Source organism: Carettochelys insculpta, chromosome 1 (assembly GCF_033958435.1).
Source record: "Carettochelys insculpta isolate YL-2023 chromosome 1, ASM3395843v1, whole genome shotgun sequence".
NCBI classification, from domain to species: Eukaryota; Metazoa; Chordata; order Testudines; family Carettochelyidae; genus Carettochelys; species Carettochelys insculpta.
The window spans coordinates 28,523,151-28,645,046 of NC_134137.1; the positions used below are offsets into that span (position 1 = coordinate 28,523,151).

Consider the following 121,896-nt stretch of genomic DNA (forward strand, 5'->3'; position numbering starts at 1 on the left):
GAGCTGCAGCAATGTCGAAGTGCCGCAGCCACCCGCATGCTAATGAGGCTCTGAATATGTATTTCAGCACTTCATTAGTAATCTTTGAAACGTCCATTTGCATGTCCATTTCAAAGTTTTGGGCTAGTGTAGACACAGCCTTAGTGTTTATACTATTACCAAGACATGTGCTAATAGACTCAATTGATAGAATCTTTATTTTATCAGTTAAAAAACAGAACAAAGGACAGCTATCATCCAGTATGGTAACATTACATAGCTTGCAAACTATTCCATGGTATGGGCCCAGACCAAAAGTACCATCCACATTCCATAGCCCAAGATTTCTGCAAAATTTTTATCAGCTCTGTAAAAATAGGTATATAAAAACCACGGTTAATTGCATTTACTAATGTCCCAGAACTACTCAAGCACATTTAGTAACCTGAAGACATTGACAAGGAAGGATATTTATAAGTCGTGTGGAGAATGCAACAGGAGGAGCCCAGAGCTCATGGGAGCAGTGAATCTTTGTTGGATGACCTAACATTTTGGAACTCCCTATCTCAGGAAATCATACTGAACTAAATTTTTAGCTCATAAAGCAAGACACATCTCTTTGCAAATCATAGAATCAGAGAAACAGAAGGCTAGAAGGAAGGGCACCAGATCAAGGGTACCAGAACAGGGAAACCAGGGGATCATGGCTCCATTTCTTTTTACCTGCCTTAAGGGCAAGCGAGGGAAGAAAGGGGTAGAGAGGAGTGAGTGGGATTAACATTTTGGGATTAAGGGAACTTCAAAGTTGCGCGGGTGCTTCGAAGTGCCTGTGGCTACACTGCTTCTGGGACTTTGAAGTTAGCAACTTTGAAGTTCTCGTGGAGAGAATTCTGCTAATGAGGTGATGCATAAGCAGCACAGCACCTCATTGCTATTCACCGATCTGGCTTGTTTACATGCCCCCTTCAAAGAAGGGGGTCAGCATAGACGAGCCCGATAGCTTGTTGCATTGAATGCTCTGAATCATGCAAGGAAGCAGTCATATACTTTGGAACAATCCAACAATTGTACTACCTCTTTGGTAGCAGTTGTCAAATGTGGGAAATTCTGAAGTAGCATCTCCTGTTTCCCTTCATGGCATGTTGCCAATGAGATGGTCAGCATGAATTGATGGTCTTAAACCACTTACACATCATTTGAACGATGTGAGAAAGGCTTTAAGTGAGCTTGAATCTCTTACAGCCCAGGCTCACATTGAGCTTCAGTCAATTCAGAAGTATACATCCAAATTTAAGTGTATTTTAAAGTCATCCATGTGGATGAGGCTGCTAAAAATGATCCATGAAACTAATTTTGTAATTGAAGCATGCGATGCTATCTTCTTTGTTGAGAGGGAGAACACTGAATGACTTCTTAAAGATATTCCAAAAAGCCACAATCAGTGGGATGCAATCCTTTCTGAGTCCAAACCAGTAGCACAGGGTATTAACATTTCCTCTGAGTTCTTCACCAATGCAAAATGATACAACAACATTTCAAGAGTTCTCTGTGATGAGATCATCTTTCTGAATCCTCTATATCCAGAAATATTCGATCTCAGCCTGTTGACTGTATTTCCGAATACCACTACTGCATTTTTGTCAGTCTCCCTGCACCATTGACTTAATGTGAATGCACGGACAACATGTTAAAACCAGGAAAGAACTATGGGCATGTTAATCAGGGCAATGGGAGATCACTAATGATGTGCTGCTGTGAATACACAGCGCTTCATTAGGCTAATTTCTCCCTCGTGGCAACTTCGAAGTTTCAAACTTTGAAGTGCCGGCATGCATATAGCGTGCCTTCTTTACTCCTCAGCAAAGGAAAAAAAAACACTCTTCAATAAACAAGCCTTTCAAGCTACTAATTATAACCTTTGCCAACTAAATAGGCTACATTACTGTGTAACCAAACACAAGTCTTGCCTCTACTCACATTAAACTTTCAAAAGTCGCTTCCTTGCTCTGTGCCAGTTTCTATTAGCCAAAGATGAATAAACTCAGAGATTTGATCACTTCCTCAACAAATTGTGTGTGTGTGCTCGCATGTTTGTGTAGTTAAATACACAAACCTATTACATATACACATCTCTCTACTCTGTATGCATACATATATATTGTGATGCATCTATCTGCTTTCTAGGTGTATGTATACTTTGCTTACCATTGTGATATCTAAATACGGAGAAATTAATGGCAGTAGATTTACAAGTGCTCAAATCCCGAAATGAAGAGCACTTTGAGTATTTTTAACTGGCCCAACTCAAAATTATAAAGGAACCCACATTGTTCCTTTTGGCGCCCAAGAGCCAACCTGGCACAGAATGTTTTATTAGCTCCCAAAGAATGCTAATGAAAGTGTCGTGAAACTGAGTCTCTGCTATTAATTTTTTGGCTCAGCATTGACAAATTATTTTTGAAGGGATTCATAATTCATATGAAAATATCAACACCTGATAATTACTGACTCCCTTTGATGAGTCTGGCCTTAACATTTTAATAATTTACACACCTCAAGAGATTTTTCTGTAGCTCGCCAGGCACACATAGTAGATATTTTCCTAATAAGATTTAAATAGGAGCACATTTAATGCACACTGTTTGCTGAGGAGTGAGCAAATCATCCCCCATCCTGGTATCTGCGGTTGTGAAAAGTCCTGAACACAAAAAATCCATGGATAATTTAGTTGAATTTGGTGGGTGAGTACTATGATGGGACCATGCCTCTGCTACAAACACCATCATCTTAACTGGAAGACATCTGTGAAAGGAGATAACTACACAGAACAGACATGAACAGGGCTTCAAAACACCTTGGCTGTGTCTACACTAGCTCCCAACTTTGAAGGAAGCATGGTAATTTGGCCATCAGGAGATTATTAATTAAGTGCTGTGGTGCATATGCAGCACTTCATTAAGCTAATTCTCCCCTGCAGCAACTTCAGAGAAGCAGCTTGCTTGTAGCCGTGGCTAACCTGTGGGTGTTTGAAGTAGTCTGGGCTACTTTGAAGTCCCTTTATTCCTCAAAAATTTGAGGAGTAAAGGGATTTTGAAGTACCCATGGCGACATGCAAGCTGGCACTTTGAAGTTACTGTGGGGGAGAATTAGCTTAATGAAGTGCTGAACTTGCACTGTAGCACTTCATTAATAATCTCCCAACAACCTGCTCACCATACTCCCTTTGCAGCTGGGAGCTAGCGTAGGCAGCTATTTGCCCCAAGCCCTAAATGGCCTCCTCAAGGATTGAGCTCACAATGCTGGGGTTAGCAAGCCAATGGTGAAACAACTGAGTTATCCCTCCCCTCAAGCCACCTTCCTTGAGTCCCAGCTTTATTTCCCTTGTTTACCACAACTTTTCTGGAACTCTCAATCACCAGTAAGGAGAGCCAGCTTGTGGCTGAACAACATCCTGCAAGTAAACATACCATGACTCCTCCCATGAGACCACAAAATAGGTCTATAGGAACTCCGTGTGTCCTACTATGGGGCATAGAAGGTGGGCCATAGTGGGAATGGGGGATGGCATTCACCAATAGGGTTAGGCTCTAGGTGGTAAGAAATGCAGCAGTGCAACTGCAACCCTAAGGCTACAAGAGAGGTTTCTGGTGGTAATCTGCAGTATGAGAGTGGAATATTCCATTCCGCATACACCCCACAAACCTCCTTGTGTATTCTCAGACTGCAAACTGGGGAGAATATTTAGCCTCAAGCAACTTTTGTTTTAATGAAGAATATAATTCGTCATATTCTGATGCTGCAGTTATACCCTAGCCACATTTTAGCAGGGCACAATTCCAACAGAATGTATAGTTCAGCTGGTCTTATTAACCTCATCCAGTTTACTAACTTTGCATATAAATATTAATTATGGTATTTTAATACTTAAAATCCACCAGCGCAATTAGCTGTGTCATTGCTGAGTGAGGGTATGTCACTCTGTTGGACCCTCTGATCCTTTTTCTTTGGACAAGTAAGTTATGTCTAAACTAGAGCACATTTTCGAACAGTCACCTTTCGAAAATGAGGAATCAAAAGATGCCATTTCAAAACATAGCGTCCACACATGAGCTGGGCTGGTGCCGCCGACTGGCCCTTTTGAAGGTTATCCAGCCTTTTGAAAGGGGCCATCCACTTTTTAAAAGAGAGCAGCTACACTGTCTCACACTCTCTTTTGAAAGAAAGGATCAGGAAACGCTGCAGAGGGTCACATGGCAGACAAGCCCATCCGGGACCACAGCCAGCTGCTCCTTCAAAGGGACCCTTCCCAACGCCCTTGCCCTGCACAGCATGAGGCCCGTGGAGCAGCATGAGGCCCACGGGGACAACCATGGAGCAGCAGCAGCAGCAGCTAGAGACCCTTCTGGCCATCACCAGTGGTGTAGTCACCCTGCTGGCCACAGCAGTGGCAGCCACCCTGCACCTCCTGCTGGGGGCCACCCTCCCAGCACAGCCGCGGACACCCCAGACCTGCAGCTGCTCTGGCACCCTCCACCCCCTGGATACTACAGAGACTCTGGAGCTATCGCAACAGCTCCGAGTGGTGGGATCACCTGGTCATGGGGAAGAGGGTTGAGGACCAGTGGCTCTGGAATGTCCGGATATGGCAGCAGCCTTTTCTTGAGCTCTGCCAGTGGCTGTCCCCTGCCCTGAGACACCAGGATGCCTGGATGCGGCGTGCCCTCCCCATAGAGATGAGGGTCGCTATAGCTGTCTGGAAGCTGCCTGCTCCAGAGAGCTACTGCTCAACGGTACACCAATCTGACATGGGCAAGGCCACAATCATGGCTATCATGATGGAGGTAAGGAAGCTCAGGCCACACAACCACCATGGGGAAGGGGAGCCCAGGAAAGAAGGTCCATCGGGGATGGGGAGCAGGGGTGCTGGGGGTCATGGATGGGACTGGGGTGGGGCTTGGGTGGGGCCTGGGGGGCTGGGGTGGGGCTGGGATGGAGCCTGGAGAGGCCTGTATACACCACACACCTTCACAGGTGCCTATGTCCCCCCTCCCTGGATGCGGCCATTGCAGGCTTCACGGCACTTGGGTTCCCACATTGCTTTGGCACCCTTGAGAGGACCCATATCCCAATCCAGGCTCTGGAACATATTGGAAGGCAGTATATTAACTCAGTGGTGCTGCAGGCCATGGTGGACAGCAGGGGCCAGTTCCAGGACTTTTATGGGGGCTGGGCGGTCTACATCCATGACACATGGGTATTCAGAAACTCTGGGCTGTGCCACCACATGGAGGTAGGGATGCCAGAGGGCGATCCTGCTTGGGGACTCCATGGTGCCCCGTGAATGGTGCCACCTATCCCCTCCACCTCTTGCTCATGTGGCCCTACATGGGCCACCCCACCCTCAACCAGGAGTGCTTCAACACCCTGCTCAGCCATGCCTGGAATGTGGTGGAGCACACCCTTGGGCGTCTGACGGGCTGGTGGTGCTGTCTTCTGGCCTGCCTGGAGGTGGGCCTCCTCAATGTACCCCAGGTGGTGGGTGCCTTCTGCACCTTGCATATCATTGTAGAGAGCAAAGGGAAGGCCTTCATGCAGCAGTGGGAGGCCAAATCTGGCCTGGGCTACCCACAGCCAGCCACTGCCACTGGGCACCAGGCCCACCATGACAATGTCTGTGTAAGGGAGGTCCTGTATGAGCACTTAGCTCAGGGGCCCCAGTGAGCACTGCCCAAACCACCCCAGCTGGTCCACCCCACACTCCTCTCCATCCTGAGCACCCCCCCGTCACCACCTCCCACACACTGCCCTCCCCCAACAAGCGCACAGCACACAGGGATGTAGGTAAAATAAACTACATTGCACACAACCAAAATGTGTTCATATTGCATTATATGCATAACATAACCATAGAACTATTTACAGGAGGAGGGGCTGAACTATTTACATGGGGAGGAGGACATGGATGGCCTGCATGGGGGGCCCTTACTGCAAGGCAGGGGTAGAGGTCCTTGACCCACACTGTCCCCAGGATCTGCACACACTCCTTTTTTGGAGTCCCTGGTGTGACTAGGATTGTGCAGGAAGGATGGCGAGTTAGGGCAAGGGGTCTGCCTCAGCTGGGTGATTGGCCACAGCTGGGACCTCTCAAGGGGGGCTGGTGGGTGGGGCCTGGTAGGAGGGGTGTTGAGAGGGAGGCATGGGGTGTCAGGAGGTGTATCATTGTACAGAGCATCTGGGCTGTGGCAGGCCAGGGTCTGCTGGGGATGTGGGGGGCCCTCGGGCGGGTGATCAGGGATGTATGCCCTGTCGGGTATGCCCTGTCGGGTATGTATCTGACGGTTGGGGGATGCCTGGCTGGCTGATGCATGGTTGCGGGTGTGGAAGGGGAGGTCATTGAGCAGTTTCCCCTCCTCACTCGACCACTCAGTGATTGTCTCTGGTTCTGGCCCTGGTGTGGTCTGGCTGGCCAATGGTCCCAGCTTATCAGTGTCCCCAGGCTGGGGGTCCTTGGCGGTGGTATCAAGGACTGAAGGTGGGTAGGAGGTGCCACACTGCCCCAGGAGACTCCACAGCTCCTTGTAAAAAGGGCACGAAGTGGGAGCTGCCACCGACTGGCTGGTCAAGACCTGAGCCTGGGCATACCCCTGCCACAACTCCTTGACCTTGCTCCTGACTTGGTCAGGAGTGTGGACAGGGTGCCCATGGGTACTCAGGCCCTTGCCCAGCTGGACAAAAGTGGCCAGGTTCTACCTCTTCATACCCATTTCACGCAGGACCTCCTCCTCCTGCCAGAAGCCCAGAAGGTCCTGGAGCTCATGCTCTGTCTAAGAGGGGTCTCGCTTTTTCTCCCCCATGGCTGGACCCCTGTGTGCCCTGGGCATGCTTAGAGGGGAGCCCTGGGACTCCTTGCATGTCTGGCTGCTGTCCATGGTGCTCCAGAAGCCACTGGGAGGTCTCACTGGGGCATGCAGGAGCAGTGCATGTGATGGCTGCTGCCTGCATGCTCTCAACTTCCTGCAACAGGGTTTCTGGGTCCCTGTAGCTTTAAGGGCTGCTGCACACACGGACCATAGAGCCTTGCAGGCTCTCCCAGCTGATCAGCACCATGGCGGACCCTGCTCTTTCGAAAGAGCAGATCATGGAGCATCTGCACACATCTTCTTTCAAAAGAGACTTTCGAAAGGGCTGGTTTTTCCTAGTTGAAGTTTGGAGGAGCGGATTTGAAAGATAGGGCACATTCCTTCAATTCCATTTTTGAAAGTGCATGCAGCATGTGCAGATGTCCTGTGCTCTCTCTCGAAAGAGGGCCTGACATTTCAAAATTAATGGTTAGTGTAGACATGGCTCTAATGTTTTATCTGAAAGTTTTTCAAGAAGAGAAAAAGCCACTGCTTTTTCAGAGTCAGTAGGTGCTATGAAAAATAGAAAGCTTAACATCCGGAGTGGAGTATAACACCATCTTCTATTTAATACTTCCATTAAAAATGGAAGAAGTGAGTGAAAAACATTTAGTGAAATTCAATAATAAGTATTGTTAGTTCATTTCATGAGGGCCCTCGAAATTTCGCATCACATCCCTTGAAAGAAGTTCCTTTGTGTTCTTCTCCCCACTGTGTGTACTAATAGGGAACAAACCGGCTATTGACTTCTCAATTTCTTCAGGTTCGAAGGACAAACCCAGGTCCCAGCCTGAGTAATCAGAGCAGCGCTTTGGATTTCCCATTGCTGATTGTACCTGTGACCCAGGGTTGGACTAGATTTCAATGGATATGTGTTTGGTAATGCTCTATCCTACAATAGCAACTGAAGGTGAAGTCCTGGCCCCGGGGAAATCAATTCCAAAACTCCTGTTAGCCTCCATATGAGTGGGATTTCGCCCATGTTTTTTGTGGCTATATCAATGCAAAACTAAGTTATTTGGGTGGGGGCAGGGTGAACCAATCTTTATTTGGCTTGATATTTTTGGCATAGGAGGTTACCTATCAATTCTCACTTTACCCCAAGGCTTTTTCAGAATATAGAGACAATATTTCTCTTTCTTATTCCATAAAAGCTGAGAAACACTTTAAGGTCTAAGTTACACAATTTGCTCAGGATCAGTTAGTGAATTTCTACAGAAAAAGTAATTTTGATGCAACTGGATTCTTTGTTAGGATGATCATTTGCGGGGAGGAGGGGGAAATAACCAGAGATTACAGCTACTACTTCTGACTCTTCAGAGCAGTTGGACCTTGAAGAACTGTCAGGCAGAGTTACAGAAGGTTAATGAGGTTTTTTGAATGCTGAATAATATATGCTTTTCCCTCTCATCCCATATGCTAGAGAGAGATTTGAATTTATAGAAATGGGAGTGAAGCTATTATAATTGCCTGCTTTTTACTCTGCATTTTCCTCTTGTTATGATCTATGATTGAACAGCCCTATGATACCTACTGTTATAATGAACTGAGGGAAGCAAAATAAAGTGTGAGGCCCCCAATTATGGACTGCTTTCCCAGATGTTTGCCCTTGAAGCAAGGTGACACCCAACTCAAACACCAACCTCTGCATGAGAGTTGCAAGGGGTTCAGCAGATTCGGAGGTGGTGAACTGGGAATACAGGAAACATTCATTCCCTGCAGCATATCTTCTCCTCCAAAGGTCACTGGGAAATGTCCTTGTGATGCAGTCCCAGTCGGAGTTATTTCATTTGAGTTGCCCCTTCCACTAGAACCTCTGGGAAGCAGGTGCTTCAGGGAGTAACTGAGGAAGATTGACCATGAGGGGTGAGGCTGGGAGCCAATTTGCAAATACAAGCATCCCAGTTTGTGCCAATCTTGGACGCATCTTCAGATCTTGCAGGACAAATGCCTTTCTTATTCAACAGAGAACTAAACATCACCATGTCAAATAAGATGATGTAAGGAAAGACCCTGAGTGAGAATGCACAAAATTTCTTCTCCAATAGCAAATTTTTTTATAAATCTGTTTATGCAGGGATGATGCCATGTGACTGAAGAATAGCCAATGTTTTTTGTGCCAATATATCAAGGAGGGAGGAGGGAAAGGAAGGAGGGAGGGAGGGAGAAAAGGAGGAGGAGAAGTGATCCAAATAATTTCAGACCTGTTATTCTGACCTCAGTAGTATGTAAGGCTTTAGAACAAATTGTGAAGGAAAGCATAATTAAATTTGTGGAATAACATTACAGGGGTTATAATGCAACCTATGTTTACTAAAGTTACATCATGCCAGGCAAAGCTGATTTCCTTCTTTGAGAAAATAATTCATTTTTAGATAAGGGAAATGCAGTAGATTCAATATACTTGTACTTCAATAAAGCATTTGACATGGCACCACATCGGAAATTATTAGTTCAATTAGATAACATGGGGATCACTACAGCCATTGTAAGATGGATAAGGTACAGGTTAGAGGTAAGAAAGCCATGGATTGTGCTGAAATGGGAATGATCAGACTGGAGGAAGGTTATTAGTGGAATTCTTCAACGATCAGTCTTGGGACCAATTTTATACAATATTTTTATTAATGACCTTTGCACAAAAAGTAGGAGTGTGTCAATGAAATATGACGTTTATTCAAAGTTGGGAGGCATCATCAACGTGGAGGAAGATATCAAAGCTATTAAACAGGAAGATCAGAATGATTGACAGCTGGAGTGACAGAAATGAGATGAAATTCAATAGTAGGCAGTGCAACGTCCTGTACTTAGGAACTAATAATAAGAGTTTCTGCTCCAAGTGAAGGGTGATCAGTATGAAGTGACAGAGAAGTTGAGAGATCTGCGTGTGTGGGCCAGTCACAGGATGACAATGCACCACTGAAGTGATGCAGCTCTGTAAAAAAGGTAAATGCAATCCTTGGAGGTATGGGGTAAGGCATTCCCGGTGGGGCTGTAGATGCATCAGTGCCATTGTACAAGGTATTGGTAAACCTCAGCTGGAACACCGTGTACAATTCTGATCATGCATGTTCAGGAAAGATTAATTCAAACTGGAACAAGTGCAAGAAAGAGCAGCAAGGCTGAACAGGAGAATTGAAGGCCCATCTGTTGGGCACAGAGTGAAAGAGCTTAGTTTACTTAGTCTGGCAAAAAAATAAACTGAGAGAGAGGATAAGGTTGGAGGGAGGGTAAAGTATTATTTAAGCCAAAGAACAATGACATTATAAGAACAAATAGACATAAACTGGCTATGAACAAATTCAGGCTGGTAATCAGAACACTTCTAACCATGAGGGAAACAGCATCCTAATGGGTATTGCGGTGGCAAACAACGTACCTGGTTTTCAGTGAGAGCTGGACAATTGAGGAGTATGATTGCATGATGAGGTTGTTTGTGATAGGAAGAGGTAGGGCGCAACTGCCCTGAGCCTCATTTCCAGTTTATGTCTGCTGCATGGGTTAAGGGCAATTTGCCAGGATTATCAGGTTATATCTCAATTAAATATTTCCCTTCCATTATGTTGGTCTGGAGCTACTGGTGAACTTCAGTCCCTGGTATTTTCCTTGTGCAACATAATTGCATAGTATCCTTTTGGCTGTAATACTCTGGTCTGACTCCAGTTGTTGGTTTACTCTGGAGGTGTTGGGTGGTGTTTGTGGCTTCTGATATACAGGAGGTAGACTAGATGAAGCAGTGGTCTCTTCTGATTGCAAATTATGACTCCCTGGGGACTTTCAGATCACAGCTTACAAACATTTTTTTGTAAATTTAAAAGAAAAAGTGATCTATCACCATGAACTTTCAATGCCATTTTCACATATTGTCTCCCTCTCCCACCCCTAGTTTGACCAACTTCAAAGATGGGCAACAGTTTTGGAATGTTCAAAATCCAACTGTTTTTCAGAGTCAGTCATCTGAATTTTGAAAAGCGAGAACTGGAAAAAGTGTTCAAAATACAAATAGTCAAATATTTTCCCTTTTCCCCAAGGAGCTTGATATGCTATTTAGATTAATTGACCCAAACCTTTTAATGTTGCTCTTCCTCTTGCCCCAGCTTTGCCTAGAGGAGAGAGGTTTGCGCACACACACACACACACACACTGAAACACTATTACTATTCTTTGCATGAACATCATCAAGACTACCCAGACAGGTCTCAGGTGTCCAGCCATCACCTGTCTATGTGCAGGACTTTGTCCCAGTGCTTTCGGACCAAGATATATAAGACTGTGCAGAGTCCTGCCAACCTTTGTGCTATCCCCAGCAAGCCTGTCTGGCTGAAAGCCAGCTCCTATGCATTGCTCTCAATGGTTTTACCAGGAATTGCAAATTATCCCACCGTTCTTTCAAAGAAAGCACATTTAGAATATGTCTACACTTCCTAGGTATGTTGACAGCTGCTATGCAGTGTTAAGTACACCATTCCTGAATCCTTGCTTTCCATATTCTGCTGCCAGTGTAGACCTATTTTTATTCTTAATGTAAAAGCATTACAAAATAATTAGACATAAAAATAATGGCCACAAGTAGACTTACACTAAACACATAAGTAGTTACCCATCCTCACATGGACCACTAGCATTCTGAACCCTTTCCAATCCTTCTGCAAGTGTTGGAACACCCATTGTACACATAGCCGTGTGTTCATAAATGCAGCCTTTCTATATCAAAAGTCCTTTTATTGTCAATTGGTCTCCAGCAAACCAATATATTGGTGTGTTATTCTCTGCCTCTTGCTGGTCCTCTTCTACATATTCTTTTATGTCTGACCTCATCTGGCTTATCACACATGTCCCTCCTAATAAACCTCTTGTTTTCATCAAAACTCCTCTGATCTGGAAGACTCCTGTATTGTTTGCATGTGACACCTTGCTCCTTCTTGAAAACCAAGCAGACTTTGGATTTTCTTCTGCCTATTTGGGAGAATTTATTTGAATGACTGCATTACCCAGGCTCTAACAGAATTCTGTCTGCTCTGAATTTTAGAGCAGAGACCCATTTTTCTAGGCATGATTGAGTAGACATGCAAGCACATCAATCATGCCATCAGCTGTGCTTGCAGGATATTAGTATGCTGGCCTGGAAGTAAAACTTGATTACTTATAACATTCAGAGTCATTTCTCTGCCAGGAGCATGCTCCTTTCATATATTTAAGCCCATGTGTTTAAGCTTATCTCTTAAATATCATTCCTATCACTTTGTAGGTGTTTGTTTGAGGCTAAAAAGATGGATCATGGCAATTTATTATCTTCTTCTTAGTAAAGAGTCTTGCTAAGTATAATGAAACTGGTGAAGGCCTCTTACTCAGCTAGCACAGATTTGGTTTCTTTTATTACCCTACAATTACATTTTAAGTAAAAGTCCAACCATCTAATCCTAACTGTGTTTACTGCAAACACATGGGGCTACCTATATGCTACAGAGCAATGGCTTGGACCTCTTTTAGTGAAAAAAAATAATCAAAATATTATCTAATCGTATGTAACCTTTTATTTTTCACCCATCCACCTACCAGTGTACTAGATAAAATAGAATCTGGATTCAAACTATCCATTGTTGATTTTCATAAAAATCTAGCTTATTTGGACCATCTCTAAATTTGTGCTCATCCTCATCTTTCCTTTGTTTCCCATCCTAGGGCTCAAATCATATTCTCAGATACAGAGAGGGAGCCATGCTAGTCTATATACTATTGAAACAAAAAAGCAGTCATGTAGCACTTTAAAGACTAACAAAATAATTGATTAGGTGAGCTTTCATGGGACAGACCCACTTCTTCAGACCATAGCCATACCAGAACAGACTCAATATTTAAGGCACAGAGAACCAGAAATAGTAATCAAGGTGGACAAAACAGAAAAAAAATGATCAAGGTGAGCAAATCAGTGAGTGGGGGGGGAGTCAAGAATTAGATTAGGCCAAGTATGCAAAGGAGCCCCTATAGTGACTCAGAAAATTTCCATCCCAGTTCAAACCATGTCTTAATGTGTCGAATTTGATTATAAAAGAGAGTTCAGCAGTATCTCTTTCAAGAGTGTTGTCAAAATTCTTCTTCAGTAACATGCAAACTCTTAAGTCATTAACAGAATGGCCCACTCCATTAAAATGCTGGCTAACAGGTTTGTGGACCAGGAATGTTTTTAATGCCAGTTTTGTGCCCATTAACTCTTTGTCTAAGGGAGTTTGAAGTCTGTCCAATATACAAAGCATCTGGGCATTGTTGGAACATGATGGCATATATGATGTTAGTTGAGGAACATGAGAATGTGCCCATGATTCTCTGAATAACCTGATTAGGTCCAGTGATGGTATCTCCAGAAAAGACATGTGGACAAAGCTGGCAGAGGGCTTTGTTGCAAGGAAAAGTTCCAGAACCACAGGAACACCACTGGATCTAACCAGGTTATTCATGGTGGGCACTACTTTGGGATATGGCAGTATCCCCAAATAGCTGCCTGCATCTAAGAAATGCACCCATTGTCTTGAAACATTTTCCAGATAACAGGTGTGCTTTTTCAGCATCCCTGAGGAGGAGTGCAGGGATGCCTTGAAATAGGGCTTTATTTGGCATCTGGTGTCGTTTAGGCAGCGCCTCATGCAGAAGTAGACTATTTCAAAATCAACTCAAAATAAACTAGCATAGCACAAAATACGTAGTTTATTTCAATGTTAGGCTGTCGTGCAGACACAGTCCCAAAGTTTAAAGGTCTACTCTAGAACAGGGTGGGTAAGGTTCTAGGGCCTGTAATGTGCAGAAGGTTGGACAATAAGGCCAGACTGGATCATCTATGAGTCTTCCAACATGGCATAGGAGCATGGCACCTAGCTAGCATGAGGGCTAGCTTGGTGGTTTAAGCATTAGCTTGCTAAATCTAGGGTGATGAGCTCAATCCTGGAGGGGGCTATTGGTCTAGACAGTACTTGGCCCTGCCATGAGGGTAGGGGGCTGGACTTGCTGACCTTTCCACTCCTAGCATTCTATGATTCTAGTATGGAGTAGCACAAGTGCAACAGACAACACAGTTTGAGCCCATGTGTGTTATCACATGCTACTCTTTCTTTCCTAAGCATTCCAAATACTTACATCTCTCCAAGGGCCACATCTTCAACCCTTTCCCCTACTGACCCTTCTTTCTACTGTACCTGCCCTGCACTAATGTCCTCTAAGTCATTTGAGATCGTCTGCCATCCTGCTGAGTATTAGCAGTGAGAAAAACCCTTTGCAACTGCAAGAGTGATTCCCAACACCCTTTCACCGTCCCTAGTTTATTTATTTAGCTCTTAGAGAAGCAGTTAAAACTTAAAAGCACGGAATTGATTAAAAACCTTTTTAAACAATGATTCAAAGAGACCCTGAGACCCACAGGTTAAAAGGCTTTCGGAACATACAGTAATTTTACTAACAGCATGAAACTGAGGATAGAACTACGCCAATGTTAGCTATTTGGAGAAGAAATTATTTCTCTAACCTTTTCCAGTGGAAAAATTTCCACTTCTAAATATATTTTCATTTTCTCATCTGAAGGAAGTGGACTGGGATGAAAGCAGACTGGACTGATTTGAAAATCAGTGGGAGTCAAGAATTATTGGGGTGAGAGAATCAGGAGAAGTATAGCTCAGTGATTAGAGCTTTGGGAATCAAGCATTATCAGAAGGAAGGCATTGTGGGGAGAGACAGTCCAATAATTAGAGCGTTGGCCTGATATACCTAGGACTGTGAGCTCAGCCCTTGAGATGGCATTTCAAGGATGTGGGACAGGCTAGATTAAAATAAAAAAAAATCTGTCGGGGATGGTGATAGGTCCTGATGTGAGTACAGGGGACTTGACTCAGGACCTTTCAAGGTTCCTTCCAGCTTTATGAGATATGTATGTCTCTGTTTCTTACATCTACACATAAGTGAGGCTTTTTGTGCTGTCCCTATAGCCTTGTATTTTGATTGTGCAATTTGGCTTTTAACAGTGTGGCTTAGACCTAATTAGATCAGAGAGAAAAAGCTAACAGTTATACAGGCCGCATGGATTAGAGGTTATAGCATGGGACTAGAAATCTGAATTCTAGCCCTGATTCTGCCATTGGCTCAATGTGAGATGGGCAACGTAATGTCTTAAAATGGGCAACGTAATGTCTTTTATTGGACCAGCTTCTGCTGGGGAGAGACACAAGCTTTCAAGCTGACACAGAGCTCAAATGTGAAGAGCTCTGTGTAAGCTTCAAAGCCTGTCTCCCTCCCCAGCAGAAGCTGGTCTAATAAAAGATATTAGCTTATCTACATTATTTCTCCAATATCCTGGGACTAACATGAGTACAACTGTGCTGCATGCAACAGAAGTTCAATATGAGAGCCTGGGGAAAGAAAACTTAATAGTTCTCTGTTGCCCCCCACCTGTACAATAAGAATAATACTTAGCATTGTGAAGCATGTTGAGACCTTGCATTGAAAATAACTTTATAACTCAGAGTTGTTAGCTGTGTTCTAATCCTGCATTGAACTTTAATTGTTACTTCAAAATTACTGACCCCTTCGTACAGCTGGAGGCAGCCTTTGCTGGTCCCAGGACAATGCTGTGGGGGATGGCTTGGAGCTGGGCCCTCAAAAGGAGCAAGGCTTTGTGAGGAGCTAGGAACAGCCAGACCCCAATACACTTTTCCTAGCCAGCCCTCCATGCTGCCCACAGCATGCTATGTGGAGCTCTGGCAGTGATTTAATAGGCCCAGGGCTCCAGCCACTGACGCAGCTATGGTGGCAGTAGCCAGGAGCCCCAGGCCCTTTTAGATCACCAAGCCCTGGGGCAGTTGCTTCTGTTGCCTCCCGCCCACCTCTTCCTTCAGTTTGCTGTCCTGCCTATTTGCAAACTGAGAGGCCTAAAATGGGTAAGTCTTCAGTGCAAACTACAACACACCAAACTGAGTGGAACTAGGTGGTAATTGGCCTCACGGGTCTGCCTGTGCTGCATTTGGGAATGAGCCTCCCAGCCCAAGCTGATGGGCTTGGGTTGGCCAGGCTCATGCTACTGCACTATGTGGAGGTGTTGTGGCTCATGCTGGAACTTAGTCTTCCAAGCCTGTGGTAGGCTTGAGCCAGAAATGCTAGAACAAGAAGGGAGGACTTAGAGGGGCCAGCGGACTCCAACTTTTTGAATGTGGATGGACCTGTCCTGTCCACCTTTTGCTACAGGCCCTACCCCTACCCCGCCTCTTCCATCTGAAGCCCCACCCCTGGCCAGACAAGCAGCTGGCTTCTATCCAGGGAGCCCAGGCAGCTCTGGAGAGGCATGGAACCTTCACCTGACTGGGACGAGGGCAGCCTAAGAGCAGCTCCAGGCCAATATCCCTTTTCCAGGGTTCCCCTGCTCAGATCAGCTGGAAGAGCTCTGGCTCCCTCTAGCTGCTTGGGCAGTGGTTACCATGACTGAGCTATGGATCTGAGGCCCTGTCCCATAGCAGGAGCTGGGCTGCAGTAAGAGCAGGGCGAGCAGCTGTAAGGAGCCACAAGCCTTCTACCTGACCTGGACAGAATGATTGGAGGCTGGAACCATGGGTTGGGGGCTGCTCTTTGCCCCACCCCCAGTGGAAAGGTGAAGGGGTCTGGGATCTCCTTTAGCATAAGAAAAATAGCATTATCCCTAGAGTAAGCATGCCCACATGTGTGTGTATGTATGCACCTCTCTCCACTTCACTGTGAACCATCTACACAGAGAACTGCCCCATGCCCTCTCCAGTCTGGCTTTCCGAGTCTTTTCTCAATTATTTTGCACTATGCCAGCACACCTAGCAGAGCTAGTCAAAGACATGGAATTGCATGTTCTCTAAGCATCCTGAAAATGAAAGGGGAGGCAGTTCTGTCGCGCAACGTACAATAAGCCTAGCACGAGAAAGGGAAGAGATGAATATCTGAGAGAGCCTAGTACACGTCAGTGGGGTTGGAAGCAATTAAAAAGGCAACCCCTAAGCGCAGGTCCAGAGCCTACTGACACCCTGTGATAATCTGCCTGCATTTCTGGAGCAGAGCCCACAACAGGATTAAGGCTCCTCGTGCTCCTCAGCAGACTCATGTGATGACCAGCTGATTCTGGCAAAAGGCAACGTTTCCCAGCCAAGCTCGCTCTTGCTTTGCCTGTCTGATGCTCCAGCCACACGGAAACGCTCAGAAATCCTCAGTCAGTGGGAATCCCATCCCCCTGTTTTTAGAAAAAGAAAAGACCCCTCCACAGCAGAAACCCTGGCTTCCCAGAAGACAGGAGCAAGTGAAATTTCTGAATGTATTTTTCCCCCAGCAGCTTAGGGGAAGTCTCCCCATCCACTCACAGTGCTTCAGGAAAGCAAATACCAAACGGCAGTGGAAAAGGAGAAAAAGGTCATGGATTGTCTGGAACAAAATGCAGCACTAGTTAACAGCACACAGAGCCAGTGTCTGCAAACGCTGTCACAGAGGAAATGGCAGGAATCACACTCCCTTTCCCAGATGGGGGGCTGGATGGTAGCAGCACTGTCCCAAATGGACTCTCTCCTCTGCATTTTGCTCCCTGTAATTTGCCTTGTACTAAGTTTTATGAGTGGAAGAAGCCAGTGAGCATATTCTGATCTGGTGTTATCCATCATAACTGCATTGATTTTGATAGCGATACTAGGTAAGGACCTGCCCCTAAAAGTTTATAAGGGGACCTTGTGTCAGAGAAGGGATACTGTGAAATTATTCTGATGTGAACCAGGCTAAGAAGAAGAGAAGTGGTTTCAGTCTGAAAACCTATCACTAAAACCAAGTCTTTAATTCTGCACTGGATCCTACTTTCAGGCTCTTTGGCCTCATTTTAGTAGGGGCATTTTTTGAGTCTCAAGGGGGATAGACGAAAAATAAATCAGTAAAATTTATTCTTAATGCAGAGATTTGTTGTGATTTTAATTCAACAGGCTTGCTCTATTAAAAAACCCCACAAATCATTATTCTAATGCATGCAAGCAAACAAGGAACTAAAACAGCTGTTACTATTTCTACAATCAAGTTTTATTTGCTCCACAGTTGCCAAAGGAAAATGATCATGTGACAAGCAGACGATGACTGCTTATAATAAGTCTGTGTATGTTGAATGCTAAAGGGGCAGAAGAAAAAAAGTCACTTGGATTTCACACAGAGCATGTGATAATCAGATTAACAGAGAATGGTGTGTATGTGCGGTAGATGGTGAAGGAGATTGAAGAGTACATGGCTAAAAAAAAAAAAAGTCAGGAGTGAAACTTTCTCACCGGAAGGGAGAAAATTCTTTTATCTGCAGGACTGTGGCAGGGGTTAGATCTATTCATGCACTGAGCCATAGCACTGAAGGTTGCCTGCTGGTGTGTGAGGATGTGTCTCTTGGCCCTGGGTTTCTTGCTGGGGACTCTGCAGCCCTCATTTGGGCAGTTCCCCCGAGCCTGTGTATCTTCAGAGAGCCTGCTGAGGAAAGAATGTTGCCCATTGTGGGCTAGGGATGGGTCCGCTTGTGGGGAACTCTCTGGCAGGGGCTCCTGCCAGGAGATCCTGCTGTCCCGTGCCCCGCTTGGACCACAGTTCCCCTTCACTGGGGTGGATGACAGGGAGGACTGGCCTGCTGTGTTTTATAACAGAACGTGCCAGTGCAACAACAACTTTATGGGATTCAACTGCGGGGACTGCAGGTTCGGCTTCTCAGGGCCCAACTGTGCAGAGAGAAGGATGCGCGTGAGGAGAAGCATCTTTCAGCTGAGTACCAGAGAAAAGAATAAGTTCCTCGCCTACCTCAGCCTGGCAAAGCATACCCCCAGCCAGGACTATGTCATTGCCACTGGCACCTATGCTCAGATGAACAATGGCTCAAATCCCATGTTCAGGAACATCAGCGTTTACGACCTCTTTGTATGGATGCATTACTATGTCTCTCGTGATACCCTGCTAGGTGGATCCAGCGTATGGAGGGATATCGATTTTGCCCATGAAGCCCCAGGTTTTCTACCTTGGCATCGGCTGTTCTTGCTGCTGTGGGAATACGAGATCCAGAAGATCACAGGAGATGAGAACTTCACCATCCCTTACTGGGACTGGAGAGATGCTGAGGGCTGTGATGTCTGCACTGATGAATTAATGGGAGGCAGACACCCCACCAACCCTCAGTTACTTAGCCCAGCATCCTTTTTCTCCTCGTGGCAGGTAAGGACTGGCGGGCAGAGAGGGAGGGAGGGCTGGGAGGGCATCTTTGTGTTTAGAGATCTGATACATTCTAAGCTAATCAACTTGTGGCAAGTGGGAAATCTAGTACACATGAAAAAAAATTCTAATTCACCTTTTGGGTGCATCAGTGCACCAAAAGCAAGATTCATAACACCATACGCAGGACAGAGATGTCAAGCTGCAAGAAAGCAGGGCATTTATGTGCAAGTCACCAGCACACAACCGCTTCATGGCAGTGTTAGTGTCTGAGCAATGGAAACAAAGGCACTGAGTTGTCATCAACGTGCTCTACATCTGAAAGGCTTCACAACCCCTCCCGCTCACAACCTCTTTTGCCCATCAAGATTTTTAAAGTATCCAATTAAGCTTATCTAGTTTAAAGCGAAAAGTCTTTAGTGCACCCAAAAGGATTGGCTGGGCTGTTAACATCAGTAAATGTATTTGATTTATTCAAAAGCAAAATAAAAGCTAATCTCCTTGCCAAAATGGGCTAATAACATAGAACTCAGAGTATTCTTGACATTTCAAACACGGTTCAGGTTAATCTATAAAGCAATAGAACCTGGCATATTTGTCTAGCTGAAGTGGGGCCAGCACACACTGTGATGTTCTAGAGCTATGAACTTTTGAGATTTACAACTCTAAACTCTAGATTCTTAGGTGGTGCAAACTGGCATTGTTCTTTTGACTCACTTGGAGATACTTCAGCTTACACCACGGGAGGATTCAGTCCTTTGTTTCCATGATTTAACAGACAATAGGACAATTCACCAATATGGCCGGAAGCAAAGACCAAGTGGGGTAATGCTAGCCTGGTTAATTGCATTTATGCTACTTTGCATCACCAGAGTAGCACAAAATAGTCAGAATGTACCAATGAATCTGGCCCTGTGTTTTGAACTAATATACCAGCTGCTCTGAATTACTGCCGTGTTGATTTAAGTAGAGTTCCTCCTATTGACACCATTTCAGAATTGTGAAAGTACCAAAATTCGTCCAATATATAGAATACAAGCAGCCAGAAAGATACCATTTGTCTCAGAGCATAGTGTTTTCATCCAGAGGAACAAGAGACTAACAAAGTCTTGCAGAACCTTATTTATCTACTTCCATTTGTGTGTATGGCACTTAAAACATGAGTGAAATTTTCTCTTCATTGAAGTCAGCAAGCATTTTGCCATTGACTTTGCTGGATCCAGGACTTCATCCAGAGAATGCAGCAGACCTGCCTCTGATTTCACACAGGTCTAAACGAGGAGTCAATGCAGTAACAAGTCAATGCAGTTACAACAACATGAAACTGGTGGAAGTGTAACTAGAATCAGGCCGATTGTGTCCAACCCATGGAGGGTAAAGTCTAATTAAGATATATATATAGCACAATGGCTGGCACTTCAAAAGTAACATGGTGCAGATGTTATCACAGAATGAGCAATTTTCTACTTTCTCCACATGAATACCATTTTCCTATAGAGCAGGAGAGATCAGAGAGCTGGGTTTTTTTTTTAACTCTTTCAAAGAAAGCTGATATATCTAGATGTAACCTACCATGGTAATATCTGAGCATCTATAAACTTTACTACAGTACATTTAAAAATCAGTGGAGGTCTGTAATTTGCCATTTCAGGCTGGCTCTCAATCAGAAGACAAATCTTATCAGAACAAAGTCTTTGTGTGCCCTGAGCACATAAGGGGAATGCAGCATGTTTTACAAATGTTTGGCTTTGGGGTAAAACTTCCAAACATATCTCAGTCCGATTGTCGGCATTTCCTGAGTGATTTTAAAGATGGGTTTTAGGCACATAAGTCACTTGGTAACTTTTTTCAGAGTCACTGTTAAAATTTTCAACCCCGCGCTATGGCTTTGCACTAACTGACTCTGATTCTTCTCTAGCGCCTCAGGGGATTTACTCCTGAATTACACTGGTAAAGTAGCAGAATCATGTCTTGAATTGGGAATCATATGGCCAAGATATAAGTTTTAAGAGTTCTGGGTGTCCAACCTAGGGCAGATGAGGTTCATAAAGAACGGCCAAGGACAGCTGTTGGATGGGATGAAAGGGATGGTGGGAACCCCACAACCCTTTCATACCCCCTCAAATGCTCACTGAGAGGAACCCAGTGGGTTGTTCTTTCCTCCACATCCCCATCCCCCATTCCTCACCCGGAAGTGTCAACAGGACTCATCTGTCAGCTACGGGGTGTCAGTGGCAGCACAGAATTACAGGTGGCAGTGGGTCACTTAGTCTGCCGTGAAAAGTAATATTGACAAATATCAATTTTACATTGCTATCTTTACTTCTGTGCGGCTGATGGGGTGGTGCAACCTTCAGAGCTGGGCACCCAGCCAGCAGCTGCTTCTGTCCACTCTGCCTTCAGAGCTGGGTGTTAGCATAAAAACTTGTGAAAGGGGAGAGTAAGCAATTGTAGGGATACAGCTTTATTAACTCTGAGACAAAATGTTACTCTGGATGGAAGAAAATGGTATTTCTGTCCCACAATTATTTTCCAAGTCTGAAAACTCTTTCCCGTCAAAGTTTCATCACAACAGGTACATTCTCATGGAAAGTTTTGGGTTTGACAAATTTCCGTTTTCCAACATAACAAAGTTTGCAAGAAAATTCCCAACCAGATCTATTTACAATGGAGTAACTCTGAAGTCAATGGAGTGCCTTAGTCTGACACTAGAATCTGAATCTCATTCCATTAAAACTAAAAGGACATAAACATAGTGTTAGCTTCAGCCGGAAGACAGTCATAGAGCTAGTACAGAAGATGCTGATTGCCAAAGCACTGCCAGTCAAACAACAAAGGACAAACTAATCAGGGGGTGGAGGGTTGCAAGATGTGTAGGAATTCAGGCTTTTAATAGGGTAATCTAAATGACAGAGAGGAGAAGACAAACAGCTAGAAATGACTTTAAAATAAAAAAGTAGCACAGTGTCCTTTTAAAATCCACAATGCCCTTTCAAAGTGTAATAAAATAATGACTGAGTATTCTGCAGCATTTGGTAAATTCAGACACAGTGGCACACTCAAAGGGTTGTTATGGATTTGTTTAAAAAATGTAAAGTGCCTATTTGTAGCACAGCATCTCTTTCTAAAGAAAGGAGAAAAATACTTTATTCCATTGCAAAGTTGCTATGGCAACATGGATACCCATGCATGCATGCTGAATTTCTAACTCCCCAACCCTCACTCTCTTTCTTCAGCATGTGTCTGCTACCACTTAGTTCAGTGAATTATCTGTCCACTTTTTTTCTCATGTTTATCATGTAAAAGAGACTCCTGCTTCCGTTAGGAATAGTTAATATGTTATTATTTTCCCTCTACAGTTTACCTAATCTATGCAGATGTTTGTAATTAATGGCTGAACTATAGCATTTGGAAGTCTCTGTCTTAAATAAGACCTACGAGCATACATTAATGCTGTAGTGAGTGATACAATCTCATGCAAATCCAGGAAAAGGGAGAATCTTTCTGTGAAATTTTAGAGTAGTCTTCTGTTTTTGTTTTAGCTATTCACTAGCAAATGTACCTGGCATTGCTCAGGTCCTTAGTGAAAGTATATTTTTGTTTTGTTTTGCTTTTGGAAATTAGGAGGAAAATGTACATGTTTTATTTAAATAGCAGCCTCATGCTTTATTTAAATAGAAGGGCTCTAAGAAGGGAGTCGGGGTGGAGGAGGTAGGACAGGAGGATGGGTGTGGAGATCAGGGCAAGGCAAGGCGGCAGGAGTCAGGGCAGAATGCCGGTGATGGTGCAGCTCAGGGCAGGGAGTTAGCTGTGTGGGGAACTGTGGCAAGGGAGTGGGTGTGAGGGGGGAGGCTGGGAGAGTTGAGGGGGCCTGAGGTCAGGCTGAAGGGTGCAGGAGTAAGACTTTGAGGTGCGGGGGAGGCAGTAGGGGTGGATGGTGCAGATTTGGATGTGTGATGGGCCTTAGGGCAGGGGCTGGGGTGGAGGGCAGCGGGCTCAGGACACAGGGATGGGAGGTATGGGAGGGGGGCTTAATGGAGATTTCCATAGTGGCTGTGGGGGTCGTAGCAGGGGACCACAGCTCCCAGCCCACCTGCCTATCCATGGATGGGGAAGGGCAAGGTGAGGACATGGCTCCCAGGGGGGTGCTATCTGGGCTGCAGCTCCTGGCACCTTTGCCTGTCCCCAGGGGGGACTTGTTATGGACATGTGTCCCAGCCCCACTGCCTGCTGCATTTGAGGGGTTCAGGCTGCAGTTCCCATCCACCTCTGCCTGTCCCTGGGTTGAGGGACCAGCTTGGGAAGCAGCTCCTGCCCCCTGCCTGTCCCCAGGGATGGGGGAAAATCAGATTGTGGCTCCCAGCCCCTCCCCCTGGCCTGAGCTCCGGGGGAGGCTGGAACCCAGGCGCTTTCCCCACCCCAGCCTGAGGTCTGAGGGTGGGGCAGGGGTGGATGCTGGGGCTAGGTTGTGGTACAGGGCCCAGCTCATCCTGCACTCTGGGGTTGGGGGGAACATGGCACTGGGCCCAGCCCCAGGATGGGGAGGAGGGGGAACAGCACTGTGCTGTGTCAGGCCCAGCCTGAGCTTTAAGGTCACAGGGCAGGTGGGCCAACACATTGGGCCCAGCACTGGGATCAGCTGGGTTTGGGCTGAAGTGCTGGGCTCTGCCTCAGCATGAGCTGGGAGGCAGAGCTGGAGCCAGGGCAGGGCCTGGCTGCAGTTTGAAGTGCGGGGAGAGCAGGATTCCTGGCTCCAGCATGGAGGAAAGGCAAAACAGTTTTGGGGGTTCCTGTCCAGTGTCTGGAAGGGGGGATAGTCATTCCTTAAAAAAGGAAAGAAGAACAATCCAGGGAACTATAGACCTGTCAGCTTTATCTCAATCCCTGGGAAAATAATGGAGGGGATCCTCAAGGAATCCATTTTGGAGAACTTGGAAGAGGGGAAAGTGATCAAAAGTAGCCAACATGGATTCACCAGGGGCAAGTCCTGCCTGACCAATATAGTTAGCTTCTATGATGAGGTAACAGGCTCTGTGGACACGGGGAAGTCAGTGGATGTGATATAACTTGACCTCAGCAAAGCTTTTGATACAGTCTCCCACAATATTCTTGCCCATAAGTTAAGGAAATATGAGTTGGATCCTTGGACTATAAGATGGATAGAAAGCCGGCTTGATGGTCAGGGTCAATGGGTAGTGGTCAATGGCTCAATATCTGAATGGCAGTTGGTTTCAAGCAGAGTGCCACAAGGCTCAGTTCTGGGGCTGGTGTTGTTCAACATCTTTATTAATGACCTGGATGAGGGACTGGATTGCACCCTCAGCAAGTTTGCGGATGACACAAAACTAGGAGGAGAGGTAGATACGCTGGAGGGTAGAGAGAGAATCCAGCGTGACCTGGATAAATTGGAGGACTGTGCCAAAAGAAATCTGATGAGGTTCAACAAGGAGAAGTGTAGAGTCCTACACCTGGGGCGGAAGAATCCCAAGCATTGTTATAGGCTGGGGACCAACTGGCTAAGCAGCAGTATAGCGGAAAGGAACCTAGGGGTTATGGTGGATGAAAGGCTGGATATGAGTAAACAGTGTGCCCTTGTAGGCAAGAAGGCTAACGGCATACTAGGGTGCATTAGGAGGGGCATTTTGAGCACATCTAGAGAAGTGGTTGTTCCCCTCTGTTCAGTACTGGTGAGGCCACATCTGGAATATTGTGTCCAGTTTTGGGCCCCCCAGTATAAAAATTATGTGGATGTGCTGGAGCAGGTACAGCGGAGGGCAACAAAAATGATTAAGGGTCTGGAGCACAAGACCTATGAGGATAGGCTGAGGGATTTGAGCTTGTTTAGTTTACAGAAGAGAAGACTTAGAGGTGATTTAATAGCAGCCTTCAACTTCCTGAAGGGGAGCTCTAAAGAGGATGGAGAGAAACTGTTTTTAGTTGTGTCAAATGGCAGAACAAGGAATAATGGTCTGAAGTTAAAGAGGGAGAGGTGTAAGTTGGATATTAGGAAAAACTACTTCACCAGGAGGGTGGTGAAGCATTGGAATGCGTTGCCTAGAGAGGTGGTGGATTCTCCATCACTCGAGGTTTTTAAGTCCCGGATGGACAAGGTCCTGGCTGGGATGACTTAGTTGGGGTTGATCCTGCTTGAAGGAGGGGACTGGACTAGATGACTTTCTGAGGTCCCTTCCAGCCCTATGATTCTATGATGTGGATGGGTTGGTGTGGTGGAGTGCTGGGGCCAAGCCGGCACTTACGTGTCCAGTGACTAGTTGGATGGAGAGCCCTGTCTCCACATGACCACTGTGTTTGTGCTTCAGATGTCCCCAGGGGTCCCTCTGCAGAATCGCTGTTCACTGTGGTTGCTGCCCCCAGTGGTGAGTCTGAAGTATGTCACCCCGCTTCTTGGTATTCCTCCCTTTCCATGTTCTGGAAAATGTGGGAAATCCATCACGTTCCACTTTCTAGACACAACCAAACCCTGGCCTTTGCTTAAGTTAGGGTACGAGGAAGCTGCACACCAAATTCCATGGCTCTAGCACTTACAGTTTGAGAGCAGTTCTTGAACAAACATAACACAGACAGACAGACAGACAGAGGATACGTCTACACGTGAAGCCTACATCGAAGTAGCGTATTTCGAAATGGGCTATTTCGATGAATAACATCTACACGTCCTCCAGGGCTGGCAAAGTCGACGTTCAACATCGACGTTGCGCAGCACCACATCGAAATAGGCACTGCGAGGGAACGTCTACACGCCAAAGTAGCACACATCGAAATAAGGGTGTCAGGCACAGCTGCAGACAGGATCACAGGGCGGACTCAACAGCAAGCCGCTCCCTTAAAGGGCCCCTCCCAGACACAGTTGCACTAAACAACACAAGATCCACAGAGCCGACAACTGGTTGCAGACCCTGTGCATGCAGCATGGATCCCCAGCTGCAGCAGCAGCAGCCAGAAGCCCTGGGCAAAGGGCTGCTGCACACGGTGACCATAGAGCCCCGCAGGGACTGGAGAGAGCGTCTCTCAACCCCTCAGCTGATGGCCACCATGGCGGACCCCGCTATTTCGATGTTGCGGGACGTGGATCGTCTACACGTGCCCTAGTTCGACGTTCAACTTAGAAGTAGGGCACTATTCCCATCCCCTCACGGGGTTAGCGGCTTCGACGTCTCGCCGCCTAATGGCAATGGTAACATCGAAATAGCGCCCAACACGTGTAGCCGTGACAGGCGCTATTTCGAAGTTAGTGCCGCTACTTTGAAGTAGCGTGCACGTGCAGATATGGCTAGACAGAGGCAGAATCTTTAAAATATATGTATAGAAAATAATATATTGGTTAATAGAAATAAACACTGTGCCCTTTTTGAATATCTCTGATCAACACTCTTCTCTCTGGTGCACTCATGTAAATTTAGAGTCACTCTATTGAAATCAATGGAGTTACTACAGATTTGCTCTGGTGAAAGTAAAAGCAGAATTTGCTCATTTTGCTGGGAGTGAGTAGGTGATTTGATTGGGTTTGGGTGCCAGGCACATTGCAGACAAACTAAGGCAAAACGGTATAAATTCTTACCAGATTCACTAGTTTATATTGGATGCTTTGCCCTGCTCTTTCAATGCAGAACAGCTAAATTACATGGGTCTGGTATATTCTGGCACCTTTATAAATAGATTGACCTAGAGGAAGAAATTGTACAGACAGGACTGAGTTCTGTTTTCAGCCACAGCTTTGTAAGGTCTCCAGAGGTCAATCTTGCAGGTTTGATTTACTGGGTCTAGCGGGCCATACTAAACCAAATGTTGAGGGCACCCTTTGTCAACCCCAGTACTCCGTGCAGTCATGAAGAATAAGGGAATTCAATGGGAGAGTTTCTCCCATCAAGCTTCCACAGAAGGGATGATGCAGAAAATCAGTGAAAGGTACATTGACTCCAACTACACAAGTCACGTAGCTGAAGTTAAGTAACAGAGGTAGCCGTGTTAGTCTGGATCTGTAACAGCAACGAAGGGTCCTGTGGCACCTTATAGACTAACAGAAAAGTTTTGAGCATGAGCATCAGTTTTTGTGAGCAAAGACTCACTTCATCAGATGCTGGTCTTGGAAATCTGCAGGGCCAGGTATAAATAAGCCAAAGCAAGGGTGGGGATAACAAGGTTAGCTCAGTCAGCAAGGGTGAGGCTTTGCAGATGAATTGAACCTCCTTTTCTTACAAGCTAGCTCAGTAGCTCCTTTAATTTATACATGTGCAGTAGAGGCTAAAAACTTATACACTTCAGGTAATTTGTCACCTTATGCCCAGGTAGAGTTGGGCCTTAGAATCTCTTTGAAGTTTTACTTCTAAAATTTTCTTTTGTTCATTCCGTTTCCTAACCTACCTCTTCTGCAGCATTCCCTCTAAGATGAGAACTTGGGCAGCTGCCCAGGAGAGATTTAGGTACTGCCCAGCTGATTAGCATAACACCCACGGCCAGCAGCATGGGTTTCTATTGGTGGTGCACATCCACACATGCCTGGGTGCACATAACCGAATTTATTTATCCCATCAATGTCAAAAATTAGAAGGAACACATGTTTAAGAGCATATGAAGAGCCTTAACGTATGCATGATCTCTATCAAAGATATTTGTTTCATTTTACAAACAGTCCATTGCACTAGGATCTCCAAAGTCCAGCTTGTTCTGTTACCCACTCGCTTGGAATTCTTCTCACACCTCCCTATATTGGATGAGTGAGTTTGACAAGTGAGTTGCATTTGGATGCCACCTAATAAAGATGCTGCATGCCAGTACCACTCCATGTCAAGTGGGAGGAGGGGGAGGTTGTCCATGGAGTGAGGGGAGCAGGGTGTGGATGGAGTCTTAGCTTTCTCCACTCAATATGTTGGCCAGTGGAGCAGAAGGGATGTGCTGTTACATATACTTTAGCAAAAAGTTGGTGTGAATTATTATCCCCTGGGAGCCAGGCAGGAGTACTGAAAAGTTTGTGAGGCTGAGCTAAGCACCTCCCCCCATGAAGACAGTGACGTAGTCTCAGTCTAGCTCTTAGTTATATTCCCTTTAATGTGTATGGGGTTTATGTCTGAACGGCTTCCCATGTATTTGAGAACATATTAATCACAATTAACAGGAAATCTTTGACTGGAGTTTGTAAGCAGTGCATGTCACTGTTCTCATTGATTTAACCTAAAGGAATTAGCCAAATAATACCGGCCTTTAAAAATGACATATTTGCACTTAAGAAAATAAGCAATTCGCAAAAGTTTAACACAAAACTGAAGAAAGTCTAAGGCTCCAGTCCTGCTATGGTTCCACATGAGCACAGGGCTCTGTTGGCAGAATCCTGGCCTAAGGGATGAGGTAAAATACCAACTGTTTTAAAGAAAGGCATGAAGTGCTGTGATTGCTACCAGTGGTAAAGATTTCCTAACCTTAACACAATACAAGATTTGTTATCAGGCACTTTAGTATGCAGAAAACTTGGGTGCCCATTGTCTGCCACAGATGGCAGTACAATTCCCATTTCGGTTAACCAGAACAATTCTGGTAGCTATCTGGAATTATTTTCCACTGTTTGTGGAAGTTGCATTTGTTTGATGGCCCTGGGGCAGTAGAGAAGCAGTACATTACAGTACAATATACAGTAATAGCGTTGAAAGGTGTAGGTGTAGTGTTAAGTAACGTGATTCTATTTCTTAAACATTTTTGCAGTTTAGTGGAAAAACATGAGTAACAGTCACATTTAATTAACCGGGAACTGCCATTCCCCACACATGCTGGGTAACAACATTGTTACTGTATCCAGTTTGAAAATGTGGAGAAATAAACCATGAGACCCCTTTTCATGGGGCCAGATCCTCATCTGGTGCAAACTAGCCAAGTTCAATGAATTGTGCTAAGAGACGACATGAAAAACATTACAAAGTAACTCATTTCCACAGCAAGCTAGGAAGTTTTACTGGGCCTATAAAACCCAGGAACTGTACTACATATTCTTGAGTGCCATCTACTGGCATGCTATCTATTAACTATGCCTATACATGCAGCTGTAATACATGCTCCTAACAACTCAATGAAGTAGCACTGCTTTTTCTGAAGATCAGACCCTTTCACAGTTTGCACCTATGACTTCAAAAAGAGAAAAGCTTCAGTGGAGCAATTTTAAAAAGAGAAACCTGATTTGGAATTAGGAGAAAAGACCGTGAAAAAAAATCATAGATTTTAAGGCTTGAAAGGGCTGAGTGATCATTTAGTATTGACTTCCTACGTATCATGGGCCATAGAGCTTCACCAACAATTTCTACACTACGTCCATAGCTTTTATTTGAACTAATGCATCCACAGCTGGATGGAGTGTCTTCCTAAGGCCAGGTTGTTTATGGTTCAAAACAGAAAGTCACAGACAGTCACTTTCACTCCCTTTTCTTAAATCAGCATTTTCTGACCCACAGTAACTGGATTTATTACAGGCATTCCATCTCTGCTGGAATAAGACTCCAGGTAAGTAAGGATGGTAGGTTGAGAGGCAGAGGAAAATATTTCGGGATTTATCTATTCATAGAATGAATCGTTTTAAATATCCCAGTGCATATGAGTGTCTATATTTAGTTATGGTTTGAGTGTTTCTCTCACACCCTGCTAGGTTGAGATTCTAAAAGCTGCTCTGTGCAGGCAGATTCCTGAAACTCCCCATGGACTGCAGTGGGGTTCCATCCAGGTGCTGGCTTGTAACCCACTGCAGTGCAATTTGTACCCATGTCCAACAGTAGCCCTGTGAAATTTAACCCACTAGGCTCAGTTAGGGTGGCCAATTTTCTAATCATACAAAACCAAGCACCCTTGCCCCACCCCTGCCCTGCCCCTTCTCTGAGGTCCCATCTCTGCCCTGCCCCTTTACTGCGACTCCGCACCACTCATTGCACCCCCCTCTCTCTGTCGCTTGAACTTCCCCACCCTCACTCATGCCCTTATACACAGGTTATTATATACAGTCATACCCCGAGATACACCCATTCGGGTTATGAGAATTCAGGTTTATGAGGAGTTTGATTTAAAACCCCTACCTCATCTTACGAGGCATTTCCTCAAATTTACAAGGACCAGTTTCAATTTTGTGCACCTCAGTGGGATGCGGATGCCCTGCAGCTCCAGGCAACGGCTGCCCTCAGCTGCATCCTGCCCAGAGCGTCTCCGCAGTGCCCAGTGGCAGTTTCCCGGAGCCATCGGCCCAGTCTTTACCTGTGGCTGGTCTGGTCTCTGCCTTGGCTCTGCAGCAGCGGTGCACCCTGGTTCAGCCAGCGGCTGCAGGCTCCCAGGTGCTCCCGCGAGACATGGCTGCTGGGTACACAACCCATCCCGGCCCCACACCTGCCTCCCGCTCCCCGGGCGGCTAGGGGGCTGCCACTGCCCGCCCTGCGCAGCAGTGCCTCAGGCACTGCTTGCTGCCTGTGGCGTTCCTTTGCATTTAGCACCTCGGCCGCTGCTGTTGAGGCCTCTCCACCACACAGCCCTACATGAGCAAGGCATCACCCCTTGCCAGCTGGGGGCCTCCTGTGCCTGCCTAGCTCCCTGCGCGGCCAGCCCCTGACACTGCCCCCTCCCCACTTAACCTAAGCTGCACTCAGGCCGGGCTGCCTCCCCGTGCCTTCCTCTGCCCTGCCCGCCCCCTTGCACCGGCCCCGCTTCTGCATCAACAGGCAGCTCCCCAGCTTTGCGCCCCCCTCCCAGGCTCTCTTCGGTTTCCGTTCTCCTGTCTCTGCAGGTAAACAGACGTATTGTAGAGTAATTAATGAAGGGAAAATGCCTTGTTAGGTTGTGTTATGATAACTAATGTTAACTATTGAAGTAATTGTGTTCATTTTAATGGGATTTGGTGTTGTTTCAGCATAAATGAGGGTAAATTTTGGGGCTCAGGAATGCATAAATTTTTTTCCCATTGAAATTAATGGTAATTACATTTTCAACTTACAAGAATTCGCCCTAAGAGGAGTTTTTCAGGAACGAATTACCCTTGTAAGGTGGGGGAAGACTGTATGCATTTTTGCACTGGTTTTTATAGGTCAAAGAACTTATTTTGAAAACTATAAATATGTTTGTGTTTATCTTTTTTTTTTGTAACAATGATAATCAGGCTGATGGTAAATATTTTACACAGGTAATTTGCAGCCTCTCAGAGGAGTACAACAGTCGGCAGGCTTTATGCAATGGCACCAATGAAGGCCCTCTACTTCGAAATCCTGGGAACCACGACAAATCGAGGACCTCTAGACTCCCATCCTCAGCTGACGTTGAATTTTGTCTAACATTGACTCAGTACGAATCTGGGGCCATGGATAAATTGGCCAACTTCAGCTTCAGAAACACGTTGGAAGGTAACAATTATGGTGTTTCCAGTCATAAGAATGATCCTTTCCAGGGATGTAGAAAAATGTTGTTTCATGATGGAAGTTGTAATTTATGTGTAGGTAAAGTCCTCTAAACCTTGGGCAGGTTGGACTGCTCTTATGGAATAGAATTGATAATATTTCTGATGTCACAGTTTCTCCTGGAAATCTCTAAAGGAATGTCATCACAGCAGCTGGGAGATGTGATTCCCAGCTCAGGTAAATGTACATATATTAACTCTCCTCAGACTAGTGCCCAAAAGTAGCAATGTGGCTGCACAGTACACATGGTGTCTTGGGCTAGTCACTTCCACAGAACTCAGTCCAAGGTTTTAGGTGTGCACGTAGCTGCCTATCCTAAACTACTGTGGTCACCCAGTTATTCTTAGTCTGCTATCTTGAGCATAGCTAGTGCATGTCCACGCAAGGTATGTTCACCTTGCAAGTATCTACCCTGCGGTGCTGAGTCTCAGAGACCAGGTCGTTTGACTCAAACTAGGACTGAAGGGCTAAAAAGATAAACATATATATTTCTAATTGGGCTGAAGCACTGTCCTGGAAACCTGGTGATGGGGGGAGGGTCTTAGAGCCCAGGCTGTAGACCAATCAGAAACATTCACACTGCTATTTTTAGCCCTGCTGTCCAAAGGCTGCAAACCCAAATCCATTGACCTGGGCACTAAGACTCAGTGCTGTGGGGTTTTCCTTTGCATTGTAGACATACCCATCCTGAGAGCTTAAAGTTAACTTTGAAACATGAGGTTCAATATCTTTTCCAAAATACATATTATTTGAACAGTGTGACTTCTCCTATGTAAATAAGGTATAGTGACATACAGAAAAACATTTACATCCCTTATTATCCATATACTCTTTGACTGTGGCCATACTAGCCCCTCCTTTTGGAGGGGCTATGGTAATGTGACACTTCAGTAGATGCTAATGAGACACTGCCATGAATATGCAGCACCTCATTAGGATATGGCAGACACACACATTTCTAAATGCCGCTTTCTAAAAGCATGCCATCCGTGTAGCGGGGGCTTTCAAAATCACCCCCAGAGTCTGAAAGTCACTTATTCCCATTTGGTTTTGGGAATAAAGGGCTTAAATCAGGGGGTTGTTTCGAAAGGTCCCCCCGCTACACAGGCGACATGTGTTTCGAAAGTGGAACTTTCAAAACACACACAGGTGCCATTATGCTAATGAGGTGCTGCATATTCATGGCAGCTCCTCATTAGCATCTGCCAAAGTGCCGCATTACCATAGCCCCTCTAAAAGCAGGGGCTTGTGTGGCCACAGCCATTCAGTCCCTTTTTGACTCTTCCTACCTTGCTAATGATGCTGGACTATTACTTCTATTATAATGTGTGTGTACTGACTAGTTCATGTGCTGCCTCATATGCCCGGGGCATGGGGCAGAACATGCCTCCACTGATGGCCCATGTACCTGGCAGGTATGTAACCTTTTCCAGAACAGGGAAACACCAAAGGATCCCGATCATATTTCCCCCACAACATTGAATTTGATGCAAGGACCAGCAGTTGAAACCTTTAATTTAGTCATGATGATGATGATGATTCTCAGGGCAATAAACAACTTTATATCCTTCTTAACATATGATAAAATATTCTCAGATTAGAACTGTGGGCCAAAGTCTTCTCTTACTATGATGAAAAATGTGGAGTAACTCCATTACAGCCACAAGAGATGTGAGACATTAATTGACTGCAGTGTAGAAGTAGATGGTGCTGGATACAGTGCAGAACAACGAAGCAGTGGAGTTTTTGGAAAGAGGAAGGTGATATGAATGAAAAGACAAGACAGACAGAGAGGAAAATAGATATATTTTAGTACTGGGGAGCAGTGATATGTCTTGTCCAGAAAGGAGTGGATCAAAGTAGTGAAAGCATGAAATTATGAGGGCCTATGTCAGAGTTTTAGCAGCATGGACAAAGAGGAAGGGCTGGATCTTTTGAGGCATTGCACAAAAAAAAAAAAAAAAAAAAGGCAGCAGGTCCTGGGCATAGCCTGGATGTGTGGGTGGAGAGAAAAGAATCAAAAAATCACATCAAGGTTCCACAGCCAAATGACAGGTAGGGTAAAGGTGGTGCCTCTGCTTTCTGACGCTGGAAGGAGTGTGAAGGGCTTTGGAGGAAAAAAAAAGAAAAATGAAGAGCTCTTTTTTTTTTCAAGCACAATAATTAAGAAAGCACTTAAAACCTACAATACTTGAATAGGTTGGGAAGACCTATTTTAATTGCTATTTTGCACTCTGCTAAACCAGAAATCAATATTTTGTCTGATTAATCCATTGAACCATTTTTCCAATTCTGTGTCTTCGTCACTTTAATTTCATGGCTGCTGCGCACAGTCACAGCAGCTTGTGTTGAGACTTGTTAATATCATAGCGTGTGTGTCCAACAACATTGTGAATGGGTGATTGCTTTAATTTGGATTGCACTACAGATGAAAGGGCATTGAAGCGCATTTTATAGCATATATGGAAAATCTGCTAAATAACCCCTCAGAAGTTTGACAATGATCTCTTCTTCTAACCTAACACCTATTGTTCTGCTGCACACACATGCTAATTTAAAAGAAGTCAGTGAATGAGCGCTGCTGGCAGTATTTTAACTGGAGATTTGGCTAGTCTAGGTGTAAATGATTCCAGAGAAGTAGCTCTGAATATCATCTGTGGGAAACTAAGGCTATGTATACACAGCAGCACTATTTCAAAATAAGCTGGTCCAGAAGAGATTTTTCCGGAATAGCTTATTTCGAAATAATGCTGCTACATACAAAGGCTGCGTCTATATGGGAGCCCACCATCGAAAGGGCAAAATCAAAAGCCAGGAATCGAAATCCCAGCGTTTGAAAGCATACAACCACATGGCAAAGGCAGATGACAGGTCCGACACCCTCTTTCAATGATCCATTCCGTTCTTTTGAAAGGGAGCGTCCACGCGTGTATGAGCACTCTTTCGAAACAAAGGAGGTAGAGACTCTGCATATGAAGTCACATGGCTGCCAAGCTCTTCCACGGCGCACAGCCGGCCACTTCCTTAAAAGGGCCCCCCCATCAGCTCCCCCACCCTGCATGAGCCAAGGCCTGCCAAGCTGCCAGCAGCTATGCAAACCCCAGTGCAGCAGCACCCTGGCCAACGACACCCTGCTCCTGGCACTGAATGCAGACATCATGGACACCATTGCCCACCTCATCTGTACAGTCGCCTTGGCGCCCCCCCCCGGCCCCTTGGGAGACAGAGTGGACCTCCTGGAAACATGGACCTCCCCAACCTGCACCCCACCCCATGGCACCTCAGTGACCCTGAAGCCACCCCAGCAGTAAAGAGTGGTAAGAGCAACTGGTGCTGTGGCAATGGGATGATGCCACATGGCTGCAGAACTTTCGCAGGAGCTGGGACACCTTCCAAGAGCTATGCCACTGGCTGGCACCTGCACTGAGGCACCAGGACACCACCATGCGGTCTGCACTCCCCCTTGAGAAGCGAGTTGCAATTGCGATATGGAAACTGGCCACCCCCGACTCCAACAGCTCAGTGAGGCACCAGTTCAGGCTGGGCAAGGCCACTCTCGGAGCAGTGCTCATGGAGGTAAGCCAGGCCCAGGGCACACCCCTAGCATGGGGAAAGGGGAGGGGCCCCTGAACATGGGGACCCTGGGGGCTGCTGCCCAGGAAGGGGTAAGGGGGACACGTTGGCTGGGAACATCCTGCCACACCCTCACAAAAGACCATGACCTCCCTCCCATGCAGGTTGTCCACAACATAAATGTGATGATCCTGGACCAGATCATCTGTGTCGGGGACCTGGACACAATCGTCAAGAGTTTCTCCTCACTGGGGTTCCCGAACTGCTTTGGTGCCCTGGATGGAATGCACATCCCCATCCATGCCCTGTCACACAGCACTGGCCACTATATCAACTGGAAGGGCTACCACTCAGTAGTCTTCCAGGCCCTGGCAGACCACAAAGGCTGATTCATGGACATATACATGGACTGGGCGGGGTGCACCCATAACGGCAGGGTCTTCAGCACTTCCGGCCTGTGCTGGTGTCTGGAGGCCAGCACCTTCATCCCCCCAGTAGAAGATGCCGGTTGGGGACACCACCATGTCACTATGCTTGGTCGCAGATGCAGCATACCCCTTGCTGCTGTGGCTGATGCAGCCCTAAACTGGCCACCTCAACCCCAACCAGGAGGCCTTCAACCACAGTCAGGCCTGGCACATGGTCATGAAGGCCTTTGGGTGCCTCATGGGGCAGTAGTGGTGCCTCCTTGCCCATCTTAAGGTTGTGATGCACAACCTCCAGCAGATGGTGGGTGCCTGCTGCGCCCTCCACAACATTGTGGAGGATAAGGGGGATGCCTACATCCAGGAGAGGGTGGTGAGGCCATCACAGGGTTCGAGCAGCCAGCTGCTGTAGCCAGTCGCTGGGCAAACTGCAATGGGGTACAGATCTGGGAGGCCCTCTGGGTGAGCCTTGCCCCTGGGTCGCACAGACCACCCCCCTGACACCCAGCTCTCACCGCCCCCCCCACGCATTCACACCCCCCCACACCACATGCACCACCACCACTACACCCTTGCCTCCCTGCCACAAGACCATGGGCTATGGTGTGCAATAAACATTTATCAACATGAACCACAACCCAGTGCCTGTGCAAATGTGTAACTATTTACAATGAGGTGTGGGGGGCCAGCCATGTACTTAGTGGGGCGGGGAGGGGCCTGAACCTGTACGGGTTTATGGGAGGGGCCTGAGCTGAAAGTGTCACTCAAGGATGGGGGTTGCAGGCCAAGAGCCACATCGGCCCAGGGCTCCCCTCCCCACCCCCTGGGCGCAATCTCTGTGGCAGGGCTGGGACATGGCAGGGAGCACTGGATGGTAGGGGCATTGTAGGCTGTGAGTGGGGGCATCAGTGGGGGCGTGTGGCGGGGGCCTCTGTGGGGATCATGGGGTTGGGGGGTCCCCTGCAGGGGGGCCTCTCTGGGGGGGGCCTCTGCAGGGGACTTGGAGGATTTTGACATCTGGGCTGAGGTCCTCCGATTTCCAGTTGAAAGATCACGTGGCACATGCAGATGCTCCCTCTGTTCCTTTGAAAGAGGGTCTGATCTTTTCGAGATACCGTGCACATGTAGACATACCCAAAATGTGTACTGAAATAGCCCTCAGCTATTTTGAAATAGAGCATCCAGACAAAATAGAGTAGTAGGCATCCTTCAGTCTGCAAAGACTATGGATCGTGCCCTTTATAGTTTAAATTGAGGACTTCATTTACAGCGTCTACTGTGACTATGAAGACCCACATGAGAGTGACAGTCCTTGCTGCATCTCTTGCAGATGTAGTGGGTGTCTGGCAAGTCCTTAGTGTGCTTTCTGTGCGCTCGCTTCTCCTCTGCTAGCTGTCTGATCCTCATCTCGCCCTTTTGAAGGCCCTTGTGTAACCCCTGCCTCCATCTGCTGTGGTCATCTGCTAGTTCTTCCCAGTTGTCCAGCTTGATGTCTACCTCTCTGATGTCTCTCTTGCAGACATCTTTGTAGCGCAACTAGGGGCGTCCGGGAGGTCTTTTGCCAGAGGCTAGCTCACCACACAGGATGTCTTTTGGAATCCTTCCATCATTCATCCTGTGGATGTGGCCAAGACAGCGGAGCCGCCACTGCCTGAGGAGGGTGTGCATGGTTGGGAGTCCAGCTTCCTCGAGGACGGCGGTGTTGGTCACTCTGTCCTTCCATGATATTCCAAGGATGCGCCTGAGGCAGCACAAGTGGAAGACGTTCAGCCTCTTTTTCTGGCGGGCGTACAGGGTCCAAGACTTGCTGATGTAAAGGAGGGTGCTGAGGATGCAGGCTCTGTAGACTTGCATTTTGGTGTGAGTGTACGGCTTGTTGTTATTCCACACTCTCTTGCTGAGTCTGGACAGAGTTGTGGCCGCTTTTCCAATCCTCCTATTTAGCTCAGTGTCCAATGGCAGGGTGTCAGTGATGATGGACCCGAGGTAAACGAACTAGTGAACGTCCTCTAATGTATAGTTGTCAATGCTGATTGATGGGGATTCAATTATGAAAAACATAAGTCAACATGGACTCCAGCCAATAATCTTGTGATCATGTGGTTTAAGTAATTATTTTACTTTAGAATTAGATATGACCATGATGTGTCAACTCATAAAACACAGACACAAAGCCGCATGAAAAATGGGTCTTTGTGCCTCTTGCTGAGACTTCTTCCGTGAATAAATATGTTTGATAGGCAAAGAAAATCACTGTGCAAGGTTATGGTCACACCCATGAGCAAAGTGTGTTATTGTGTCATACACAAACGAACTGTTAATTTTTAGTTGAGTTCAGATGACAAACTAAACCTTCCCTGATACGTCAAATAGTGTTGGAGCCAGATTGCATTCTGCTCTTTTGCTAGCCAGGATGAAGCCCGTTTTAATATTACTCATGCATCACATTTCAGTCCCCAAAGGGAGGTTAAGCAGGATCAAAAGTAAACAAAGATGATATGCCCTGGTGAGTGTAATGTGCTGCAAGGAACCTTTGACAGTGATGCAAATAAAAAAGACCATTCCAGCCTACATTTTATATTTATATTTGAATTGGGGTGAAAATTAGAATAACCCTGATCCAGAACAGCATAATAATTAATTATATTGCACTTAAACATAGCAGAGAGAGTTACACATATCTGAAAAGACTCTTTTTTGGCAATGAAAAGAAATGATTAATTATTAATTGTGTGCCATGCCAAAATATTACTCTCAAGTACCATGTCATTCTCCACTAAGCATGCTTTTGTCCTTCATTCTTATATTTAGTTTTGATGTTAGTTTCCAGTGTTAAAAATGTTAATTCTGGCACAAAAGACGGATCACGATCTAGCATTAGCCACCATGTCGTTTTCTTTTTAACCCAGCTAGCCTTGTTTTGGATTAGGTCATAGACATACATGAACAAAATTAAAGATTGGCCTGTGGTAGATTCAGCATTATGCTACGCTCACATGAATTTGATGTTGTGGGAGTAAAATGGTGGTCAGTACATTTTTCAGAGTGTACAAATTTTAAAAGTTACCCCAATGAATTTCAAAGGTATGACCCCAAAAGGGACAAATATTGGAAGAAAACACTGTTTTGGGAGTTACACCTTTACCTGCAGTGATGAAGCTGAACTTAAAAATAAGAAAGCAAAAGCAGTGAACTGACACTTCGGTGTGAGCTCTCTGCAGTATGGATGTTTGTCAACTACCTTGCCCTCTTCCAAAATGTTGCGTGTGTGTGCAGGGAGAAATTTTTGAACCATGCCACAGTGCCAAGTATGTTACAAATTATACTTTTTTTGAGGGGTCAAAGTGAAAAACAAGCAGCAATTGAATGTGCAGCTGTTTCTGGCAAAATGTTATGCGCTCTTTGATCTTGTAGAAATGGAGGAAAAAGACCAATACACTCTCAGAGATATTAATTTTACTAGCATGCAAATTGTTAGGTGCACATGTAACCCATACACCTGGGTGTGATGTTCTGTCCCTCCTAGTGGTATGCCAAACACTTACAGAGAGAATAATGAGCCTGCTTTACAGCCAGTATTAATAGGCAGTTGCCTGCTTGCCTATGCACTAGAGGTTTATGCCCTAAACAGCAAAGGCCCCAAGTTCAGTTCTGCCCCCAGACAATCAGCACTTGTTGCTATCACACACATGAAGTAAAGGATATTGAAAAAATCATCTTTCAAATTAGTTGAGCTGTTGCATTGAAGACAGCAGTGATACTGAGATGGTGCTACTAGAAAAATTCAGATCAAACAAAGTTCTTGCATTCCAGCTTGACACATAACCATGCTCAATTTTTGGCTAATGTGAGGCACCTCAGTGGAGACACTATCAGAGAAAGGGTTTGTTTTACAAAGAACTGGCAGGTCATGACTGGAAAGGAAATATTCTATGTGACAACAGCCTACCTTGAGGAAAGAGACTGTCACTGGCAAAATTGTATCAGTGTCTGCGCTGATGGAGCAGCCTCCATGACTGGCAAAGTAAAATAGTTTATAAGCAAGGTCAGGGAACAAAGCCAGAGCTGCTGGGTCACTGCTTCCTATACTGTGAAGCTCTCATAATCAAAACACTGCCACAAGAAGGTTGTGGCCACACAAGCCCCTGCTTTCAGAGGGGGCATTGTAATGAGGCACCTCATTAGCATAACAGCAGCCACGCACACTTTGAAAGTGCTGCTTTCGAAACACACGCCACCAGTGTAGCTAGGGCCTTTCGAAACGACCCCCTGATTTTGAAAACCCCTTCTTACCAAAACCAAATGGAAAGAAGGGGATTTTGAAATCAGGGGGTCCTTTCAAAGGGCCCCTGTCAACACAGGCAGCCTGTGTTTCAAAAGCAGCATTTTTGAAGCACATGTGGCTGCTATTATGCTAATGAAGCACTGCATATTGCTGGCAGCACCTCATCAGCATCTGCCAAAGTGTCTCATTACCATGCCGCCTCTGAAAGAAGGGGGCTAGTGTGGCCACAGCCAAACTGTTAGTATTAGATGGAGCAGTACAGCGAACAAGCTTTATCAAATCACAGCCTTTAAACTCATGTCCTTTCTCCTTGCCGCATAAGCACAGGGAGCAGAGCACCTGAGTTGACTCCTGCACACAGAATCCCACTGGTATGAGCTGAGAGAGGCAATAAAAGCATTTCTAGCTTTGGATAAATCAGCGTATACAGATTTGATTGTGGATGTGCCATAGTGCATGAAAGCTTGCCTGTCTGGCTGATAGATTTTGCCACCTCAATAAACTGAATTGGAAAATGCAAGGTGAAAAAAGGCATCTTCTCTTCAGCACAAGTAAACTGCATGGGTTTAGGTCTAAATTAGCCCTCTGGGGTGAAAAAAATAGTAAAAGGAAAAACAGACTTATTCCCCTTAACAAATGCCCCAAATCATGCTAGTGGTATTTGGTCAACGTAATTTCTGAGCATTTGGAAAGTCTGAAAGAAAAGATCAGTAAATATTTTCCTTCATGTCCACGCTATGAAATAAAGTTGAATTTAATAAAGTTGACATTTTAATGCTAGGTTTTTTAAAGTTAAATTTGAGTGTCCACCAATGTTCAGAAAATTAACTTACTGTGTCTCCATTCCCTTACCTACATTTGACTGCACGAGCAAATGATTGGGGGTACTATCGAACAGTAACTTTTGCCCTGTTGCATTCTGGGTTTTTGTGCCACTGGCTCATGGGAAAAAATGTGCCATATGTGCTTGTGGGTGTCTGATGTCATTATCCCAGAATGCAAAGCACACAACCCCCACTGAAAAACAAATGGCCAACTTCCTGTCATTTTTCCTGGCTGTTTTTCACAGCCTGCCCCTGGCTCACACTGCTGAATGGCACGAGCATGGGTACTCAACTACTTTTAGCCATTGCACGGTGCATTATGGCCACTTCCAGGAGCATCATGCAGTATTTATTTAAACAAAGGCAGTGGGAGGATGAAATAAATGAGATGGATGTGGAGGAAGAGAATGTATTGGTTGATGAAACTGAAGAACTGAAGACTAGGAATTTAGAAATGCATTGCTTACAGTGGAGTGCCATTTCTGGAGACATGAAACCAGAACACATTGGTGGAACCACATCATTTTGGTGGCCTCGGATGACCAGCAGTGGGTGCAGAACTTCTGCATGTGCAAAACCACTTTCATGGAACTTTGTGATTTGCTTTCCTCTGCCCTGAAGTGCAGAGATACCTGAGTGAGACCTTCTTTGACAGTTCACAACTGAGTGGCAATCACTCTGTGGAGGTTTGCAACACCTGACAGCTATCGGTCAGTGGCAAATCAGTTCGGTGTGGGCAGATCTAAAGTGGGGGCTGCTGTGATGCAGGTAGTCAGAGCAGTCTGTCACCATCTCATGCAGAAGACCATGACCCTGGGAAATGTCCAGCACATGTTGGATGCTTTGCTGCCATGGGGTTTCCCAACTGTGGTGGGGCGATAGCTGGAACGCACATCCCCATTACAGCCCTGGACCACCTGGCCTCAGAATTCATAAACCGCAAGGGGTACTTCTCCATGATGTTGCAGGTTCTGGAACACAAATGTGTGGAACAAATGTCATTTCACCAACATCAACGTGGGATGGTTGGAAAAGGCGCATGATGCATGCATCTTTAGAACTTCAGGTCTGTACAGACAGCTTCTGGGTGGGTCTTTCTTCCCAGATCTGAAAATCAAGATTGGCAATGTGGAGATGCCTACAGTGATACTTGGGTGACCCTGCTTACAGTCATCACCCTTGCCTCATGAAGCCATACACAGGCACCCTGGACCACAGTCAGGAATGCTTCAACTACAGACTGAGTAAATGCAGAATGGCAATGGAATGTGCCTTTGGCGATTTAAAAGCCAGATTCAGGAGCCTTTTGATGAGTTTGGACTTTCTGAAACCAACATCCCCATCATGGTTGCAGCATGCTGTATTCTACAGAATATCTGCAAATTAAGGGGAGAGAATTTCATGCAGCCTGGGTTGCAGAGACAGAGGCCATAAGCAGTGCTTAGGCACAGCTACACACAAGGGCATTCACCAATGCACACGCAGAGGCAGAAGCAATCAGGGAGGCTTTGAAAAATACCTTTATGAATGCGCAGACAGCCACATGATTTTGCTGCATTTAACTGTTGTGATACCACCCACTCCCCTCAATAATGTGCACTCCCCACCCCCTGTGAATCAATACATGAGACTGTGGTTTTTAAAGAAAAAGAATATTTTTATTTAGGAGGGCAGTAAGGTGCAGAAGAAAGAAGAGATGTCAGGAGTGGTGGAACAGCTTTTTGCAGTGATGAGAGGTCATGGGGATGGAGCGAGAGACTGTCCTTGCCCTCACCCCCTATGTTCAGGGACCAGGATGAAAGCAGGTTGAGCTATGTTGAAGGGAGTCTGGGCAGCAGGGAGTGGAGTGCACATAAGTCCAGCACTGGGCATGCAGGATCTCGGTTTACTCTCTGACAGCCATCAGGAGCTCTCCCAAGTCCTCTTTCCTGTACTGCAGCACAAACTCTTGTGGGGCTGAAGGATACTCTGCTGCCGCAGCTCTGCCAACATTTGCTCAACAGTGGTCTGCTGTCAAACTTTTCCAGCTGCCACAGGGTAAGGTCCTAGTTGCATCTTTTCCTTTTCTTCACCATGGCGACCTTGTCTTCTCCATTGAAGATGCCTGCTGAAGAAAGTGAAGGTCAAAATTTAAATACAATTGACTCGAAGTGCTTACCCGTACACTGAGTGGGACTCTGTTTGACAACTACTGCAACTTTTGTCCAAGGCCACATTTGGCTTCTTAAGGATGACAGTGAGTCAACCTCAGCAGAACAGATTACTTACCCAGATCATTTCATTGCAGACATGATAAGATATTGCCAGAATAAGAAGGGAGTGGAGGGGTTGAAAATAAAGCCATGTAAACTCTAAATTATAACGAGTGTGGGTGGAGGTCAGAGAGATGGCAGGCTGGCTGAAGGGTTATCCCTGGAAAGTGCAAAGCATGGAAAAAAATTTCTTGGTGGCTCCTGGTCAATCCTGTGCAGGGGAAAGGCCATTTAAAGCAGGGAAAGCTCATGCAGGACATGCTGGTGTCCAGCACTGGGTCTGCAGAGCCAGGCAGCTGAGTGGCTGTGAGGGAGTGGGGTTGATTCTGCCAGTCACATGGCAGGCTGGCTGGGGGATGATCCCTGTAAAGTGAAAAGCATAGACAAATCTTTCTTGGTGGTTCCTCATCAAGCCAGTAGCAGGTTGGGAGGGGAGAATGACAGGAGAGATCACCAGCCAGATGGCATAGCAGGGCAATCCTGGGAAATTTAAACATCCAGAGAGCAGTGCAAACAAATCTAACTAAAATTCCTGAGTTTTTTTTGGCTGGGCAAAGAAGACATCAGCCTTTTAAGAATAACAGAGAATGAAAAGGAAAATATGCTCAGACTGCACGAGCACGAGGCTGGAAAATGTGCCAAAGTGCTGTGTCGATGATGAGTGGCCCAGGTCTAGGCTGGCAGGATCAGCTTCACTGGGCCACTGCTGATGACTATTACCATCCTCCTCCTCATTGACCTCCACCCGCTGCTCCCTCTCTTGGCTCGGCACCTCTCGGCTCCTACTGGAATCCTCAGTATGGCCTCCTGAAGAGTCCCAGTTGAAACTGGGAACCATGGTTGGGTCCCTCACATGAAAGTCATCCAGCTGTTTCTAATACCAGCACATCTTGGGAGATGACCCAGATTGACCGTTGGCTTTCATGGACTTTATGATAGCTCTGCCGGAGCTCCTTTACTTTTAGCTGGTATTACAGAGTGTCTCAGGAGTAATCGTTTGCAATCATCCCCTGCTAAATCTTTTCAGAAATGTCTGCATTGTGCTTGCAAACTCGAAGTGACTCCTCTCCCCAAACAGAAATGAGATCCAGGATCTTATTATGGGTCCATGCTGGGGCTCTCTTGAGACCCTAAGAACTCAGATCAGAAGAACCCTGCGTACTCAAGACGGCAAGATGGCTAGATGAGATGGCTAGAGATGTAATGCCTAGGTGCAATGGATGGCTCCTGATGGGCTCTCTTGAGGTGTGCTATCCACACTGGTCAAAAAGAAAATAAATTCAAATTCCTGGGCTTCTTGGTGTCTAATTCAAATTCACGAATTTCCTGTTACCTACTTCCTACATACCTGGAGAGCAGCACAGAAAAAGGCCAGAACAGATAACTGAGGAGCATTGTGGGATATGTGTGGGACACTTCTGGAAGCCAATAAAATCAATTTAAAGAAACACTGTTTCCCCACTAACTTTATTTCAATCTTTTAAATTCAAACTTGGTGTTACGCTGACTCACATGGTCAAAGTAAGAATGTCGACCTTAGCGCTCCCTAAAATCAGCTTAATGGTATTTGCATTGAAGACAGTTACATTGTAAAATCAATCTAACTGCCTTAAAATCAACTTTAGGTAGTAGTAAGGACATAGCCTTAATATAGAAGATTTTGACTGGGACCAAAATCCTTGGAATTCTTCTGCAATGCAAAGCACTAAGAATGTTACAATAATGGCTCGAGGTCAGTTTGCTGAATTCAAAACAGACCACACTTTGGAAATAAAGTTTGATGATACATCCTTGGATTCTTCCTGGTTGATGATGAGAGGTGACTAACCTGTACTTTTTGACTGTACTATCTCCATTCTGTTGCACTTTTCAATAAACATGTCTGCATGAGTTACGTTTTTGAAGCCTGACTTATATGAAGCACACACAAAGACAACATCTGAAATCAGTGGAGCAAGAAGTCAGAGTGGCGCTGTCAACATTTCCTGCCAGTGTTAAAGACAAGCTTAGATGTCTCACTGACAGTTTTTTGTTACTTTTCTAAATATAATTTGTGGTCATTCACTACTGATTGCGAGTCACAGTGGGGAGCACTGATCTTTTCATCGAATTCAGGGCAGAATTTCAGAGTTGCATTCTGGGTTAGACAGTGCTAAGCTTGGATCTCAGAGCTGGAGTCTGGCATTTGATGCTTTTCACTTCCAAAGCCATATGCCTCAAAGATTGAAAGTTAATGCCACAAACCTTGATACATAGTAGTACCCTTAGCTGATGTTTCCTGAATGGTATAATTTTTGTATTATTTGTTGTTCATTAGCTGCTATATTTTTGAGACAATTTATATGTCTGTCTCTGGGTCTGTTAGCCTGTTTGTTCAAGAACTCTTCCTAAATTGTAAGTATGAGGATCATCAGATTTGGTATGCAGCTTCTGACCTCTTATCATAATTTGAAGTGGAATAAGAGTTTTGCTGTGCCAGGAAAATTAGCTGTGCCTGGAATGGGACTGCATCTCTTAAAACCAGGATTTTTTTGTGCCAGTAAATGCTGGTATGGCACACTGGCATCGTTTTTCAGAATGACAGCTGGGGTGTGGAGCCTTGTCAGCAGTTCCAGCCATAGGAACCCTGGCTGGGGGAGTCAGGGGGACCCCAGCAGCCCCATGGCTGGAAGCTGGCTGGGGTGCAGAACCCAGCCCCCAGCTCCAGCTGCAGAAAACCCAGTCAGCAACACAATAGTACCAAAGTGAGGCAAAAAGAGCACTGCAGTGAAGAAATAAAGGAGTCCTGGTAGAGATGGAGCAATCTAAAGTCCCCAAGGAGTTGAAATTCTCTGCAGCAGACTCCTGACAGAGATTCAAACAGGCTTTGGCAGGTAAGAAGACAAACCGAAAAATATTAATTTTCTAAAATACTTGAGGCCAAAAGCAATGTGTAGAGGGCATATGGGGTTCAAAGTTCAAAACTGGACTGCCTGTTATTGAAGGCACATTGTTTCTTAAATTTCTTGAGACCACAGAACACCAAACAATAACATTTTTATGTGGAACACCTATGAAAATTTTCTTCAAAAAAAATTGTCACACCAAAGCTGTGTCTACACGTGCATGCTGCTTCGAAGCAGCGGCACCAACTTCGAAATAGTGCCTGTCACGGCTACACGTGTTGGGTGCTATTTCGATGTTAACATCGACGTTAAGCGGCGAGACGTCGAAGCTGCTAACCCCATGAGGGGATAGGAATAACGCCCTACTTCGACGTTCAACGTCGAAGTAGGGACCATGTAGTCGTTGCGCGTCCCGCAACATCGAAATTGCAGGGTCCTCCATGGCGGCCATCAGCTGAGGGGTTGACAGACGCTCTCTCTCCAGCCCCTGCGGGGCTCTATGGTCACCGTGGGCAGCAGCCCTTAGCCCAGGGCTTCTGGCTGCTGCTGCTGCAGCTGGGGATCCATGCTGCAGGCACAGGGTCTGCAACCAGTTGTCGGCTCTGTGGATCTTGTGTTGTTTAGTGCAACTGTGTCTGGGAGGGGCCCTTTAAGGGAGCGGCTTGCTGTTGAGTCCGCCCTGTGACCCTGTCTGCAGCTGTTCCTGGCACCCTTATTTCGATGTGTGCTACTGTGGCGTGTAGATGTTCCCTCGCTGCGCCTATTTCGATGTGGTGCCGCACAACGTCGATGTTGAACATCGACGTTGCCAGCCCTGGAGGACGTGTAGACGTTATTCATCGAAATAGCCTGTTTCGATGTCACTACATCGAAATAAGCTATTTCGATGTAGCGTTCACGTGTAGACGTAGCCCAAAACAAACAAACAAACAAACAAACAAAAGCAAAAGGGATTGTGAAGAACTACAAAAAGATCTCAGCAAACTGAGTGATTGGGCAGCAAAATGGCAAATGAAATTTAATGTGGGTAAGTGTAAGGTAATGCATGTTGGAAAAAATAACCCAAATTACACGTACTACATGATGGGGTCAAATTTAGCTACGACAGATCAGGAAAGGGATCTTGGAGTTATAGTGGATAGTTCTCTGAAGACATCCACGCAGTGTGCAGCGGCAGTTAGTAAGGCAAATAGGATGTTAGGAATTATTAAAAAAGGGATCGATAATAAGACAAAAGATATCATACTTCCCCTATATAAAACTATGGTACGCCCACATCTCGAGTACTGCGTGCAGATGTGGTCTCCTCACCTCATAAAAGATATATTGGCATTAGAAAAGGTTCAGAAAAGGGCGACTAAGATGATTAGGGGCTTGGAAAGGGTCCCATATGGGGAGAGGCTAGAGAGACTGGGACTTTTCAGTTTGGAAAAAACGCGATTGAGGGGCGATATGATAGAGGTATATAAAATCATGAACGGTGTGGAGAAAGTGAATATAGAAAAATTATTTACCTTTTCCCATAATACAAGAACTAGGGGACACCAAATGAAATTGATGGGTAGTAGGTTCAAAACTAATAAAAGGAAATTTTTCTTCACACAGCGCACAGTCAACCTGTGGAACTCCTTGCCCGAGGAGGCTGTGAAGGCCAGGACTCTATTAGGGTTTAAAAAAGAGCTTGATAAATTTTTGCAGGTCAGGTCCATAAATGGCTATTAGCCAGGGATAAAGTATGGTGCCCTAGCCTTCATAACAAGGGCAGGAGATGGATGGCAGGAGATAAATCACTTGTCTTCTGTTCTCCTTCTCTGGGGCACCTGGCATTGGCCACCGTCGGCAGATGGGATGCTGGGCTTGATGGACCTTTGGTCTGACCCAGTATGGCCATTCTTATGTTCTTATGTTCTTATGTTCTTAACAAACAAACAAACACAACATGACATAATTTAATCAGTTATCATAGAAGAGGTAACATTCTATCTGGTTTTAACAATATAAAATATAGTCTTATTGTAAAATTTGGGATTATTTTTCCATATGCTCATGGCACACCTGCGAGTTGTTCATGGAACACCAGTGTTCCACAGAACATAGTTTAAGAAACACTCATTTAGAGGAGATAGATGCTACAAGAGGACATACTCACAAGAAAGGACACTTGGGCATGGAGAAATGAAACCCAGAAAGAACAATATACTGCATTGGCTATAAATGAAAATAAAGTAAATTGTTAAATAGTGTGAAAGTTCAAAAATATCATCCTAAAAAGGAAAAACAGTCTATGCTGTTAAAAAAATGAACAGTTATGGCCTTGGTCTAAAGTTGGTGTAGATTTAGTTTCATATGCAGGTAAAAACTATGTTTTGATCTTGAATTGTTATTCTCATGTTCCATTATTGCATTATCCAAGGTTGTTTTCTTTGAGAAATTACATCAAAACATGTTATAATGTGCATAAAATCCACATTTTCCACACATGGAATACTGGAAGTTATCCTGTATGATAACGTTTTTCAGTCTGATAGACATAAATATAAAAAATTAGCTAGAGAGTATGGGCTTAAGCCCATGCCTTTAAGCCCTAAGTATCCCCAACCCAATAGCCCTAAAGAGAATGGCATGAAAACTGTTAAATGACTTTTGGAAAAGATCAGTGACACAGGCAGAGACTCATAGTTGGCTCTATTAAACTACTCAGCAGCTCCAATGAATCATGGACTGTCGCCTGCAGAGATATTTTTTGGCAGGAAGTTGTCAACAAGATTCCCTAATCCCTAATAGCAATACAGACTCAGAGGTGTAAAAGTAATGTATGTTTAAAAAAAATACCATGATGGATGGTCCAGTGTGTTAGAGCCATTGAAGCCCAGAGATGCTGTGTGGATTCATGATGGTAGTGGCTCAGCACAGAAGGCAATAGTAATTCTGAAGGCCCCACCCCACCCATGATCTGATGAGATATAGCCTCCTGAAGGATGTACTTTTCACAGGAACAGGAAACATCTACAACATGTTGCTGAAGAAGAGGGCCATAAGCAGGCAGACAATTCGCTGACAGCTACAGGCCAAAGCACTGAAGAAACCACTGAGGACCTTCACACAAGCAAACAAAGCAGTTTCATGAATCAGCTAGTGTAAAGACTGAAATGATGCCTTGCAGACTGCACAGCACAGTGTCATTTCCCCTGTCATTGTACTGCAAGGTACCTGCTGTTACCCTCACAAATTTATGACCAGATAGGACCTAGTTCTGATCTTATTTATGCAGGATTTATATCACTATAACTCCATACAGGGTCAGATTCTGATTTAAGTTAGTGTAAATCCAGAATAACTCCATTTACTGCAGTGGAGTTGCTTCGGTTTCACATGAGTGGCTCCCAAGTTCAGGATCTAACCCACTGACTTCAGTAGAATGACTCCTAATTTACACCAATGCCAGATAAGTATCAGGTTAATCATTCACTAAAACAAAGTCTATGGGGTGGCTTTGTGGTTAGACTGATAGATTAAAAAACTATAGGCTAGGCTTCTAATTGTCCCTCTGCCATTGCTAAGTGACCGGAAATAAATCCAGTGCCTCAGTTTCCCTTTGTGGAAAACGATAGTGACCTCTGTTTTTTAAAAATCATACTTTGAGATCTACTGATGAAAAGTGCGATATAAGAACTAGGTATTATTGTTGTTACCAACAACATCCGCTGCAATCCAATGGCAAGTTAAAAAGAATCTACTTAGGCTGATAAAGTGTATGGTACGTAAGAGTAGCAACCACAGTACCGATCAAAAACAGGCCAAAAATCACCCAATAAAACCCTTGCTTAAAGGAGCTTAGAGCACAAGCTCTTCACTCTCCCAATGAAATGGGCATCCAATGGAACTGAAAAATAATGTCAATAACAGGTTATGCAATGCCCCTTAAAGTAAAGTAAAATTTTTAAAGTTTTCGTGAACGCTGCTTCTGCCTGGGAAGCCTGCCTGATTATATGAGGTATGCAGATTGTGTATGAAGTACAATTCCAGGTGTAAACATGCATCGCTTGAGCATAAATGGACCATGATAGCTGACTAAGATGGAGATGTGTGCTTTTTTTTTCCCCTGAAGTTTTTGGTCTATGGGGTAATAGCACTGTCACACTTGGCCCTAGCCTATATGAACACCTCTGCTGGAGCATGCTTAGTGCAAAGGGCTTGGATGGGGCTGTGGGGGCGACTTGCGAACAAAGAGCTATAAGTTTGTACTTCATAACCACAGGCTGCTGCCAAACCCTAGAGTGCCATCACCAAGGACACACTGCAGGACACTGTTGACTCCATGGTCACACTGAAGTCACACATTAGTCATGTCCAATTACATTGGAGGGGGTGACATGGCTCAAATCAGACAGTGTAACTTTCTTGTTGACTATAGATCTTTAGGGCAGTTCTGCCGTCCTTGTGGCTTCCTCTCACCAGCAAGATCCCAACAGAAACCAAGAGGAGTGTTGGTTGAAAAAGGATGGATTATGCTCTGTTGAATTTAGCCTTGAAATGTCTTCTACAAAACAACTGCTAGAGGTTAGAGCGTCAGCTGATGTACACTGGCATAGTACCATCTTTGATAATCAGCTGAGGATTCAATGCTCAGAATTGTGTTAATTATCTTAGGGCTGATCTACATTTAAAACTTGTCTATATAACTATGGCAAAAAAAGATGTGAATAATCCACTCCCATGAATACTGTCGTTATACCAATATAACCCCAACTGTAGACACAACTAGATCAATAGACAAATGTTTCTATTGACCTTGCTACTGGTTGCTTGGTTCCTTCAGCTGATGGAAAATCCATTCTGTTGCTACAATCTGTAGCTACTCTATGGGGTTACAGTGGCATGTTGTAGCTATTCTACTTGAGGGCCCACAGAGGAAACAAAGTTTTATTTTCCCTTTTTCATGTACTTAAAATAGGCATATCAGTTTGAGTGTGTGCTTCTCTGCATCATGGAATCCTTCTGACAGCCACATTCATCCCCAGATGTGTTGGTGTCAATGTGACCCAGGAATGTACCTTACAGATTGAAATTTCACATTCAAAATGATTGACGTTCTTAGCACTTGACTTAGAAATAATGCAGGGTGAATTTTACTTAAGCAGTACCATTATGCATTTATAAACGCTAACAGCCCTGAAAGTAGTTAAATAGCTTAATGTGGTTAAGTGATAAAGTGTCACAGATGTTAAACAATAAACCACAATAATCCAGGAGGTGGTGTGATTTATGGGATATTTGCCGCATCACTGCAGTAATTAATGCTGATAATAATATTAAAGTTCTGAATACTCTCTGAAAGCTACCAAATGCACTTAGAGCTGTCAGTTCAGCAGCAAATAAGGAGGAGTGAAGGAAGACACTATGGCTGTGTCTACACTGAGCCCTAGCACTGACAGTTTGAGGCAAATAAGCAGTCTCTTGAATGCAAAATGATAACTCATTTGCATATTCATGGGGTTAATGTGCATATTCAAGGTGCTAATTTGCCTGTCTGCTGAACAAATCAAGCAGTGGAGATGTGGTTCTTCCAGCAAAAACCCTCTTTGTTGGCAGTCCTTTACTCCTGGAAAAAATCAGGCATAAGGGGCTGCCACCAAAGGGGTTTTTTACTGGCAGAACCATGTCTACACTGCTTGATTTCTGCCACAAAACGCAAATTAGCCTCATGAATATGCACATTAGCCACATGAATATGCAAATGAGCCACCATCTTGCATTTTTGAGACTGCGTATTTGCATCAAACTGTTGGCACTAGTGCTCAGTGTAGACACAGCCTACTTGTCTTGTACTACATTTACAAAGCTCGGTGACTGGCTGATTGTATAGAGTGTTTCATGATCTCTGACGGTGAGCTGTTGTTACTATAACAAAATCATCATCATCATCATCATCATCACTGCCACCACAATAACCATGTTGGAAGCTGGGGCACCATCAGAATCATCCAACTGTCTCCACCCCGAACATTGTGTGCCAGTGCTTAAGTCTCCATGAAGTCCATTCCTGTCCACTCTTTTATGTTGTCAGCCATCTCTTCTGTCTCCCTTGTTGTCTCCTCCCCTGAACTATCAACTGAAGGACAACCTTGGAGAGGTCAGATGATCTTGTTACATGGCTGTACCACTTCAACTTGCACGTCTTCATGGTTATTAGGAGGTCTTAATATGACTCATATTATTGGCTGACAATGTTGTGGACCTCTTCATTAATAACATGATCAAGGTAGGGCATGCCCAGGATTTTACAAAAATCTCTGAGCTCTGCTAGCTGTACTTTCTCTTCGAGTTCTGCCACAAGGAGCCATGTCTCACAAACTTCCAGGAAAATTTAAATAACCAATGCATGCAGCAGTTTCCATTTGGATTCCAAGGGGATGTTCTTGTTCCTCCAAATTGGTTTAACTTTGCCACTGTTTCTGTTATGTGTTCAGTTCTTGCCAAAATTGCTGAGTTTGATCCTTCATCTGTGATGACTGCCCCCAAACACTTGGACTGTTTCACTGGCTCCAGCTATTATCCTCTGACAGTGATATGTGACCTGATCCCATCTTGATTTCCAGGCTGGGTTTTGGGGTTTTGGGTTTTTTTTTTTGTTTGTTTGTTTTTTTGCTTTGTTTTGTTTTGGTTTTTGTGGAGGTATCACTCAATCATTTCACAAGCTTGGCAAGTTCATCTTTGCTACCTTCCAGGCTGTCAATGTCAGCAGTGAACTAAAGAGTTGAGATTGTTTGAGCTCCTGTGCTGACCATGCATATATGATCTCCTGGGCACCAGTCATTGTGCATTCCAACTAGATCTTGAACAGGGTAGATGAAAGAAGGCAGCCTTGTCAGATTTCAACTGTGGTGTGAAACCACTCTCCTATTGTGCCATTGATGAGAACTGCACTGTTGGTCTTGGCATATAGTTATTTAATGGCAAAAATAAGCTTGTGCCCAGCATTGCATTTCTTCAAGTTTGCCCAGAGATCTTCATGCCACACTTTGTCAAACACCTTCTTGAAGTCAATGAAAATGTGGTAGATGTCCTGATAGCATTGTAAATACTCCCCACATAGAAACTGAAGACTGAAAATGTGTTCTGTGGTACTTCTTCCAGTGTGAAAGTCAGCCTGTTTTTCAGCGATGATATTCTCTGCTTGTGGCTTCAATATGTTCAATATTACTTTCAACATCACTTTGCTGAGATGACTAATTAAGCTTATGGTCCATTACTCTTGACACAATTCCAAGTTGCTTTTCTTTGGCAGAGTGATAATTAGTGACTGTGTACGTACGAAAGGCCACTCAGAGGTCTGCCTGATCTTGTTGAAGATCTTGGTGAGTATATGTATTATTTCTCCTCTGTATTGGGCATCTCAGACTTCTGAGCCCCAGAACCTCATCCTGCCCACAAACTAGGTGGAGAGCACTCTGATTTCAGGCACCCAAGCTTTTATTATGCGTGACAAGTCCCATCACCTTCTGTGTTACTATCCTTGGTCACAGTAACCCCTCCAGTTACCCAAGCCAGCTTCTCCCATTTCTGCACTCTGGGGCTGCTAGCCTCTATAGCCAAACCCTCCAGCTAGTGGGGAGCAGAGCCTTCCATTCCCTGGCTCTTCCCCTTCCAGCTGGGCTGTTGTCCATATATGTAACCATTCCTTTCTTCCATGCTGACTTTCACAGCTGTCTCCTCTTCTTCATGCAGTATTGAACATTCTTCCTCCTTTTCTTCATCTGAGCTTTCTACATCACTAGGATCTCCATTTGTCTGATAGTTATGTAGAACGGAGCAGTAGTTTGTCCAAAGCTGGTGTCTCTTCCTTCTGCAAGCCAAGGGGGCAGGCAAAGTGGGCAGTTGCCCCTATGTCCAGCATTTCAAAGTGGCCCAAAGCTCTAGCCACTGCTATAGTGGCAACAGCAACAGCCAGAGTGCCAGACCCCTTTGAAACACTGCAGTGCACTGTGTTGCTGCTCCACACATGGTGGGCGGGGGGCCAGGGCTGACTGACCTTAGTCCCACCCATTCTAGGGGCAGGGAGCTGCCCCCATCTTGCCCTCAGTCCTGCAGCAATGGGCAGTGCTGCTGCTATCAGCTCAATCTATAATAAACGTTAGGCCACAGCTGCAGCTGCTGTACATTGGCATAATTCCGTTGAAGTCAGCTGAATTCCATTGAACCACTGAGTTCTTCATTTACAGTGTTACGAGTAAAAGCAGAACCTGGCAACTTGTTTTTATTAATTTGGTTTTACTTCAATTTAAATCAATGGCAAAGCTCCTACTGACCTCAATAATACAAGATCGAGCCATAACTACTGGTTATAGCACATCATAGAATTATAGAGTACTAGGGGTGTGTCTACACTAGGAGCTAACTTCGAAGTTAATGTTAAAGTTAGGTGCTACTTCAAAGTAGCCACCAGAGAGTCTACACTCTGAAGTCCTTACTCCTTTCCCAGGAATGGCGTAGTGCCCTGCTTCGAAGTTTAATTTTGAAGTAGGGTGTGTGTAGACTCTCAACTTTGATGTTGCTTACTTAGAAGTTGTCCTTCAAGTAAGCCACTTCAAAGTTATTTTTGTAGCAGAGACACAGCTAGAACAGGAAGGGACCTCAAGAGGTCATCAGGTACAGTCCCTTGCACTCACAGCAGGACCAACCACTGTCTAGATCATGGCTGAAAGATGTTTGTTTAACCTGCTCTTGAATACTTCCAACAACAGAGTTTTCACAACCGCCCAAAGTAATTTATTCCAGCGTTTAACCACCCTGACAGTTAGGAAGTTTTTCTTAATGTTCAACCTAAACCTCCCTTGCTGCAATTTAAGCCCATTGTTTTTTGTCCTGTCCTCAGAGATTAAGGTTAAAGAGAATAATTTTTCTCCCTCCTCCTTGTAATAATCTTTTAAGTCACTGAAAGCGATTATCATGTCCCCTCTCAGTCTTCTCTTTTCCAAACTAAAGAAACCTAATTCATAAAATCATCCTTTGTAGATTATGTTTCTTGGACCTTTAATCATTTTTGTTCCTCTTGTTGAGACTTTCTCCAATTTCTCCACATCATTCTTGAAATGGCATGAACAGAATTGGACACAATACTCCAGTTAAGGCTTAATTAGTCCATAGTAGAACATAGGAATTACTGCTCATGTCCTGCTTATGACACTCCTCTCAGTGCATCCCAGAATGATGTTTGCTTTTCAGCAACAGTGTCACATTGTTGACTCATAAGTACCCTATCTATAGTCCACTATCACCTCTAGATCCCATTCAGCAGTACTCCTTCCCAAACAATCACTTCCCATTTTTATATGTGTGAAACTAATTGTCCCTTCCTAAACAGAGTACTTGGCATTTGTCCTTATTGAACTTCATCCTGTTTACCTCAGACCATTCTGTCAGTTTGTCCAGATCATTTTGAATTTTAAATATATCTCTCTGAGAATGATTATTCAACCAATTATGCATCCACCTTAGAACAGTTCCAGCTATATTATATTTCTCTGGTTTATTGATAACAGATCATATAAGACTGTATCAAATGTTTTACTAAAGTCTATGTATACCATGTCTACGGATTCCCTCTTATCCACAAAGCTTGATATCCCATCAAAGAGAGCTATCAAGCTGGTTTGATGTGATTTGTTCTTGACAAATCCATGCTGACTGTTACTTATCACCTTGTTGTCTTCCAGATGTTTGCAGATGTATTCTTTTATTATTTGCTCCATTATCTTTCCTGACACAGAATTTAAGATGACTGGTCTGCAGTTTCTTGGGTTTCCTTATTTCTCATTTTATATATGGGAACTATATGTACCCTTTCCAGTCTTCTGAGATCTTCCTGTCTTCCATGAGTTTTAGAAGATGATAGCTGATCATGCTCTAATGGAGTTTTCCTCTAAGAGCATCCCAGAGTTACCAATAGTGGTGGATTACAGATTCATTCCCTCCTCCTTTTTGAAGTACAGTTTTCCCTAAAAGTTACAGAATGAGTGAATATTATAAATTCTTCTGAATTGGCTCAGCCTGGTTAATCACCCACTGCCTAGAGTAAAGGGTTGTCCTGAGATCCTTTCAAACAAGTCTGAAAATAATTCAAGTGAAATCATAGTAAAGGCCATGCTGTGTAAAACATACAGAGGTAAAAGTGATACTCACTGATTTTATTATTGTTTCTTCTATCTTTAATATTTATATGAAATCTTCCACATCAAGAGCCCACAGTTTAGTATTTCACTCCTATTAGGCACATAATTAAACATGACCTCACCACCTGGTGCTAAAATTATCCCAGTTAACCAATAGCTGGTATGAATGACAATGTCCACATTAGGGCTATGTCTACACTTGCAAAAGAGGAATGCAAATAAGGGAAATTGAAACGCACGAGACACTGATTTATATATCTCATTTTTCATTTGCATAATCTCTTTTCAGAAGACATTCTTTTGAAAGAAAAGAAAAAAAGCAGTGTAGTCAGAGCTCTTTCAAAAATAAACCCCATCTTCGAAAGAAGCCTTCTTCCTATTTTGTTTCAGAAAGAAGGGTTCTTTCGAAGATGGGGTTTATTTTCAAAAGAGCCCCATCTATACTGCTTTTCTTTTGAAAGACTCTCTCCCAAAAAGAGATTATGCAAATGAAGCCAAGAGACATGTGAAGCAGTGCACTGTTTGCATTTTCTATTTCCCTCTTTTGCATTCCTCTTTCAAAAGAGGACTGCAAGTGTAGACATAGGCTAGGTGAAATTAGCTGTCTAAGAGATATCCTTGAGAAAAAGCTGCCCTAATTCAGTGCATCTTATTGTACAGAAGTGTTCTGTATAATCCCTTTCAGATAACTAAAATTCTAACACCATTTTTAGGGCGGAAACTTGCCAAAGCTTCTTAAGACTGATGAAAAAAATCTAAATCCCTGGCCTGAGTACTCCAGAAGCAACATAAGTAGTAATCTACTAATGTCCCTTCACACCTCCCCACTACAATGAGCTATAGTATGGTACAAATGAGGAGGCTGAAGTCTTATTCATTTTAAGAAGAATGACAAGGAGATTTTCAGCTGATTTTCATAGAACCATTTCATAGATGTGACAGCTGAAGTAAACTAACCATGTTATTGAGTACCTACATTAATAATCTTTGAGACCACAAGACGTTATTAGTATCATCTAGTGAGGTCTCCTGATAGTGGGGGGAAAGCTGTTTTTCACTGGTAATATCAGCAAAACTTTTGGCTGAACTACAACAAACCTCTTCACCTGTGCCAGATTGCTCTGAACAACACGCTTTCTAGAGTTTTATCCAAACCAGTTTTAAAATTTCTAAGTGATGTGGCTCCCATCACTTCCTTCCCAAGACTATTACACAACTTAATATTTACTATCAGGAAGCTTTTTCTGACATAAATTTCCCCTATATTAGTTACAGCTGCTTACTAATATTTCCCTATATACCACTTTAGATAATTCCACTCCTCCCCTGCTCTATCAAGAATCTTCAGATGTGAGTAGAATAATTAACACATGCCTCCTACTCATCTTAATCAGTTATGCATATCTAACTGATTAAGCCAGTTCCTGCTGTCTCTTGATCATCACTCTTCTTCTATGATTTCCCTTTGATTTGTCAACAGCTTTATGAGAACTCACTGAGTGGAAATGAGATCCACATTTTACTCTTATGGGAAGATTATTACTATTGCTAGAAATATTGCACTTATATCTATGGGACTCGGATGAGATGTAGGCCCCATTATACCAAGCCTTGCACATTCAAATACTAAACAACAGTCTTTGAGGCCAGGAAGATCTTTTAGTGTAAACAGACAAAACAAAGACAGATGGGGTGAAGTGACCACATGAAAAGGTCAGTTCTAAAGCTGGGAGTAGAACCTAGGTCTCCAAACACCCAACTAGGGCTCTATACACAAGACTATTGTTTTTCAACCTTTTCAATTTCAGGAACCAGCTTGCTGACTCCCTAACCTATGTCAGGAAGCTCTCAGGGACAAGCTACAGTCTGTCAGCCAGTCATTGAAATACATTGTGCTAGATCACTCTGCTTCCCCTATGGCTTCACTGCTTTGTGATGTAATAAAATGTTCTTGCAGGTTACTAGTGAGATATATTATGATTTATGCTGTTCTCAGAGCATGCAAGGCACTTGCTGGAAAAAGAGGAAAAGTTTGTGCCTTATTATATTTACGAACTTCACAGTTAAAAACATATGGCTGGAGATGAGTTGTTGCATTGAAATGGTGAAGCACTGAGATTTAATGTTGTAGGCATCTTGTTAGTTCCACTGTTTATGTTTTCATTCTTATAAGACTTTCTAATGTCTGTTCTGACAAGCTTCAGTGTCATGGAGGCCTTGTGTTTATTTATGTTGTAATATAGCTTTTTAAAGAGTGTTTCTAAAGAAAGAGTAGAAGGATATTAGTTTAGGCCAAAGAAACAGGAAGCTGAACACTAATTTCAGGGCTTGTCTACACTTACCTGAAGATTGACGTGCTGGCAGTCAATCTTCCAGAGTTTGATTTTTGTGCATCTGGTAAAGACATGGCAAAATCAACCTTTCTGGGCTCGGTCATTAACACTGGTACTCCATGCTATTGTGTGGAGTAAGGGACATTGCCATGAGATTAGAGAGGCTCAGTCTTCACTAGGGGAGTAAGTCAATTCTAGTACGTTGATTCTATCTACGCAAATGCCGTGGCTAGAATTGCAAATCTAAAATCATTTTATTTCCCTAGTATAGACATAGACTAAGTAATACCACAATACTTGCTACAGTGAGTAGTAACAAGTACAAGACCCAGCCGGATCCATTTATATATTTCTGACACCATACAGTATGTCTACACTGCAGTTAAAAAGCTATGATGGCGTGTGCCAGCAGCCTTGGGCTCAGGGAGCTTGAGCTAAGGGGCTCTGATGGTGGTGTAGATGCCTGGGCTTGGGCTGAAGCCCAGGCTGCAGGATTCTGTAAGGTGGGAAGGGTGCAGAACTCTGTCTCCAGCCCATGTCCAAACATTTACACCACCATCAGAGAGACCCTAACCTTGAGTCAAATAGTCTAGGCCAGCTTTGGGATTTTAATTGCATCTTTTAATGACTACTATAGTTTTTTGAACACAGTGGAGCCTGAAGGCCCCAGTCAGGGAAAAACACTCAGTGCTGCACACCCACTACAACCCCAAGTCCAAAGAACTTGCAGTCTATCACAAGTTACAACAGGCTGTTTTGACTTATGGACTAGTAATTGCCAGGATCACTCTCTTTTCACTTACTTATCTTGGACTCCTACTCCTCTGTCAGTTATCCAGTATTTGTCAGATATGGTAAGTTAGTTAAATAATTCCCTGAGTACGTTTGGAGCCAAATAATTTCTCTATGGCTATGTCTATACTAGAGAGTTTTGTAGACAAAACTGGGGTTTTGTGGGCAAAACTCTTGGAGCGTCTACAAACAAAATGCATTTTGCCGACAGAAACTTTCAACAAAACAGTTATGGAGACACTCCAGAGAGATCTTCTGTGAACAGAGTGGGTCAAAAGATTGATCTGCTTTATGTGTAGATGCGATCCATCAAGTGAAATTTTGTCAGAACATCTCTTCTGACTAACTTCTGTAGACAGACGCTTCTAGTGAAGACAAGTATCACAGAGGTAGCCGAATTAGTTTGTAACTTCAAAAACAACAAGAAGTCCCGTGGCACCTTACAAACTAACAGATATTTTGGAGCATAAGCGTGTATTTGCTCATGAAAGATAGTGTAGATATAGCCTATATGTGTGACTAAAGTTACTCATCTGCACACATATGTACAAGATTGAGTTGTTAGAATGCTTTTTAACAGCCAGAAACATTGAACAAAGAATTAAAAATATTAATCAATTAACTAGTTTGTGCTGTGGCATACAGCTTTACTTTTATGGCAGTAGTTTTAATTTAGTTTCTTCTAATGCCATCTCTGATGTGCCTTCCAAGTAACTAGTGCTCTTTCTTTAAACATTTATCTTAGTATTGTACTAAAGAGATGAACATAAATGAACTCTAAGTAGGTACTTTGAACTTCTCTATTACTGAAAGAATAATTATGCACAACTTCATATGAATGTATGATTTCCTCTTCTCATGTAGGCTTTGCCAATCCACAGACCGGAATTGCGAACATATCTCAAAGCAGTTTGCATAATGCTCTTCACATCTATATGAATGGCTCAATGTCCCAGGTACAAGGATCTGCTAACGATCCTATCTTTATCCTTCACCATGCCTTCGTTGACAGGTGAGTTTGACTTTTCCTTTGTAAAACTGGTCTATTTTGTGTATTTTAAATGTGCTTTTCATATTGGTAGCAAACTGGATAATTTAGATTCTATTAAACTTACGATATTTTCAGACATATATAAATGAGTGTTTCTTTAGTATGTTTGACAGCAATCATGTTGCAATTTTCATACTTGTATGAATGCTCATTGTGTTAATAAGGATTGAATAACCAGACAATATTACTATTGTATTAATAATAATTCAGGTATTTTATGATTAATAGAAACTTATTCAATATCAAGGAGTCTGGGTCAAAAATATGATTTACTTTACAATTGCTTGGATCAGAATGAGCCATTCTTTCAATTCCAAATATTACATTTGTTTGAATCAATCATTCATCAGAAAAAAAAAACTTCTATCAATTACTCATAAACAAAAATGTTAAAATCCAGCTTTTCAGAGTGACACACAAGCGGGTGAATGCCTTCAGCTGGAATAAAGAGGGCCTGTAATTGTACAAATAAAAAGAAAAGCACACAGAAGGAAGCCGTGTTCTTTAGAACCAGCAGAAACGTGTCAGAGCTCGATGTTAGATGTCCAAACAATGGACAAAGATTATTGGATTATTTTTCTCTTTGTCAGGGTTATGGCCTAGTGGATGGAGGGAATCTTTAGACTTGATGTATCTTGGTTTTAATAATGCTTTTGACACAGTACCACATGCCAATCTCATAAGCAACCTATGGAAAATATAGTCCAAATAAAATTACAGCAAGGCAGGTGCACAACTGGTTGAAAGAATGTTCCAAAGAGTAGTTACCAATAAGTTGGTGTTAAACTGGGGCAGGGGGGATATATCTAGTGGGGTTGTGCAGGAGTCAGTCCTGTGTCTGGTACTACTCCATTTTTTCATGAATGACTCAGGTGATGAAGTGAACAGTATGCTCTTAAAACTTGCAGATGACAACAAACTGAAGGTGAGGGGTTGCAAGCACTTTTGAGGACAGGATTAGAATTCAAGATGTCCTTGATAAATTGAAAGATTGGTCTGAAACTGACCTAATGAAATTCAGTAAAAATAAGGAAAAAGTCAAACACATAAAAACATGGTTACTGTCCCAGTTACACGCAGTTTTTAAGAGTAGGCTTGACAAACAATTGTCAGGGATGTTTATAGCTCTGGATCCTGCCTCAATGCAGGGGAACAGACTTGATTGACTCTCAGGGTCCTTTTCTTCCCTACACTGCTATGATTTATGTGACTTTCCAAAATATGAAAATGAAATGTTTGCCAAAATGATTTTATAAATACATGTGGCTACAAATGTCCCTACTATGGTATTGCTAATCATTTGGAAAGAACAGAAAGCAAGCTAGAATGAAACATGGCCAGTTAATCAAAAGCCAACTGCAAAATCTTAAACATCAGATGAGTAACGCTTTCTAAATAGTTGAAATTTACCAGATTCTTATCAGGTGTACAGCTGCCCATGTGGTTCTGAATAGGAGCAATGGAAAATGGCCAGATCTTTGTCAGCTCTCCATGTGCTATAGATGTAGACACTCTGAACAGTAGCAGAGACATTGAAATAGTGTGTCAGCAGATTTGGGAAGGAACCAGAGGCTCCTCTCTTGATGTTGATTTAAATGGTTTCATGGATGTCAGTGGAACCAGGCCAGCCTTACATCAGCTGAAGATCTGGCCCTAGAAATTGTAACCCCTCCCACCCCCCCGCAACACCCCCCAAAGAAAAAAATCCAGCTCATCAAGTTGAATGGATTTTTCAAGCCCCGATCTCTTTGACACATCATACTCTAGCTCATGGTTTCCCAAACTGGAAGACATGCCCCCATGAGGGGGGAGTGAGGAAATTCGGGGGTGGGAGGGCTGAGGTGACCCAGCCTCCCCTCCATCATTTCCCCCTCCCAGAGAAAAAGCTGCCCTTTGCTTCCGGCTCTCAGCCCTTGCCATTTTACATCAGCAACCTGGCACAGCCACTATAAAAAGCAGGCAGCCAGTGAACACCCACATGAAGCTAGCTGCCTGTTGCAAAGGGGAGTGAGTGCAGGTTGGGGAGTGGGGAGGGGGAGGAGGAGAAGGATGGAGTTAGATGGGGACTAGGGGTACCTGACATTGGGGGAGGGGAGGGGCTTGAGAGGCTTGGATGACTGGCTTGAGGGGTTCGTGGGGTTTGGGCAGCTGGCCCTGGAATTGCAGGGCTTGGGTGGCTCAGGCTGGTAGGCAGGTGGCTGGCCCCAGCAGTATGGAGCTCGGTCAGCTTGGACAGGCGGCTCTGGCAGCACAAGGCTCTGGCAGGTGGGCGTCTGCTGCAGGCAGCTCTAGCTGCTGGCATGGGGCTCAGGCAGCTGGCCAGCTGGGGCTGCACCAGGCACCCACAAGGGACCAAGAAAAACTATTTTTACTGATTTTTAATTTCAAATAATATTTTTATATCAAGTTTTTGTGTTTTTTTTAAATTATGAATTTATTTTTTTGTTAAAATGGGGTTGGATGATAGTAAAGAAGATGTGGGTGTGTGTGAGGGTTTCTCAAAAATCAAAAGTGGGGGGTGATGCTGAAAAGTTAGGGAACCACTGCTCTAGCTGGAGTGGAAGAGGTGAAAAAAATAAAGCTAGGAATCATGTATGTATTAAAGCAACTGCAACCCATATGTCCTCCCTGACAACCGTAACTGCCCCACTATCCATGGGACAGGATTGTTTACATGACTCCACAACCCTCAACGCAGAAGACCAGTGCCCCGTCCTTCAGTAATTTCAGATATTATTACACACTTAGAGCTATGGAGTCCCCCCGCAGGTGGAATTCACCTCACACAGTGTGATCAATGTATCAGATTAATCCCACTGAGATCAAGATTTACATGTTGCATAGGACCTCATGTTGAATTCCCAACCCCCACCCCCCACCCAGCTATTCAGAGCCTCTGGGAGCACTTTCCAAAACTGTGATTATTATCAATTTTCTGAAATTAGACTTTGCAAAGAAAACATCATTGGATCTTATTGGTATTGGTGAAGTAAATCACATCACACAAATGTGAAGACAATTCAAAAGCAATGGTGCAACCACAAGCTATCTGCTGCAGAAGAAGGCTGCATCTACACTACACCATAATTTCAAAGGAGCTTATTTTGAAATCCATCTTTGAAATAATAGCCTTTGAAAATGCACATCCACACACACAAAGTGGATCAAATTCACCACCCGCTATTTCGAAGTAGCAGCCTGGCACTTCAAAAGGAAGCATCTACACACCCATGGCTCCTATTTCGAAATAAGAGACCAGGAAATACCGTGGATGGGGATCGCATGGCTGACAAGCCCTTCTGGGGCCCGCAGCTGCTTTAAAGGGCCCCTGCCAATACGCACAACTTGCACGAAGCTCAGGGCTACCAGGCTGTACACAGCACACCCTTTGCACAGAGCTGAGCCACTGTGGAGATCCTTATGGATCCTCAGCAGCTCCCCTGGCAGGATTTCCTCCAGGCCATGGTCAGCCTGATGGCAGTACTGCTGGTGTCCATCCTCCAGCAGCACCGCAGGGCCAGGCCCCTCCTGCAGGTCCTATGCCTGGGCCAGTGACGTCACCACACCCAGATGCTCCTGTGATGCTGGGGCTTGCCCACCAGCACCAACTTGGGGGACCAGCTTGTGCTGGGGGACTGGGATGACAACTGGTGGCTGCGCAACTTCCACACAGATGTTCGAGGAGCTCGCCTCAGCCCTCCAGCACTGGGACACCAGGATGCAGCCCACACTCCCCCCTGTCCATGCAAGAGGGTAGCCACTGCCCTCTGGAAGCTTGCCACGTCAGACAGTCACTGCTCCATCAGACATCAGTTCAAGGTGGGCAAGGCCACCAGCAGGGCAGTCCTGATTGGGGAAAGCCAGGCCAGGGCTATGCACCACCTGGGGGAGCATCTGGCAAGGATGAGGAAGGTGGCCCTGCATGGAGAGAGGGAGGGGGGCCCTGAAGAGGGATGGGTTCCATCCAGCCATGCACTCATGGATGCATCTGTCTTGCATCCCATGCAGGTCATACAGGCAATCAACATTCTTCTCCTCTGTTGGGTGGTCAGCATCAGTGACCTGCCAATAGCCTTCACCAGCTTTGCAGGCCTAGCTTTCCTCAACTGTTTCAGTGTGCAGGATGGCATGTACATCACCATTTGGACCCTGGAACACAGCACCATCACCTTTATAAACAGAAAGTGGTACCATTCCATGGTCCTCCAGGCCCATGTCGATGCCTGGGGCTGGGTCATGGATATGTGTGTGGGATGGTTGGGCAGGGCCCATGAGGCCCAGATGTTCCAGAACTCGTGGCTCAGCTGCAGAACATGAGGAGGGGACCTACCTCCCCCCATGGGACCTCCCAGTAGGAGACATCATCATGCTCCCCTACATCATGGCCAACGCTGCATATCCCCTGAACCCATGGCTCAAGATGCTGCATACCCCCTGAACCTTGGCTCATGAGGCCCTACACAGAAAGCATCAAACCATCCCAGGATGTTTTTAACAAACACCTGAACCACGCAAGGAACACTGTTGATCGGGCATTCGGGGGGCTGAAGGGGTGATTTAGATGCCTCATCATGAGGATGGAGGTTAGCCTGCCAAATGTGCCTGTGGTGGTTGTGGCCTGCTGTGCTCTCCATAATATTGTGGAGACAAAAGGGGAGCACCCAGGGCTGGGCCACTGAGCCCGCAGCCAGGTACAAGCAGTCACCCACAGCCATATGCCACCGGCAGCACAGAGACGGGGTGCATGTCAAGGAGGCCCTAGATGAGGCCTTCACCCGCAGCCCACAGTGACCCCCACCAGCCAGCTCGTGACCAGACACACACCCTGAACCCTCACCTCTCACCACTCCCTTCCACCAAACAATGACACAAGAGTGGGGTAGAACTTGAACGTTAACTTTACTGGCGTAAATAAAAATTTCATGTTTAAAAACATGTAAACAAAACGAGTGCCTATAACTATGTACAAGGGGGAACCATATACAAGAGAGATCAGGCAGGGGCATTGGGGGAAGGAACCAACTTAGAATAGGGGCCTAGGGTGGGTGAAGACTCAGTCATCCACTAGGATTGAGGGCTGGGAACTGCGGCGACTGCAGGAGCCCCTACCGCCCTGGGTATGGGGACTCCACTGGGACTAGGCTGGGGCTTGAACAACAGGAAGGGAGGGGCATTGGGTCAGGGTATGACAGCCTCAAGGTCGGCGGAAGGCATGGAGGGGATGTGGGAGCCGATGGGGAGGGAGGGGCCTGAGTGCCCTGGACGACACTGATCACCAGCCACTGCCTGAGTACCAGGGAGGTGGGAGAGTGGGCAGGAGCAGGACCCCAAGGTCACTGGCCACACCAGGAGCAGTGGGGGGAGTGCTGTGGGGCAGGCCTGTGAGAGAGGAGGAGGTTGGGTGAGGTAGGTGGCCACAGCCTAGGTCAGGGTTTCCAGCCTGTCCGCCACTCGCACCCACAACTCGTGCTCCATTGCCAGCCAGTCCTGGAGAACAGCAGTCATCTCCCACAGGATGGCCCTGTTGGCGGCCACCTCCTCATCCCCTCATTAGTTGCCCATCACCCACTCCGCAGGGACAGGGGCTCCGGTGCAGTGGCTGACTCCTGGCCCTCAGAGCTACAGGCTGGTCCCAAATGGGGCTGGGGTGGCTCCTGGATGGCGGACCTGTGCAGACAAAAAGAAATGGGGGACAGCCCATGAGTTCTGTGTCCTGGTCCTGGGGCCGGGGCCCCTGCTCTGCTGGCCCGCCCCCAGCCCCCCTGCTGTCAGATGTCCAGTGGAGCCTCCTATGATCCTGGGTGAAAAGGGGTTCCTGCATGGTGAGGGTCAGGCCAGGTTTGCCCCCCCGCCATTCCAGGTGTGTGGACTGTGAGGCTGTGCAGGGGCAGGCACTATGTGTCACATTAGCCTGTGGCCCCCTGCCACCTGCAGCAGGTTGAGGGGTCCCCATCCCACAGCCCTGAGGCATCTCAAATGCCCCATATCTACTGGCTGGTACCTCCATAAACTTGGGTGGTGCCTGGCTGGAGGTGTCCCAGCTCAATGTTCCAGAGGGGATGGCGATGACAAAGGTCCCATTGCTGCAGGGCCCTTCTCCTCATGCCCGGCCTCAGTCCCCTGGTCCCCCATGCAGTTGCTGGTGGCACCTGCAGGTCCCAGCCCCTCATCTGTGGCTGCCTCCAGCTCCTCCTCAGTCTCCATGGGGGGACAGTGGTGTCCAGGAGGTGCTCCGGAGGTTGCACCTCATTCAGCCCTCAGAGGCGATGGAGCTCCTCATAATGTGGGCACAGGGTGGGCCGTGCCCCCTACTTGTTGGCGGCGTCCCGGGCTTGGTAATAGGTGTGCCAGAGCTCCTTGACTTTTGTGTGCATGTACTCAATGTTTCTGCTGGGTTGCCTCTGGCCAGTGAGGCCCCAGGCCAGCTGGTCAAACACATCTGCATTGTGACAACACACACTGGCCTGTAGCAAGCCCGCCTCCTACCCACACAGCATGAGGAGGGGCCCCATTTGTGCTGGCGCTGGCTGGACTGCTGGGACACCTGGCTGGGCTCACCAGAGGTCTCTGGGGAGGCACAGGGCTCCTGGCTGGCCAACATGGTTGGCTGGGGGTGGTTGTTGCTGCAGTGTCATCAGAGAGCAGGCGTGCTGTAGGGAGCTCATGCTTCCCTTGTTTGTAGCACACTCTCAGCTTCCTGCCTGGGGTGACTGAGTAGCTATATCTTTACACATAGCCAGCAGTAACCAGAGCCCCGTCTGGGCTGACCAGAGTGTGTCTGGGTTCCTGCAAGCTGCTGCCATGGCAGACCTGCCACTTTGAAATAACAGGAAGTGGAGCATCTACACATATCCTATTTTGAAGTTACACTTTGAAATAGGAGTCTAGTCCTGTCCCGGGAACAGAATAAGGACTTTGAAGTTGGGCCCCCTTACTTTGACCGTTATTTCGAAGTAATGTATAACATGTGTAGATGCTCCATGCTTAATTTTTAAGTAAGCCCTAACTTTGAAATTCATTTTGAAGTTCATTGCTAGTGTAGACACGGCCTAAATGATACCATCACTTGCTGCTAATGGTGATGATGCTGCCTTTGCAGAAGTGACAAAAAATACATTAGCATGATTAGGGTTACTTAGCAGCCTTATCCGTGACAGATTAATCATGCTTTTAGTTGCAATTAATAAGTAGGTGACTGATAGGTAAGTACAGTACATTTAAAAAAACTGTTTCTCTCCTACATAGTCTACGGGCTGTGGAGAATTGCTTTCTGAGAGGCATACAGGCGTAAAAAGAATACAATAGGAAGAGAGAACAATAATTATTTCAGCAGTGGGAAAAGTTTTGTCTCAGCTTTAACTTTTGTGCTTCACTAAAAATGCTTTAGAACTCTGATTGCAATGACACTGCTGGATCTGTGGGCTTTTATTTTTCACTCTCTCCATTTAAGGACTTCAATAGGAGTACCCTAAGCACTGCATTATATATACAAGCAAGCAGTCATGTAGCACTTTAAAGACTAGCAACATAATTTATTAGGTGATGAGTTTTGTGGGACAGACCCAGTTCTTCAGCTCTCTAGCCCTACCAGAACAGACTCAAAACATAAAGCACAGAGGTCCAAAAATTATCAAGGTTGAGAAATCAGAAAAATTGTTATCAAGGTTGGCAAACTAGATAGAAGAGCAGAGAGAGGGGTTGTGGGGCGGGGAAGTAAGTGTTAGGTCAAGCATCAATGTATGTAAAAAAGAGTCCTTATAATGGGTTGGGTAATTGCTACCCCTGTTCAAACCACGTGTTAATGTGCTGAATTTGAGTATGAATGTTAGTTCTGAACATTCTGTAGATGGCTGATAAAGTCTCTTTTTTCCAGACCACAAACTCTCAGGTCTTTAACAGAATGGACCCTCCATTAAAGTGCTGGCTGACAGGTTTGTGTATTTGGAGATTTTTTGATACCTGCTCTGTCTCTATTCATTCTTTGGTGAAGAGTGTTTGCAGTTTGCCCAATACACATTCCTTGTGTCTACACAAGCCCCTTCCTTTCAGAAGGAGCATATTAATGAGCGAGTTTGAAATATGCTAATGAGGTGCTGCTATGAATATGCAGCACCTCGTTAGCATAATGGCAGCCACGACAATTCAAAAGTGCGGCTTTTGAATCACACGCTGCCTGTGGAGATATGGACCCCCCAGTTTTCGAAACCCCTTTCTTCCTATCTAGTGTTAGAATGGCCGTGGCTGCCATTATGCTAACGAGGTGTTATATTCATAGCAGCACCTCATTAGCATCTTTCAAACCTGCTCATTAACATGTAGACCCAGCCATAGTGTGTGGTAAGTGCTGACTCATAATGGCATATTTGACATTAGTTGAGGAACAGGAGAATCTGCTCTGTTACCGGATTATTTAGTAAAACATCAAGGCTACGTCTACACGTGCACCCAACTTCGAAATAGCTTATTTCGATGTTGTGACATCGAAATAGACTATTTCGATGAATAACGTCTACACGTCCTCCAGGGCTGGCAACGTCGATGTTCAACTTCGACGTTGCTCAGCCCAACATCGAAATAGGCACAGCGAGGGAACGTCTACACGCCAAAGTAGCACACATCGAAATAAGGGAGCCAGGCACAGCTGCAGACAGGGTCACGGGGCGGACTCAACAGCAAGTCGCTCCCTTAAAGGGCCCCTCCCAGACACACTTTCATTAAACAGTGCAAGATACACAGAGCCAACAACTAGTTGCAGACCCTGTATATGCAGCACAGACCCCCAGCTGCAGCAGCAGCAGCCAGAAGCCCTGGGCTAAGGGCTGCTGCCCACGGTGACCACAGAGCCCCGCAAGGGCTGGAGAGAGAGTATCTCTCAACCCCCCAGCTGATGGCCGCCATGGAGGACCCCGCTATTTCGATGTTGCGGGACGCGGATCGTCTACACGTCCCTACTTCAATGTTCAACGTCGAAGTAGGGCACTATTCCCATCCCCTCATGGGGTTAGCGACTTCGACGTCTCGCCGCCTAACGTCGATTTCAACTTCGAAATAGCGCCCAACACGTGTAGACGTGACGGGCGCTATTTCGAAGTTACTGCCGCTACTTCGAAGTAGCGTGCACGTGTAGACGCAGCTCAAGAGACCTGTGTGGTGGTGACCTATGGAAGGGAGATTATTTCAAAAGGCCTGTATTGCAGGTATCTATAAACTGTGATACCAACCACTCCTCTGTAGACCTTCAGGCCCTTGTAGAGACACAGAACAGGATGATGATGAAGTGCTCAACTGTTACATTTTGGGGACCACAGAAGTAGGGTAAGAGATAAGGTTTAATTGATTTTACATAGAAGCACATGATGCACAGTGGATACAGGTGGTGCTCTGCTCCAGCGCAAGCGTGAGTGAAGTCTATCAATGAGTGCAATCAGGAAACAAGTCTAATACACTGCGAACCATTGCACCAGCCAGTGCTGGTTGATGGTGCTGTGCAGTGAAGTACCCAGATGTGTGTCAGTCTTTTGATGCCACAAATCTCTGAGGTGGCCTTGCAGATGGCACCAGGCAGGGTCATGGCTTGCATCCCTCCACCTGCTGGTAGAGAACATGACAGCATGATATGCTGGGATGGCTTTGTCAGTCCTGGTGACATAGTCAAAGAGCAGCTGTGGGTGCAAAACTGGTTGGAAAACAAAACGTAGAGTGTAGTCATTAATGGTTTGCAGTTAAACTGGAAGGGCATACTGAATAGGGTCCCAGAGCAATCTATCCTGGGCCTGGTTCTAGAGGAGAGGATTAGAATTCATAAAGATCTTGACAAACTGGAGAAACATTTTGAAATAATGGGATGAAATTCAAATTAGGACAAATACACAGTACTAGACTTAGGAGGAATAATCAATTGTGCAGTTAAAAAATGGGACTGCCTAGGCAAGAGTACGGCAGAAAGGGGTCTGAGGTTGGATCACAGGCTAAGTATGAGTCAACAAGGTAATACTGTTTCCAAAAAAAAACTGGTATTAGTGGGAGTCATGTAAACAAGACCTGAGAAATAACTTTTCTGCCCTATTCAGCACTGTTAAGATCTCAACTACAGTACTGTGTCCAGTTCTGGGCACCACACTTCAGGAGAGATGTGAACAAACTGGAGAAAGTCCAGAGGAGAGGAACAAAATAGGACAGATCTAGAAAACACAGAATGGGTTGAACCTCTATTCCAGCACTCCATGGTCCGGCAGCATCCCTGGTCTGGGCCTAATTTTATTTAGCCTGATGTTCATTTATCATAGAATCCTGGAGCTGGAAGGGACCTTAGGAGGTCATCTAGTCTGGCCCCCTGCAGGATCAACCCTAGCCAAATCATCTAAATCGGCTAAATCATCCCTACATTGGGAATAAGGGTTCTTTTGAAAATGGGGTTTATTTTGAAACAGCCCCATCTACACTACCTTTTTTGTGTTCAAAAGAATCTCTTTCAAACAGATTATGCAAATGAAGCAGGGGATATGTAAATTAGCACTTCATTTGAATTTCCAATATCCTTCATTTGCATTCCTCTTTCAAAAGAGGAATGCAAGTGTGGACACAGCTAAAGTGTTGGTGATGCTGCTAGACAATATTGGCCTGATATGGTTCAGCAAATTCATTTATTTGGCACCAGTCAGGTCCTGAGGGTGCTGGATTAGAAAGGTTCAACTTGTATATCAAAAAAGATGGAACAATTGTGTTTGTTGAGTTTCGAAAAGAGAAGACAGAGGTAGAACACAGTAATAGTATTTAAGCATGTCAAGGTTGTTACAAAGAGCAGGGAGATAAATTGTTCTCCTTAATTATTGAAGACCAGACAAGTAGTAATGGGATTAAATTCCAGAAAGAAAGATTAAGGTTAATACATTAGAAAAAACTGCCTAACTGTAAGGGTAACAAAGCATTGGCACAAATTAGCTAGGAATCTCTGTCATTAAGAAGTAGGTAAGACAAACACGTGGCAGGAATTGTCTAGATAATATTTAGTCCTTCCTCTGTTCAGGAGATTGGACTAGATGACCAACTGAGGTTCCTTCCCATCCTACATTTCTATGATTGCATGAAAAAAAAAATAATTGTTGTTTCCAGGGCTGATTGAAAACGTTCAGTGAATACTAAATTCAGCAAATATGAGGGATTTTAGCTTTGCAAAGCAGTCCTGTTAATTGATATACTGACTATTCAAGGACACTCAACAGTCAGCACAAAGGGACAAGGAAGGAGCCAATCAGAGAATTAGGAGCAACTGCGGAAGCAGCTTAAGTGTGGGCCTTCTGACCCTGATAAGGTCCCCCATGTATTTTTTACATTTCTGAGCAGACATTCTTTCTGCTGTGCTGATTGGCTGTTAGCTTCAACCCCCTCCAGCCCCCTCTCCTACAGGCTCTTCACCTCAGCCTCATTTCAGAATTGCCATTGCTCAGAGGAGAAAGTGGGCCAGTATGGGCTGATATGGCATACCAGTAATAGCCAGTCACGGGTACAAGTCCATGCACAGCTGGTGTGAAAGGGCTGTCATGACAGTGCTTTAAGGGACTGACACAGCAGCACTTTAACATCTCTGCCCCGTTTACTACCCTCCTCCATTTGCAGCCCCCGCAGAGCTGCTGAATCCTACTGGCAGGGCTGCTAACATGGGGAAGGGAACAAAATGAGCAGCTGCTCCAGGGCCTGGAGATTGAAAAAAGTCTGGGGCATCCAGCCAATGCTACCGTAGCAGCTGTGGCAGCAGCCAGGAGCCCCAGGCCCTTAAAATCGCCACAGGAGACCCCAGGCTCCTGGGCACCATGGCAGCAGTGGCTGTGCAGGGCTGGCTGGGGGATTCTGGCCTCAGACCTGCCCCTTCCACCTGAGTCACTGTCCCATCTAGGAGCCCAGAGCCACTGCCAAGGCCCATTATCTCCCTTTACCCTCCTATTCCTCGACTCCCCCGCTCTGTCCCTCTCATACTCCCTATCTCTTTGTCTTTCCACTTTACCCCATTTAACCCTCCAGCCCCCTCCACAAAAAACACAGTGGAACTAACATATCTGCTGCCAGCACATTATTTGCTCTGCTTGTGTCCTATATTCCTTCCCGCTCCACAGTGGCTTCCTGGTTTATTGAGACTGTAAGCTTTTCAGGATAATGACTGTTCGAGGTCAGTACACTGCCTAGGACAATGGGGTATTGCTCTTAGTTGATCTCTAGGGACTATGGTAACAACCACGTTACATAACAAGCTATTCAAGAGCAAGATCTTGAAGTTATTGAGGATAGTTCTCTGAAAACATCCACTCAGCAGCAGTCAATAAAGCAAACAGATTGTCAGCAATCATCAGATATATATTGACTTGATATAATCCATGGTATGCCCACATCTTGAACACTGAGTGCAGATGTGGTCATCTCAGCTCAAAAAATGTGTATTGGTATTGGAAAAAGTTCAGAAAAAGGCAACAACAGTATTAGGAGTTTGGAATGGGTGCCAAGTGCGGACAGATTAAAACTACTAGGACTTTTCATCTTAGAAAAGAAGAGACTAAGGGGGTGGATATGATAGAGGTCTATTAAATCATACCTGCTGTGGAAAAAAGTGAATAAGGAAAAGTTATTTATTTGTTCCATAACAAAAGAACTAGGAGTCACCAAATGAAATTAATGGGCAGCAGGTTTAAAACAAAAGGAGGTTTTACATAATGAAATTCTTATTCACACAGCACATAGTAGGCCTGTGGAATGTCTTGCCAGGGGTGTCGTGAAGACAACAGCTTTAACATGGTTCAGAAAAGAGGTACAGATTCATGGAGGTTAGGTCCGTCAATGGCTATTAGCCAGGATACATAGGAAAGGTGTCCCTGGCCTCTGTCAGAGGCTGGAAATGGATGACAGAAGAGGGATCACTTGATGATTAACTCTTCTGTTCACTCCCTCTGGGCCATCTGTCATGAGCTCCTGTTGGAAGACAGGATATTGGGCTAGAACTATGGACTTTTGGTTTGACCCATTATGGCCGTTCTTATGTTCATTCCCAGTTTGTCATGGAGAATTCAGGTACAGAGAGAGTTTAAGTGACTTTCCCCAAGGTCACACAAACTGTATACCAGAACAGGCAACTGGCTCAAGATAACCTGAATTGAGCACCTTAACTACAGTGGTTCAAAAGGGATTGTACAATATTAGTACATGGATTATCAGTCAATATTTATAAAGTCCTGCAAAGATGGAAAGCACTAAGTAAATGCTATGTTCTGTCACATTTTTCACTCCATGGAGGCTCAGTGAGAATTATATTGCTTTGTCAGATATATTGACAAAAATGACATATGTGGCAAATGATAGTGTCTGGAACTGCATGAACTGTGGTTTGGAATCTTGTCTCCTAGACAAAGGTAGGTCAAGAGGCAACTATTAATAAATACACCTCTACCAACAGTCAAAGTAAACTCATAAATTACTATTTCATGTCAAGGATTGTGCAGCAATGGACGAGATATTGCACTGATCTATACAAAGCACAGTTGGACCCGAGTGTTTCAGAGAGACTGATTGAAAAACTGAAACAGATATCTCCCCTGAGCATCGAGAGCGAGACTGATATTTCAAAGGAGGAAGCAGAAAAAGCAGTGAAATGACTAAAGGACAACAAGAGCCCTGGAAATGATAAGATCATGGGAGAGATGATGAAATACAGTGGAGAAAGCGTGACTCAGGAAGTACACCAGCTATGTAATATAGCATGGAAAGAAGGAAAGGCACCTAAGGAATGGACAAGATCTGTGCTAGTGACAATACCCAAAAAAGGAAGTACATTGGAGAGCAAGAACTACAGAATGATTGCCTCAACGAGTCATCTAGGCTGATGATGATGATACTGATTGAGAGACTAAGATTGCAGATAGAAGAACATACAGCAGACGAGCAAGCAGGGTTCAGGAAAGATAGAAGTACCATACAGCAGATATTGGCACTAAGGCTGATAGCGGAGAAAGCTCAACAAAAGAACAAACACATATACACTTGCTTCATCGATTTTCAAAAGGCATTTGACAGTATAGATCAGAAAATGACTTGGGTGGTGTTGGAGTCATACAGAGTGGATAGCAGCTGATACGGTTGTTGAAGGATATCAATGGCACGCGGAGGCAGCGGTGAGAACATGCAGGGAGTTGGGAAGTTGGTTTAAAACAAGTAGAGGTACGAGACAAGGAGATCCAATATCACCAAGTATCTTCATCACTCTCTCCAGATGTGCGATGGACAGGGGATCAAGGAAGAGGGAGAAGGGATATCTGTGCATGGGAAAGGAATTAACAACTTGAGTTTCATGGATGATAAAGTTATCATTAAGGAAGATGAGGAGAAGCTAATGAAAATAGTGCAGGTGTGACACAAAGAATGGAAGCGCGAAGGACTGATTATGAAAATCAATAAAACAAAAACAATGGTATTTGGAGTTAAGGAAATAGAAAGGAAGATCAGCGTCAATGGTGTTGAACTAGAAAATATAGAGAAGTTCACATATCTGGGGAGCAACATAATGTATAATCTAGACTGTAAGAAGGAAATAGCAACCAGAATAGCAAAAGCAAGAGCCAGTTTGAAGGCGATGGGTAATATCTGGAAAAGCAAAGCAATTAGCTTAGGAATGAAGCTGAGCATCTTGAAAAAGTGTTTATTCAGCAGCATGTTGTATGGATGTGAGACATGGTGATATGAAAGATTCGAAAAGAAGAATATTGGTGTTTGAAAGGAGTTGTTATAGAAAGATTCTGAGAATAGGATGGATGCAGAAGGTCACCGATGAGAACTATATAGAAAGATACAGCTGACAGAGAACCTGCTGCAGAAGGTCATAAAACGGAAGCTACAACTATTTGTGCATATTTTCAGAATGAACAATGAATTCAAAAATCAAGACCCCGGTATTCAGCATAATGGGTGGTTCAAATAGGATAGGCAGAAACCACAGAGAATGGGCAGATGATACAGTAGATTGGTGCAGAGCTAGTCTAATGAAACTAAACCACTCCACACTGGACAGGGAAAGATGGCATGAAATAGTGAGAGACGCATCAGACACCAACGGGCGCTGAGCCCACAGTTATTGATGATGATGATGATGATTTGTCAATCCATGATCCCGATCTGTCTGTGTCTGGGATGGTTAGCTGTAGATTGTTCCCAGCTCAGGCTGCATCGACACCACCAGACAATATTGATTTTAAGTCAATTAGCCCCATTTTTCCAAGTACCTTGTCCTCACTGTAAATTACATTAGCTGAATTTTTGGAGCACTGAAGTCAACATAATATCAAAATCCTAAAATCATAGTAACTGTAGTATTCAGTTTGAATTTAAAATTCTGAATGAAGGGTAGTAAGAACATGCCATGTCTTTCAATCAAAGTCATTAGCCTCCAGACAGATGCATGAGTGGGGGTGGGGGTCAGAGGAAGGTTTAAAGATTGAGTCTCAGTCAAGGAGAGGGCCAGAGCTGACAAGTTCTCTTCAGTCACAGAAGATGTGGCCCATTTTCAGCAGTTATTGTGGAGTTGTGAACACTGAGAGGAGAAATCAAGTCAGTTCAATCAAGGGGAACGTGGCCCATTATCAGTAGCTAATGTGGAGGTGTGAAGGAAACCTCCTGGAGGTTTCTCAGGAGTGGAGAAACTGCTTTTGTAATGGGCCAACCACTCCCAGTCTCTGTTCAATCCTTAGCTGACGGCGTCAAATTTTCAAATGAATTGGAGCTCTGAAGTTTTTCTCTTTGGAGTTTATTTTTGAAGGTTTTTGTTGTTGTAGGACCTTAAAACATCAGCAGAGTTAGAGAAAGTACAACACATGACCTATCATCATTTAAGACCTGAATGCTAAGGTCAATAGAGACAGCACAAACATCAACTGAGAAATGGGAAGACCTGAGTTTGGCACCATTAATGAAAATGAAAAGAGGGTAGTTTGTTTCTATAATATGAGTGATTTTAATCATCAGCAGAACCTTGTTTCAGCATTGTGACATTCAAAAGCTAGCATGGTGTTCTCTAAATCGTAGCAGCAGGAAACAGATTGACTATATGATGATCGTTGGCAAATGGCAATGCTCACTGACAGATGTGGAAATAAGAAGGGGTGCTGATGTTGGCAGAGACCATCACCTGTGACAGCCTACATCAAGCTAACACTTGGAAATGTGGGTCAATTGAACAAAGGGCATAGATGTTACCACATTGACAGGAATGTCCCCTGGAATACAGAAAGCTTTTGTTCTGCAATTAAAGAACGGGTTTCAGGCACTTGCAGACCTTAATGAAGAAGAGCATGCAGATGAAGGGATCAACAAGAAGTGGAACAAAGTAAGAGCAATATATAAACAGAGCAGTGAAGTCTCTGGTTATAGGCAGAAGAGAAAGATGCAGTGGATTACACACACAACATGGAATGCCATGGAAGCCAGATGAGCCCTGAAGAAGAAAGTTTCAGACACAAAATCCCAGAAGCTAAACAACAAACAAATACCATGAGCAGTATAGCAAGGCAGACAGGGAGATCAAACACCTTGTGAGAGCAGACAAACATTGTACTGACAATCTGGCAAGAGAAGAGGATGCAGAGGACTGCAAAGAATTGCTGAATGTGGAGCCACCTAAAGAGGAAGTACACAACCAGGAGGCAGAAGATCTTGATATCAACATACACATCACCATTAAGGAAGAGACCATTAAAGCCATCAAAATCTGTAAAAAATGGGAAATGTCATGGCAAGGACAACTTGCAAGAAGGCGGCCATGTCTACACTAGCCGAAAACTTCAAAATGGCCATGCAAATGGCCATTTCGAAGTTTACTAATGAAGTGCTGAAATACATATTCAGCACCTCATTAGCATGCAGGCAGCCGCAGCACTTCAAAATTGACACGGCTCATCCAGGCGGGGCTCCTTTTCGAAAGGACCCTGGCAACTTCAAAGTCCCCTTATTCCCATCTGCTCATAGGAATAAGGGGACTTGGAAGTAGGTGGGGTCCTTTCGAAAAGGAGCCCCGTCTGGATGAGCCTCGCAGCAGCAAGCTGCGTCAATTTTGAAGTGCCGCAGCCGCCCGCATGCTAATGAGGCGCTGAATATGTATTTCAGCGCTTCATTAGTAAACTTTGAAATGGCCATTTGCATGGCCATTTCAAAGTTTTTGGCTAGTGTAGACATAGATGAATTGTTCAAGGTAAATCCTGACTCAGCAGCATCTTCCCTGGCTCCTTTATTTACTTCAGTCTGCGAAAAAGTGCCAGCAGAGTGGATCAATGGGGTTATAGTGAAGATATCAAAGATCGAAACTCTCAGTGATTATAATACCTGGTGTGATGTCACACTTTTGTATGTGTGAAGCAAAGTATTGTGTAAGATAATATATCCAGTGTATATCAGAGGCAGCTGATAGCGTTCTAAGGAAAGAGAAAGCTGGTTTTCGAAAACAGTTGTAATGCCGACAAACCCAGGTTGCCGGCACTAGGGATAGAATCTGTGAGCATAGGGTCTAAAGCCCTGCACTGTACCACGTAAGCTAAAGGTCATCTGGCTCTCAGCTGAGGCTGTAGAGCAGAGACTTTACTAACCCCAGGTGAGGCCTCAGTGCCTCTGGGTACTACACAGTGTTGAAACACAGACTAGATCTTCACTTTACAAAACACAGTAGAACTATGCTTAGAATGGCAATGGCAATTCTACATACATTTCACGGGCTTTGAGAAGGCTTTTACAGCATTCACAGGACAAGCCTTTGGCACGTTCTGTGGGCAGAATCCCTCTCCGTATAATCAATGTAATCAAAAACATCTATTTCAACTTTGCAAGAAGTGTTGATCACAGTTACCTCAGTGTTGAAGTACAAACAGAAGTACATCGGGAGTGTGTCATGTCTGCAACATTGCCATCAACCAAGCCAGTACAGTGTACAACAAAAAACATACTAAAAGACATTATAAATACATGCTTCTCATCCCTTGAAAACTGGACTTTGCAGTTGATCTTGCTTTCCAACCCCATATACAAGAAAAAAGAATTCAACACTCCATTCAATCAGCAAATTGGATTGAAGATCAACTGCAATAAGACAAATATCATGACCAGTAATATTGACTCACCATCGCCACAGATAGAGGATTATGTTCTCAACAATGTAGAAGCATTCACATACTTGGGCAGCATCACCAGCCAGGATGATGGAACAAGTCAGGACATGCAGAAAAAAAAAATCAGTAAAGCCAGGAACGTGTTCAGGATCTTAAATACAGTCTGGAAATCATCAAAATACAACACCAAAACAAACTCAAGATTTATCAGCACTGCGTACTTTCCAACATCAGAATAGCAATAAGATGGATGCCTGAAAGCAAGTAAAAATGAGACTCCCTGAAAACAATATGGCAAAGAGCTGTAGAAACCAAGCTGAAAATCTCGTGGCACAGCCAGGGAACCATTGAAAGACGTACCAGAAACAGACAGGAGTAGACAAGCATTGTTGCTGCCCTAAATGCCAGAAGCATAAGGGGAACATGAGAATGACTGATTGCTTTGGTCTCTGCTGCTGCCTGATTGGGTATGTCTGTTTTCAATTGGTGTCTGCTTGACTAGTCAGTCCACAATTCTAGTGTTCATATCATTGAGGTTCTACAGTATTTTGAGAAGGTGTTATGCTTTAAACAAAGCACGTTAGATCGTTTATAGGGGGAAAGGCAGTATGCCACACTTATTGAGAATATAACAATAGCATATGCTTTTCAGTCACACGCACATACACAGTCCTGCCAAACAATGTTATAGCTACCAGTCCAGAGCCTGGATCAATCTAGTGGCCAGCTAGATTAATCACAGAACAGGAGCAAGGCTTTGTTGGTCATGATCCGATGCTCTCCTGGAGTTGGTGGCAAGACGAACCCAAAGTCCCATGGCAAACTGTCATCATCATCATCATCATCAATAACTGTGGGCTCAGTGCCCGTTGGTGTCTGATGCCTCTCTCACTATTTCCTTGATCTTTCCCTGTCCAGTGTTGAGTGGCTTAGTTTCTGTAGACTAGCTCCACACCAATCTACTATATCATCTATCCATTCTCTGTGGGGTCTGCCTCTCCTATTTGAACCACCCATTAGCTGCGTCTACACGTGCACGCTACTTCGAAGTAGCGGCACCAACTTCGACGTTAGGCGGCGAGACGTCGAAGTCGCTAACCTCATGAGGAGATAGGAATAGCACCCTACTTCGACGTTCAACGTCGAAGTAGGGACCGTGTAGACGATCCGCGTCCCGCAACGTCGAAATTGCTGGGTCCTCCATGGCGGCCATCAGCTGGGGGGTTGAGAGATGCTCTCTCTCCAGCGCCTGTGGGGCTCTATGGTCACCGTGGGCAGGAGCCCTTAGCCCAGGGCTTCTGGCTGCTTCTGCGGCAGCTGGGGATCTATGCTGCAGGCACAGGGTCTGCAACCAGTTGTCAGCTCTGTGTATCTTGTGTTGTTTAGTGCAACTGTGTCTGGGAGGGGCCCTTTAAGGGAGCGGCTGGCTGTTGAGTCCGCCCTGTGACCCTGTCTGCAGCTGTGCCTGGCATCCCTATTTCGATGTGTGCTACTTTGACGTGTAGACGTTCCCTCGCTGCGCCTATTTCGATGTTGGGCTGAGCAACGTCGAAGTTGAACATCGACGTTGCCGGCCCTGGAGGACGTGTAGACGTTATTCATCAAAATAGACTATTTCGATGTTGGCTGCACGTGTAGACGTAGCCATTATGTCAAATATCAGGGTCTTGATTTTTCATTCATCATTCATTTTGCAAATAAATCCAAATAGTTGTAGCTTCTGTTTTATAACCTTCTGCAGCAGGTTCTCTTTCAGCTGCATCTTTCTATGTAATTCCTTACTGGTGACCTCCTGCATCCATCCTATTCTCAGAATCTTTCTATAACAACTCCTTTCAAATGCCAATATTCTTCTTTTCGAATCTTTCATTATCACCCATGTCTCACATCTGTACATGCTGCTGAATACACACGTTTTCAAGACGCTCAGCTTTGTCCCTAAGCTAATTACTTTGCTTTTCCAGATCTTATCACATTCAAACTTGCTCTTGCTTTTGCTATTCTAGTTGCTATTTCCTTCTTACAGTCTAGATCATGTTGTGTTGCTCCCCAGATATGTGAACTTCTCTACATTTTCTAGTTCAGACAACAGTGATCTTCCTTTCTATTTCCTTATCTCCAAATACCATTGTTTTTGTTTTATTGATGTTCATAAACAGTCTGTACTGCTCTCTCCAGATGTGTAATGAAGATACTTGGCAATATTGGATCTCCTTGTCTCATACCTCTACTTGTTTTAAACCAACTTCCCAACTCCCGCACGTTCTCACCGCTGCCTCTGCCTTGTCATTGATATCCATCAACAACCGTATCAGCTGCTATCCAGTCCATATGACTCCAACACCACCCAAGTCACTTTCTGATCTATAGTGTCAAATGCCTTTTGAAAATTGACGAAGCAAGTGTATACATTCTTGTTCTTTTGTCGAGCTTTTTCCGCTATCAGTCTTAGTGCCAATATCTGCTGTATGGTACTTCTATCTTTTCTGAACCGCACTTGCTCATCTGCTATATGTTCTTCTATCTGCAATCTTAGTCTCTCAGTCAGTATCATCATCAGCACCTTGCCTAGATGACTCATTAGGCAATCGTTCTGTAGTTCTTGCACTCCGATGTACTTCCTTTCTTGGGTATTGTCACTAGCACAAATCTTGTCCATTTCTTAGGCACCTTCCTTTCTTTCCATGTTATATTACATAGCCGATGTATTTCCCGATTCATGCTTTCTCCTCCATATTTGATCATCTCTCCTGTAATCTTATCAATTCCAGGGCTCTTGTTGCTCTTTAGTCATTTCACTGTTTTTAGTACTTCCTCCTTTGAAATATTGGTCTTGATCTCGATGCTTGGTGGAGATATCTCTTTCAGTTCTCCAGTCAATCTCTGAGACACTCAGGTCCAACTGTGCTTTGTACAGGTTGTTGCAATATCTCATCCATCGCTGCACAATCTTCTCCCTGTTCATGAGCACTTCTTCATTCTCATCTTTGATCGCCATCTGCTTCGGTTGCCATTTCCTATTAACATTCCTAATTGTCTTATATACCTGCCTGGTCTTATATTCACTGTAATATCTCTCTATAGCTTCCCATTGCTTCTCTGACCATTTCCCCTTATCCTTTCTGGATGCTTTCCTTACCTCATTGCATTTCACCCTATATTGCTGTTCTGCCATCTCAGAGACATCTCTTCAGATCTTCAATGCTCTCTTCTCTTGAACCAACTTCAGTGTCGCCTGGGTAATCTACTTCTTATTGATCTTTTCTTCTTCTGGGACAGTCTGCTCAATTGCCTCTTTTATAGCAATGGCTATCCCTGCGACTCTTATCTAGGTCTTTTTCTGTGGTGATATTCTTAATCTTCTCTTCGAGCACTGCTCTGTATGCATTCCTTGTTTCTTCTTCACATAGCCTCGTTACATCTCTTCTTGCCTTAAACTGTGTCTTACATTTTCTTTTGAGTTTTATCTTGATGTTTGCGATCACTAGACTGTGGTCTGAGTCTATATCTGCTCCTTGGGAAGTTTGGCATTGCTGTACTGATGTTATCCATCTTCTTCTTATCAAAAATCATATCTATCGTATTCTTGGACTTCCCGTCATTCGATCGCCACGTCCACTTCCTACAGTCCTTTTGTTGGAATCTCATGTTGCAGATCACCACCTCATGCTCTGTAGCACACTCTAGTAGTTTCTCACCTCATTCATTTCTTTCTCCATATCCAAACCTTCCCATGACTCTCCCCAAACCTTCATTATCTGTTCCAACCTTTGCATTCCAATCTCCTCCGATGATCAACACATCTGTCTTCGGTATCTCCTCCACCATCTTTGTCAAGTCTTTATAGAATAGCCTGATCTCTTCCTCCATACTGTCTGACCTGGGTGCATACATCTGAATGACTGAGATGTTGAATGGTTTTGCTTCAAATCTTGCTGCTATCATTCTTGCACTTACTGGTTTGTATCCTAATAATGCTCTTCTAGCTATTTTGCTAAGAAAGAATCCAAGTCCTGCTTCATGCTTTGTTTAGTTTCCTGACCAAATGACCTCACAACCACATATCTATCGTGATCCCGTCCAACGCATCTCTGCCAGTCCAAGTATGTTGCATTGGTATCTCTCCATCTCCTTCCAAAGCAGCTCTAATTTTCCAGTACCCCACAGCGTTCGGACGTTCCGTGTTCCAATGGATAGCATATATGTTAGCTGTAGTTTTCTTTTGGTAGCCAACTTATCTACCCAACCCCAGTCACTCGATTGGTGTTGCGGGCCCTTTTTATCCAGGTGATGGCGAAGCCAGGATTTTTTATCATTTAGTTATACTGGCATCAGATTTCATTAGTATTGTTGTTTGTCAGTCAGTGCATTGACACACATCTGAGCAACCCTCTCCTTCCTCCAGGCTTGGGACTGGCATGGAGCTCATAGAGGCTTCATGGTGGAGTTCATGGCAAAGCACCCTGCTTTTATAATTCTTTTCTCCACTGAAGTCTGCTGTGTCAGTCTGTGACTGGTATGTTATCTTTCTGAGACCAAACGTTCTCAAAACATCTCCAAAAGGCTCATCCTGAAATCAATTGTCCTTAGGCATGCCTGTTCCATGCTTTAGAGTCGTCAGTCTGCAAATCCAATCACTTCTTGACTGGGGGTATGCACTGATGGTCCTTCTCTGATGCCGTGAAGTCTGTCTTCACCCATGCCTCGCCCCTCCTTTCTTGGTCATCTGGCTCTGGGGATAATCTTCACACCTTTTCTCAGCAGACATACCACTTTCACAAGTAAACAATTCTTACAAGGACTCTCAGAGAAAAGCAGAGTAAAAGGCACTGTAAATCAAATAATTAAGGCTTCAGTCTTCAACATCACCCTGTAGTCTCGTTAACATAAACATAATACCAAAACTCTGTCTCTTTACCTACTAATCTTTGCTAACCTCTAAAACAAAGAGACATATATTCAGTTAAAGAACTTAATCAACAAAATCAATGAACTGCTACATGTGTTAATATGCTACCTTACATTGCTACATTGTTAAGCCTAAAATTGAAAGTTTCAAGAGAATAAAACTGAGGATAAAACTTTCAACTCCAACAAAGGTACTTTTATGACTTCCATTATCACAGAATCTGAGCACTTCACAATCCTTAATGTGACATCCTTAATGTTCCAAAACATCCCTGGAAAGAAGGGCACTGTTATTAATTCCCATTCACAAAGGCCAAACTGAAGCACAAAGAAATTAAGTGGCTTGCCCATGGTCATGCAAAGCAGGAAATCATACCCAGGTCTCCCAAGCCACAAACTAGCACCCTAACCACTTGGCCCTTCTCTTCATCTCAATTTACAGTATCAAACTAAAGACAGGCCACAGGAACTCACCCTGTCTTGTGCAGGAAGTGAGATTAGCAGTTCTGGCCTTAAAACACTGTAAATTGGTGAACACATCCTTGGGTGAGTAAGGTCCATGTAAATGAATGTCCCATAACATTACCACAAAAGATAAGACTCTAGTTTGATGGAGCTGGGGCAGTGATAGAATGGATTACTGTCTCTGACACATATCATGCAAACAATTAGTGGTTTTTAAAAGAAAAGGTTACTTTGACCTCATACTCAGTTGAGAGAAATCTCACTGTGAGTAGAGAAGAGAGCCATCTCAACAGTACAACCGATCGAAGCAAACTCTAATGAAGACACCCATTGTGACACTGAATTTCCTGCGCAAACACCTTGGCAGTGATAGCTGCCATAACTGTTCAAACTATAAAAAATATAGGAAAGCACGGTATTTTTCTCACCCACATGCAGGCAACATCTATTCAGCAAAAAGAAATAATCACTTTACTGTCATAGTTGTGATTTATATGCTTACAGGGCCTCATGCACCCAAGTAATGACAATCTCAAAAGAAATGAATTACAGAGCACATAAGTACAATCCATAGAGGCAACCCAGCAATCTCTAACCATCCATTTTTAATGTACTTGAATGCTATATTGTTATCTTTCTCTTCAGGGGAAGCTAGTTATTAAACTCTGGAGCAGCTGGCATTTGTACCATCTCTTATTTCAAGTGATTTCCCCTCCCATTTCTCCATCTCCCCTAGGTGGAAAATGTGGCTTTGGAGAACCAAATAATTATAAGACCTTTTAGAGGATGATTCTTAAATTAACAATTTATTCATGCAACTCATCATCCAACTTATAAATCCTTATTTTCTTCTTTTGGAGACCATAGGATGTCATAGTTCATTTTCTACATAGTTTGTCTTCTGCATACAATAGGACACAATTCTGGTCCTGGAGCCTGAGTTATGGGCCCCTCCCTCTTTACCCAAGCCCAGAAATAGCAAGAAAAAGCACCACAACCCAACACCCACAAGCCCAATTCAGATATCATGCAGAGGGTGTCTAGTTGTTGTATAGGAATAGCCAGGGACACTGGTGTAAATTAGGAGCAACTACTTAAGCCAACAGAGTTGAAGCATCTTGAAAATGAGAAAAGAACATCAGGGAACATAATTTCCCCTGACTCTTCAGTGGAGAAATTGCTGGCTTTGCTCAGGATGTGTCTACACTATAAGATAAATTTGAATTTATTTATATCGATTTTCCAATTCTGGACCATCCTCACTTCCACCAGGCTCCCCACAAAGTTGAGTCATTGCTGCCAAACACAAATTGGCTAACATCGACTGTTGCAGTAGTGCATTGTGGGAAGCTATCCCACAGTTCCCTCATCCCCGTAGTATTCTGGGTATGCTCACTGGTCGTGACATCATCTTCTCCCATTGCATTTTCCTCATTCTCCTCCCAGTCCCTGAAAACATGTCAATCACCAGAAATAATGCAGAGACCCTCAAAAATAGGAGAAAGAATTTTTGGTTTTCCCTCGACACACATTACATTGCCAACATGGGTGCAGTGACTGTATTCTCAACTATCCATCCACTTGTTCCACTTCCCATCATTGCCTGCATGTGATCCTTGAAATGAATGCAGGGGCCTGGACTCTTTTTTAAAGTGAGAAGGAAAAGGATAGAAAAGTGTAGGAAAAAAGAATTTTTGTTTTCCCCCTTCACTCTATTGGTGTTGGGGAGAGTCTTTGGCTTTCCAGTGTATTATAAGGCTTCCATGTAATGACTGTGTTCTCAACTGGCCATCCACTGAGTGTCCCACCTCCCATCATTGCATGTGATCCCTGAAAATAATACAGGGTCACAGACTGGTTTTTAAAGTAAGAAGAAAGAGGATAGAAAAGTGCAGGAAAAAAGAAATGTTGGTTTCCCCCCAGAGGCAGCAAGGCCTGGTATTGGCAAAAGGAGGGTGTAACAGTGGGGCCAGTTGAAGTGGTCCTTCTCCATGGCAGAAACCAAACCCCAAATTTCTTAGCTGCCAGGGAGACTTTTCCCCGGGGGGCAGCCGGAAGCCCTTTAGCAGCCAGGGGGAAGACCTTTTCCCTGGCAGCAGCAGTAGCAAGCCTGTTAGCTTCCAGGGGAGACTCCTCCGCAGAAGCAGCAAGCCCTGACATGGGCCAAGGGGCAGGGTGGGTCAGTGGAGGACCAGTTGAGGTGGTCCTTCCCTGGTGGCAGCAAGCCCCTTAGTTGCCAGGGAAGACTTTCCACAACAGCAGCAAAGTCCCCAATATCTTAACCATGGGGGGTGGCTTTCCCACGGCAGCAGCAAAGCCTCCAGTATCTGAACCACCAGGGGAGACATCCCCATGGCAGCAGCAAAGCCCCCCGTATCTTAACGGCCGGGTAAAACTTCCCCTTGGTAGCAACAAAGCCCTTAATATCTTTCATGCCCTGAGAGCCATAAATGCATGACTGGCAGCACAGTCAACACCAAATAGCTGGCACATCCTTTTATTGGGTCGGGTTGGGGGCTTCCAACGTGATGTGGCTGAGCATGGGAAAGACCCAGACTGTGTGGTACCTGTGGGGGAGTGAAGGGGATTCACACAGAATTGTAAACTGCTGAGAAGAAGTTTCTCAGTGTGTTATGCAAACATGACCCCCACCACAGCCTTGTTGATACATGATATGGCAGGGCAGGGGCTGGCACTGGGCAGCACAGAAAAAAATAGCAAGTGTACAGACAGAGCTGTGAACTCCTTGCAAGGGCTATTTGAATGGGTAGATGCACTCACAGCGCTAATAGCATAGAAAGAAAGAAGCCATTTATCAGGCTGTCATACTAACATGAGCCCATAGGCCTGCTGATCCCACTTGGAAATTCACGGTCTTCCTGTCACTGGAGAGAACTGACCAGAGCAGAGCACTGAGAGGGGCACTGTGGGTTACATATGGGACACCTCTGGAGGCTAATAAATTCACTTTTAAGACGTGGTACTTCCACACTTGCCTTTAATTGAACTTTTGAATTTGAGCTTAACACGATACCTGTAAGGTAACTGTGATTTTGTTATCTCAAGATTAGTTCTCCCTAAATCGAGCTAATGGTATTTACAGTGAAGACAAACATGTTAAATCGAGCTAACTGAATTAAATTTGAATTTATTTTGTAGTGTAGATGAAGCCTCAGTTTAAAAAATATTCTGTCTTGATTGCAGTCTAGTTCATGCCTAGCCAATGTGTTTGCTAAACTTTTCCTATTGCAGGGTAATCCTTAGTTTGATTTTAGCTAATCAAATTGAATTTTAAGCTCTTGCTAGTCTAGATTATGGTCTTGTGTAGCGTAGAACACCATTCTGTTTTATACAGGGTCTTACAACAAACATTTCTGCTGTGTCTGAGATCCCTCCACCAGTGCATTAAGGAACATCTTTCATGCATGGTCCATTCTCTCATCCTTCAATTAAAATAATTTAAGTTGTTCAGCTGCATCTATTTAAGAAAAGGGTTAACATTCGGCCAGACCAAGTATGTATTAGCTAAGCTTGCTACTTCTGCTTGTCAAGCTGAGAAGAGACTCTTAAGAAGAAAGGCTGATCCTTTAGTAGAGCAATATGTGCACAGCAACTATTATTGGACAATGGCTTGCAAAATATTCTACTTTAACGGGGGCCCCTTTTGCATTCATAGGCACAGCTCAAAAGTGTCAGAGTTATGGAAAAGTTTGCAGAAGCATCTAGAATTTCAGCTACTTTAGGATATACCATAATAGACTAGAAACACTGACATCTGGGGTTCTTGTGGTATTTTCAAGCATATCTGTTCCAAGTGCAAAGACATAAAAATGAGGGATAAGTGGAAAAGGTTGATTTGAGCACTGGAGCTTTAAAGGATATTCATTTTTAGTTCAGTTTCTGTAATGAAAATACACAGGTTCCTCAGAATAGAGCTGGAAGGAAGGGGTTATATTTTCCTGAATCTCTTTGTCTTCTTTATGTTAGTACATGCACATCCAGCTATAAGCAAAAGTGATTCTGATCCTTCTCCAGATCACATCATTTCCATGTGGTGTAATGCTCCAGTCTTCAATGCAGTTTCATTTGATATCTACCACTGCAAGTTTGAAGATAGTCATGAGTTATCATTAAGTACCCTTTTCCAAATTTGAGCCAAATTGCATTTGAAAGATTGCTGCCGGTTTGAGTAAGCCCATGTCTAGGTTCAGTGCACATTGTATTTTTAAAATCTATGATAAATACAAATGTGTTACATCTTTGTATCAGGGTGTTCTGACTTTCCAGACATGTATGCAGCCTGATGTCCATTTCACCCTACATATATATTTAAATTGCCTATAACTTCTGAACACTTACCTGCTTTTGGGGGTAGTTTAGTCAACAAAGAACAAAAAACACCATACTGAAAAGGCTTGTTTGGTTGGAGTGGGAAAAAGGAAGACGGTAAACATGACAAACCTTCACTGGGAGAGGTATTGACAGATTTCTGGGATACATGATCAGTGATAAGCACTGTACACAGGGATTTTTTTATTCCAGATGGTGGAGAATGCTGCAAGCAGAGAAACTCTTCAAGATTTGGTTTTAACAAATATGGAGGAACTAGTTGAGAATTTGAAAACAGGAGGCAGCACGAGTGAAAACGATCATGAAATGACAGCATTCATGATTCTAAGAAATGGGAGGAGGGAAAAGAGCTACATAAAGATAGTAGAGTTCAAGAAGGCAGACTTTAACAAACTCAGGGAACTGGTAGGAACACCCATGGAGAAGCAAGATTAAGAGGAATAACAGCTGAAGACAGTTTGCATTTTTTTCATAAATATATTATTAAGGGCACAAACAATCTATTCCACTACACAGGGAAGATAGTAAGTATGGCAAGATTTTGGCTTAACCAGGAGACCTTGTATGATATAAAAATCAAAAAAGAGTCCTACAAAAAGGTGTAAACTAGATCAAATTACAAAGGATGAATATAAACAAATAACATAAGTATGTTGGGGAAAATTAGAAAGGCAAAGGCACAAAACAAGTTCAGTCTAACAAAAGACAAAGAAAAACAAGAAAATATTCTCCAAATACATTAGAAACTAGAGGAAGACCAAGGACATGGTAGGACAATTACTCAGACAATATGGAAAGGCAGAGGTGCTTAACATCATCTCTGTTTTGGTTTTCACCAAGAAGGTTGGTCGATATTGGACATGTAACATAGTGAATACCAGTGAAAATGGGGTAGGTTTAGAAGCTAAAGTAGGGAAAGAACAAGTTAAAAATGACTTAGACAAGTTAGATGTCATCATCAAGTCACAAGGGCCTGATGAAATACTTCTTAGAATACTCAAGGAGTTGACTGAGCCATTAATTATTATAACTGAAATGTCAAGAAAATGAGTGAGGTTATAGAAGACCGGACAAGGGCACATAAAGTGCCCATGTATAGACAGGGAAATAAGGCCAACCAAGTGAATTACAGATCAGTCAGCTTAACTTCTGTACCAGAAATATAATGTAGGAAATAATTAAAGAATCGATCAAGACAATAATATGATAAATAATATTTGGCAAGGATTTGTCAAAAACAAATTGCATCAAACCAATCTCACAGCCTTTTTTGACAGGGTAACAAGCCTTGTGTATGGGGAAAGTGACAGATGTGGTACATCTAGATCAGGGGTCAGCAACCCGCAGCACTCGAGCCAATTTTCATCAGCACGTGAGGCAGGAGCTCAGCCCCACCTCTTCTCCCTCAGTGCTGCTGGGGGCTTGCTCAAAGCCACACCAGCTCTGGATTAATAAAAGAGCCATTAACACTACCTTTCACCATCTAAATGGTAAAGCTCTGCATCTTTATTTATTAATGAAGGACTATCAGTGACTTCACTGGCACTCAGACCATACATAGAGGTCAAATTTTGGCACTCTGCTTCGGAAAGTTTGCTGACCCCTGATCTAGACTTTAATAAAGCTGTTGAGTCTCGCATGATCTTTTCATAAACAAACTAGGAAAATACAACCTACATGGACCTACTGTAGGGTGGGTGCCTAGCTCATTTGTTACCTGGTCGTACAGAGTAATTATCATATACTGGAAGGACATAATGAGAGGTTTCACAGGGATGAGTTCTGTGACTGGTTCTGCTCAATATCTTCATCAAGGACTTAAAGAATGGCATTGGGAGTTTGTTTATAACATTTGTGAATTATACCAAGCTGAGAGAAGGGTTTCTAGGTCTTTGGAGCATAAGATGAAAATTGAAAATGATCTGGAGAAATGGTCTGAGGTAAAAAAGATTAAATTCAATAAGAACAAATGGAAAGTGCTCCACTTAGGGTGAAAAAAATCCATTGCATAAATATAAAATAGAAAATGACAGCCTAGGAAGGAGTGTTGCATAAAGAGATCAAGGGGTCATAGTGGACCATAAGCTACATGACTCAACAGTGTAATACTATATTTAAAATATCTAAACATCATTCTGGAATACATTAGCTATAGTGGTGTAAGCAAGACACAAGTAATTTTTCTGCTCTACTATTCACTGATTAGGCCTCACGTGGAGTATTGTGTCAATCCCCAAGTGATCCATCCCATTACCTATTCCCATTGCCTCAGAAGCATGCGGCAGCTCTCAGGTTAGCTGTTTTGGTAAGCTACTCTCATCATCAGCCAGCATGGGGAAAAGAGAGACAACCAAACTCCGTAGGCTCTGCTGCCCCTCCAAGTGATTCAGACGAGACAAGCCCCTCCACCAAAAACCAATCCTTCTCCCATACTTTAGAGAGGACTGGGGAGCCCAGACCTGCCCCTTACTTTGGGCTCCAGGCCAGAGACCCTGTTGTGATAGCAGCTGCCAACAATGCCTCAAGTTTCAGCTGCTTTACAGAGATGTTGCCCTGGGCCACTTCTCCACAGCAGTCAATAGCAGCCTCCTTACTGCAGGTTCTTCTCTCAGATACCCACTTGCTCCTCTCATACTCTCTCCACAGCTCCTAATCTCCTCCTTTCCTCACCCAGCTCTGAACCAGTGGAAGAGAAGCCTTTCTATAACTGGTGTCAACTAGTTCTTTGCTGGCTCCAACTGTCCTGCTTAAGCTGGCTCCCTAGAGTCAACAACCCTCTTAACTGGCCCCAGGTTTTTTAATTGGCCTGACGGCCCTGATCCCTTCTAGCAGGTTCCTGCCAGTTCGGGATTAGCTCTTGCTAGTTTATTCTGGGAACAGGGCCTTATTCAATTTATAGCTAATATATCTCCCCTCTGTCACTCTTTTGTAGCCCTCTTGCCTGACCCCATCACAGTTGTGCAATGTCTTCCTTTTTAATTATGCACTTGCCCTATGGTCTGTAATCTCTCTGCAATGCACCTGAGAGTCTCCATGATGCTCAGTGGACAAGTTTAAAAAAAAATGATACTGCAATATGCTGTGTTTCAACTTTAAAAATATCAGCATGATCCAGCAGTTGTAAGGCAGTGATACCTGAGATACCAGTTTCCCTCAGCGCCCAGAATATTTTCAGTCTGCAGCCAGGGATCCGACTGCAGCACATATCACCATACCTGAGCTAGATTTGATGTAACTGGCTTAAATGACAATAATAGTGAGGTCATGGAAGCACAGGAAGCAGCACCCCCTGGCTTCCTGACTAAATACCCAGGGCACCGCACAGAGCCATCCTTAACCATATGCAGAATATGCAGCTGCATAGGGCACCTGAATATTTGGGGCATCCCTGGGTCTTAACGTCCACCCAACTTGCCTCTTACTATCCCTACTTCAGCAGTGTGTAGCTGAAGATTAGAAAATCACATCTCTAAGCCTGGGAGCACCTGTGTAATAGTACTGCACAGGGCCCCAGGAGTCCTAAGGAAAGCCTCAGCCTTGGGCAGGTTTTCACAGTTTCTACTGTTACAGCCGCACACGGTATTGTTATGTGAGCTAATTAGACCAAAGCTAGCTCAGGCACGTGGCATGTCTACACGTGCTACAACCACGCCTCCGATTGCAGTGTAAATTAGAAATGCCTAAGGTGACTTTGTAGTATCTGATGATAAGTGTTAGCTTAAATGGGGACAACTGCATGGCAGTGCTTGCCATAACTAGACTCTAGTGAAATTCTCCATCTATTTGTTTTCTTTTATCTTTCCCCTTTAGAAAATAAAAACAACCCTGTAAATTCCAAAGGAAGATGCACCACTCACGATAAATCTATTTTACTAAATGTCAAACCTATGGTATGGATGTGAAACTGCTGTGAGAAGTGAAACTTCTGTAGATTCCTAGATTTAAAGACCAGAAGGGCCCAATGTGATATTATCTAGTTCCATGTTTTTTGTCTAGGGGTCCACAGACTATGTCTAGGGGATCTGCAAAGGGTGACCATGAAAATAAAGGCATTACTTTTTTCTGGTCAAAAGTATCTGATACCTCCACCTGCAGCTCAGAATGGTGAAGTGTTGTCTTTACCCACCATTTAGCTACCATTCTCATGCTGCATCACATGTTGAGCTGAGCACATGCAACATTTATGGTTGAATTCTATTCAGTCAGTTTTCAGTCTAAGAGCTCTCTTCTAGGAATCCAGAGATCACAGGCTGAATTTCCCAAGGGGTCTGCACATCCATTCAAAAATTTGAGAGTCCACAAGTGACAAAAACGTTAACAACCAGTCTGTATAACACATGCCATAGGACTTAAATGAATTTGTTTCTTCTACAAGTTCACTAGCTGTGCTTGAATGAGAATAATTTGTTTAGAAAAAACATAACCTTGATTTTAAAGTGTCCAGTGATGGAGAGCTCGTCTGTATCTCTTGTTCCAGGCTTTAAGATTCTCTGCTTGTACACAATGGCCATGTCTACATGGAGTGCTGCTGCTGGCAAGGTCATTCAAATGAGGGCACTCGATGTGAATGAGGCACTAATTTACAGATCATGCGCCTCATTTGCATACTCCTGTGTGATCGCTGTCCCAGCAAAGGCTTCCATCACCACAAAACAAGCCGAGTAGACTGGAGTCTGTCGGCCAAACCCCTTCTTGTCAAGAGCCCCTCATCCCTCACAAAAATTGAGGAATAAGGAGCTGTCAGCAAGGGTGGTTTTGATTGACAGAACCCAGTCTACTTGGCTTGTCTTGCTGTGAGAGAAACCTCTGTCGGGACAGCAATCATGTGAGAGTATGCAAATTAGGCATGCAGTTGGTAAATTAGTGCCTCATTTGCATTGTCGAGTGCCCTCATTTGCATGACGCTGCCAGCAGCAGCACGCTGTGTAAACGTGGCCAATATGTCCCTGTCCGCAATATGTTCTAGGAGAGCACGTTCTTTTATGTCATGACATTACATGCAGCAATGAGACAAAGAAGCGGAAATGTAGCACTTTAGAGACTAACAAAATGATTTATTTGGTGATGAGCTTTCGTGCGACAGACCCACTTCATCACAAAAGCTCATCACCAAATAAATCCTTTTGTTAGTCTTTGAAGTGCTACATTTCTGCTGCTTTGTTTTGTTAGAGTGCAGACTAACATGGCTACCTCTCTGTTACTATTCAACATTCAGCAATGAGGTTTATGCCATCCTTTATCTTTCTCACTGGCAGCAAATCTGACTACTTTTATCATATGCTTATTCATTTTCTTGAATCATTGCTTCATTAGCCATAATCTGTGCTGTATATATTATTCATGGAACAATACATATCCAGCAATTTATTTTGGTGGCTTTTTAAAATCAAACATCAGATCACCCTCATTGTCCTCCTGCTACCACCAGATCAAATGTCGTACAATTAATTTTTCTCTAGGGCTCATTTAAACTGATTTTGTATAATCTGGTATGTACTGGACAGTGCTGCGAGCAAAATATTCAAATCTATCTGATATGTTACCACAGGAAAATATTATATTTGTGCTGTTTTATGGATGGGTTTAATTTTCTTTGTACTGGCAAGGTCTACCCCCTTACAACTCACTGTTTCAAAGCTCTTTGGAAAGCAGAATATATTTCAACCGAACACAATCATGCATGAAAATTCAAACAACTGAAGTGTCAACCTAGTAAGAGTCTTCATTACCTTTCATCTTGGACACTCTTTTACAACTCCTTTTCACCTGATGATGCTGAAGCACCTGGATATTAAGTGGCCTTGCTGAAAGTCACAGAGCAGGTCTGTGGCAAAGCTCACAATAGGATTATAGAAATGTTGTGATGGCAGGCACTTAGAGAATAGTCACAAAGAGCGAGCCATCTTTATCTGTATCTTCACAAAACAAAAAAGCAAGTCTAGTAGCATTTTAAAGACTAACAAAATAATTTATTAGGTGATGAGTTTTTGTGGGACAGACCCACCTCAGAATTTTCCAAATATGAAGAAGTGGATCTGTCCCAAGAAAGCCCATCACCTAATAAATTATTTTGTTGGTCTTTAAAGTGCTACAAGACTGCTTTTTTGTTTTGGTACCTAGAGAGGTCATCAAGTCCAGCCCACTTCACTGAGGCAGCACCAAATAAACAGACTATTCCTGACAAGAGGTTGTCCAACTTGTTCTTAAAAACCTCCTGTGGTGGGATTCTCTTGGAAGCCTATGCTGGAACTTAATGACCTAAATAGTTAGAAAGTTTTTTTCCTAATATTATTTAAATGGTATTAAATGTTTGTTCATGAATTTAGTCATAACAAATTCTACACATATAGCACTTATCATCAGAGAATTTTAAAGCATTTTAATGAGGCATGGTGACATGTGATGGTTTGCTCTAATAAGCCATTAGCATAGCCAGGAAATAAAAGACAGATCTCATGACTCTCAGGTCCATGCTGCACCTTCTATTTTCCTTGGTTGCACTATATAACAGATAAGAATCTGTCAACACAGCCAAAATGAAAATGTGGTGTATTGATTTGGTGAGAGAGCTCTCGTTGGGTTAGGGACCACTTTTTTGTTCTGTGCCCAACCCAACGGAGTCCATGACACGGGCTCCTAGATTCTGCCACAATACAAATAATATTCAAAGCCGCATGGAATGGTTGGCCTCTTGTGATGTCTTTGAAAATCTCCGCTGGAGTTTTTGAAACTGTGTATTAGTTAGAGCAAGATTTTCAAGTGAGTCACAATGTAGGTTCTGAATTTGAGACACTTTACAAGGGCTGGATGGTCTGATCAATGGGGCTTGGCATGCTCTGAACATCAGAAAGGCATCCCATAAAGCATCACAGGTTGAGCACTCAAAGACTAAGGTACCCATAAACTGAGACATCTACAGCATCACCCAGCTTCGAAAATCCTGGTTTTAATTCCTATTTCTATCTGATTAGATTATTGCAGTGTAGGCAGGTCGTGATCAGGACACAGATTTCAGACACATTGCTATGGTTTCCTATATCACATGTACATGAAAAGCGTACAACACATCTATGAGACAGAGATGTACTATCACCCCATTTCACACGCTCTGGCCGCGTCTACACGTGCATGCTACTTTGAAGTAGTGGCACCAACTTCGAAATAGAGCCCCTCACGGCTACACGTGTTGGGCGCTATTTCGAAGTTGAAATCGACGTTAGGCGGCGAGACGTCGAAGTCGCTAACCCCATGAAGGGATGGGAATAGCGCCCTACTTCAAAGTAGGGCATGTGTAGACGATCCGCGTCCCGCAACATCGAAATAGCGGGGTCCGCCATGGTGGCCATCAGCTGAGGGGTTGAGAGACGCTCTTTCTCCAGCCCCTGCGGGGCTCTATGGTCACCGTGTGCAGCAGCCCTGCTGCTGCACACGGCAGCTGGGGATCCATGCCGCATGCACAGGGTCTGCAACCAGTTGTCGGCTCTGTGGATCTTGTGTTGTTTAGTGCAACTGTGTCTGGGAGGGGCCCTTTAAGGGAGCGGCTTGCTGTTGAGTCCGCCTTGTGACCCTGTCGGCAGCTGTTCCTGGCACCCTTATATCGATGTGTGCTACTTTGGAGTGTAGACGTTCCCTTGCAGCGCCTATTTCAATGTGGTGCTGCCCAACGTCGAAGTTGAACGTCGACGTTGCCAGCCCTGGAGGACACGTAGACGTTATTCATCGAAATAGACTATTTCGATGTCGCTACATCGAAATAAGCTATTTCAATGTAGCGTGCACGTGTAGACGTAGCCTCTGTGTCTCATCTCTCCATCAAAACGAAGTACCTAAGTCTCCCAAACATTAGTCTAGTGTGCTAACCACAGAATTCTCCTTCCTGTGTGGCTTTGCACACTTATTTAGTGGTCACTGAACCTCTCCATGCTGCAAACTGTTTTTTGAACATTTGAGCTGATCAGAGAGTTTTTATTCAAACTTTTTTAAAATTTAAATAGAAGTTAAAGTCTTGAAATAACTGTTCAAATTTGTCAATCTGATTGCCTTAGCTGAGCATTATTATCCTGACAAGAGGGTTCTTCTAGACAGAACTGATAAAATTAACTAAAGATGAGAGCCACAAATGAAGAATTTAATCAAGATTAATACTTTCATTTTTGGAGCCAGGTGGGGGGAGTTGACAAGGTGGGTGAACACAGCAATGCTTTCATCTATTAAATTATTTGATCCTTTAAAAACACACACACACACACACACACACACACACGCGTGCACACACACACACCTCTGAGGCTCTGGTCCTAGTTGTTGCCAGCCTAAGAAGAATGTTTTTGAAATAGAGTCAGTCATATTTCTTTGAAAACAAAAAGTGAATCTTGCGTGCAGAATCCTTCTGTAGTTTACAGACATGTCTGTGCCAAATTCAGCTGTTGGTAAACCCTGGACTGAAGACACCCTTTTGCTGAACTGGTAATGATTAAATTAGCTGTGGTTGAAATTCACATCCGGCAAGTCCAGGGTATGGAGCTTTTTCCACAGCCCCTCACCATTCCCTATAGCTGAAATGAAGTGTGACTCACAGCTCTATGCTGCAGATTCCTGGTGGTCACAGCCCCAACCCCTGAACCCACATAAGCATTGACTTAATGATCTCTCCCTTAGCTTGTCCCCTATGTTTACCTCTGTAACAGCAGCTTCTAAACCAGCATGGTGCCCTCCTCTGCTGCATGTAGTGGGTGGACAGACTATCTCCTGTATCTGATCTTCCTGCAATATCTCACTCCCTTCCCCATTCAACCATATTCCTAAGCTATCCATGAGCATGCTGCCAATGTGTGAATTTCCCCTCGCATGACTAAATTATTGCAGTGTAGGCAGCTAGAGAGCAAGACAGGGATTTCAAGAACAAAGCCTAATGTACTGAAATTAACAGCTAGGCAGCACAGAGGGGAATCTAACTTGTGCAGTAAAGGCTCAAACCTGCAGAGTATGCAGTTGTGGTGCTATAGATTACTGATCTACTGCAAAAGATGTACAGCTTCCTCCTTGGTCCCCTAGGTCTTCAGGGTCAGTAGAAGGGATTGGTGCCACAGACCAGCTTCTTTCCATACCACTCAGAACCTTGTAAGTATCTGACAAGAAACCTGCACCAAATGTTAGCAGAATTAACACTAAGGTTCCCATGCAGGGGCTTGGGGTTAGTGTGTACTGTGACAAAGCTCCTCATCTAGTTTGGGGGGTCCCATGCTTTTTGGCAGATTATTTGCCTCGGAGACTCACAGCAGCCCTCAGGTAAGACACCAGTGGGCTCTTTTGGGCAGCTACTCACATCATTGGCCAGCACAGGGAAGAGAGAGAAGACCAAACCCCTTAATCTCTGCTGCCCCTCCAAGTGACACAGGCAGAACAATCCCCTTCACCAAATCAGTCCTTCTTCTGTGCTGTATAGAGGGTGGGGGAGAAAGTAGGAAGCCCTGGTCTGCCCTCTGCTTTGGGCTCTAGCTCAGGGACCCTGTGATAGCAGCTACCAACAATGTCTCAAGTTTTAGCTGCTTTACAGCAACGACTCCCTAGGCCCCTTCCCCACAGCAGTCCCCAGCAGCCTTCTTACTGCAGGCTCTTCCCTCTGGTACCTGCTTGCACTTAATCCCCTCAGAGCTCTCCACAGCTCCTAATCTCCTCTCCTCCACTCCTCACCCAGCACTGAGCCAGCAGAAGAGAATCATTTTATAACCAGTCTCAGCTGGTTCTTCATTGGCTCCTGCTGTTCTGATTACCCTGACTCCCTTGAGTATGCAAGCCTCCTAATTGTCTCCCAGTGGTTTTAACTGGCCTAAATGTCCTGATTGCTTCCAGGAGCTTCCCACTGGTTCTGTATCAGCTCTTGCTAGTTTTTTCTGGGAACAGCGACTTATTCAATCTAAGGTTAATATACCTCCCTCTCCACAACTGTTCTATAACCCGCTTGCCTGACCCCATCACAGTATCTCAACCACACAATTCATAATTTTCAGAGGCTTAAGTTTATCTTACATTAATTCTGTCCTTCCTGGTTTTTAAAAGGTTAAAAATAGGTACACTTGCAGTTCTGGAAGGGCACAGGGCACTGCTGGTTGACCTTAACTCCATATTGACAATGCCTTTAAATAGGAAACCCTCCCCACTCACTATCTTTTATTTTGAGAAAGTGATGGAAGTAGGGAGGTCATAATTGTAGATCATCATTGTGGAGTCTGAGAGAGGTTTCCTAGAAACACCCATACTTAAGTCAGTTCCATAGTTAACATTCTGTTTATGTGACTTAGTCATATTCAACTCTCAGAAAGCCCAACCATATTGTAATTACACAATAACAATTGCTGCATAAATTAGCCACTAAATTACAAAACATAACCAGTATTGGCACCGCACAGCAGATACCAAGCTTGAGCCTTTACTGGCTTGCATGTTGTGTGGGTACTTACAGCTGTACCAACTGAAAAACTAATGCACATAAAATGCTACCATTCTGATATGATAGAATTTTTACATATACCTTCAAATTCACTTTGGACAGGTACAAATCACTCCTCAGGGCTCAAGCTAGCAGCAAAGCAGGCCACTGAGTTTCTCTGTTTTGCAAAGAAGAACATTTCTGTCTATTTACCATATTAATCCACATTTTCTTTCCTCCGCAGTATTTTTGAACAATGGCTTAGAAGACATAGACCTCTGCGAGAAGTTTATCCAGCGGCCAATGCACCTATTGGACACAATCGTGAATATTATATGGTCCCATTTATCCCTCTCTATAGAAATGGAGAATTTTTTATCTCATCAACAGAGCTGGGATATGATTATGAATATTTAGCAGACCCAGGTAATGTTTAGTGATAAGCAAATTTGGACTCTGCCATTTTTATATAGAATACTCCTGTAAAGTGGCTGGGTAAAAAGGATGCCTTCTTAATCATATTTATTCAGTGACAGTATCTGGAGTCATATCTGATTGGTTTAAGCAACTCAGGTCTGTCAATATGGCACAGCCAACACATCATATCATAGAACTGAAAGGGACTGTGATATGTCATTGAGTCCAGTCCCCTGCACTCACAACAGGACCTATTACCATCACTTGCAGATTTTTTTTAAATCTAACCTGCCCAGACCCCCTGAAGAATTGGGCTCACAACCCTAGGTCTACAAGGGCAATGTTCTAACACTTGAGTGATTCCCTCACCCTGGCCACATCAGGGAGTGGGGAAAGGCTCCCTGCCAGATCATTTTAGCTGGGAAGCAGCATTTCAGCTACCTCCTGACGTGAAGAGGGTCCTGCAGGGTCATCAATTCCCCTCCTTCCCACTGCAATGGCTCTGCAAAGACCCACAGTGAGGGAAAATGATAAAATTTCACAGTACACTTAGACAGTTCTTGCTGTGGCACACTGGTTGAAACCCACTGGTGTAAGCTACAATAAGAGCTGCAAGCACTAAGATAAAGGATGAGACCTCAGCTTTTCCCAGAGCTGAGGAGCAGTCACATCTTGGGATTCTGATGATTCCCAAGACTCGCCACAGGAACAGTCAAACATGGACCTGAACTTGACCAAAGTTGAGGGGCATTTGGATCAGGGATACAAGCCTGTGAGAAGATCAAGAATTGTATGAAGTATTAAGAAATGAACAAGATCAAGGAACTGTGCACATCTCCCTATTTCTATTTCTGGTAGAAAACCATTTGTGAATGTGTCTGTTCAGTTACAAATGCAATCAGCAGCCAAGAGTCCAGTAATCATATATCAAAGGCAGCAGAGGCATTTTAACAAGACTAACATTTACCCTAATAGCTTTTTTCACTCTGTCAGTACAATACTTCAGGCAGCTCTGGTACTTTGAAAGATTTGCTTCCTGACAAAGGGGTCTGACTTCTGTGTGCTTAGTAAACTGCCCCAAAATAGCGTTCAGCCTGCTCATTCAATTCTTTTGTTACACACAGGCTAGCAGCTTGTGATTCATTGCAAACCTGAAAGCTCATTTTATGGCTTATTATTTCAAGTATCGTTGTCCTAACTAATTTGTTGGCCATTTCATTACTAAAGCACAAACAGGAATCAGTGTTTCTCCTGTGATTTTTAAAACCATTCTTGAGATTTTTTTCAATAAAACATTTAGGCCTCATTTTGTATTTTGGGTTCCAAACTGTTAGGGCACATGTTTTCAATGTGGTCGTTATTTTTTTTCCCTAACCTTGAATCAGAACCTTTTATTTATTTTTAAATGAAAACTGTGATTCTCACATCAATCACTTAATTTCAGGAACTGAGGCTTTAAGAAGAAATGTGATATTTTGGGAAAGTTCAAAACACTGCAGAATACCATAGCATTGTAGAAGTATTTAGACAATCAGACACAGGAGGTATCTGGCAAAATAAACATCTAAAAGCAAGGATTAGAGAGACAAGATGTGTGAGGTAATATCTTTTATTGGGTCAACATCTGTTGGTGAGAGACCTCCTCTACATGAGCGCTGTGTGGCTAGAAACCTTGTCCCTCTTACCAACCAAACTTGGTCCAATAAACAGTGTTACCTTGCCCATCTTGTTTCTCTGTTGCCTTACCCATCGTATCTGACACACAACTACACTGCAGGCAAAATCAAGACTGTCTCCTCTAATCATGCTTATCTGCTTTGCAGAAGGCTGAGTTAAGATAGTTCTTTATTTCTGCTGAAGAATCAGCACTAAAGGTGAAATGAATAATTTTAGAAAGAATCTGCACAAGGTCTATGTGCCACCCTAGTCCCTTTTCAATCCCATTTCCAGGGCTGGAGTCTAAGTTCTGATTCTTTGTTAGAAAGAAATAACTGGTTCAAAATTAAAAATGGGCCAGAACAACAACATTTATATTCTGGATCCAAAGATTCAGGTGGGTTCGTGTGGGACTTTTCCCTAATTACAAGTGTTGGATTCACAGTAAGGTTACAGCTACACTTTTAACTGGATGCTAAGGAAACTAGCTCTGATGGATTTCACATGCTAAGAATAGAAGCATAACCACAGTGGTGCAAGCAATGTGAGATGCCAGCTGCCCAAATACCTACTTACTGTCTTGGATGAAATTTTACTGAGGGTGACTAGGCCCTCCTGCCACTTGTCCTGCCACAGCAACACTTCTATTTTTAGCACACTAGCTCAACCACAGCTAGTGCAGGTATGTCTACTTGAGTCTCCAACTTGAAGAGTAGACATATCCTCAAAGAGCCAAGTACTGGCTTCTTGTTTGAGAAGCTCATATGCAGAAGATACCAAAAGCTGCAACTTGATCAAACAGGACTAGAAAAGATGAATCTGTGATAAAGGCAAAGAGCTACTGTTGAGTTGCATGGTAGATGCAGTGAAAAGATAGGGATGGTACTAGGTTTGAGTGACAATAGCAGAGATTTGGTTGAGATGTTGAAATTAAGTGGCTAACTGTGGTTATAGAACATACGCAGGGGTAGGAGACATATAAAGGGAGAAAGGAACCCAGTGAGAAAAGGTGAATCCAGGACAGGGAATATATTGCTGCACTTCTGCTGTCATTAGAGTCCCTGGGCTAGAACCTGGAGCAAAGGGCAGGCTCAGCTTCCCTGCAACCCTCCCTGCAGGATTACAAAGACACTCCCTGACAGAGAGAAGCCTGAGACTGAGCAAAGTTCTCACACCAAATCCATTGCCTGGCCTATGATGAAGGTAGCTCAGTTCCTGTGACCCCTGACTCCAGAGAGGGACAGCAGCTACGCTGAGAGTCACAGTCAGCCGCTGAGGCAAGTCCTGATTGCTAGAAGTGCAAGACCCCCGAGAGAAAGCCAGAGCTCTGTCGCAATCCCAACTACTAATGACTCAGTTCCCAGAAAATAACTGTCCCAAGAATTAACTCCAGCTGAAGCAAGGATACCACTATCTCACTCCCCTGGCCTCATAAAAGTAACACGACTACAGCTAGTTTTCCCGAGCCTAGCTTGCATGCTAATAAGATTAGGACACTTGTAACTGGACCACCTGGTGGTGCCTGCCATGATATGTATTACTATAATACAAAAGCGACACTGGGTACTAGTGTTTGAAGCCCAGGCCATATATTTTTCCCCAGAAATAATTCTTTAACACTAACTGCTGAATCCTTTTCTGGAGACATGCTAAACTTTCACCAAGCAGCTGCCCTTGATCTCAGTGAGAGGTATTGGTGCTGCTGTCTGAATCATACTTGATACCTAAATATAAACCTAGGAACATAACTACATATTTCCATTCTTTGACATTTTTGACCAAGATGTTTGATCCCGTAGCTTCAACAGATGTAGGGAAAGTGAGGTGCAGGCAATGCCGGGCTGCAGGCAGAGTGAAAAGTAACAGCAGTGTGATTAAAATGGTGTTAGGCTGCTGTCATGCTGTCCAAGAGCTCTGAGTGCCCACCTCCAGGCAGACAGCCACAAACAGGGCAGATACCCCAAAGCAGTAGTGTGGTTGATAATTAGATTTCAAGAAGCCACTAATGAATGTGAACTCCTGGAAAACTATGAGAATCTTTCCTTGGAAGCAGAACAGACTCCTTAGACAAGGGATGGGCAAACTTTTTGACCTGAGGGCCACATCTGAGTAATCAAATTATATGGTGGGCGATAAACATTTGATATCCCAACCTCCTCCCAGTGGCAGATTAGCCACTAAACTAAAAGGGCTTGCCCACGGGCCCTTGAGAATTGTGGCGCCCCATAGAAGGGTGTCCCTCTGCCACCATCAGTTCTAACCCCCCACCTAGTATTCCAGCTGGTGAACGGCAGGCAAAGCAGGGCAAGCCACTGGTCCCATTCCTCAGCTGGAGCAGAGGACAGAGTGGGGCAAGTCCCCAGCTGCACACCCCAGGAGAAGCTTGAAGGCTGGATGAAAATGTCTGATGTGTGGGTCACAGCCCAAGGGCCATAGTTTGCTCACCCATGTCTTAGACTCTCCAAGCTATCGTGACACCTACACAAACTTGACAGTGATAACTGGTCACTTACACCGAAAATTGTACCACTTTCAGGTCGCTTCTAGTTCTAGGAGATCAGTCACTCAGCTCAGCTCAGCTCCTTTGGAACCTTAGCTCTTACCACAAAGACAATGCCTGGGGCCAAACCTGTAATCAACTATCTACAGGTTGTTTAACTAGGAAAAGGGAATAAGAGTTATTTATAGGATAAAACAAGGAATCATATATACACCAATGAATTACCATCTAAATCTTAAGAATGACAGAGTTGTAATGATCAATCAATTCAAAGCATCTTTCAGGGTGGACTCATGAGGCAGATCCTGGTGGTCTCTGTCTTCAGTTTAGTCTTTGGTGATCTCAGAGGTTAAACAGCCAAAAAGATGTAAAATTGTCCTATGATTTTATCTCCTTCATTCAGCTTCCAAGTCCAAGGATGAGCTTCCTTACTTGCAGTATTTCCCAGGCACAACAGTTCCATTCACGAGCCCTTTATGATTCCTGTGCCTGTGTTCAGAAGTTTGGAGCAAATTTTTTTAAAGTTTAAAACAAAACTTACCTGTTTTCTTGGAACATGGAATACAGACATTACAATTGAGATTAACATATGCAACAAGCACTTCAAAGAGTCTAAACCCTATATATATTCCCATAAGATTAATATCTATTTTGAGTAAAACTAACACAGGTGAAGTGATCTGATCACCAACTGTGAATTTGTTAGTTCTTAGTTAATGCCTCCAGTCTTGGCAAGAGCTGGCATCAGGCCTACCAGTGTCACAGATGCTTAACAAGACTGCAGTACAGCTTCGTAGTTTGGTGGATGTTGGGTGTGCTCCTGAAGGTCTAGTCTTAGGTGCTCTCAAAAAAAAGAGACAATTGACAACCTTTGCTTTGGGAAAGTCTATCTCCAGAACTGAACTTTGCCATCTCCACTCAAAAGTCCCCTTTGGTGGCAAATTGACCATCAGGCTACTAGCAGAGAGACCCATGCCAACTTCAAGAGATGTTGACAACTTTCCATCTTTGAGGCAGTCAGCAGTATATACTATGGGTGAGCTAGAATATAAAAGGGCTCAGGTTGGAATTGGAGAGCTAGGTCAGATAAAATGCAAATGCCTGGATGATAGGATGTAATTAAAATCTACAGTGCATGTGAAATGTCCTCTTGAGATGCTGTTTAAATCCCTAAACTGCATGACTGAAAAAGGCATGAGAATACAAAGTTAGAAAAGAAAAAAAAAAGTTAGAGTGTTTTAGACATGGAAATTCCCTCAGGTTCTGGGAAGTGAAAAATAAGGCTAATTGGAAAAGGAGGAAGAAACCAAGAAACCAGTGTTAATGAACCTTGGAGAAGGAAGGAATAGAAGTGGGAAGACTGACTGATAAGCAATGTTGTTCAATGGATATCAGTAAATATGGAGCTCAGAAAGTTGGCTTTTCTCCTTACTTGCAAATCTTTTCTGAAGAAGGCAATTACAAGGTGGGAAACCAGTAACAAATTTAAAAAAAGATATAAACAGTGGAATATTATACACTATATAGCTGCAGCCAGCCTCCCTCCTTGGAGTAAAGATGGGTGAGCTGATAAAGAGCAGCTTTGTCAATATAATTGTTAACTTAGGTAAGTCAGAAAAAACATGTATATTTTGCAATAGATCCACTGGGGAACAACTGAGTGATATCACTTAAGGAATACAAAAGTAAGCAATCTATTTCATATGCATGAAATATGCATGAAGTTGTAAGTGTGTGGGTGGGAACCTACTGCAATGTGATTTCAGCTCCAGCCTTGAAAAATGATCATAAAACTTTTCACCAGTCAACACACGTAGAGACTGACTGAGAAGAGGCCTGCCAGGGAGTCTGCCCAGTTTTGACACAAATTCAGACTCGGAGGGAGCCACTCTAATTTCCCCAGTGGATGATTAGGTGTCATGATGCTTCACTCCCCTGCAATACCTTGCCCCCAGAATGTCCCTGACTCAGCAAGAATTCTCCACAGACCATCTCAACAGCCATGATTACACAGTGCAAAATGATCTAAGCAAACACAGATCTGATAGAAAAAAAATTCTGTTCGGCTCTCCTTCTCCCCTCACAACTAATGGTTATTAAAATCCAACTGACATTTTCTTTGTCAATATCAAGAAACAAACAAACTATGACTCACCCTGGGTTAGCAGAATTTTGCAAGCCTGAGGCAGAGGCATACAAATTTTTTTGTGGTCTCAAACAATGCTTTTAAACTTGCCATCAAATAGCTAACTGGATAAGGTGACAGAAAGGCATGTGAGAGGAAGTAGGTCATTACCAATATATTGTGGGCTGTACATGAGTAAATGAGTAAATGGCTTTTGCTTTTTCCCTTTTGCTAGTCAGATGAATTTGGTTTTGAGTAAACCTGAAATGGTCTTACTCTAGACCTGATTAGTTTTCTGGTGCTTCCTTCAGCCACTTCTCTCCTGCACTCTGTTCTTCAAGTTCCAGTAGGTTTGTTACAGCTGTACACCATGAAAGGGAGTTCTAAACTTAAAGTTGCTTTTCTTCTTAATAGTTATTCTATTGTACCTGTAATGTCCTGGCCTATTTTTCATGGCAACACCACCCTGGCAAAATCTTCAAAAGCACTGTGCTAGACCAGCAAAGGGGAAGACGGGTGTTTATATTACCACTCCTTGCAGTGATCAGAGAGTTCCTGAATTGCAATAGACATGCATTGAATGGTGATGGGGGGGTTCTCTTTTTTTTTTTTTTTTTTAAAAAAAGGCAGTTCAGGAATTAAATCTGAAGACTGTGCTGGGCTTGTTATCTGTATTTGTCTGTGGAAAACTGAAGGACTGGGAGATTTTGCTGGTAGTTGTTGCTACCTGATGGTTAGATGTCAGGAGGGGCTATTGGCAGGCTTTTTTTCCAATTGCTTAATCAAGAGTTCATTTTTAATCAATGACAGTGGCACCCAGCATGACCATTTTTTTAAGTTTATTACATTAAAACACAGAAAAAAATAAGGTAAACTGAATTAGACTCACCAAATTCTCCCTCAAATAGAGTTCGGTATTCTAGGTTGAGGCCTGCTGGTCTCATTTTTATTAGGCTTTTTCAATCCTTCCTCCATTTGTGTTATGCCTTTTGTTATATGTTTGTGAGTATATTGAGAACTTGGTCTACATATACCAGTTTGGGATTTTAGCACTGCACCAGGGAGCCCTGACCAGGAATATTTTGTCCCCCACCCCTCCTCGAACAAAACACAGACTGTTAATTAATAGGAGGTCAATAGGACTTTAAGACGATACAATTGCTTGGTCTGCTTATGCTGATTGGAGCAAGGAAACTTAGAAGAGGTAGTAGGTGCTTGAAGGTGGGCCTCTAGCTTGTTAGAGAAATCCTATGCAGGCTGGGGTGAATGTCAGCATAGGGTCATGCTGAACCTATTCGTCCTATGACTGCAGCAGAAGTTGTATGGTCTCCTGGAACATGCCCAACCTGAAGATTTCTGTGTACCTCAAAAGCTTGCTTCTTTCGTCAACAGAAGTTGGCCCAACAAAAGATATGACCTCATTCACCTCGCCTTTCTAATGGCCATTGTTAGAAATGTGAGGGTGACAAGAAAAAACTGTGGTATTAACAAACAGAAACCAGTCATTTGGAAGGCAAGACATTCAGAATTATGGCCATACCTAAAAGAAACCTTTACATTGACAGGTACAGAATGGAGAAAGAACAGAATTTTTTTTAAAAGCAACAAACCCTGTATTTTATGGAAAATAGTTGTGACTGTGAGGATAGATACATTATAGCTTGATTTTGGAGGTTGTCTTCATAAGAAAAGGGCTTGGTGGATGTTATTTTTTCTCAGAGCCAGGTGTTGCTCCCCACTAGTCTCTGAGAGCTGTTTGAGGTTCCTCTAGAGTCCAGTAGACCATTTGGAATACACCAGTATACAGCTTCACAGAATTCCCTTCCCTTCTAAAAGGGTGCTTTGAATAAACCTCATCTGAAGTTTCTGGGACAAGTGATTTTGGGATAAAAGTTGCAAGAATGCTACAAAGACTTTCAAAGCATAATTAATAGTTATGCTGAGTCCCATTTCTCCAGAACAGCTTGTCTCAGTCACCTCAGATACCATCTTAATGATCTGCTGGCTATATCCCACACATGCAATGCTTAAAATGAAAAATGCTACGGGCTTAGAAGAGTTACAATTCAGACTTAAAATGAGCCTTTATCTTTGGAGTGTATACTCTGTCTTTAATATCCACCACCGTTTCCTGCCTTTTTACGAACAACACCCCTTACACATCTAAACATCTGAGCAAATTTCCTATTAAGAGCATAAGAATGGCCATTACTGGGCCAGATATCTAGCCCAGTATACTGTCTGTCGACAGCGGCCAGTGCCAGGTGCCCCAGAGGGGGTGGAGCGAATACAATGATCAAGCGACTTGTCACCTGCCATCCATCTCCAGCCCTTGCCTAACGGAGGCCAGGGACACTATTCCTACCCCCTGGCTAATAGCCTTTTATGAACCTACCCTCCATGAATTTATTTTAGCTGTTCTTTGAACTCTGTTATAATCCTAGCCTTCACAGCCTCCCCTGGCAAGGAGTTCCACAGTTCGACTGTGAGCTGTGTGAAAAAGAATTTGCTTGTATAAGTTTTAAACCTGCTACCCATTAATTTCATTTGGTGTCCTCTAGTTCTTATATCATGGGAACAAGTAAATAAATTTCTTTATTCACCCTCTCCACACTGCTCATGATCTTATGTACCTCTATCATATCCCCCATCAGTCTCCTCTTTTCTAAACTGAAAAGTCCCAGTCTCTTTAGCCTCTTCATATGGGACCTGCTCCAAACCCTAATCATTTTACTTGCCCTTTCCTGAACCTTTTCTAATGCCAAAATGTCTTTTTTGAGGTGAGGAGACCACATCTGTATGCAGTATTCAAGATGCGGGTGTACTATATTTTTATACAAGGGAAGTAAGATATTCTTTGTCTTATTTTCTATCTCTTTTTTAATAATTCTTAACATCCTATTTGCTTTTTTGACTGCCACTGTGCGCTGCATGGATGTTGTCAGAGAACTAGCAATGATAACCCCAAGATCTCTTTCCTGATTAGTTGTACCTAAATTAGCCCCCCTCACATTGTATGTATAGTTGGGGTTATTTTTTCCAATGTGCATTACTTTACACTTGTCCATGTTAAATTTCATTTGCCATTTTATTGTGCAATCACTCAGTTTGGTGAGATCTTCTTGAAGTTCTTCGCAGTCTGCTTTCGTCTTGACTATTCTGAACAGGTTAGTATCATCCACAAACTTTACCACTTCACTACTTACCCCTTTCTCTAGATCATTTATAAGTAAGTTGAATAGGATTGGTCCTAGGACTGACACTTGGGGACCACCACTCATTCCCTTCTTCCATTCAGAAAATTTTCCTTTTATTCCTACCCTTTGTTACTTGTCTTTTAACTAGTTCTCAGTCCATGAAAGGATCTTCCCTGTTATCCCATGACAACCTAATTTACACAAGAGCCTTTCAGGAGGGACTTTGTCAAAGGCTTTCTGGAAATCTAAGTATACTATATCTACTGGATCCCGCTTGTCTGTATGTTTGTTAACCCCTTAAAAGAATTCTAATAGATTAGTAAGACATCATTTCCCTTTACAGAAGTCATGTTGACTTTTGCCCAAAAAATCATGTTCTTCTACATGTCTGACAAGTTATTCTTTACTATTGCTTCAACTAATTTGCCCAGTACTGACATTAGACTTACTGGTCTGTAATTGACAAGGTTGCCTCTAGAGCCCTTTTAAAATATTGGTGTTATGATAGCTGTCTTCCAGTCCTTGGGTACAGAAGCCAATTGAAAGGATAGATTACAAATCATAGCTAATGATTCCTCAATTTCACTTTTGAGTTCTTTTAGAACCCTTGGGTGAATGCCATCCCGTTCCAGTGATTTGTTACTGTTAAGTTTTTCTATTTGTTTCAAAATATGCTCTAATGACACTTCAGTCTAGGACAGTTCCTCAGATTCATCACCCACAAAAGACGGTGCAAGTTTGGGAATCTCCCTAATATCCTCAGCAGTGAAGACTGAAGCAAAGAAATAATTTAGTCTCTCCACAATGGCTTTATCATCCATGATTGCTCCTTTTTTATCTCGATCGTCCAGGGGCCTCACTGGTTTTTAGCAGGCTTCCTGCTTCTAATTTACTTAAAAAACATTTTGCTCTTACTTTTTGAATTTTTGGCTAGCCGTTTCTCCAAATCTTTTTTGGCTTTTCTTATTACACATTTGGGAGTGTTTATGTTCCTTCCTATTTACCTCACTAGGATTGGACTTTCACTTTTTAAAAGTTGCCTTTTTATCTCTCACTGCTTGTTTTAAATGATTGTTAAGCCATGGTGGATCTTTGTTAGGTCTCTTCCTAGGTTTTTTAATTTGGGGTATACATTTAAGTTGAGCTTCTATTATGGTGTCCTTGAAAAGTTTCCATGCAGCTTGCAGGGATTTTACTCTAGTCACTGTACTATTTAATTTCTGTTTAACTAACCTCCTCATTTTCGTGTAATTCCCCTTTTTGAAATTAAATGCCAGAGTGTTGAACTGCTGAGGTGTTCTTCCCACCACGGGAATGTTAAATGTTATTATAGTATGATCACTAGTCCCAAGCAGTCCTGTAATAGTTACCTCCTGGACCAGATCCTGTGCTCCACTCAATACTAAATCAAGAATTGCCTATCCCCAGTGGGTTCCTGTACCAGCTGCTCCAAGAAGCAGTCATATAAGGTTTATATGACTTTTATCTCTGCATCTGGAGAAATTTTATCTCTGCATCTCCTCCTGAGGCAATATGCACCCAGTCAATATGGGGATAATTGAAATTCCCTATTATTATAATTTTTTTTATTTTGATAGCCTCTCTAATCTCCCTTAGCAATTCAACATCACTATCACGTCCTGGTCAGGAGGTCGATATTATATCCCTACAGCTATATTCTTATTAGAGCATGGAATTACTACCCCTAGTGATTCTGTGGAACATTTTGATTCATTTAAGATATTTACTTCATTTGATTCTACATTATCTTTCACATACAGTGCCACTCCGCCACCTGCATGACCCACTCTGCCTTTCTGATATATTTTATATCCTGGTATGATTGTGTACCACTGATTGTTCTCATTCCACCAGGTTTCTCTCATTCCTATTATGTCAATCTCCTCCTTTAATGTGAGGTATTCAAGTTCACCCATCTTATTAGACTTCTAGCATTTGTGTAATTTGTGCACTTTAAAAAATTGCTAATGTTGATTTCTCTGCCCTTCCTTAATGTATTGGATTCTTTTATAGGAGTGTTTGTCTGATCTGGTGCATATATAATCACGCCCCCCCCCCCCTTCTTCTGACTGAAACCTAGAGAATCTCTATCAGTGGACTCTCCTCTAACAGAATTCTTCATCCGATCCACGTACTCGTCCACACAGGTCAGCTTTTCCCCATCTCTTAGTTTAAAAACTGCTTCATGACCTTTTCAATGTTTAGTGCCAGCAGTCTGGATCCACCTTGGTTTAGGTGGAGCCCATCCTTCCTGTATAGGTTCCCCCATCCAAAAATTGTCCCCAGTTCCTAATAAAACTAACCCCCTCCTCCCTACACCATCATCTCATCCACCCATTGAGACTCTGAAGTTCTGTCTGCCTACTTGGCCCCACACATGGAACAGGAAGTATTTTTGAGAATGCCACGAGAGGGGTTCTGGATTTCAGTCTCTTTCCTAGCAGCCTAAATTTGGCCTCCAGGACTTCTCTCCTACCCCTCCCTATGTCACTGATACCTACATGTACCATGAACACTGGCTCCTCCCCAGCACTACACATATGTCTATCTAAATGCCTCAAGAGATCTGCAACCTTCACACCAGGCAGTCAAGTCACCATATGGTTCTCTTGGTCCCCACAAACCCACCTATCTATGTTTCTAATGACCTAATCACCCACTATTAACACCTGCCTCTTCCTAACTACTGGCATTCCCTCCCCTGGGAGGTATCCTCAATGTGAGAGAATGCTATAACATCCTTTGGAAGGAGGATCCCAACTATGGGATGATTTCCCTCTGCTCCCATTGACTACTCTCTTCGCCTGAGCCTTTCATCCTCCTTAATAGTGCTGAAGTGGTCAGACTGGAGGTGGGACACTACTACAGTGTCCCAGAAAGCCTCATCAACATATCTCTGTGCCTCCCTTAGCTCCTCCAGTTCAGCCAGCCTGGCCTCCAAAGCCCAAACTCAGCCTCTGAGGGTCAGGAGCTCCTGGCACTGGGTGTACCACATATGCCACCCACCCATAGGGCAGGTAATCATACGTTACACTTGATGCAATAAACAAGATAGCCCCCACTCTGCTGCTGGGCTTCTGCCTGCATTTTCTCCTAAGAATAAATTTGATTATAGATGGAGCTTTTATTTAAATGTTTGGGGTATAGTTTTATAAAAGTTTTACATCTAAAGGTGGTCAGAAGTAACCGGTGCACAGGACTGCACTAGTTTGTGATTTCCTCACTCATTACTTATTGTGATTGTACCTGGTTCTGTGAGCAGTTCACCAGATGTGTTTCCCCTAAGGAGTCACATGAGCATTAATGCTGGTATTGATTCATGTGGTTTTTGGTGCTGGTTTCAACAAAGTTATGCATATCTCCTTCATCAAGTAAGGAGAGACTTTTATTTTATTAAAAAATTGAAAATACTTTGTGACTCTCATATAAAAGGTACTACTATCAATACAACCCTTCTGCCAGATACAGCCAGCAGCACCCAGGGCCAGGTTCAGTATCTAGGGGTTCCTTTTCATTCCATCAAATGCAGAACCAGCTAGAGCCTCCACCCACTAACCTAGGAAATTCACATACCACCCCAGGGCACCGCTGAGAGACAATGCTCCCCCAGAGTTTGAGTGTAGGAAAGAAATTTTTCAAAGGGAGGGAAGTAGCTGGGCATTAATTTGGGAAAACACCACAAACAGAGTTCATAAACAAAACCATGAGTAAAAGTCCTACCCCTGGTAGGTTGGGCAGTGTCCTCTTCCTCTTAGGTTCTTAAGTCCAGAAACCTAAATATCCTCTTCACATGCCCAACCTTTCTCTGCACCCCTCTCTCAGTTGCTGCCATTGGTTAGGGCAGACCCAGAGGGGAGAAAAAGGAGCATTTTACTCACTACACTGGTCAACATCCAACTGCTCATTGCTCTCCACCGCCACCCTGCTGGCCACTCAACATGCTGCTGCCGTTCTGCTGGCTGCTCATTGCACCGCCACTGCATGGCTGCTCCCACCAGTTGCCTTGCCCACCATACTACTACCAGCTGTGTTGCTGCTCCTGCCACCCACCCTGCTGGCTACCGACTGCTGTTGCACCCACTGTCCAACTGCTTATAACTTCCACCAGCCTGGGGTGGATTTAGTTCTGGACAAAACTCTCAGTTATTTCAGCTCTTGGCCCAAAGCACAGGCCAGCCACAAGAAATTTCAGCATACACTGGAGTAAATTCAAAATAATAAAAGAGACTCCTCCTAGAGCCTATTTTAGCTCCATCATTGAAACCATGGAAAGAAAAAGATTGAACCAATCTTACACCTCATGCCTGGAGGGCATGCAGCCTGCTGACTCAGAACTCCACCCCCTCCATTCATTCTTCACAGAGGTCTAGCAGAGTGCCCCTTGTCCATCCGAGGTTTGTTATACTGACAATGTCTCTCTCTTTTTGAAATGGGTTAAACAGAGTCTATCTCTTTTGTATTCCCTTCATGATTAGAAACCTTACAATTAGTATTAACACAATTTATGACACAACACCAGCCAAGTTCATTACAACAAGCAAAAGACCACTTCATAATCTGAATATCTAACAAATTTAGCAAAGCAGGAGCAAACTGTATTTACATAGACATACCCAGGGTTTCTGACCCACATGAGATAGCTGTAATGGCAGCATCCCTTCCAATCCTACCTATGTTAACATAAAAAATTATTACAATTCAGTCTTCCCACAACAGCCATGATTTAATGGCCAGCTTCCACAAAATGACCATGCATTACATACCATAAAAATGATTTCTGTCATTTTTTGCAGTTGACTCCTTCCAGGATTTTTTGATGCCCTACCTGGAGCAAGTCCGTCAGATTTGGCAGTGGTTGGTTGGAGCAGCTGTGGTTGGTGGTATAATTGCTGCTCTGGTCACAGGACTCATTGTACTGGCATGTAGAAAGAAGAGAACTAGAAACACTGAAGAAACACAACCCTTACTCATGGAAAGTGAAGACTATCACAGTGGATCTTATCAGTCAAATTTATAAAAGCTATCTGTAATCCAACCATGATGCTAAAGTGTTACCCTAAGTCAAGCATGCATTGTTTGGTACGTGTTTATAGGATATTTTGCTGAAATGCACTGCAGGAGAGGTGTAGAATATCCTGAATATCATTTCTCATGTTACATGCAATACTGCACTGTAATGTATTATCAAAGTCTCCTCACAGAACATTTCCTTAAAAAAAATAAAAAACAAAACAAAACAAAACCGATGTTATGTTACTTTGCTTCCTTTGAACACACCAGGTATCTCCTATTCTTAAACAAACAGAACTCCAATGGAACCCAACTGTTTCCCAGGCTGATGACTCTTGCTTTTGGTCATTTTTATTTTATTTGCAATCTCTAATGATGTTCTGAACTTACACCCAATCCTGCAACCAGAACCATGCAAACAGATGTGTAGCTTTCTGTGTGTATCAGACTGCAAGACTGGGGATTTTATACTCTATTGTTCAGATGCTTTTAAGTGAAGAAAAATACTTGTGCTTCTGATTACAGCGAGTAATCTGGAGACAGATTTTTTAAGGAAGAATTATTTCCCTATCACCTCCAGTAATTGTGTGTTTGTCCTTGATTGAGTGCCATCCTCAGCAAGCGGTGGCCTTTCAAAATCTATTCTTCATTTGTTTAAGAAGTTTTACTGAGTCTTTTCTTATACTTTTGTTTGTTCTAAAGTTGAAGGGCAAGACTGTCTCTAGCTCTTTGCCAGTTCTGGCCCATTTTTGGCCTGTAGAGAAAGATGGGCTCATGCGCTTTACAAGCAACCAATGTGTTACAGAATGAGATTTACCTGAATAACCTCAACCGAAAGTCCTTCTTCTCAGGTGTGAAGCCTTCTAACTGGCTGTTAGTAGTCTCAGTTTACACCTGCTACGTAGGCTGTACCAATACAGCTGCACTGTTGTAAGATCACTTTTGTAGCTGTTCTGTGCTGAGGGGAGAGAGCTCTCCTGCTAGCATAATAAAGCAACCTAAAAGAGCAGCAATAATTGGCAGGGCTACGTTTACATGGCACCCTAAACTCGAAATAAGATACGCAATTTGCACTACACAAATTGCGTACCTTATTTCAAGTTTATTTTGAAATAGACTATTTCAACCTTTGGTGCTGTCTAATTAGCACCAAATGCCAAAATAATGCACTATTTCAAAGCATCCCATACTCCTCCTCCAATGAGGAGTTCAGAGATGGTGAAACAGTGCACCTGTTATTTTGGAAAAATATTTTGAAATAACAGGAGCATTTCACAGAGAGGCGTAGCTATTTTGGTATACCGAGGTACCCTGATATACCTCTGCTGTGGAGACATCGACCAGGAGAGCATCTCCTGTCATTATTGCTCTGTGCACACGAGTGCTTATATCAGCTAAACATATGTCACTCAGGAGGGTGTTGACAGATAGTATAGATATAGCTATAGAAGTTAATGGCTTTCCTGCCTCCCCCCTAGAAAAGGGGTGGGCAGGCAGTGGTAGCAGTTTTGAGCTGCACTGACAACAATGAGGTGGTATGTATTCAGCCATTTTTTGTTACAGAGATCATTATTTATACAATTTCAGGCACAATTATGGTTGCTTATATTGCCCAGATATACCTTTCAGCCAGAGAAATAATAACAGACAAGACAGAATTGGTAAGTGGGCTCAAATCACTGCATTGTGGGACACTGGGAAATCCTTACACCGTCTACAGTCACTGCATTCTCTGATCCCTTGGTCTTATCCTTCAGACCTATTATTCAGTTTCTGGTTCCATGTTTCGCCAGTTTGGGTCAATGTTCACTTTGAACTATTTTTTTTTTTTGCTACATTATTTGTTGCTATCCAACTGTCTTTTAGTATAACTGTACTTTGGGTGGCAGGTAACCCATATATTACATATTCTGAAGCTTTAGTTACTCAACTACAGTATTTTTCCTGCTAGGTTTGCAATTTCTAAGTTATGCTGTTTTGTGTCATCTGGCTCTGGGTCTGCCCAGAAAAGGTATTTATAACTATATGTCATTTACATCTTTCATCAAAACCTGTTACCTTTGTCTTGCCAACAATAGCATTTTAAGCAGATTAGCAATTTTGTGTAAAACAAGAATTGGCAAAACCAGTTTTATGCCAAGGAAAATACAAAAGCTGAAGAACTCAGACAAGATATAAAAGAGTAGCCAGGTTAGTCTGTATTCTAACAAAAAAAACCAGCAGTCACGTAGCACTTTAAAAAGACCCACTTCCTCAGGTCTGCCCCATGAAAGGTCATCACTAATAAATTATCTTGTTAGTCTTTGAAGTGCTACATGACTTCTGGTTTATTCTCAGCAAAAGTGGAGAAGATCTACTGAGAATGAAGGACAACAGCTAGGATACTGCTGGGGTCAGTTACAAGTTTTGTCCCAAGACCAGAGTGAAATGCAGGGGACTGGTAGATGACCTATGCTCCACCCTGACTATAAGGATTCAAGTCAATTAAGTCAAGATTTATGCCAGCAAGCATATGGACTAAGTGTTATCTCATCTATGCTCATTCACTACTCAAAATTATAAAGAATTAAAACTATAGCTATCAGAGCTCTTAATCTTAATAATTTCAAATTTCAGTGTAATAAATGCAAATGTTATTTTATTGGCTTGTCTACACTTACCCCCAACTTCGATGGGGGCATGGCAATCAGGGTGATGGGAGACTACTAATGATGTGCTACGGTGAATATGCAGCACTTCATTAGGCTAATTCTCCTCTGCGACAACTTCAAAGTGTCAAACTTCGAAGTTCCGGCATGTGTATAGTAATCTCCCATCACCTTGATTACCATGCCCCCTTCAAAGTTGGGGGCAAGTGTAGACCCAGCCTATGCTATCCATAATCTATTAGAAAGGGAAGAGGAGGCTGGAAAACATGATTCTTCAATGTCAACATTTCTTATCTTTTTGCAAATTTTTTTTTCACTCAAAGTCCAGTTTTATTTGGGAATTGTTACAAAGAAACTCTGTTAGAAATTTCTCAGTACATGCATTTTATAATGGTTTCACAGGTTTCAGTTACAAAATATAGTATACTTCAGCTCTTCTTTCCTTTTATATAGCCTGCAGTCCTCAGAAGTAGCATGGCACTTCCGCAGGAAGAGATAGACGGGAGCAGAGCGGGGACAGGAAAGGTCAGGACATCAGCTGAGCAGTGGTGGAAGAGGACTTGGGCGGAGCATAAACAGAGGCTGGGTGGGGCAAGGCAGGGGCACGTGTCTAGTTCCCCTCCCAGAATCCATGCACTAGTCACCTCTACTTAGGTCATCACACCGGCAGATCTATTTGGCTTGCACTTTTGTGCAGTAGTCAAGAAATGATGTTGGTCACCGTTCATGCAAGTATCTCACCAGTGTCTGAGGCACCTGTACGAGTTCTTTGAAAAAGGAGTCTTTGACAATCTCTACCTATGTACTTTTGTCTTATACACATTCTTTTTAAAAATTTTTGGCATTGAATGTGAGAAATATATGTGCACATTTTCTTTAACAGTAACTGTAATCAAGCGGTGACATGGTTATCCAGATATTCTTCACATCATCTTTGGCATCTAGAGCTGATGTATAAGCACTGATGACAGTTACGTCTTGGTGCTTGGCAAGCCTCAAGTGCAGAGTCATGAGATGCTCAGTGATGCTGACAGGGACTTCAGATAGGATATCTGTCAGTTTGTTTTTGATGGCAAATCCTATTGCATACATTTGGTTTTTTTAAGCATGTGAAACCTGGACAACATACAAGCATCATTTGAAAATGCTTGAAGAATATCATCAACGCTGCTTCAGGAGAATCCTAAATATGTCTTGGGAGGATAGGCGCACAAACACTAACATCCTGGAAGAGTCAATCATTGAAGCCATTATCATTCATCAGCAACTTCACTGGACTGGTCACATGGTTCGGATGTCTGGTCAACACATCCCAAAAAAGATTCTGTTTTCTGAGTTGAAGGAATGGTCAGAGGAGCACTGAGGACCAGTGGAAGTGATATAAGGACATGCTGAAGGCACACATGAAAAAGTGCAGCATAGGTGTCAACATTTGGAAGAACCTTGCCCAAGACTGTCCTCAGTGGAGAACAGTAATCCATGAAGAGGTGGCACAATTTGAGAGGTCCCACCGCAGATGAGGAGAGGCAGGGAAGAACAAAAGAATGTCAAAAACTGACCTACATCCCTCCAACATCTACCAACACCCACCCTTTCTGTGACAAGATCTGTGGCTCTAGAATTGGGCTCATCAGCCATCTACAGACTCACAAATAGGAGGGTGACATGAAGATGTCCTACTCTTTATTGAGTGACCACCAAGAAGATTATCCAGGTAGATTTCAAAAGAAATCAGCTTCTGTGACTAGTTCTGTTACATCCCTATGCCAATCTAGCCAGTATTTATTTATTTAAAAAGTTGAGCCATTTTCCCTATTTAGATATTTTCAAAACATTTCAAATGTTTACGAATGGGCTTACATTGCAGCAAGGGAGGTTTAGGTGGGACATTAAGAAAAACTTCCTGTGGATAAATGTTGGAATAAAGTACCAACAGAGGTCGTAGAATCTCCATTGTTGGGGATTTTTAAGAGCTGGTTCGACAAACACCCGTCAGGGATGATCTAGATAATACTTAGTCCTCCCATGAATGCAGGGGACTGGACTAGATGACCTTTCAAAGTCCCTTCCAGTCCTATGATCCTAGAGTCATCTATATCTATCAAATTACCTACCGTTAAGAATGTAATTTCCAATTGCATAATTATTTTGACTAATTAAGGGTACGTCTACACTAGCTGGCTACTTCGAAGTAGCCAGCACAATGTCGAAATAGCACCCGTCGTGTCTACACATGCCGGGTGCTATTTCGACGTTGAAATTGATGTTAGGCGGAGAGACGTTGAAGTCACTATTCCCATCCTCAGATGGGAATAGCACCCTACATTGATGTTCAACGGCCCTCAGCTGGTGGCCATCAGTTGAGGGGTTGAGAGACGCTTTCTCCAGCCCCTGCGGGGCTCTATGGTTGTCGCGCAGCAGCCTTAAAGACACCACCGAACCGGATTTCCTGTGGCAGGAAGTTGAGAGCATGCAGGCAGCAGCACAGGCACATGCTAGCCCTGCACACTTCTCAGAGGCCCCAGTCCCCGCTGCCTTCATCCATGGCCTCAAGGCAGCCCCCTGAGCGCCCCCAGGGCTCCCCTCCTGAGGGGACCCAGGCACCCCCAGCAGCCAGGCAGGGGGCCAAAAGGACGTGGGGCCCCTCCTGGTCGGCGGCTGAGCTTCAAGACCTGCTGGGGCTCTGGGGCAAGGAGGAGGTGCTCCACATGATGGGGAGCAAGCAGCGGAACAGAGAGGTGTTTGCCCGACTGGCTGAGGGCCTGGCCACCCGGGATCACCCTGCCCGCACTCTGGATCATGTCCAGAGTAAAGTGAAGGAGCGGCGGCAGGGGTACGCCTGGGCCCGGGACTCAGCCAGCTGGTCTGGGGCTGCCCCCGCCACTTGCCCCAATTACAGGGAGCTCAGGGCCATCCTGGGCCCCTGGGACACCTCCTCCCCCCCGGCCACCCTTGATACCACGGCCGATGAGCCCCAGCAGGCCTCAGAGCTGGAGTCCGGCCTGGCGGCCAGCCCCGCACCCCGGGTCCCACCCAAGGAGCACCCCCTCGGGACAGCAGAGGAGGGGTCCAGCAGCGAGGAGGTGGGGCTCCTCATCGACCTCCCCTCCAGGAGCACCAGCCGGGCATCCGCCCATCGGGCTTCCCCCAACCGCAGCAATGGACGGTCAGGTACGTATCCCACAGAGCACACACCCATGGGCCACAGGGTGGGGGCACCAGTCACGACCAGGAGCCTCACACAACCCCAGCGGACCCCCACCCGCGAATGCCCAGCCACAGTACAGTCCCAAGACGGCAGCATGGCCATCAGCACCCGTCAGTACCTGTACCCATGGACAGAACTCAGTCCTGACCCTGGGGGTGGGCGGACAATGCCATGGCGACAGACAACAGGGACATCAAACCCACCGATGGGGACAGAGACCCAGCACCCAAGAGGGGGCAGGGAAAACGAGCCACAGGCCAGGGCACCGTACTAACAGCCTTTCCCTCTTTCTCTCCCTCTCTCCAGCTGCAGCATCCGACCCCCCCAGCAGCCAGGCACCCTCTGTTGTCCCTGACAGCCCGCTGGAGGCCAGCCACCGCCAGTGCCCGGAGACACCCCCAAGGCCAGCAGGACGGTCCTGCTGCCGCCGGACTCTGGGGATGGCCCCGGTGCACCCTCAGCTCCTGGCAGCTCTCCGGCGGCAGACAGACGTGGCGGAGGAAAGGATCCGCTTTGAGCAGGAGGAGTCCACCCAGCAGTGGGTGGCATGGGAGGACTTTATGAGGGTTTTCAGGGACACAGCCGGGTGGATCCAGGAGGCCGTCGCCCGGCTCCCGCCCCCCCACTGCTCCCTGGGCCGCCCTCCCTGCCATTCCACCCGCCTCACCACCTGCTGCCCCACCTACCGCTCCACCTGCCTCGCTGCCTGCTGCCCCACCTGCCACCCCACCCGCCTTGCCGTCTGCTGCCCCGCCTGCTGACCCACCCACCTCACCACTGCCAAGCTCCACGGAGCCCACTGGGGCTGAAGACCGGCCAGCAGAGGCATCCCGGCCCTACCTGCCAGTCCTCCCAGCCCCCAGCTGACCACGCTGGGGACCATGGGCACGGGGAGGGGGGGTTGTGAGCCGTACCCGCCAGGGCTCGTGCCCCTTTACCCCCACCCCGGACTGATGGGGGCCTGGTGGACGGCTCGGCTGTTGGCCCCCTTTTTGTATATAGTTGTCCCCCTTTTTGTAGATTAGTTGCAGTTTCTTTGTTGATTCACACAAGTTATCCAATTTAAAAAAAAAATGTTTTATTTCCAAAAAGCTGGAGGCGTGTGCTTGTTGGGGGGGGTGGCGTGCGGGTGTTGGGGGCGGTGTGTGGGCACTGCGGGCTGTGGGGGGGGTCTTCTGGGGAAGGCCAGGGAGGTGCTCAGGGGTCTCCCTGATCCAAGTGGGCCCACAGGGCCTCGCAGACCCGTACCCCCTCATGGTGGGCCTGGCGGCTGGGTGCGGCAGCCGGCTGGGGGAAGCCCGTGCTAGTGTCGACCGCCCACCCCTAGACAAAAGCCTCCCCCTTGCTCTCAATGATGTTGTGGAGCGTGCAGCATGCACCCACAACCAGGGGGATGTTTTGGAGGCTGACGTCCAGTCGGGCAAGGAGGTACCTCCAGCGGCCCTTCAAACAGCCAAATGTTCTCTCCACCACCTGGCAGGCATGGTTCAGGCAGGCATCGAACCGCTCCTGGTTGACGTTGAGGTGGCCAGTGTACGGGTGCATGAGCCAGGGCTGGAGGGGTTAGGCCGCGTCCGCCACGAGGCAGAGGGGCACGGTGGTATCCCCCCGAGGGATCTCCCTCTAGGGGACGTAGGTCCCCGCCTCCAGCCGGCGGCACAGGCCCGAGTTCCTAAAAACACGGGAATCGTGTGTGCAGCTGAGCCAGCCCACATACACGTCCTGGAAGCGGCCCTGACTGTCCACCATGGCCTGCAGGACCACAGAGTGGTAGCCCCTGTGGTTTATGTATCTTCCTCCGCTGTGGTCCGGGGCACGGATGGGGATGTGGGTCCCATCCAGGGCCCCGAAGCAGTTGGGGAACCCCATGGAGGCAAATCCGGCAATGGCTGTGTCCAGGTCCCCGAGTCGGATGACCCTCTGGAGCAACATGGCGTTAAGCACACGGACCACCTGTTGGGAGGGAACACAGGTGCCCGTGAGGCTGTGCAGGGTGCCCCGGGGCCCTTCCCCCAGGCCCCCATCCCAGACACCTCCCCCGGTACCCCACTTGCCCAGCCCGTCCATCCCCGGTACCCCTCCCTTTCCAGCCCCACACCCAGCCCCTCCCTCCCTCCCTCCCCAAGCCCACACCTTGTGCCCCCGCCCCCCCAATGGGTGCGTGCCCGGGCTTCCTTACCTCCATGATGACAACCCCGACCATGGCCTTTCCCGCTCCAAACTGGTGTCCCATGGAGCGATAGCTGTCTGGAGTGGCCAGCTTCCAGACCGCTATTGCGACCCTCCTCTCGACAGGGAGGGTGCGCCGCATCTGGGTGTTGTGGTGCCTCAGTGCTGGGGTGAGCCACTGGCAGAGCTCGAGAAAGGTCTGCCGGCATATGCGGAAGTTCCAGAGCCACATATCGTCATCCCACTCCCGCATGACGCGCTGCTCCCACCACTCAGAGCTGGTGGGGTAGCTTCAGAGGCGGGGGAGCAGCCGGTGAGGGAGGAAGAAAGGAGCCTGGTGGTCAGGGGTGTCCCCATCTGCCTCTGGGTGGGCTCCTCTGGCAGGAGCCACTGGGCGGCCTCCCGGGCAGCACCTAGCAGGGCGCTTGCCCCCTGGATGATTACCTGGAGGGCCTCCGCTTCTTGCTGCTGCTGCTGGGTGTCCATAGCTGCTGTGACTTGGTCTGTGAGAGTGTGGCTACTGCTCTGCAGACCTCGTGCTGGGCAGGCCAGGTGTGTCTGGGAGG

At 44.6% G+C, this 121,896-nt stretch overlaps 1 protein-coding gene across 1 annotated transcript; it reads left to right on the top strand.

Annotated features, from left to right (window-relative positions):
* The first annotated feature begins 18,266 nt into the window (after positions 1-18,266).
* Positions 18,267-113,312, top strand: TYR (tyrosinase). Its single transcript, XM_074981462.1, has 6 exons — positions 18,267-19,085; positions 31,240-31,456; positions 59,916-60,063; positions 98,624-98,805; positions 109,002-109,004; positions 113,089-113,312. Exons 1-6 carry the CDS (start codon positions 18,267-18,269, stop codon positions 113,310-113,312), a joined length of 1,593 nt encoding a protein of 530 aa, XP_074837563.1.
* Positions 113,313-121,896: the final 8,584 nt, after the last annotated feature.

Bases quoted from the DNA above. Each gene is read 5' to 3' on its own strand.
- TYR (XM_074981462.1), top strand. From the start codon at position 18,267: ATGTGTCTCTTGGCCCTGGGTTTCTTGCTGGGGACTCTGCAGCCCTCA. The intron at 19,086-31,239 runs GTAAGGACTGGC...TATTTTACACAG, and splicing joins CCTTTTTCTCCTCGTGGCAG to GTAATTTGCAGCCTCTCAGA. The intron at 60,064-98,623 runs GTGAGTTTGACT...TTTCCTCCGCAG, and splicing joins CACCATGCCTTCGTTGACAG to TATTTTTGAACAATGGCTTA.